The following is a 144179-nucleotide window of genomic DNA, read 5'->3' on the forward strand; positions in this document are numbered from 1 at the left end:
ACCTGCTGTGTGAAAAAACACTTTACACTCTGCCTCTCCTGACATTCTCTTACTTTTCTTTCAATCTTTTGTATCCCTGCTGTAATAAATCGGTCCACTTACATTCCTCTTGCACATTTCACCCACTTTTTACTTACTTTTTAAGAGTCTTCTCTCCATTGCCCTCTGTCTGTGTGGCAAAACAGTTTCTAGTATCTACTTTCTACTTAGCCAGACATATCTGCACTAAGTGATGGGAAGAAAGTAATTGGACCTTCTTTCTTTCTCTCTCTCTCTCTCTCTCTCTCTCTCTCTCTCTCTGAGTTTCTGTTTGTAAGACACATATACTAAATGATGGGGTGGCAGTAATTGGCCTCTCTCTCTGTAGCCACTGACACTTTTGGGCTGCTCAGGCGTTCGTCTTTCCCTGCCAAGACGGAAAACACAAAGTGAAAAATAATGTCCGACTCACTCCTTACGCTCACTCTCTCTCTCCGGCTCACAGTTCTCTACCCCACAGCTTTAGTCATGGACAGCCGAGAGTCTTATGTGCATAAGCGAAATAAGAAGAGTGACTCAAGAAATAAAGTGCACACTGTAGTGTGACTGAAGGCTCAGGATGCCCTTGCCTGACCGATTCTTTCCCCCTCAAGTCCAAAACATAGTCTGATGACTCTCTCGCCCCACTGAGTATCTAGTCGCATAGACTCCCAGCTTCTGTATGCTTACAACTCTCCACTGACCAAGGAGTATAAGTTAATAGCACTTTAGCAACACAAATAAGGCACAGGCCATCTAAAGGGCTTCAGATTATTTATCAATGTTGTTTTCTACATAGGTATATCAGTCTCTGCTAGGAAAGGGTTAGATTGGTGTTGCTTAAACTACTCTGGAATAAGCAATGTAGAAACAAATTAGCAGGATGCAGAAAATGGGTGTGGTTAAACAAATTTGAATAAAGGAATTGAGAGACAAGTATGTACCTTTCTTCCGGGAAGTTAAGGAAAAAATTACATTGCTTTAATAGAAAAAAACTCTCAAGGACTGAATGTATTTCTGATATGTATTAATTCACTGACACTGTTCAAACCAGTATGTGTTCTTTACTAGAACACATGGAGTTCACAATGACATTGCAGTTCTTTTATATTAAAAGAGCAAATTAAATAGCACACAGCCAGCCTGTATAATTGCATATAAGTCAAGTGTTGGATCAAGTGCTATTTTATTATCTAAATAATGCTATCTTGTGTAAGCTATATTGTCAGAAGAAACCAAACTTTCTTCTATAGCTGTATTATGATGACTTGGACGGTGCAGCAATATACTGAAAATATTGTATATCCGACTCAGATGTTTATTTTAACGATCAGTGATTTTCATTCACAATATCAATTCGTTATACTATTTTGTTTTCAATTTTTCTTGTTACATTGTTTATGTTTTGTAAATTGCTGAGAGAAGTCCGGATGATAAATTTCAACATTATTTCACTTGTGAATTCTCAGCTGATGAGAATTTTAATCTAAAAGGGGTTTATTTCAGATTAATGATAACCCAAACTTAAACACTGTGTAATATTGTGGAAACATTTTCTCCACCTAAAAGAAATGCAACGTTAGAAAATGTTTAATTTGATTATGATTCCCTGAACACTTGACAGGTTTAATCAAAAGTTTATCCCCTTTATTATAAGTTTGAAAGCATGCCATTTTGTTTAAGACTTCCTCAATTATTATAACAACCATTACAACACAATTATTAGATCGAACCAACCATACTCATCACATACACCAAATTTAAATGCTGGGCAAGGCTACTGTCATTAATGACAGACAAGAATTCTGTTTTGAATCATATTTATACCTTGTACACTTTTAAAAAGCCTGTTTCCTGATTGTCTGTGGTGCTGCAGGAACAGTATACCATCACGTCCTAAATTAATAAGCCTAAATTCATAGGAGAGAGAGAGCTACAAATGTCAGTGCTTGCTTGTTTGCTTGTGTACATGGCACCCCTGAATCTACAGGGATAACTGGTTATGAAAAAAAGGAAAGGAACTAAACACAAAAATTATTAAAGGTGTAGTACACTTAATTTTTATTCTTACCAATAGTTTTAAAAGAACCAATAAACAGAAAAATGTCAAAAGTAATAATAGGGAAAATAATAAAAATGCCAGACTGCGTCTCTATTCATATCCTATGCATTTGTCTTGGTTTCTATCATATGTTCCTCTTCTGCTTTGTCATTGGTTGTCTCCTCCAAGTCTCACAGTTAGTCTGTTTTCAGTTTGCCCATTGATTAGTCTGGTAGTCTCTCTGTTTAACACCCTTGTTTGTCTTTGCACACAAAATTGGCGCTAATAATTTATTGTATTTCTGATCTTGCCAATCCTGTTTGTCACAGTCACAACACTGTACCCCTATTAAAAGCCACACTGGATGATGGGTTTCATAACGCTATGGGAATATTCTTTGTTTCACCTGTTGTGGCTTAAATAACATTGGCGGGTGACGTCATTTGAATGCGTGCACCTGCGAGACTATAAATAGACGTGACAGAGTCTGCTTAGAGTGTCTGGGGGGGGGGGGGGGATATGCAGTTCGTGCCCTCGTGCACGCTGAGTGCGAGCACTGCGAGTTATTACCTATCGGAGTGCTTCACTCTCGACTCGCCTTTGACAAAGGGCAAGTTTCCGTGTCCTCGTAAAGATCATGGGACCCTTTTCTCGTCCTATCAAAAAATCACGATTTCCCCACACCCCCTGCCAAAGCTCGCCCCGCCGCTTCCGCAGAATGCTCCGATGGCGCGGTTTCTGTTGCATCCAACAATATAAAAATTCAGAACCCTGCCTTTTAAACGCTCCTCGTGTCATGAGAAAGCGTTAAGGAAGTACTCAAGGTGGTAACTCATGCGTTGGCCAGGCTTAATTTAGACTGGCCACAGGAGAGGGAGAACCCCAGACACACCAAGCTGGCAGATTTGTGTCGGGTGGCCAGGGGAAGGGACCATAACGTCGGCCCCTCCCAGTTTATTTTCCTAATCTCACTAAGGAGACTCTTCAGACTTGAGTCCACCCCACTAGCTAGTGGCATAAATTGGAGCATCGTTTCTTATGCTAATATGTTCAAAAGCCTAGGCAAACAATGTCACATTGGATGAGGGATGCCATTGCTGTAGCCTACATGAAGAGTGGTTAAGGTCCACCTCTAGTATTTAGGGCCTATTCAGCCAGGGGAGTTACATCCTCTAAGGCTCTAGTAAGAGGTGTCCCCTTGCAGAAAGTATGTGATGTGGCAAACTGGTCCACCTCTGCACAGCTTATCAGGTTTTATAGTTTGGATGTCTATGAGCCCTTGAGTCAACATCCCAAAGCCATGTCTAGAACCTCTTAAATCTTTGTGTACACACACTACCCAACTTTAAGGGGTCCAGACACTTTCAGTGCGATGGCGTTGGTATTCTCATTCCAATAGCGTTATGAAACGCAGCATCGAATGTATCTTTTGTAGCTGGAAGAGGCTAACAAACCCTTTCCTACAAGCTAGCTAGCTTCGTGGTTGGCCAACCTATCCTCACGATGCCTCTTTAGAAAATAGATTTTTAAGTATGTCCGTGACCCAATTAATTTATCTTTCTCAGTCAGCCATTTTGGGCATAAAAAGTCTAACTCAGATGTATTAATGTGTGCAGCGTGCTACAGACGTGTTTTGCTAGTCGAACTTGTCTGTTACAGTTTCCATCTGATCAACCAATCAGAGGATGGAAAAATGCTGACTTTATTCTCAAAAACTGATTGTACAAAAAATCTAACATCCACATACACGTACTGGAAGCAATGCAGCCAAGAAAAACTAATTCACACAATTTCATGGAATAAATATTAGAATTTAGGTTGTAAATGTAGGTCAGTGCTTTTGATAGTGTTTAGGCCAGCAGAGAAGGCTTTGCAGGCCCTGACGGCCCACCAATGTTTGAGTGTAACCCTGTTCCTTGAAAAATCGGGAACAAGATGCTGCTCCTCATTGTCGCACTGTGGAAGTGTCTGTCTCTTCAGACAAAGGCATAACCTGTAGTTGTGTCCTTGTCATGTCTATTTATAGTAACGCAGGTGCGCACATTCAGATGACGATACCCACCGTGGTTATTTAAGCATGTTTGACACACATGCTTTACAACCGGTTGATTGTTGTGTTATTGCTGCATTGTTGTGTTATTAAATGTAGCATCTCGTTCCCACTTTTTCAGGGAATAGGTTTACACTCAAGTAACCTGAGACGTTTATCCTGTTTTTGACCACCTGTTATGTAATTTTGTGATTTTGCCCAAGTGTATAATGTCGCAGATCGATCAACCTTGTCTTTTTTTTTTCTTTTCCAACCTTACTCTTGGTTAATGTTTTGGACTGTTTGCAAGAACCGTCTATTAAATCTGCTTACCTGTGTCCATCTTATTCTCCATCTGATGACAACAGCCTCATGACAATCTTTCTTTCCTCAAGACCTTCCACAACATCTCTTTACCTCAACACATTTCATTCTTATTGTAAGGGATCCATGATCAAGTGGGCATTAGGTATACTGACATTATACCAGAAAGGTATTTATTAATTTATGTGTGAGGTAATATTAGCTTTAATAAAGTAAGGTAATGTATTTATAAAGAAGGAGGTGGGTTCAAATATAAATTCCTATTTTTTTATGTTTAAAAATAACCTCAATGTTTAGTATTGTAAAACATACTATACAGATGTTGGAAGGAGAGTGCAGGTTCTCAGTCAACTATGTTTCACCATTCCTAGCTGTAATCTCTGGGGAGAACGGAATGGCAGAGCTTCTTCCCTGTCAGTTACACTAGCCAATCATTGGCATCTGTGAGTTCATGCATAGGGGAGTTGGTGGATAGAGTTTTCCTCAGAGTATGTTACTCTGTCACACATCAGGAGCAGTAGTTGATGAAGATGTGGTTGGCTTGACATGTTCGTCATGCTTAGTTGGTAGCAGTCATATGAAAGGGTAGAACTGGCTATTGGGTGGGGTTTAGCAAGTGATCAAATTAGGGAGAGAATAGGAAAACAAAACATAAAATGATTGGGTCGCTCAGAGATTAAAGCAAACTTCTGATAGAAAAATCATGAGTTTAAACCCCAGCACCAATCCCAGTCCAAGCTGTCATTGCTGGGTGCCTGAACAAAGCCCTTAACTACTTAGATGTATAAATGGAAAAATTGTGTCGCTCTGGATGGCCAGTCTGCCAAACACAATAAATGTAAATGTAATTCACACACTATTTCAGTTTCACAAGCCAAGCAACTGCATGCTAACTAAGAGTTCGAGATCAGCCTGAGTGAATTGCCAAAATATGTTTGCCTAGAAAACCACTAGAGTCAATTCGAGTATATCATCTCCATTTCCTCAGGGTTCAATCACAAAGTCCGATGCCCTCTTTGGAAACCTTTTTTACCTCTCCTTCTCGTTCTGTATCCATTAAACTCGGGGCAGTGCGGTGGCCTTTTAAAAAAACACACCTCGTAATCTGATAATTAACAATCTGTGAAACTTCAAGTAAAAGAAACAAGTTCAGGGCGAGTAAGTGTGTGTCAATGGGAGTGGGTTTCAGCTAGCAGTGACCTTTTCCTGCCATAGACTCAGGCCAACTTGGCCAGCCAGCTCACTTAAAAGAATTTAATTAGTTAAGCTGCAGGCTGTATGAGTTTAGACAGAGAGAAAGGGAGGGAGAGAGATTGGGGGTACATGAAACTGCCAGTTGCAAGTTTGTTAGACTGATATTTGTGAGCTAGAATTAGAAAGGAATCAGACAGAAAAAAAACAAGCATTTTTTTATCTATTAAAAGTTATCTATTTAACACCATACTCGTTCTTGTTTTGTTTAAAAAGAATATATTACTTTTTAATTACAATTTAGGTGTTAACATACACAGTCATATGTGTGATGTGTATGTACATATCATACATTTATTAACTGTTTGTGACAAAAAATAAAAGAAAAAAGTATAAAAATGAAAACTTAATAACGTCAATGTATTCCACACGTGTGTGTGTGTGTGTGTGTGTGTGTGTGTGTGTGTGTGTGTGTGTGTGTGTGTGTGTGTGTGTGTGTGTGTGTGTGTGTGTGTGTGTGTTTTGAGAGCAAAGATAAGAAAATCATCATCTTAGTCCTTCAGTCCTACAAACCAAAAGCTTGTATTTGAAGTTTGTGGTTTAGATGTAATTTTAGTGAAATAAATGAAATAAAATTTCATTGTCTGGGCAGAGAGAGAAAAGGAAGTACCTGTATAAACGCTTTGCTTTGTTTAAATATTTCAGATAAATTTAAATCAGGTTGAAGTATTATTTTCAAGTAAACTTTTCTACAATGGGATGGGAAGCCTCTTACCTACAATTTCCATTTAATTTTACTGTTTAGAATGAAAATACATGGAACATTGTGTTGTCTTCATGCCAAAAAACTAATGGTGCCAAATTGAGTATACAGTACTGTACATATTCTCCTTGCCAAGTGGTGATTGTTTTCACTTATGCCCCGCTCTTATTTTGATGGTACCCATGAGAGAATTCTGCAAATTTTTTTACTCCATGATTGGCTGTCTCTAATCTCGAACAGAACTGTTATTGTGTGTGAAAAACAAAAACCTGAACCCCACTACATGCTCAGCTCCAACATCCCTCTGGCTGCCTGGCATTGTTTGCCTTTTAAAGCCTCAAATGGGTCTTGACATCATTTAGCAGGCCTTGCCTAGCTGCACCCATGTCATGCATTTCTCATGCAAATGCATTCCCGATGCAGATTTGCATAATAAATTGGACTGAATGTTAATCCATCCTGGTTTAATTTGGTGCAAGAGAGCCAAACAAAGACAAAGCCGTCATATTAATTTGCAACGATCTATTTCGTAAGGAGCAACGAACAACAAACAGGGAGTGTAGAGCGATTGCCATCTTTGGTCGGCTACGCTCTTTGAGGAAAGCTAATCCACACAGCCAGGCAAATTAGAAACCTCGGCCATTAAATACATGGAAATAGACCTTTTGATTCTACTCCAAGGGAACATTCTGCCATTATCAAGAAGATTAGCAGCTGCTGTAGTGACAAAGAACGGATTAGGAATTTAACTTTACACACTCTCGACTGCTTCCTTTTTTGTGTTTTCTGCAGATAACATCATTTTTCCCCCTCAATCTTGTTTCCCACCATATTTTTCGACTCTGTCTTTAATGAAATAGAGGTCAAATGTACTTGTGAGGTCTCCTGATATTTACACCTGTATATTTTAGAGACACAAACCTAGAAAACATTTTAGTATGAGCAATAATAATAATAATAATAATAATAATAATAATATAATCATCATCAAAATTACCACAAGGGATTATTAATGCCCTTTCAGAAAGCTAGTTTCAAGCATGTTTGCTAGTCCTATTTTTGGCATAGTCAGAAATGAAATGATTGGCAGTTTTATTCTGAAAGTGTGAGACTGTGGGAGCCTGCTGACGAAGAAAGCACAGTTTAGGCGAGTGTAACTTGAGGAAAAGTTCCTCATTATTCATTGAAATCTGTTTGAAGCTGCATTTCCTGTGGTTTTAGCTATTATTCATGCCGACATGAAATGTATTTTGTAGGGCATGAGAACGTGGCTACTGTACATACTCTACAATGTTCTACTATTTTATTGCAAGAAAACGTATGGTAAATGTGACCAAGTTAAAAGTGGCAAGCAGTAAAAGGCTTTTCTTACTGTTCTATGTACTGACAAAGGAACTTGACAAAAGTCAAAATTTTTGTAGGGACTTACAAATGATTACAATGCTGTGTAACACTTTACTATACCATATGTCAGCACAATCTTTAAGTGTTCTTCTACTTTCTTTTTTACTTGTCTACTAATTTTTTTTATTATATTAATGAGCTTTACTTCAGGCTTTTTAACTGTTTACAGTTCTTTTTAATGTTGTTAAAGTCTGTTATTTCTTAAATCATAGCATTTAGTAACCAGGAAGCACAAATTCCTCTGTCCTGAAGAATTTTCTGTGTTAGGAATTTGACTCTAAATATGTCTAAGTGCTTATACCTGATACTCCTTCTGTAAATATAAAAAAAGAAGCTAAGTTAGTACAGTGGAACCTCAATACTCGTGACCTTCGCACTCGCGGCCTCGATAGTTTTCATTTGGAACCAGACTAAGAGTTCCTCGCGAAAAATCTGATAGGTGGCGAGAAGCCGCGAGTGGCTCGAAAGTTCGGAGTAACATTTCAAAACAAGAGTTTGTACTAATAAATTACATAAAAAGGTTTATTATTGTATTATTCATTTGAAGGAGTAAATAAAACATTTATGACAAGTAATCCACAATTTCTGTTGAGTTTACAGTACAGTACATGAACAATTCCCCTTCAAAAAGGAACTATCAAAAAGAAAAAATCAAAACTTCACGATTTTTTGTTACTCGCGAGGGGGTCATAGAACGTAACCTCCGCGAGTATCGAGGTTGCACTGTATACACTATGAATGCATATGTTCATCTTTGTTAAACAGTATAAGGATAAGGATCATACAGCTTGAAATACTGTCAGAGCTGTGCTGTTATATAAAGATTTACCAGATTTTCTAAAGATTTTGGTTTTGTGGTACTCAACCTGACATAAAACTATCAGCACATTATCCAAAAGTGGCTTAATCAAACTGCCTGGCATTTTTCCAAGAGGTTAATTTGGATCACTACATGGTTTCTAAAAAGTAGTGACAGTAAATGGGAGCCCAACACATGCACTTATTCCATGCAAAAAATCTCCAGACACCCATTGCAGAAGAATCCCACCCAATATTGACCTGCACTGCCCTACCCTGTACCACACTCTACTATATTTTCTGCAATCTCTGAACATTTTGCTCTAGTTTGCATCACATTATTTAACATTTGTGCAAATGTATCCAGAGTCAACCTAAGAAAAGACCGGCAAATAAACTCACTTTTACTTCCAGGTTAGTATCATTATAGAATGTATCTATAAACACAAAAGATTGAGACATTTAAAAACTATGAGTGAAAAAAATGAATGGGACAAAATTCTTCACTTTTTATTGTGTGTGCTCAGAAACAATAAAAGGCTATTTTCAAAATTTTCTGCTTTCAATAATGAATTGAAAAAGAAAAAAAGGCATTATAAATCACATTTTGTTTGTTGTAGCTAACATTTTAGCTGTGAATTAAAAATAAAAAAATGAATGCAACATCCACAACATGAAGTTTAATATTTGAAATATAATTCAACAGGAAATTTACAGGAAATAATAACATTATTATGACCTACGCAGTACTTCTGACTACTAATAAAGAGTAGAAATTGCTTATTGAATAATGTCAGGTCATTCCTAAACATACACAGTTTCCCAGAATGCACTGCAGCCTACAAACATGGCTGTTCCAAACACTTATTCACAAACTCGAACATGTTTACCATCACTGGACTTCTGATTACAATAACCTGTTTCCAATCCAAACACCCACCTTCATTGAGGGATTAATGGTCAGTTTACACACATCTAAACTTACCATGCCTTTGCTTTTATGACAGTTATTCTGTCTGATTGTTTTCTGGTTTTCATGTTTTAGTTTTGATTACTTTATACTGTTATTCTTCTATTTCTATTTTTATTCTTTGCCCAACAATTATATTTTTCTGCCAGTATTTAAAAAAAAAAATACCAACTAATTGCATCTGTCTCACCCTTCTCTCCCTGATTATTAACATTTTCGAAAAATGCATTTCATTGTGAAGTACAGCCAGCCCCCAGGTTCAGCAGACAGGGCACTGATCGAGGAATGGCCCATTTAAAATCTGTCTTAATTGTAAACTTCTGTCAGTGCACTGGAAATTTGCTTAATTAAAATCCCACAATGCTAAAAGCAAAACAAGCACACTGATGCTCACTAGATTTCAGATATAGACATCACAGATTCTAGCTGTCACATAATCACTTACTTTAGCAGGGTTTAAAAAAAAATATTTAAGCTATATACAGTTGTTGGAGTCAAATACAAGGTAATGATTTTTTGGGGGGGAAAAATCCACTAGCTAACCTATGATCATGCATGACGTACCATGACATTTATCCTGCCTGTTGTGACATTTTTTCAGAGCCATGGAAGTGGAAAACGGAATCATTTTAGCACATGCTATTTCTCAAGATAAACGAATAAATCAATTAATACATAGGAAAACGTTTGCATTTACCTACACAAACAAAGCAATGAAGAACCATATTAGTGGAAATGATTAGCATTTCCTGGAATACAATGCAAAGAGCAAACAAAAAGTAAATGAACGCTCCCTGTCAGGAAACACCATGTAAAAGTTTTGGATAATGATCCCTCCATTGCATCTGCAGCTTCACCATCCACTGAGGTAAGGAATTAAATTAGTGACAGTGTATTGAGCACCGGAGTAGGTTACACGCTTTGGATAATTATCTCTCCAACAGACTCTGCTGCTTCCTCTACCCACTGGCTGACATGCAGTAAGATCACTAAGAATCAGTTAGACAAGCACATGCTGACACTACCTCCAGATGCTGAGGCTGACTTATAGTTACTGCACAAGGTAGGTTATTGTGAACGCCTTCTCATTGTAGGAACAACGTTGATTTTTAATGTGGCTCTATTTTTTCATTTTTATTAGCACTTAAAGTCAGTGTGTTCTTGTGCTCATTCCTTAATGCCAAATAATGTCCCAAACATTCAGGTTCCAGATTGCTCAACTCACTTCTCACTTCAGATTTGTTTATCTAATTGCACTTTATGACATGAAACTGAAACTCTGTTATTTATTTGTTGTCTCGTGTCTTGCGTTCGAACTACTGAATCATGCCATGTGTGGGTGTGTAAGTGCCTTTGTTTTTCACTGTAGTTGTTTTTAAGCCATTTTCCAGAAATGTGAATAAGCCTATCAATTCTAATGCATTAGACCATAATACATAACACATACAGATCAATGCTTGTATGATCAACCGAATTCAAATACTATCCAGAAATGTATTGCTATTTACTGTTATGTTCGACTCCATTATAGTAGTACTGCCTAATATATGCTTTCCAATTATAGTAAAGCATCTTAACATATAACGTTTCATTACGATCTAGTATATTATCTGCCTCTTGACGTTCGGCTCAAAATATGCTGTCAAGCTAAACATATAACCATATTAACTCCTGTAATGAAGCCTCAGACAGCCATCCTCACACAGAAACATGTTGAAATCTCTCTCTAATCCTTTATCTGGGGATGTGTGTGGCATCGGTCCTGTACCCCTTCTGATACCAGCAACCTGGATTTCTGACTGTAAAGAAATATATAATCAACACTTTATCATCATTGGACCTCCAGGATTGTAGTTATGCACATTCTGATTCAGGTTGCTTGATTTTTTACACTTTTTATTTGGAGTATGTAAAACACTTGGACGAACATTGTGATTCTTTTGATGACGTCTGAATGATTAGAAGATTGAAGCATTGAACAAACAAATCAACTGGCATTGCCAGTATATTGTTAAATGAATATTTGGAGTTGTAATTATCAAATTAATCACTGCCAGCTTTAATTGAAAAAATGGCTCCACTCTCATTATGATAGCTTATAAAATAGCACTTGATCCATTTGAAAAGAGCACTTGAGTTGAATTGATCCAGCACATCCCATTATTTCTCTTTTTTCCTTTTAATTTAAATTGTGCATAAATGTGTGTGTGTGTGTGTGTGTGTGTGTGTGTGTGTGTGTGTGTGTGTGTGTGTGTGTGTGTGTGTGTGTGTGTGTGTGTGTCGACTTAATTGTAGCCATATTATACTAAATCGGTGTTATGAAATAATAAAGCATGGCAAATGTAGGAGTATATATTTTATAATACATTTAATTAGCTATATCGAGTTATAGAATTAATAATATTTCTATGGGTTTTTGTTACCTCGAGGCACAAGCCTGTAACAGAGAACATGGTTATGGTTTGGAGCATAAGCTAACTGTGCAATCATCTATTATGCTTACAGCTTAGTTCATGCTCATTCTTAATTCGAAATAATAAAAAAAATAATCAGCCCTTGATATAAGCAGTGTCTGCAATGAAGTTCTGTTCTCTGTCCTTCAGGTGGAAAAAAATAATTGTTAATTAGTTAATGAGCAGTGTCCTTTTTATGCATTTAATATTGGTCTGAATTGGTGCTTTGTTTTGTTTTTTTGTTTTCAAGAATTAGCTTTCTGTTTTCTCTGAATTTCAGGGTGTTCCATTTATTCAGCACTTCCTGGTTCTTATTAAAAGATGACTGAAAAATTTAGCTATTGCATATTATGGAAGGTGTAGTTCACAAATCCTACGAATCCACATACACTACATACAAATAATGTCAGACAAGAAAAAACCTCTGTCATGTATTTGCCATGTAATTGTCTGAATATTGCTCAAGTCAGATTAAGTGCATAATTCTGCTATTAAATCCTAATCACATATGTTTAACTCTAAAGTTTCTGCTGTTAGTTTTTACTGCTAATTATAATGAAATATCAATTTTGTTTAACATATTTAATTACAGCAAAATCCATGAATTTGCTATTACTCGAATTTTTTATTATTTCATTACTGCATTGTCTTTTTTCCCTCATCTCTCCAACACCATCTCTCTCTCTCTCTCTCTCTCTCTCTCTCTCTCTCTCTTTCTCTCTCTCTCTCTCTCTCTCTCTCTCTCTTTCTCTCTCTCTCTCTCTCTCTCTCTCTCTGACTGTCTTTCCTTAATCAGACGCAGGTTTCGACTAACATTTTTCTTACTGTCTTTCTTACATTTGTCCCCATTATCTCAGCTCACAAAATAGAAGCCCGATTCTTTTCTTCTTCAATGCTTACTCAATCTGTCTCTAACTCTACAAATTACAGCCTCCTAAACACCATGAGGCACTTCATTAAAACAACTATAGGCGAGATATCCTATTGTTTCCCTATTAAAAAAACAACGTGTTACTCCAAGATGATACTGTTTGCTGTTGTCGGTACTTTGGTGGAAAGTTTGCCAGCTTTTCTATTATTAAACACTTATGACTTGCACTGCCTGAGCTTCAAATTGAACCTGAGATTGTTTGACCCGACCCTACAGGTATCACACAGTTCAGTCATCACCGTAACAGACCTGAACCTGAACTCGGGTTTCTTACAATAAAAAACATTTTGGCAATGTGCTGTTTTAATGGATTGCATACCAAAGTAACAACACATGGAAACAAACATGCTTTCAAGGCATGACTTTAATAATGAATAATTGGCTCAGTAGTCATCTACAATTAAAAAAAAAAAAACATTTATTTGATTATAATGAAAGGGATTTTTGTACTTTTCCAATAGATCGCAATCGGTTATCGGGTCTTAATCATTTATATATGACAAACACTTGTTAACTTGTTTAAAAAACAGTTTGAAAAAAAGGCTATAAGTAACAAAACAATCAGAATTAAATTTCATCAATACATATTTTTTATTATTTTTCTATTTTCTATTTATTTAGAGCCCATTTGCTGTGTGGAATACAGTGACATATGTAAAAGTATTTTTCCCTCCTCCTGATGTCCTTCACTTTGACTAATTAATTTGAAGAATTAATAAGATGTTCTTATAAGTGTAGGTTTGTCCCTAATGAGCAAGCCGGTGGCGACTGTGGCAAGGAAAAATACCTCGAGATGGCATAAGAAAAAATCCCTGAGAGGAATCAGACTCATTAGGGAACCTCATCCTCATCTGGGCTACACTGAATGTCCATTCATTACAGTTAAACGATGTTGAGGTGTGCAGAGATGATGATCAGATGCAAACTGTAGTCCTGGGTCAGTGTAACAGACTGACATTAACTACAGTCCAAATCCCTGTTCTTACTCCGTAATTTCATGGATCCTAACCATAACTAAACCATAACTAAAAGGGAGAGACGAAGGTAACACAGACATGAAGGATCTCTGGGATAAGAGACGGCCCAACACACCGCCGCCAACAAACCTGAGTGAATGTGTGAGAGTGAGGGGGCAACAGGATACAAATTTCCCAGTTCACCAAACATTCTATATACATGATCCCTCCAGATCTGCTCCTTTACCTAAGATAAAATCTACTGATCAAAGGCCTAAATAAATAAATATGTTTTTAGCCTCAACTTGAACACTGAGACTGTGTCTGAGTCCCAAACACTGATTGGAAGGCTATTCCATAACTGAGGTTTATAAGAGAAAGATCTGTCCACTGCTGTAGTCTTCATTTTGAGGTACCAACAAATAGCCTGCACCTTTTGATCTAAGTAGGTGTGGGGGATCATAATGGTACAGAATTTCACTCAGATACTGCGGCACGAGACCGTTAAGTGCTTTATGCGTCAGTAGTAGTATAATCAATGCGAGATTTAGTTGGGAGCCAGTGTAGACTGATTAAAACAGAGGTGATGTGGTCATATTTTCTAGATCTAGTAGGGACATTTGGTGCTGCATTCTGGACTAACTGAAGCTAACTTTTATGCCCTTACTCAAACACCCAGACAGTAAAGCATTACAGTGGTCTAATCTAGATGTAACAAATGCATGAATTACTTTGCCTGCATCCTGTAACGACATCATATTTCAAATTTGAGCAATATTTCTAAGGTGCAATAAGGCTATCCTGGTTATATTATTTACAGAAGTCACAAAGGAAAGAATAGGGTCAATAATCACACCAAGGTCTTTGACTGCTGTACACACTGAGACAGAAACACCATTCAGAGATGCTACGTAATCAGGAAAAAGTTTACTTCTAGTTACATGCGGTCCTAGTAAGAGTACTTCCGTCTTATCTGAGTTGAGCAGAAGGAAGTTATCAAGCATCCACTGTCTAATGTCCTTTACACACTCCTCAAAATTTTTAAGCTGATCTCTCTCATCCAGCTTTGCTGAAATATACAACTGTGTATCATCAGCATAACAATAGAAGCAAATACTATGTTTATGTATAATGCATATATAATGCTTATGCATATTTGTTATAATTGTCCCAGATTTAGCAACAAAAACTGATAAGAAATGCTTCTAAATAACTACCGATCAGTCTCTCACAAAGTTTTGGATGAGTTCTAGCCAACTCTTTTATTTATTTATTTTCTTTTTTTTTTATAAATATTTCACTTGGTCAGCAAGGTTTTCAACCGTAAACTGTCCATTTAACGTCATGCCATATCATCTAAATGTGGTTTAAGACAGAACTTTGTCTAAACAATACCAGAACCTACATTTCTACATTTGAGACATTCAGATGTGGACTTGCACTTGTGTTTCAGATTGCTGAACCAAATTGCAAAAGTATAGTTTATTGCTATACCACCACAATCAACCTGAGAGCATACTCATGACATGTCAGAGATTATCTGAAAAAGGAGTGGCAAAATCTACTTCATTTATACATACATATATCTTACACTTCCTTCAATGCGTCATTTGTTCAATCATTCTTATTCCCATTAACTTTAGCCTAGTTAGGATTAGATAAAAAAAAACTAAACCATCTTATTTTTCCCACTTCTTTGAAATTTTTTTGACCATCCTACGATCACACACAAACACACACATTCCTTCTAACAATGTGTAAGTATCCTGTCTTTGTGACTTTTTGTTCTCAACATCTTATCTAATGCTATTATAGTTAAGTGATTATACGATTCTGTGTACATGCTCAAATGAATGCTAATTCATGTCATTAAGTTTCAACCAGGTGCATCCATGTACAGCATAGCCTTCCACAAGGCCCCATGATCTCACTTAAGAGACGGTTTCCCAATTTCTGCTAAACCATCTGGCTGCTGAATATGTGCTTTTCTTAATATTACTTCTACACCTGCACCTGACCCAAGAATGTGGCCATCATATCGGCTGGTTAGCGTCCCTCAAGTCTCTGACTCTTCTACCCCAACAGACATATATGTCTTCTTTATACCAAACCATTTCCAGATATTGATAATGACAGTATTGTATCCTGTTCCAGTGGCAGTGTTGATTTATGTATTAGTGTAGGTGGTCATGATTACAGGCCCACCTCACCTGTAAGGTAGGATCCTAACTGTCAGGCCAAGAAAGATTCCACTGAGGATTCCACTGAGCCGCCCTATGGTTTCTCTTCTGCACAGTCCCTCAAGTAATGACTCTGTTCTTACGGCCACGCTGGCAAAGAACAATTTACTCAATTATTGTGACCTGGCCAAAATAAAATTCCAAAAAAACATGTCACTTGGTGCTGTTTCTTTCTTTTTTTTTTGGCACTTAAAAAAAAAAAAAAAGGGTGCAGTCTTATCATTATATAAGCATTAAGTTTAAGTATTAACTTAATACATTATTTATAATTATGTAATTATTAAATTATCCTACACCGTCTCATGGTGAAACCATGAATGTTAAGCAAAGCCTGCAGTTCCTTAAATGGTCTACTGGGTTCTGCTGTCACTTCCTGGATGAGTCATTAAGTAGATTGCAGGCCAGCAAAGATAATGACTCTCACTTTAAATTTGTTTTAGAGACCCAGAACCTTAGTCTTGTAACCCCTTTCAGCCACCTTTTTCAGGAAAATTCTTGCCTATGGCATAAAATGCTTCTTTTTTGCAAACATTAAGCCTATTTAACATTGGCATAAAGGGTCTATTGTACAAGTGATGTTTTGATTTAACAAGACTGACAGTAGTCAAACCTGGGTGTGACTGAAACTGATTGTTTAATTTGACTAGTAAGTGTATAACAAACAGAACACATCAGGACAGTTTTGTGATTATTATATTATTATATTAGATTCGATTATTATATTTATTGTATTTTTGTTACATTTTGCGGTTAATCAGTGCTTCAATACTAGTCAAAATACAGTATCTATGATTTTTCACTTTGAAAAATTATTCTCAGATATGACTGTCTTCTGTACTAATTATTTTAGTGACTCGCCAGTCCATCGACCTTGTAATTGTTGTCTTTATTTTAACATGGGCAATTTACTGGGTTGTTGTCTCTTGTTAATATGTCCTTGAAGACAAAGATTTTAAAGACCTTTTAAAATGCATGAAAGATTTGAGGCTGAATGCATTTCACATTATAAGCCTTTTACTTGTAATCCCCCTTGTCTTGTTTGTTTTATTATCTCTGTGCAGCACTTAAGAACATAAAGGGACATCAGGGGACATGAAAGTGGTACAGAGGTCTCTAGGGTGCAGGGTCCTGCGTCTAACCCCGAACTGTATTATGACTTTAGGCAGGAGTCATTCTTTTATAATGAAGCCAAACAGATGGTAATTATAATCTAACATCCTTAAATCATCATATTGTAGCTTTTTACTGGTCATTACATTTAAGAGTGTGTGTATGTACGTGCATGTGTGTGTGTGTGTGTGTGTATCTAAAAGTGAGTGTGTATCTAAAAGTTTTTTCAAGTATACAAGAAATTTGTTTACTACAAGCATTGAAATATACTTTAAGAGGAATAAAAAGTATACCAGTTGACTACACAAAGAAAAGTGGACTTTACTTGTTCACTAGTTTAAGAATACAAGTATACAATGTTAAGATACAACTAATTGAACTGATGGAAACTGAAACCGAAGTATACTTACCTTTTCTTTTAACATACATTTAAGATTAACTTAATTACTTGTAATATACCTGCAACCACTAAGCTTATGATTATATTTTCACTTAGTTCTAATATGCTTGAATAGTATTTAACTATACCAAGGTACCGTAATTTACGGACTATTAAGCGCACCCAAATATAAGCCGCACCCACTGATTTTTACAAATATTTTTATTTTGAACATATATAAGCCGCACCTGTCTATAAGCCGCATGTCTACACTGAAACTAATGAACTTTACACAGGCTTTAACGAAAGACAGTGTCTGTTACACGGCTTGTATCTAAACAGTAGCCTACCAAGAAAGTCATTGTTCACTGTCTTCCTCCTTCCTCTCACAACAATTTCTCTCTGGAGTTTATCTTTTGGCATCGTTGAAGCTTGTAAAACCGGGAAAAACCAAGAAAAAATCCATAAATTAGCCGATTCGTTGTTTAAGCCGCGGGGTTCAAAGCATGGGAAAAAGTAGCGGCACTTGTTTTATATTATTTCATTAAAATTATAGACTATGGTCTGCCTATATATATAATTTTTTTTTTATTATGAGCATCATTTTAGACTTTTCTACAACCAGGACAGCATTAGCAGTGTCTGCCTTTTCATGGGCAAATGTAACTAATCTCCTAGAAAGTGACTTCAGAAAACAATTAATACAAATAACCAGACAGAAATTTATACTTAAAAGATTTTGTAACATAAAAAATTATAAAAAAAATAAACATTACAAATGACTTCATTACTCCAAGTGATTCTGACTAGTGTGGATATGAGTCAGAGTTTGAGATGTCAGTCATATTTATTAACATAACTTCCAATAGGTTACAGGGTTCCACCCATTTGCGAGGTCTACCAATCATAAAGAGAAGCCATACGCATTACAAAAAATAAGTATAAATATAAGAAATAATTGCATGATTTAAAAAGATGCAGATTAGAAGCAAATCAAATTATCTGCTAGTGTAGTAAGATAAATACACTTGGTAAGATTTCTTGAAATAAGAAAACATTTACACTTAAGAAAATGATAATGTTAAAATAAGCATTAAAACACTTATTCCAAACAGATGATGTAGTCTAATTAACTTAAAACTAGCCTTTTTAATTATTTTTATAACAAAGCATTTAAACTAAAAACAAGAATACAATTAAAATCAAGATCATGCATACATGATTGTCAACAATTATTAATTCAAACGAATACTGTGTTGTAACACACTGTAGTTATGTAAAAACAATGCAAAATGATTACTTGCTGCTTCTCAAACTTAAACTAATTGCAACATAAAACATATCTCGATGTATTTTGAAATCAAACTACCGAACAACTTAGTAAAAAGCCATAAGTACTTTTTGTAAAGAGCAAAGTTCCAAAAAATAATAACCATACTGGATAATGAGTGTAGAAACTTAAGTTGTTATTAGGTTTTAATTAAATTTGTTGGTGTTGACATAAATTAAGCAGTTGGAATAAATAATTCTAATAAACAAGTCTTGAACAAGTGTGCAATCTTAAAACCAGTTATTACTGCTAAAGTAAAGTCTAAAATTATACAATGCAGGGATACAAGGTCACTGAGTTTAGTGATCAGTACAATGGAAATGACTGTATTGAATGCAGTCAATGAACAGCATTCTGATAGGTGTTTTTATCGGTGGGTGAGAGCTGAAGGAAGAACTGTCGAAACTGCATCCTCCCAAAGCTCAATTTGCAGCCACAAGAACTAACTTTAAAAACTAAGTAAGAAAGAACATAAATAATGTTAAAACAATCATAATAATCTTACACAGTCTGCACTTGTATAGTTTTTTATTCTTAAAATAAGATCAAGAAGATTTTTATGGCTAGAAATAGGATTGTTTGTCATGACTAAATTTTTACTCAGTTTTTGCACTGCATCCAGAAGCAGGAAGAGAACAGTGGACTATCCATTAATTCTTGAGATCTTTTTCTGTGCAAAATCCACATTGATCATACAATGATGAGTTAATTCATGTTATGAGCAAGTTAGACATTTTTTTAATCGTGTGGCAGTGCTTATTTATTTAAAAATATATCATTTGTACAGTTTTTAACCTTTCATTGGAAGCATCTCAGGTAAAAGCTCCTGTCTAAGTCAGCCACATGGGAAGGTGAAGCTCACACAAAAATGCTGAAAATGAGGTTTCATGAAGATGTGATTGTTAAGTGTAGGTGACAGCAGGACAATGGCTGAACATCACTTGTCTAATGAGCTTTAGTGTGCTATTGGCTTGTCTCCCAGACAGTGAAAATGAAAAAACTAGCAGCAGGGAGTAATAATGACAAAGTGGCTAAAGTGTGATTTGAGTACAAATATTCATTAGCAAACAAATAATTTGCCAAAACAGCCCCAACTGTTAAGGCTAGCACATTCAAGAGCATATTCAAAAACAATTCTGTGCAATTCCCTGCCTTCCAGCAGGTGCTGTCAGATGTGGGGCTGAAATTAGCTTTCATGTGTATTGGAATAACAATTCTTTAGTTCTGTCATTAAGAGAAGAGGCTTGTGGGATGGTGGTGCTGCCGTTTTTCTACATTGCTTACCAGGAGCAAGATTTCTGGCACTGCTCACTATTACTAATCACTGGATAAGTATTATAAGGAGCACATGTTAATAGTCTGAGATTATATTGACAAAGATTCATGTCTTTATCAGAAATAGATGTGAAAGTTATTTTGACTCGGGTGTTTAGATATTGGCTTGGCCTGAAAACAGAAAATCAATCGCATTAAAAAAACGTATATGTTTAATGTTTTTAATGATTATTTTAAGCACAAGTGTCCCCTGGTGGTCTAGTGGTTAAGATGCAGTGCTCTCACCGCTGCGACCCGGGTTCGATCCTCGGTCAGGGGACCATCCCCAGCCACTCTTAGTGCCGGTCCCAAGCCCGGATAAATTGGGGAGGGTTGCATTAGGAAGGGCATCCAGCATAAAACATGTGCCAAATCAAAACGTGGGGAGGATCCGCTGTGGCGACCCCTAACGGGAGAAGCCGAAAGAAAGTTTTATTATAAGCACAAGTATAAAGTAGACACTTACGAACAATTATGAATAAATCTAGCTTGAGAAGCCTAAAGCCTGTTGATCATATTTTGCTAACTAGCACGCATGTTAAAAAACATTCAATACATTTAAATTATTTCCTTGAATGTATATGTATATTATATATCACCATATCATTAAAAAAATAAAAAAGAATGGCACAACTTCTTTCCTTATGTTTTTTTGGGACATGTGGCTAACGGAATTTCAAAATGTCTTAATGTCTATCACATTTAATACACAATTGAGGTGAATAGTCGCTAGACTATGCTAAGAGAACAGTGCTGTGTTTGTGAGAGTAATGAGCAAACGCTTGTATCTCTAAATTCACTAGAGCACTTAATGCCTCTAATGTTCTATATAATGCCTAAGAGTCTAATAAAACCTAGATCGACTTTAGTGATATAAAATCTCATATCAAACGTGTAGGCTAGCATATAAAAGAGATATTAATGGTAATTTATCTAGCGCAACTTTACACGTGTCACCTCGCTATCTACTATTGTTGGGCTTGAATAGCTAATATATACTTGCAGATGTCTTTAAATGGTGCACTTACCAATTGCTATAATGGAGTAACGAAGGCTTAGACCTTCCTAAAATGGACCATGAATCCCCTAGATTTGATTTCAGTTTTATTGCACTGTGCCATCAGCTGATTATAGGTTCAGTAAATGCAGTGTGAAATGCTAGCATTACTCATTTTTGACCTAGTTGAGCTCAGACATTTAAAAAAAAAAAAAAAAAAAAGGTATGGGCACATGTATGCAGACGGTGAGAATGTTTTATTCATTTTCCAGACAATTGCTGAAATTCCAAGATACAATCTTGAAACAAAAACAAAAAAACTTTATGTATCATGACCTAGAATGAGACATGTTCAGTACGACAGCATTGGCAAATTCCAAGCCACATTCTACAATGAATGAGCGACCAGCGAGGGAAAGCGATAAAAGATTGAAACCGTTCTGCTCTATTTTACTGTTCGGAGGCAGCCATTTGGCAACCGAGAGTAGTATTGGAAAAATCAATTTCTGAAAGAAAGCAAATGGTCAAGTGCTCATTTTATGCTTCGGGTACAATTTTGGGCAAAAGAAACTAACAAATGTGTCGTTATTTCTAGTGAGAAAGCTTGAGGAATGGCCTTAATAAATGGTTCTTCATGTGTTTGAACTCTCTATTCACTATCTGTTCTAAAACATTCACTACATGTTCTAAAAATTATTAACAGCACTCCTTTTTACTTAAAAAACAAACACTAATAGAAACTTCCACATTGCCACAATTTGTGGCCCACATGTATTATAACATCCTACACATACAAATAAGCATGTTTCTGAAAGATAACTTTAATAACACGAGTCATTAAAAAGTGTATTTTCTTTTAGTTTCATTCCATATCCTCAACTCAAAATGTGGTATATTTACATACACAGGAATTTGCATTTTTTGAAGTTCATTAAAAAGTTGTTTTTCCTATTCTTGTTATTTTCTTTTCAGTATTGCAATGTTGACTGATGTCCTTGTTAACAACACTGCTCCGACAATATTGTTGTAGTTTCTATAGTAACAGCCATCTACAGCATAGTCAATAGTCAGTACATTTCTGAGATGTTGATTCTTTTTATCAAGTGCATTATTGTAGCTATAAACAGTCACTAATTTTTTTTTTTTTTAGGTTTATAGGGAGAAGCCGAAAAAAAAGTTATAGGGTAAAAACTTAAAAAATTATATATAATTTTCATGTTAGCAAGAAAACACAATGCTCTGAATTGTAATTTGATCAGCTTACTGTTTCATTTCTGATTGTTACACAGACCTATCATTTAAGACTTCATCAAAACCTTTTTTATGGTGTGCATATGTAATAATGATTGTATTAATATAAACCTTGCAGTCAGAACTAGTGTTGTCATAGAAAATAAATCAATGTCCCCTGAACAATCAGAATGAAGCATTGTTTTGATGCTAATTATAACACAGTTAGTTACAGTCTACTATTTTGATTGAAGTAAAATTATTTGCCCATGTTGTATCTGAAATGTCAGTTATCCAATATTACTTTCATATTTGTAAAAATGCACTCAGCATGCTATTCAGTAAAACTGGACTCTGGTGTATGCGATATTTATTACCTAGGTAATGTTATTTTAGGCTATACTATAAACATGTGAATTTTCCAAACAGGGACACCTACTGTATAGTGTAGTTATGTACAAAATCTTTTGATTCATCCAGGTCCAACATCTAGACCTATAAAAAGTTCAAAGATGATACAATTACTGAGACACAATATCAGGTTCATGACATACAATACCTTTGTTAGGAACAGTTTTCCTCTGTGATCTACTTCTGAGGCCTTCAAAATTGTCAAAGCATCTCAGACAGCGACATCATCAGACAGGAATTAAAAAAAAGGCAAACAAAAACAAGTCGATGAATATGTTATGAGTGGTTGTATTGAAGTGACAGGCATTATGATGAATTAAATCCATTGCTGTGCATCTCTGGGTCCATGTACAAAGCAGATGAAAAAAGAGTCCAGACTGCGCTTTGGTAAGATGAAAGACAGGAGAGAGGCTGGAGACACAATCGTTCTCCGAGTGATATCAAGCTCCTTTTCTGTGCATCCTTTATTTGATGTCTTTTGTTAGACAAGTCTAGCGGGGCTCAAGGGTCAAGTCTTGAAATAAAATCTCAGACGTGGTGACTGAGTGAGTGCGATTGGAGGTGGTGCCTCTTTTTCAGCCCTGTAAATGAGTTTTCTGAGCAGCACAATGCAGGATGTGTGCAAGCTTGGCAAGCTTATCTGTGGTTTCGTCTTTCACTATCGAATAGGTTTGGAGACTGGAGAAGAGCTTCGCCCGTGCTCTCAGGGATAAAGTGCTACCTGAGCAGGCATGTCTGTGACCGATTCACAAATTAGAAAAGGCCACGGGCTCTGTTGGAGCTAGCTTCACGTTGATCACAATGTTATTTCTATCAAAACAACACCTAACTTCTGGATTCCTTACAAAGAGAAAGCCTGTGGAGAGTTCTGGACTACAGCCAGACTGGCATTCTGCCAAAACGGCAAATACTAGCAGACCATTATAGACATGCATAGTATAAAAAAAACATATATTAAGTGCCTGAAGGACTTATTACGAGAGCTTGTGTGGTAAATGTAGGTGGGCGATATGAGAGAAACAATAGGAATCATAATGTTTTGTATTTGTGATAAACGTAGCAAAAACATAATTCATACAAAGAATGAATAAAAACAAATGGCAGCTAGGAGTGAGGGGATAGATTTCAACATCTTTAATCTGATTGTTCTGTAGGTTGATTCATATTCGCTAATAGTACTCTCAGGGTAGTTACGCTTATAAATCAACAAACCACGTTTATAATGATATGCTTACTTAATACAATATCAGTACTAACTCTAATAATAGACTGTTCAAAAACTTGTTCCAAAAGGAAAATATGTGTCAATTCATATTTTCAAGCTTTCTATAAAAAAAATTTATTTTCTAATATTAAAGTAAGGAGTCTCCAGTGTCAGCATGCTATGACTGACATTTCCACCATAGTGGAGTATTCAGTATTCATTATAATTGACATTATAGAAAGGAATGTGAGGGAACAAAAGTTTATAGTTGTTATAATAGCTGCTGTTTTGTAAGATAATGTACTAACAAATGATAAAACAAATACAGTAAGTGAATGCTATTGTATGAAACAAGTCCGGGCATGCTGTGATAGGAAAGTGATCAGCATCAGGGTGTTTGACTGCATTACATAAGCACATTGTGTCAGGTCACATAAACTGACAACGACATTTCAGGGCAAACACCTCAACAACCTAAAATGGCCGCCATTGACCACATCTCCCAGATTTCTTCCAGCACCGTTCTCTGGGCAAAGGCAAACTAGGCAGTCGCCTATGGCACAACCACCTTTTTTTTGGATGGATGGATGGATGGATGGATGGATGGATGGATGGATGGATGGATGGATGGATGGATGGATGGATGGATAGATAGATAGATAGATAGATAGATAGATAGATAGATAGATAGATAGATAGATAGATAGATAGATAGATAGATAGATAGATAGATAGATAGATAGATAGATAGAGAATGATAAATGATGTATTCAAATGATACCTGAATTCAGACAATGTTTTACTTTTTTTATGAATAGTTGCGAATGATTTGTATGGTGTTGAGGAAGAACTTTGTGGTAGGAGTGCAGAGCCATGGGTGGGGCGATAGCAATCTCTCCTAGAGTGCCAAAAAAATAGAAATTGGCCTGCAGCACTCCCATTCATCCAGCTTCTGACTGAGCAGGTGTACTCAATAACGCATACACACAAACACCCTATATAATGAGAATCTGCTTCACACACTAATTACAATATATTTTTTCAGTTCCTATGGTCATATCATTGCTATTACCAAAGATAATTGTTCTGACAACAATTTCTGTCACATTTCTTGCTCAGCCCTGTTTATACTGTTTGAAGATTGCTTGGCCTGTTTTTGTTTCCTGACCAAGAGTTCCGCTATTATAATAAATTTGCATCTGTCAGTCCTTGTGTTTCGTGACACATTGTTCATTGTTTTACTCTAACGGCATGCCCTGTTGTTTCATTCCTTATTTATGTAGCTCTCTCTCTCTCTCTCTCTCTCTCTCTCTATATATATATATATATATATATATATATATATATATATATATATATATATATATATATATATATATATATATATATACCACTCTCAATTTTGCTCTAAGAAGCCATTTTCCTTCTGGAATCAATAAAGTCTCCAATCTACTTTAATCTATAAATACAATATAAATATATAAATCAAATTTCATAAATAAACTTTAATAATAAACTTTTTTTGTCAATTGTTTTTCCTGTTAACAAGCCATAGCTTACCTAATTATCTATGTCTCTCTCTCTCTCTCTCTTTCTCTCTCTCTCTCTCTCTCTCTCTCTCTCTCTCTCTCTCACACTGATGCTGAGGATGGCGCCATGTGGACAACATAAGGATACATGAGACAACTGTGGATGGTAGGAAGCATAATAAAGGATTTGGTTTGTAATTAATACAAACATTTTGCTACAAAATCTTTAAATTAGAATTAGAATTTAAAAGTTTTGCACTCAAGTCTTTATCAGTGATACAGAGAGACAACATCTTAATTAATTAATTAATCAGTAATAATAATAATAATAATAATAATAATAATAATAATAATAATAATAATAATAATAATAATAATAATAATAATAATAATAATAATTTTTCATTCAATAATCACCAAGTAGATGGATGGTATTTTGTAATATTTACAAATATTGCATTTAAACAGATCAAACCATTAGACAGTGAGCAACGAGGGGGAAAAGAAGAAACAATCCATTCCATTTTTCTTCTTTCATGTTGTCATGTTTTAAATGCCAAAATCTGATGAAAATGTATTTGATTGCATGATGAATAAAAAAAATTTATTATATTCACTTTGAAGGGCCCATAACTCATCTTTCCCCCTCTCTCTCTCTCTCTCTCTCTCTCTCTCTCTCTCTCTCTCTGTCTCTCTCTCTCTCGTTCTCTCTGTGTTGTGTGTGTGTGTGTGTGTGTGTGTGTGTGTGTGTGTGTGTGTGTGTGTGTGTGTGTGTGTGTGTGTGTGTGTGTGTGTGTGTGTACGCGCCCCTGGAGCAGGGTGGTAAATAGATAACTGAGGCTGCACTGAAAGATCCCTCTCTCAGGAGATGTAATCTGCAGACCTGCCACTCAAAATGCGAGCCTTGGCACAATCGCTCTCGTTCCCCTTACCTGCTTTCCCCCTTTCCACCTATCCTTCGCTCCCACCCCTCTGTAGGAATATTAAATATGTGCAGCATTTGTGGCTGGCAGAGTGCAGCATTGATTAAGTGTCAGTCCTGTGCACTACCAGTAGAGTGTCATTTTTTTAGCCAACAGCTGCTTATTCGCTCTTTTTTTAGTTCTCTTCGGTCAAAGGTTGAAGAAAGGGACCAAAACCTGCTGATTGAGGTTGGGGAAAGTGCATGTAGCTGTATCAAAATCATTGCTCTGTATTATAAATAATACTGGGTTGACCTAAATGGCAGATGTGCAAAAATTTGTAGAATTATATTTTATCAAGAGCTGCTCTTACTACACTCAAATTATTCCCAAATAAATCTAAGTAAATCTGTAGTAAAAAAAAAAAAAAAAAAAAGTATTGTCAGAAATGAGAAGAGGTGATGGTTGCAAGTGCATATTTTTATTCTATAAAGTGTGAAACAAACAAGCGAAACTGTTAAAAGAACCCCAAACATAAACAAAGGATTTAAGGCAGGAACATGTAAACTAGGAAATAGGCTTTGGCACACGCCAAAACAAATTGAACATGACAACAAAAACTAAATAAGACAAGATGTTGAAAATATCTATATTTTTTATAGTGGTGGTAATTACAGTAAAATGAGACACAGGTGAGAGCAACTGGGACATGTGGATAATGGGAATTGCATCAGTATCAATTCCCCTCTCCTCCATAACGTGTGAAATACATTTACAAAGGCATCCTGGGCAGTCACGTGAAAGTCTCAAAGGCCCTCGGAACAAAAAAGCTTCCTTGGGAGCATTAACCTTAGCATAGCCATGAGGAGATGCGGATGGTTCAACTTTCAATGCAGAGTATTAGAGAGGAGCCAATTAACAAAAAAGAACTCCCTAGAAAATGTACAGAGCCTAACATTTAAAATTATTTCACAAGCTAAAGTGCAAAAACAAAACAACCCACTTTAACCAAGTAATTTATAAACCTAGCTAGCACATTTACCTAGACAATACACAAAACCTAAATTGCTAACTTGTTTAGTAAGATTATTTACAAAACCTTAATTAGCTTACTAGCTAAAGGTCACAAATAAGAATGTAAAGTGTAAAAAAATCTAAATATTTGCAAAACGTTCAAAACAAAGAATTTTAAGAAATGCTAAATACAGAACCAGGCAAAGATCAGGTCATCACCGAACAGCACACGTTAGGACAGGAGTAAATTTAAAACGTCTTATCGAAACAGTCAGATGGCTTGGTAATGAATGAAACAAGAAAACTGCTGAGTATATAGTTTGCAGTGCTTTGAATAAAAAATAGCTTTTCATCTGTGAGTGAGTAAAATGAGTGAGTAATTGGAAACGGCCGTATTCGGTCTGATAGTGAATAAGATCACTACAGAATATAGGAAAATGGAATCCGTGGTGTTTAGAGACCATGGTGTGTGCTGTGACCCATGTAAACCACAAATCACTGAAAAATGTATTTAAGTGTAGTAACAAAGTGCGATTCCTCAACAAGTTTCTAATTTAATTGGACAATAAAACAATTAATTTGCAAACTGCGACGACTAGAGCGTGCATGAGATATTATTGTTTATATGAGAAAGACAAAGAGACAATGTATAATGATATTGAGCAGATTTAATTGTACAGCAGATATCTCTATTTTAGAGACAGAAATGCCTTCCTTGATATCACATGGTCACTGCAAATTAGGCCATAATGAGGATTATAAAGGCTATGTTCCATCTGCATTTTAATTATTTCTCCCTATCTCTGTGTCTGTCCATGTGTGAGAAATTTTTACCGGTTTCTTATCTTCTCTAACCACCGTTTTTCTTTTTTTGCAAAAAGTTCTCTGAATATCACAAGGGTACAAAAACACCTGTCACCACTTATTTGTACGGTTTGCAGAAGCACAACAGCTCCATCTAAAGTCTGCTGAGGGCATTTCGACCTTAAACCGGACTCTTGTGGCCCACAGGAGAAAGTGCCAATATGATCCAAAGACATTTGCGTAATACTTATGAGTATACTCTAAAAGGAATAAAGACGCAAACAGCAATAAGTAAGCATTAATCTTGCCACAGTAGAATCCAAAGATGAGAAAGCTTGATTAAGGGCCTTTACTCAGAGTTCATAGAAAAATGCCTTAATGGCACTGCCTCATTCCTGTCTCCAATGATGCCACCCTGGATGGTACTAAAAAAGGATGTAAAAAAAAAATATAATAATTTCCTGGTGTCTCGGTTCTCCCAATGAATTGAATCAGCCTAAAGAAGTTTTCAGGTTGTAGTAGTATATGTGTCTGAACTCTAAATCACCCTGCTCATAAACAGCAAGGAGGCAATAATATCCTTTAAACGAGGTATTGACAAAGTCGCACTCTCCAAAGCCCACCAGCAATCAGCAACGTCCCATTAATGGCAAACCTCCAACAGCCATCATGCGCTCATTTTCGAGGTGTCGTTAGCGAGCAGATTGCTATTAAGATTTCTTTTTCCCGCTGCTAACAATCTTCGTCTTGTGGTTATAAGGTAGTTAGCTGAATCATTCTTTGACTTGTTCCAATGTATTCAATTGAACACAGAGCCGTTCGGTACAGGGGATAAGTCAGAAGCAGTCGAAGACTATCACACAACCTCATTAGGACAACAGTGGAAATTACCTGAGATACACAATTAAATCTTTCAGTCAAAACAAATGATTACAATGCAGAATATTTGGTTCTATGTTACTTCAAGCTGTATGACAAATGCATAAAGCTTTAATGAGCGCTATTTGTTTGAAGCTAGTTTTTTTTTTACTATGACAACTTCTATGCTGACTTACCATAAAGTTTGTTATTCAGCAACATTAAAGAAAACAATTGTAGGCCTTATTCTTTAATTAATAAAAAAAAAAATGTATCATTGTCTTATTGCTGTCATAGGAAAGGAGTTTAAAATGTTTGGATTTGGTGTTATAGAAAAAGAGAGAAAAAGCAGATTTGCCTATTAATTTTGCCACCAGAACCACTGCCATCTTTTGAAAGGACCACTTTTTCCAAGTACACCAAGCAAATCCATTGTCATAACAGTTATATGTCTCTCAACCTAGAAATTCACAACACAACTTTATATCAGTTTATATCAAATTATTTCATGAAATAGGAATATTTTAAAAATATTCATATAAAGACCATATGAACAGAAATCTAAAATATGCTATAATGCATTTATGTTTTCATTCAATTGCAATTACTTATTTAAATGTATTATTTAAATCTGTTATGCATTATTAATTGTTAATATAATGCAGGATAAGTATTCACGTTTCTTATAGGAAGACTAGGTTTCAGATTGAATGGTCTCTATCTCTTAATAACTACAGCGTAATGGTGGTCTTGATACTTGAAAAATGTAAAATCATTAACACTTTAGGTGTAATAATAAGCTTTTAAACACTCCCTTTACTAAAAAGACTAAACACAGTACAACGTATGAATGATTAAAGATTATTCGATAAGTTATACAACATTTACAGAATTATCAGTGTGAACAGATAAAAAAGAAAGTGTAATGAATTAATCATCCATATAAAAACAGAAGCTCCAGAATGCAAGGAAGGTAAAATAACTTACTGAAAGCCTGGACCCTAACAGAGAAGCGGCGTTTAAAGTGCTTGAAAGATAAATGTGCGTTTACAAACGATAAACACTGAGTGCTTTAAAAGCCTCGGTTAATTGACGACTGTGTTTCTTCACCGATTTATCCATCCATTAGGCCAATTCACAATTCCAAAACACGAGCCTACATTTTAATGCAAAGTTCTTTCTAAGAGATATAGAGTGGATGGAAATGGAGCATTGAACAGGATTGATGAATGCATAACACATCGTGTTTTTTTTTTAAACCCGTTTAGTGCTTTGAGCATTCAGTATGCTGGGATGGGGATGCAATGCTTAGCTGTAGCTGTTGCTTTGTTAAGCCTTGTTTTCGTGTAAGAGGTATGGCTTTTTGGCTGTAATTCATCCATGAATAACAACACAGGATAGACATCTCCAGATAACAAATGGATGTATTTGGGTCCCACTGGTTTCTGACGGTTCATTGCTGATATCATTGTTGGATCATCTAAAGTTGAAGGGAAATAAGCATGATGTGTCTTCATCTGCTGCATCCACAGCGTCTAAATCAACATTGCCCATTTCTTTTAAGCAGAGTTTGCGGTTCCTCACCCAGGTTGAAGCTCCTACACAGCTGTTTCTGTTTCAGACAATGACTGTGTTTTTACCTACATATGAAACTCATTAGAATTTGCTTGGAATAAATGGTTCATCATACACCCGACTTAATCATACACAAAATCATTGAGTTTGTGCAAGTGTACAAAGTGTAAGAATTGAAAGCCAAAGAGAAAATAAAAACAATAAAAATGTATCTTTTTTTAAAGCATTTTTACATCAAGTACTACACATAACAGATAAATAATATAGACTTCATAATGCCTTATAAAAGCTGGACTTATAAGAAGTGCTCCTATTCCAAATTGTGGTTTATTAAATTTATTATATTAAATTATTAAATTAGAAAAAATGCTAGAAATGTTGGTTTGCTTAATGTAATGGGACGTGCTGCTTTAAAAAAAAAAAAAAAATTCAATGTCAGGTTGGAATGTCAAGAGGCTTTTCTTGTCATTTCTACTATGGAGTGATGACAGAGGAAAAAAGGATACCGTGTGAAGTTTTTCAATTGCATTATGCTCCACAATGTTTTATTCCTCTCATATCACTGCAATTTGATTAAAAGGAGAAAAAGCAGCAGACGAAAAATCGGAATACAAATTATTTAGTTACATGTAATGCTATTTTCTATTTTAACTTGTCATGTATGAAGTTTGGAGGCTTGAATAATCGACAGACAACACTTGTTTGTGGACATGCAGGCTTTATTTTACCTGTGTCAATGCAAGTGTGCACAATGAAAAAGAGAAAGAAATGACTGACAGCAGGCACATATTAATAACCTTATACTTCATTTCTTATATAGAATTCTTGCCTATTGCGAGACTGTAAAACATCCAACTAGAATTGTACGATAAAAGAATCATAAATTATTGTGAGAACACATGGCACCCAGTACATCAGAAAATTAGAAAGCAAGTCCACCATTCTTTCATTATATATATATATATATATATATACACACACACTATATGGACAAAACATTTTGGACACCTGATCATAAAATTCCTGTGCTTTATGAGCATCTGATTCCACATTTAGTCCCTATTTGCTGTTACTCCCCTAGAAACTATTTTCTACTATTCTTTTGGCTCATTCTGCCAAAAGGGCATTAGTAAAAGTCCTGGGGAGGCTCTGACTGCAGTCAGTTTTCCAATTAACCCTAAAGGTGTTCAATGGGCTGAGGTCAGAACTTTACAGCAGGTCACACAAGACCTTCCACTCCAATCCATGTAAAGCATATATTCATAATGCTTTGTGTACAGGTGCACTGTCATGCTGGAACAGGTTTTGGTCTCCTAGTTTAGGTTAAAGAAAAATGTTATGATACCGCATCCATAAAACATCCTATACAATGTAGCTCCAACTTAGCGATAAGAGTTTAGGAATGAACCAGGCATAGCAGGAACAGTCAGGTGTGCCAAAACTTTTGTCCATATATATATATGGACAAAAGCATATATATATAAGCATCGAGAAGTATAAAAAATATTCATAGTGCATGCTAAAAAAAATTTAAAAAAACACTAAAAATACATTTTACATTTATCCTAATGTTCACTTGTAATATGAAAGGTCGTGGGCAAAAATAATAACACAGACATATCTTAACCATACATCTTATTTAAATAAGCACATTAATATCAACTGGATTGTCTACATTCATGTTTCAGTTACTGGAAGTGTTTTGAGAATTAAGTTTTTCATTCCTATTTTATGACTTACTACATCTCAAAATGAAAAAAAAACAAAAACAGAAAAACATCCATTTTGATGTCCACTCAAGCTACTATAGTCATTCCAAATAAAATAAAAAAGTACATATATTATGTACAGTGCACTTTAATTCTTTTTCACAAGCTTCACAAACTGTACATGATTTAGAATTCAGCACGAAATATATTGCGATCAATGGTGCATGACTCACAATAAAAACAGACGCTGGCTAAATATTTTTGAGTATTTCAGCACCATCAGATTAAAGGAATGCATTTTCCTGTAACACTTTCTATCAAGTCTAAATGATAAATTCTTAGAAATGTGTTTAGAATTTTATGAAGGTAGGTAATGATTGCTTATTAGAAATCTCTTCACGGAATTACTTATAATTCTATAATCGTGTTGAAATTGTCAATTTTCATTATAATGCAATTAACCAAGTGTTGGTGTACTGAACAACCTTTATTTATATATATATATATATATATATATATATATATATATATATATATATATATATATATATATATATATATATATATATATTAACACGTCTTTTATCGTTTTTGGGTGACCCATGCATGTCCCTTTTGTTTATATGCAAGAATTTTATTTTTTTTTTTTATATTAAGGGAAAATCTATACATGTACAAATGTTAAACTTTATTTTAATTGAAAAATCCTACCATAGCATGAATAAAAGCATTACACACTCTTTACACATTTTTTGCTGAATTTGCGATTCAGTTCATTCCAGAGCAGTTCAATAGGATTTAAGTGCAGTGACTTGGCCATTCCATGATAAATGACACTCCTACTTGGATGTATGCTGAAGTTGGTTTTAATTAGTCGCAGTCCATGAAATGGCAGAAATGGCGGCTATGTTGGATCAGTATTCCTTTTATCTGGAATAAGTCTCCAACCTTCCTTGATCTAAAACAACTCCAAGCCATTAAGCTTCCACCTGTATGTTTGCCTGTGAATGTGAGACAGTCTGGTAATATATTCTCTCCTGTTCTTTATCTTACATAAGTTCTTCTGCTACAACCAAAAATGTGAAATTTGGGCTCATCTGTCCACAGAACTTTCCTTCAGTCAGTCACTGTCCAATACTTGTGTGTTTGTCTTTTACTGTACTTAGTTTGTTGCATATAAACAAAAGGAATATGCATGTGTTTAAAAAAAATAATAAAAGACAAGGTGTTTCCAAACTTTTGACAGCTACTGTACATTAACATGATTACATCATCAAGCATTTGTTCACAGCATATCATTAAAACCTTATGAGGCAATTCTATATTTGAATAAAATGCTTATAATTAATATTTATGAATGTCCTTTGTGAAATGTGTTTTATGTTTTCTCTTGGATATTCTCACACATGTCATGAAGCACTCACAAGGCATTATACTGTGCGTACAGAGCAGGGACAGTTGGAGACTTATTGTAAATGAAAGAAACACTAAACTAACATGCCTACCATTCCATACTTCTGTACTGTCTGACAAGAATGTATAATCTTTGTTGTTGTTGTTGTTGTTGTTGTTGTTGTTGTTGTTGATGTTGTTTATCAAGTTTATAATACATTTAATAACTGCAGTTCTTATTAAACAGTCACCAATAATGAAGAAATTGAGCTTCAGATTGCATTGTGGATAAACAATTTATATCAGAAATGTAAAAACAAATGCAGTTCTCGAGATGCACTATAAAAACATTGGCAGATTTTTGTATTAGTGTTACAATGTGAGAGCTATAAGTAGCTATAGATAGTTATTTATGATGTGCATAGTGGATGGATGCAATTATAATATGATATGAATGTGTTATGTTCACTATTAATATGATCCTCACAGAAAGTAAGTGTGTGTGTGTGTGTGTGTGTGTGTGTGTGTGTGTGTGTGTGTGTGTGTGTGTGTGTGTGTGTGTGTATATATATATATATATATATATATATATATATATATATATATATATATATATATTAAAATCTGTAACAGAATTTGTTTTTCATATTAGTCTCACTGATCACTAAAATATTACTTTTAAACCATATATATATAAACATGAACACTACTGACAAATAGATAATACTTATAAAAATATCACATTCAAGAAATAAAAACAAAATTATGTAGAGGAACAAGTGCTTAATCTGCTTTGCACTTGCAGCTCTCATCCACAAGATGGAAGCATGCTGACATATTAGTCCTGGAGCTGTGCCTGGACACAATCTATTCCGAGTAGTAAAATCGCATGACGACATCTGATTTAGGCTACTAACAGACCAGTGTTGTTGGAAGAGGTGCCATTTATACTCATCGCCTTCAAGCTTTTTTTTTTTCTCTCTGTATGATTAGGATTACAGCTGAGCTGAGCTGAGGTGAGGTGAGTGGACAGCAGGATGTTTTCCAAGTGTTAATCTTCTGCCAGGGACCTGAGAGCCATGAACTATAATGATGCAAACAAGAAGTGCATTTTTAATCAGACTAGAGGTGTAGGACTAGGAAACAAACATATGACAAGTAAGATTTGTTTATAAAAAAAAAAGCTGCATTCAATAAATCAATTAATGTCTTATTGTTTAATATATTAGGCTACTGGCTTGTTGAAATTTTTGGAAATTTTGTCTGGAATTGATAAACAAAAACAACAAATAAGCAAAGGATTCAAAAAAACTATTTGTGTAAAAACACAGACCATACTGGCAATGCTTTCAGTACCTTTAAGACTTCTTAAGAATGTTTGTAGATGTTTCCTGGGGTTTGGAAGTAATGAATGAAGTGCACAAACTATGTACTTGAGTTAAAGTAGAAATACTCCAGTAATAGTAAAAACTCCATTTAAAATTTCACTTGAGTAAAAATACAAAAGTGTTTGCCTTTAAATGTTCTTGAGTATCCAAAGTTATTATGACTATAATGTTCCTATTATCATTTTTGTCACATGACTCTTTGCTGAATCAATTCAGTTTATGTGAAAAGACTCTTATGTTACTCTCAGCACACCGATTTATTATTTTTAATGATATTATTGAGTCAAACACTGATCGATATCTATTAAAATGTTCATGAGCCTAAAACTTTCTTTTCAACTACTTTAAAAAAATTGTGCAAATAAAGACACGGGTGTTGAGGCAAGTTAGAATCAGGAGTTTCTTCCATCAAAATGTCTGATTTCGCAAAATGTAGAGTGTCCTGGTTGGGAAGTACAGCATGGCGTACTCATTTTTCTAATGCCAATCACAGCAACATTGACTAATCATGGATGTCTCTGGAGTTAATGGATGCAGAAGAGGGTAAACTCTTTCAAAGCGGTTGCATGAGTAGCAGTTCACAAGAACTTCATATCAGTGGAAGGAAGTTATATCAAAGGAAGCATGGGATAGCCTTCACTTAGCCCATTTAGTAGATCATATGATAGGAAAGAGATGGGGCTTGATGTTAACTGCCAGGTGACCAAATTGGAAAAACAACAGAAAAAAAGCCAAACACTTCCATTTGAGGCCACGCCTACTTTAGGTTGAAATTCAAATAAAACTTTCTTTCGGCTTCTCCCGTTAGGGGTTGCCACAGCGGATCCTCCGCACGTTTGATTTGGCACATGTTTTACGCTGGATGCCCTTCCTAACGCAACCCTCCCCAATTTATCCGGGCTTGGGACCGGCACTGAGAGTGGCTGGGGATGGTTCCCTGACCGGGGATCGAACCCGAGCGCTGCATCTTAACCACTAGACCACCAGGGGTTAGGTTAAAATTGAAATACAGAACATAATACAAATAGTGGCATTATTATAGTGGCATTATAGTGGCCTTACACACCTAATATATACTGAAATTGTATTTAAACAAAAACATCCGATAATTTTTATAATACCACTAAAATAGAGTTAATAAGTAAATCTCTGATACCTGTATTAAAGGTGGGCTTCAAACACCGCCTCCCTCAGTGCCTCCTGGTCCTCCTCTGCAATCACTAAAGAGAGAGCACAGATGAAGTAAAAATAAGTAAAATAAAACTTTTTCCACACTGGTGATGTTTTCCAGTTTTGTGTTGAGCTACAACACTAATTTGACATAATGCTAGTCTGATGAGCGAGAGTTGGAAATAGAAAGATGATAGCGACGTGCCAGACAAGTCTAGCTGACACTTGGTGAGACAGAACTTATTGAAGACAATTTATAGACGCGCACAAACACACACACACACACACACACACACACACACACACACACACACACACACACACACACACACACACACATATATATTTAAGTCTCATACAAGGATGAGGAAGCAATTAACCTGGCTGACTCACCTCTGTCTTGACAGCTCCTATAGAGGTGTGTGTGTGTGTGTGTGTGTGTGTGTGTGTGTGTGTGTGTGTGTGTGTGTGTGTGTGTGTGTGTGTGTGTGTGTGTGTGTGTGTGTGTGCAAAACAACTGTCACTGCCTAATATGTAAAGTAATATTTGCAAATCACCCGTCTGATCCTCTGTCCGCCTGAACTTCTTATTTTGATTTATTTCCAATTGAAAAAAATATGGTGAACCCTTTAAACACTGTGCTTGAATTTCAAGCATTTAAATACTTTCTGTGATTTTGTACAGAGATTTAGATTGACAGAGGTCAGTCCAACACAAAACAAGACAACAAATTGGCAAATAAAACCCAGGTGAAAAATATTTATCCAATTTTAGCTAATTACTCACTTGTCTCATGTACGTGTGGAAGATTTAAAAAAAGTCACAGCCAAAAATTTCTGTATGCATGTTCTCCAAGTTGAACTACGGCAACTTCATGAACAAAAATGTTAAACGAACCGAAGCACCTTGTGAATTTAAAAATGTCTACTTTGGGGCATAAAGTGGGAAGGCTTAAAAATGTGTTTTTAAAGTCAAGACAAAACGAATGTTATAGTAAATAAGTTTACAGTTATAGACACATTACATTACAATTAGTATGTTATGTGAGTTTCAACCACAAGGCTAATGAAAATAATTTTTTGCCATTTTTGAAAAACTTCGCTCGCCACTTTACAAATTTTTACTTTACGGACATTCATTTTACGAACTTTTACGTATACGAAAAAACCTGTCCTCAAAGTGAGATTAGTTCGGAGTCAGAAAAATTCAAAATGGAGGAAAGCCGCCGCTAGCTAGTCGTCGACCCTGAAAAATTTGTATTACTTAATACAAAATATTGTATACAGTATTCTGATTATTTAGATTTATTTTTGTATATTTTATTGTTTATTTAATAGTATTTATAGCTTTTACATCATTAGGAGATATACGTAGTCAATAACAGACACAGTAACAATTTACAAACAAATTAATGCTACGAACGGTCGTTCCTAACGTAACTTGTTCGTAAGGTGATAAGCATCTGTATACTGTATAGACTGTATGTGCACATCTGTACAGTATGTGTGCATGTGGGGATGTGCATACCTGTGTCCTGGAGATTAGAGTGCGAGTTAGATGGAGGCGGAAAGCTGTAAGAGCGAGCTTGAAGGGGGGGGGGAGTCTCGTGACTGATGCTCTTCGCCCGTTTGCGACACTCCACCGCTAGCCGTGAACGACATGCCTTATGACAGTTCACACCACACACTGGGAGAAAAGGCGAAAGAAGAAACAAGGGATGGGGTAAGTCGGGAACGAGAATAAAGGTAAGGTGAAAAATGAAGCAACAGAAGAGATCGATGGAGGAGAAGAGGAATTGAGGAATGGGCTAACAAGAGTGGCAAAAGTGCATTAGGACTGGGGAAAGGAATGTGCTTTTACACGCCACACACACACACACACACACACACACAACACGCCCAACGTGATGGATACCAGCATGAGCCTGGAGATGGAGGGACAGTCTGATACAACGATAGAGAAATAGAGAAAAATGAGGACAGGACAGAAAACTGTAGGTGTGAGAGCGTGACAGGAATAGAGAGCAGAGATATCCGTATAAGTGACCTAGATAGTATGCATAACTCAAGCAGGAAACATAAACTGATGAACCATGAACTGATACTGATACTGAGGTTGGATCGAACTTGCTGATGACTAATTAATTACCCATTAAATGGATAATGGATATAAAAAAAAAAAAACATAACACTCCATGTAAAATAGTACTGAACTTTATTACAAAAATACAAAAACTTTTCTGAATAATGAAAATGTGCGAAATGAAATAAATAAAATAATTAATAAATATAATTATATTAATAATACATGATTAGGGGAGTGGTGGCTCCAGCGGTTAAGGCGCTGGGTTACCGATCGGAAGGTCGGGGGTTCAAGCCCCGGTATCGCCAAGCTGCCACTCTTGGGCCCTTAAGCAAGGCCCTTAACCCTCTATGCTCCAGGGGACCCTTACGAGAAAAATAAATCAAGGACCGCGACGTGGGGCCGCCTTCCCGTGGGCTCACCACCTGCAGGGGGGACCGTAAGGGACCGGTGCTGAGAGGATTGGGCAGCAGTCGAAGGCGGGGGCCCTGACAGCCCGAGCCCTGGACACGGAGAAGTGTCTGGGGAATCTGCTTAGACTGCTGCCCCCGCGATCCGAGTTACGGATAAGCGGGAGAAGATGAATGAATGAATGAATGAATGAATACATGATTAATAATAAATTATAATATAATATATTATAGCGCTCTCTGTTGCCTCTAGAGGCCGCTCTAGTAATGACAGCGAACCGGAAGTAAAAAAAAAACGGACCGGTATAGATTTTTGGCGATAGTTAAAGCAATTAACTACTGATGCCGATTAATCAGTCGACCTCTTATCCTCAGCCTGATTATCATCTCAATTTTAATAGGTCAAAACATGTTGAATAGGTTGCAATTCAAATTTTATGTAAGTTCATTTAAAAATGTTACCGTTCTAATTTCTTACTAGTTTTAGAGTCAAACTCATTCACATGGACATGTGTAGCAGATAAAATTTTAGCAAATAAACCTAGTATAAGATGATGTTTGCTTAGTGTTTTTGGAAAAAGGTTTGCAGTCTCAGAACTTTCCTAGTAGTATTTAAGCTTTCTAGCATTTGGAAAGACTTGAAACTATGATAAAGGGCGTGGCAGTTTAGCAATTTTTTGTAGCAATCTTCACTTCAGTGATCAGAATCCTGGTGCTTATAGCTGCTGCAATGTAAGTGATAAGAAGAACTTGATTTGTAGATGTTCTGCACATTCTATATAAATTGGCTGCATTTTTTGTAGATATATAGATGATATAGTATACAGCCCTGTCCCGTTTGTTTGGCAAATGGTTTTTAATTTGCACAGAACCTTCCTCTGTTTTAGAAAATCACAAACTTCCTGCATTTTACGAGAATAAACCAGGCTTAAGTGCAGATAATGGGAGAGCATAGTAGTGCCGGTACACAAAAACTCATACACACAGACACATGTGCACACACTTTTTAGGACTTGTATAATTCAGAAAGTAACAGCTCCTATGGAAACCTTACCACTAAACAGCTATTCTTTTAAATTGTCTCCTGTGATAGTTCTTACCTTTGCATTTGTATCCTTGCTTATAAAAGCCCCATATCTAGAACAAAATAAAAAAATTGTGTTAATTATTTTAAAAAATACACCAAACAAGAACAGTGATGGATGAATGGAAAGAAAAACAGAAAAGCAACAAACAGATAAAGGAAAGGAAAAGGGGGTTTTAGGATCAAGAGCAATGCATTCACATCATGGTGCGGGAACAATACATGAAAGGATCGTCCAGACCATCACACACATGCATACAAGGCAATATCTGAGGGTCCAGAACACAAGCGCACACACAAAACACACGGACACAGTAAATGTATACAAACGATCGCCTCGTACACGCAGACCCACCCTCGCTTTTTTTTTAAATTACACAAAAAACATTCAGGGTGGTGCAATACAAAGCAACACAAACACACAACATTGTCAAGATCTCACTGTAGAATCACTTGTGCATCTCTCACTAAACAGATCTACGAAATACAGTTATGTGTGCACAAAAAAACTGAAAAAAAATAAGGTGAAGTGTGGTGAATTTAAGCCAATGGGTTTTGTCTATACACACTGACCTATGTGCATGCACACACACAGACTCAGACACAGACACACACACACACACACACAAAGTGTAGAATGAGCAGCTGAGTGGCAGAATGTGTGGAGGAGTTTGGATTCTGTATTTGGAGCTTTGTCAAATACATGGTGTAAAAAAAAGGAAAAAAGAATTCCCAAGAAAGATAGAGAAAGAAATAGCCTGATATTTCGGAGACTCCTTTATATCTTGGTTTTATACAAAGTATATATACATATCAATTGACATACAAACAAACAATATAGGTAATTTCCAAAACCAATCGTACCCTTCATTTAAATGATCACAAATTAGTAGATTAATTAAGATGAATTTCACATTTATAAAATGATGACTGGAGCTTAAACGCATAAGAACGCATTATAAATTTCCTACCATGTTTTTCTTTTGTCGTTGATTTGAAATCAAATGATTGTAAGCCGTACAAAATAAATTAAGTGAAGCCTTCCCTGTAGAGAATAACAGCACTGAGATTATAAGGTCTAATAACAGAAAGAAAGCTTTTCCTTTATATTCTGAGGTTCGTAATTTTGTGGTATTTTTGCTTCAGTTCAGACCACAGTATAGTAATAGTGACAAGTAAATTTGATCATTGTTAAGAGGAATTTTAGCTACTTACGATGGAGAAACGTTACGACGACCCCATCGTAAGTCAAAAATATCGTAAGTCGAAGATGGTACTATGACTGTGACAGTCTTTGCTGCTTAATGCTGATTTATAATTTAAATTTTCTGCTCTAAACTGATGGCTTTCCTCTTTTTTTTTTTCACTACAAGCAGTAGAGATACTTGAGCGCTTGGAAGACATGCTTTTATCACTAAAATTGCAGTTTAAAACCGTTTGAAACAGAAAAAAATACACACTGAGACAAATTTACTCTGTCGACCGATTAGCGAGAGCGGGGCATCTCACAGAGAGATACGCTGAACTCAGCGGCACGTCCAACGTATCGTACATGGTACGCTGCTGCCTGTTGCGCGGATTTTTTATATTTGTACAATTTTGTCATTTGCTATATTCAACGTAAGATCGAAAAATCATAAGTCGAACAATCGTAACTCGGGACCATCTGAAGTCACACTTCTTGCAGATATTTAAATAATTGTGGGGGGTTTTTCTCCATTTGCTTGAAGGGTACCAGTAATTGATTGGATCTGGTAAGAAATATGTTTTCCAATCTATTTCTCCATCCATCTCGCTAGAGCAATAGATACTCACAAATCCGGCGCAGTGTTCGCAGAAGGTGGGCTTAACATAAGTGGTCTCGGTAAAAGTGTGTATGAAGCCCATCTTACAGTTCAGCAGTGAACTGGCCTTCATAAAGTAATCTATCATCTCCTCCCTGCTGATCTTGCCATCCCTGATAGCGAAAAAGGGAGTGAAAGAAAAAGAGCGAGAGAGAGAGAGAGAGAGAGAGAGAGAGAGAGAGAGAGAGAGAGAGAGAGAGAGAGAAAAAGAGAAATGTGCTGGGTTAACAGTGTACAAGAGAAACAGGATGTTTAAATGGAAAATAATTGAACTGCAAAAGGAAAAGGAGTGACTGGAAAAAGAACAAAAGAAAAAAAAAAAAGAAAAATAGTCAGGAGTCCTGATAGTAAATCACTATGGATGGAATGTACAATAGTTGTGTGAAACAATGAGTTACCTTTACGTGAACATGTGTGTGTGAAAATCATGATGACTTGGAATAAAATCATCACATTAGATAAAGACTATGATTAATCATTGTATCGTTTAGAGCCAACAAACCTAGAAATGAACATTTGACCATTTTCAGGTTTAAGGAAAGTATGGAATAGTATAAAGATAATTGCTCAGGAACTTTGACACCTGCACCACTTAAAAACATCTCAGACGGTTTTCCGAACAGAAAGTGGTGGTGCAATCAGCTGAGCATCGTACCATCCACAATGTGCTGCCTAACCTGCAGTCTATCTACAGCAAGCAGTGCTGGGCCAAAGCCGGGAAACCAGTGAAGGACCTTAATCTTTACAACTATGGAATGTTTCAGTTAAGGAAATGCTTCCACTCCCAGAAGAACACTACAAAGAGAATGAGATTTTTCGCAAATTGGACTCTCAACCTAAAGAACATCAAAAACTAAGAATACAGCCTAGAATCCTAATCACAATATCCACTAACTCAAATTGTTTATTTGCACACATACTGTACAACTATTGCAAAAAAAAAATGTTTGCCTCTTGCACATCTGCACTTGATTAGGTAATTGCCACACTCTTCTGACTAAGAAATGTAAAATCTAGCTTTGCATTTATGTTCTAATAAATCTTTAGTCCAATTAAGATTTTATTACATTTTAGCTTTACTTTTATTGCACTTATTTTATTTTTTATTTCTACTTTTTAACAAATGTTTTTTTTATAATGTTTTTTTGCTTCATGGCACTGGCAATCAAGAGAATACACCTAAAAGTGGATTTCTAAATGCAGTATTTTTTAACCTTTTAACATTAAAAGTTTTGTGTGCAATTTTTTTGTATGCTAACATCCATCACATTTATTGTACAAATAGCTTTAGATGTCAGAGATTAGACTATAATCATACATTTTCCACCCAGGTTTTGTTTATTTATGGAGAACATATTTGTTTATTGGAAATTGCTCACACTCAGGCTAATTCTCAGACCGAACAAATCTGGTGTTTGGTCTTGCAGATTTCAATTTGTTTCCCACTGATACATCAAGCCAAGCATTCTAATGGTACTTGAATTTTAAAGTTCAGCACTTCAGTCTAAAGGTCAGTGTTTCCAAACTCACTGGTTTGTATCTAGCTCTCCAAACTTGCTGAGATAGGGGAAATTGTTCCTGATGCTCTCAAACTCCTCACGGGAAATATAGCCGTCTCCATCGGTGTCGAAATTCTTGAAGACAGACTGCAACCGTGGAAACAAGACAGATTATTCTCGCTCTGAAACAGTCATTAGTTTACTGTGAGATGATTTGATTTACTGAAAAGTGTAAGCATTTTGAGAAGGATAAAAAGAAAGATGTTAAATGCAAGTCCTAGCTTGATACAACAGTTCTTCCAAGTTAAATTATTATATGTTTATGCTTCATTGCAATTACATAGAATGAGTACTTCAGGAAATCTTATTTTAATATAATAGTATTGAGAAAATATCAAACTCACAAATTATTTGCTGCACAACCTTGATACTAAGTTAGATAGTGATAATAGTACATTTTAACAATTTTAGCTGATATTTATGATACAACCTGAATATGGAAAACACTTATACTTGTATTTCAAGGCTTTTTCAGTAAGATAGAAGATAACCTGCCTCTCTGTGGCATATTTATGTATAAATTCTGCCATTTTAATAATGAGGTTACTGATAAATTCTATATAAATGGTACATACTAATTTCACTCTATAAAATAAGAATTCAGAAACTTCAAAACTTAAACCGTCCTTAAAAAAAGTTCATACTTCAACCATCTTCTCAATGTGTTTGGTGATGATGGCAGGATCTGCTTTAGGTTTCACCGACGCCGCCCACTCATCAACCATCGATGGTCGCTTATTTGCTAGGCTGGGACCAGGGTTTGAGTTCTGATCAGCCAATCACAAGCAAAGAAACGTTAAAATACTAGCGTAGTACGATGGGAAAGTGTGATAGTGGAAATGAACAGGTCCGTAACTCACAGCTGGTTTGGAGCTTCGAGGTTCCCTCTGTAGTGAGAGCTGGTATATCTCATCTTCTGTATGATACTGGTCCAGTGATACCTACTCCAAAACACACAAACATACACCACATCATTTAAAATCAAGGAACATTTACTAATACAGAGTAAGTAGTACATGTGGCTTCTGGCTTTCCCGAGGAAGAAGCAACTTGGAAAAAAAAAGTCTTTGAGTCCATAATTCTTCCTACAAAACTATATTCAATTTGTATGACATTTGCTGGTACATGCCGAGATCCATTTTGATTATTCACACCGAGGCTAAATGTGCTGCTGCGACCATTTAGCACTCGAATGGGCAATTTCTCTGACTGATGAGCAATAATATCAAGCACCAAGTACTGTCTGTGCTTAGAATCTGGGTACATGTTCAAAAAAAGCACGAACCCCATTTAAGAAAACAGCTGAAGTGAGGCATTTATTATTTATTTATTTATTTATTATTTATAAAACAATGCAAAACGGAAAATAATCATTGGCATCGTGCGATCAGTAACTTGTGTGGTATCTCAGTGGTTAAACTGTTGGACTTCTGATCAGAAGGTTGTGAGGTAAAATCCCAGCATAGCCAAGCTGCCATTGCTCTTCCCCTTGAGTAAAGCTCTTAACTCTCGCTCTGAATAATGGCATCTGCCAAATAAATGTAAATATACAACCTATACGATTATACCTGTTAATTGATTCAATTCCTATAACAGCATGCTGCCCTTCATGTTCTTTTCCCTTATTTACTATAATTATAATTCACATGTAAATTTTCCTTTACTGAATATTTTTTATCTTTTTACACGTGATCCCACTGTTTCGCTGACACTGATAGCAAACGTGATTATTGCTTTTAACTCAAATATGACACAATTTATATTAGCTAAATTAGCGATTAGTTCCGGTTTCCAAAGCCATAGTGTGTGTGATTTGTGTTTGTTCAGGAAACACGTCGTCAGGGTCTCTCTAGTGTCAGTGCACAAATAGTTTAGTGTGTAAACATAATTTCCTTCCAGGGAAAAATTCCTCAGCATGCTGCTGTAAACTATCAAAGGGCTTACGAGTGGGTATGTCTGAGAAATCCTTACTTACAAGTAGGAGAGTGCATTTGCTTCATTCTCTCGTCCTAATTCTCAGAATTTTTGCTTGTATTGCGACTCCTCCGCAGAGGAATGTCAATTTCTCAACAATGTTAAGAAATGTACAAGAAAAAAAAACATGTTCAGGAAATATTCTAGGGTGAAAAGGTGCCATTTCGGATCCATGCTCTCTATTTTTCTATGCTTTTCTGTTTTTCTATGCTTATAATTCACTCTCCCTCTACCTCACACTTGAAAGAAAAAATCTCACTCCTCAGACACACACACACACACACACACACACACACACACACACACACACACACATTGTTTTTTATTTGTGCCTCAACAAAACAACTAAATAAAATGTATTATAATTTAAAAGAAGTGTTTTGTCCCCTGTTCATCCAAATAGCTGCTGCCAGGATAATCAATAAACACCTGCAATATGAAAGGAATTATTCATTTACACATTATAAAACAGCTTTGTTTCAAATTCAGGGCTGCCAGAATACTTCAGTTAGAAAGTACAATAAATATGCTTATAATGTGTAGTTGTTTATTTATATATATATATATATATATATATATATATATATATATATATATATATATATATATATATATATATATATATATATATATATATATATATAAAGGGCACCCATATATAGCCGCACTGAATTTGACAAAGATTTTTATTTTGAACATAAATAAGCCACGCCTGTCTATAAGCTGCAGGTGTCTACACTGAAACTAATGAACTTTACACAGGCTTTAACAAAAGACAGTGCCTGTTACACGGGTGAAATATGTTGTGGCTCCTTTAGGAGCAGAGCGGTATTTTGGGAATAGCCTGCCACTGCATTTTTCCGCTATTACTGCATGTGTGCAAGACCGAGAAATATGTCCTTATTATTTTCTGATGCTCATTTCTAAGTTCCTTTGACTAACCCGTAACGCTGTTGCCAAGAAAAATAAAAAAGCACGAGTTTTGGAAACCTGTCTGTGCTTATATGATTTCTGTTGTAACTGGAGTTAGCGAGCTCTCTCTTCACCCAGACTCAACGCGTTACAACGGCTTGTATCTAAACAGTAGTCTACCAAGAAAGTCATTGTTCACTGTCTTCCTCCTTCCTTCCACAACTATTTCTCTTGGGGGTTTATCTTTTGGCATCGTCGTGCGTTTAAAAAAAAAAACTTTTTTCTCCTGAAGCCGTGCAGCTCAGAACACAGGTGAGGTGCGTTTTTTTTCGTTTCCGTACGGAAATTTCATTGGTCTAATGTTATGGGTCTCAGTTTTTTGGCTTGAAGTTTGTGAAACCGGGAAAAACCCAGGAAAAATTCATAAATAAGCTGCTTCGTTGTTTAAGCTGCGGGGTTCAAAACGTAGAAAAAAAGTAGCGGCTTATAGTCCGAAAAATACGTTATGTCTTTTTTGCTTCATATAATGCACATTTAAAAGTAAAACATTTTGTAAAACTGGATTCAATCTTTATTGATTCTATTTAAATTTGGTTTTAAACTTTTCGTAAGTGTGGTCTAAGAGATTGCGTTATGAGGTTCTTCCCAAAACTGTTACCAAAAGCATAAAGGCTCACAATTGTATAGTATGTCAAATACATACTATACAATTGTGAGCCTTTATGCTTTTGGTAACAGTTTTGGGAAGAACCTCATAACGCAATCTCTAAAGCGGTAGCAATTTTCCCTTGAATTGGAGAACACAACCTGTTACAACATGACAAAGTTTACATGGGTTACAGTGGAAGATCTTGAGTGGCCTGCTTTAGAGCTCTGACCCAAAACAAAACTGAGTGCACCCCAGGCCTCCTCACACACCTACATCAGTACCTGATTTTACTAACACCCTTGTGACTGAATGAGCACAAATCTTAATAACTATACTTCAAAATCTAGTGCAACATCTTCCCAGAAGAGTGGAGGTTATTATAACAGCAAATGGGGATTCAATCTGAAAGGGGATGTCAAAAAGCGCATACAAGTCTTATAGTAAGATGTCCACAAACTATTTCCATATATTATATATATTATTTCTTGCTGGTTATATTACATTTGTAGCCCCACAATAATTATGTAAGTTGTATAGACTTTTGGCCAAACTATACTGTTTAACTTTTCCTAGCTGAAAAATAAACAACCAAACACATTTCTACTCCTCTATATAAAATACATTCAATGCAGTCTGTGGGTTATATATCAATACTATTAACACATCCAAACTGCATTAAAACATATCACAATACCAACAATATCTCAGAAAAGTGTATCACGACGTAATTTATCACATCAACATCATATGTTTGTATTACCCAGCCCTACTCTTTTTCCAATGTATTCTATTCTAGGATTCTCAGAACAGAATTTTAACTCAAATATGACACAATTTATATTAGCTAAATTAGCGATTAGTTCCGGTTTCCAAAGCCATAGTGTGTGTGATTTGTGTTTGTTCAGGAAACACGTCGTCAGGGTCTCTCTAGTGTCAGTGCACAAATACAGAATTCCCAGAATACTACAGCACTTTCCTATGTATGAGAAAGACAAGAATGTAACTCAGTGCACATTTTCCAAGCATATGTTGTCACCACTTGTAGAGGTTGAAGAAACAAGGCTATCTGTTTAATTACTAAAAGATTCAAACGAAGACACAGACAAAACTTTCATGTAAACAAACAAGCAGTATTGCTAAAGCATCTGTCGCAACCATATGTAGCGTAATCCTATACAAACGCACAATACAATCTACAAACATACACACAATCCCAAATTGCAACACACTGAAACACGTGCAATACAGACAGATGTACGTAACAAACAGGTGGAGAAATGGTATATGGTAGCTTTATTGCTTACTTTATATAGTATTAGGTAGTTATCTGAGTGGGGATATGTAGATATTCTGGGAACATACAATGCGATCAAATTACTTGACCAGTTTTTAAAAAAGCACACAAATACAGACACACACACAGAGACAAAGTCTCACCGTGAGAAGGTTAAGCAGGTCTGTGCTGGCGTCTATATTGGGTGACATGGTCTGGACCAGTGCCAGCTCATGCAGTATGGAGTACAGCTGTTGTGTCTTGGTCAGATTAACACGCGTTTTCTCGTCATCGGCCCAATCCGGCAGAGCCACATGCACCGCAATCAGATCCTTCAGATGAACTCCCAGGATCGGGAACCGGAAACCCGAACACTCAGAAAAACGCCGCCGGTACTGACTGTAGTTCCCGCTTGATGTCACCAGATCCAGCAGACTGTTAAAGATCTGGAGCATTCGGAAAAGAAAAGCAGGAAATTATGACAATACAATTCTTTAATGAAGGACATGAAAAGGAAAAGGGAAAGGAGAAGTGTAGGAGAGTGGAGGTTTGGGTGGGTTCTTTAAATGTTGGTACTAAAGTTTCTTTCGGCTTCTCCCGTTAGGGGTCGCCGGAGCGGATCCTCCGCACGTTTGATTTGGCATATGTTTTACGCTGGATGCCCTTCCTAACGCAACCCTCCCCAATTTATCCGGGCTTGGGACCGGCACTGAGAGTGGCTGGGGATGGTTTCCTGACCGGGAATCGAACCCGGGTCGCAGCGGTGAGAGCGCTGCATCTTAACCACTAGACCACCAGGGGACCCTCTTTAAATGTTGGTACTATGACTTGTAAATGGAGAGAGGTAGCTGATATTATGGAGAGGAGAAAGGTAGATACGTTGTGTGTTCAGGAGACCAAGTGGAAAGGGAGTAAGGCCAGGAACATTGGCGGCAGGGTTTAAACTGTTCTATCATGGTGTGGATGGAAAGAGAAATGGTGTAGGGGTGATTTTGAAGGAAGAGTACAGTAAGAGTGTAGTGGAGGTGAAAAGAGTTTCTGATAGGGTGATGAACATGAAGCTGGAAGTTGAAGGGGTGATAATAAATGTCATCAGTGCCTGTGCTCCACAAGTGGGTTGTGTGATGAAGGAGAAGAAAAAAATCTGGATTGAGTTAAATGAAGTGGTAGATGGTGTAAATAGAAATGAATGATTGGTGATTGGGGAAGACTTTAATGGGCATGTAGGTGAAGGGAACAGAGGTGATGAGGAGGTGATGGGTAGGTATAGCCTTAAGGAGAGGAATGTTTAAGGGCAGATGTGGGTAGGTTTTGCTAAAAGGATGAAAATGGCAGTGGTGAATACTTATTTTAAGAAGAAGGAGCATCATAGGGTGATATAAGAGTGGGGGAAGGTGCACACAGGTGGACTATGTTCTATGTAGGAGATGTGACCTGAAGAAGATTGGAGACTGTAAGGTGTTGGCAAGGGATAGTGTAGCCAGACAGCATCAATGGTGGACTGTAGGATGGTTTTGGAGGTGCATAAGAAGAGGAGAAGAGTGAGAACTGAATGAAGAATAAGATGGTGAAAACTAAAGGAGGAAGAGTGTGAGATTCAGGGAAGAGGTCAGAAATTGGACACTAAGGAAGGAAAATAAGGATGTGCTACTAACTTGTATATAACTCGGTATAATTCTGCAGTAAAGGATGCAAATGGAAATGTGTTGACTACTGAGGAGAGTGTGTTGAGAAGATGGAGGGAGTATTTTGAGCAACTGATGAATGAGGAAAATGAGAAAGAGAATGTTGGATGGTGTCTGGATGGTGAAGCAGGAAGTGGATAGGATTAGTAAGGAGGAAGTGAGAGCAGCGATTAAGAGGATGAAGAGTGGAAAGTCGGTTGGACCAGATGACATACTGGTAGAAGCATGGAGATGTTTAGAAGAGATGGCAGTGGAGTTTCTAACCAGACTGTTCAACAAGATTTTGGAAGGTGAGAGGATGCTTGAGGAATGAAGAAGGAGTGTGCTGGTATAGGGAGTATAAGGGAGATATGCAGACCTGCAGTAACTACAGTGGAATTAAGTTGATCAGTCACACCATGAAGTCATGGGAAAGAGTAGTGGAAGCCAGGCTGAGAGAAGAGATGACCATCTGTGTGCAACATTACGGTTTCACGCTGTGGAAGAGCACCACAGACGCATTATTTGCTTTGAGAATGTTGATGGAGAAGTATAGAGAAGGTCAGAAGGAGTTGCATTGTGTGTTTGTGGATTAAAAGAAAGCAGGCAAAGGGTGGCAAGAGAGTTGTGGTATTGTATGAGGAAGTGAGGTGTGTCAGAGAAGTATGTAAGGGTGGTGCAGGACATGTATGAATACAGTGTGACAGCAGTGAAGTGTGCAGTAGGAACGACAGACTGGTTCAAGATGGAGGTTGGACTGCATCAAGGATCAGCTCTGAGCCCTTTCCTGTTTGCAGTGGTGATGGACAGTTTGACAGACGAGGTCAGACAGGAGTCTCCGTGGACTATGATGTTTGCGGATGATATTGTGATTTGTGGTGAGAGTAGGAAACAGGTTGAGAAGAGCCTGGAGAGGTGGAGATATGGGCTGGAGAGAAGGGAAATGAAAGTCAGTGGGAGTAAGACAGAGTACATGTGTGTGAATAAGGGGGAGGGCAGTGGAGTGGTGCGGTTGCAGGGGGAAGAGGTGGAGAAGGTGGAGGAGTTCACGTACCTGAGGTCAACAGTGCAAAATAATGGAGAGTGTGTTAGAGAAATAATGAAAAGAGTGCAGGCAGGGTGGAGTGGGTAGAGAAGAGTGATAGCAGGAGTGATTTGTTATATAAGAGTATCTGCAACAGTGAAAGGAAAAGTTTGGTGAGACCTGAGATGTTGTATGGTTTAGAGACAGTGGCAGTGAGTAAAAGACAGGAGGTGGAGCTGGAGGTAGCAGAGCTGAAGACGTGGAGATTATCGTTGGAAGTGACAAGGATGGACAGAATTAGAAGCGAGTTTATTAGAGAGAAAGTGCATGTAGGATGTTTTGGAGACAAGGTGAGGGAGGCGAGATTGAGATGGTTTTGACATGTGCAGAGGAGGGACATGGGATATATCGGTAGGAGAATGCTGAGGATGGAGCCACCAGGAAGGAGGAAAAAAGGAAGACCAAGGAGAAGGTTCATGGATGTGGTGAGGGAAGACATGCAGGTAGTTGGTTTGAAAGAGGCAGATGTAGAGGACAGGGTATGGAGACGGATAATCTGCTGTGGCGACCCCTAATGGGAGAAGCCGAAACAAAAAGCAACTGGAGAATGTGCAAGTTATTATGAGTTATTATAAGTATGGTGATGATGAGTACTGTGTCTATGTGCATAGTACCTTGTTGGTGTCATTACTGATGTGGGCCTGTGTGTCTTTAAGCCTGGAGATGGAGCTGTTACTGAGGCCTCCAACCACTGCCATGAGAGTGTTAAAGTTCTGCAGCTGCAACAGTTTCTAAACAGAAAGGAGAATCTTGTAAACAAAATATTATTCACAGTTACAGTGATCTATGTGACAACATCGGGTTGAAAACATTTGAGCTGTATAAAAGGAGAGAGAGAGAGAGAGAGAGAGAGAGAGAGAGAGAGAGAGAGAGAGAGAGAGAGAGAGAGAGAGAGAGAGAGAGAGACAGTTAAAGCCAGCATGTGGCTGTTGAGGTATTAGCCTGGCAGAGAGAACTACGAAAGGAGGGAGACACTGATGCAGAGGAAGGAAGGATTGGGAAAGCAGATAAAGTTAGACTTGAAAAATGTTCTCACACACACACACACACACACACACACACACACACACACACACACACACGCACGCACACACAGTGTGTAACATGCACTACTAATATACTAATATGGCTGCATTGTTTAATTGTTCTAGAGACCGAATGGGATGTGTACACCAGTAAGGCTTCATGAATGAGGCTCTATGGGAGACATCCTCTGCCCTTCAACCCACACTCACACATACACAGTGCACAAATCAATCCAGCTCCAGCTGCTTCAACACACACATGCACACACACAGAGTCACAAAAGCCTTTCTGTTTAAGCCACATTTTTATCTTCAGTGCATCCATTGAATCAAATAAACCACGCATCAGAAAGTAAAGTGGTTAATTACATCACCCAGGTTTATGATCGAGCCTCTTGATGTTAATGTTACTGACTCCACGTTAAAAAAACTCCACGTTATCAAAGAAGGGATACTGTGAGAAACGATGAGGGATCAGGAAGAAAATGAGTGGGGGGTAAGTGCATCCTAGAGAGCTACTACTCCAGGATGTCCCACAGCACAAAAAAGGGAAACATCAGAGCTAAAGGTTTCATTTCATAAATCAAAATCCAGACTTGCAAACAACTATACAGGCCAAACAAAGACATTATAAAAGTGGATTTGGACAATGTCCTGTTCTGTAATGTTTGGACGCAGGTGCTATTCATGCACCCGGCTGTGAGATGTGAACTTCTCAACAAGGCTCAGGCTGTGCTGCTCCGTGACAGAGTGAGTAACATTAATAAATGATGACTTTGTAAAGATAAAGAAGCTGCATGCACAATTGCAGGCTCATGAGAAATTGGTGAATTGGGTAAGCACAAAGAATTCAAGGGAAATGGAGAGAAACAGCTTTGCATCTGTTACAAAACTTTGACTTTAGAGACTCCTCTCTGAAATATTAAACAGTTAATTTGTTTGTGGTTCACCTATAAAATTCGATCTACAATAAAAGGAATAAAACATAGCATTAAAATGCAATGAAATTATTAAAACCTCTTAAAATAAGGTGAATTTTCATCGTTTTCTTACCGTTATTTTTTTAACCCTCTCTCTCTCTCTCTCTCTCTCTCTCTCTCTCTCTCTCTCTCTCCCTCTCCCTCTCTGTTAAGTTAAACATGCTCCTGAGGTACAAGTGGTCAGTGTTCCTGTCCTTTTCTTTCCTTCGGATCTGCCCGATCCATTTTTTATTATTCCCGATGCCAATTGGAGAGAGCAGCTGGGAATGGTTCCACCTCAACAGCCTAAAGATCCATGAAGTTACTGAGCAACTAATTAATTAATTAGTAATTAATATCAACAGTCTACTATAGTGGATCAGGACCACAGTTTGCATGAACATTTTTGTATTTAACTTTAACAATTATGGACCTGCAAATGAATGAACATTCGGTACCACGCAGATAAGTCTGGTTCCTCTCAAGGTTTAGTCCTCATGCCTTCTCAGGGAGTTTTTTCCTTGCCACATTTGATACTATCTCACACATTATGGATAAACTTTTAAAAAATTATAAGGAACAAACCTATAGGGACTAAACTTATACATTGTTTTAAACAACTTTATGACTACTTTATCTTTGTAAAGCTGCTTTGAGACAGTGTTCATTGTTAAAAGCGCTATACAAATAAAAATTAAATTAAAAGTCACAATTCAAACATATCAGTGAATTTATAAAAATGTGCACATTTAGTTTTGAATGACACAAAAAAGGAGCCAGTTTCAACTTAAGCACTGTTTAATGAACCATATTAATACATTTGTAATAGCTAGATCTTGGTTAGCTAGAAGGTTTGGCTCAGATAATAAAATTGGGGTTCTACTTTTTTTCTGGTAATCACTATTGTACAATTTAAAATGATCAACTGCAAAGATGTCATGGCATGTTTGATGAATAAAATTAACGGAGTACTCAAAGTGTCATTCTGTGCTTTCCTTTATGTGCCTGAGCTAAAAAAAAAAAAGTGGAAGTGGAAAACATGCACACCAAGCACATATGTTTGAGCTTTATCTGCCCTTAGCAGATGCATATGGACTGAAGAGCAGTATAAGTATAGTGTTTACACTGTCGCTTATTAAGTGGCTCATAATCGGACTGACCTGTGCGACTCGTACGAAGTGTGTGATGACGGTGGCGCGCTGCTGGGCTGTGGGTTTGCTGAGCACCATAAGCTGAATCCACTGAGAAACGCTGTTGAAGAGCGTGATGAAGCGCTCCAGGATTGGGTTATCCACCGTGCAGCCATGTCTCACGAAGCTGTGATAGTCCTGGAACTGAACACATGATGCGCAAGGCCAGCTTGTCATAGAGCAAATATTACAGCATGTCCTCACAGAAAGATGTTTTAAGAACAGTCCTTTATATACATTCAGTTTTAAGGACAGTCCTTAATATACATTTATGTCTCTATGTAATATTTTACAAGAGAAATTTGCATTTAGAGCATTGACTGGAACCTGTGATTTGCCATAAAACCAAACTAGTGTCATATCTGCACTATATTTTAGGTTGCAATTTTCCAGTCATTTTACAGAACTGCATAAGTGGCCTATTTACAATAAATAGCAGTATGTTAAATAAGGGTATGGGTCCATATGTACAATAGGTGCAGTAGTAATAGGATATTATTTATACAGTATATAGTAATATATAAAATTTTAAATCTTTTTAAACAAGATTGTCCCGCAAGATTTTTTTTCAACTACATTTCAACTACAATTTTGTTAATTTACAGTTTATACTGTAATATTCCTGTAATTCCCATATATTCTCTAGAAAAATTTTCAAACTTGAAAATTCCCAGGAGTTTTGCAACCCTAAGCGTAAGTAAACGCATTTGTGGGCACACACCAGAATTTTGCAAAAGGACTTATACTCCATGTAGGTAAGATGTTCTGCAAGCTCTGAGGCATCCAAATGTTCAAAGAGAAGAGACATCTTCCTCTTCTTTGACATGGATGGCACACGCTGGGTTACCTGACGCTTCCACTTATATGAGGGTCTGAAAAAGGAAAATGAGCACATTTGAGGAAAATGTTTTTAAAAAGCGTGTGTGTGTGTGTGTGTGTGTGTGTGTGTGTGTGTGTGTGTGTGTGTATGTGCATGTGTGCATATCCACTTACACACTCTCAACATCGATGAGCTGACTCCCCTGCTCATTGCCCTCAGTGTTCAGCTGATCCCTCAAATCTCGAATCTGTTCAGCCAAAGCCGGATTAAGGTTGAACTCGACAGGAAACTCTGAGATCCAGAACCTACAAGGAAACAAAGTGAGACAAATGATGTGCAATCTTTGATATAAGACCTACAAATGCACTAGCAGGCAACCATGGGGCTAGAGAAAGATGACTGAATGGATGGCAGGTTGTAGACAAATCATTTAAGAGAAAAAAAAACTATCAAGATGTTATCTTGTCTGAAATAAATGACACAAGACATGCACATTCGAAGTTGAAACAGATGGACAATAAATAATGGTTGGATAGAGGTGCAGAGAGATAGAATGCAAGAGCAATAGATTTAGTGATTTGCATAAGTATTCAACCCTCTTGCTGTGAAACCTCTAAAAAAAAAGGTTCTGGTGGAACCAGCAGCCATCAGAAGTCACATAATTAGCCGTCAATCAAAATGAGAATGTCTGGCAAGGCTTTACTAGTGGCCTCCATCCAATGTGACAAAGTGTGAACCAAAAAGAATGGACTATCCTATCAGGACCCGGATGTACAGAGCTAATGGAGACATAGCCTAGCTACAATCACAACCAGTGTGGTGTTAACGAGAGGGTGAATTCTTTTGCGACCAAGAAATGTCTGTATTCTAGTTTAATTAAACTCTGTTTCACGAAAGTTATGCATATTGTGTAAATCAAATGCCAAACACTGTAACTGTGCAAGGCACTGAGAGAAGTGTGAATAATTAGTGCACTTACTTGACTAGGTGGCAGATTTGACTCCTGAGCTCGGCAGTGCAGCTTTCCTCCTGAGACCTGATATTTAATTAAGTCTCATTAACACTCCTTTATTCACCATGAATTAATTACTGCTCCTCCGATATCAAGATCATTGTAAGTAACTATCAGCCTTTTAAACTGGCAAAGCTGACAAAAGCCTGGATGAGGTGCTTAATAGTGGTGCAATATAATGCAAAATTATCATCCAGCCCAATATAATGATTTTCAGAACAACAGCAGCAGCAACTAAGCAAATCATACGTATTTTAAAGGATGTATTATTTTTCTGCCTTTGCTTTAAAGCTTCACGTTGGTTTGGGTGATATTGACATTTCTGGATTATTCGAACAGACTCGGGTATTGTTGAGAGATTTTTCTATGAATTTTACTCAAACAAATAAACTAATCATTCGAAAAAGTATTGTATTGTCAGTCCTTAGCTTCAAACACTCCATTCACATTAGGGAAAAATATTTTGTCATGAAATATAAAAAAAAAAATCTATAAACTGATCTTCTACTTCTTAAAAACATTTCCATTGGATAATTGGCAATTGGCTATAATAAAACTCCCCTAAGTCTGAATGAGTATCAAAAAGTTACAATACTAATGGTGTTAACTGCTGCTATTCTGACCACGTGCGTCAACATGTGTGCAAAGGGCAAACGTGGAACTCATCATGAAACAGGGCAAAACTGCCACGGAGACGTTTAACATGAGATGCGTTTGACATATGGCGATGAGATGTTCGAGGTGTTTTGAGTGGCACGCATGCCTTAAGAGCAAAAGAACATCCCTGGGAGAGGTCGAGAGATCAGAAAGACAGGTGTTTCGCAATAAAGTGGATAATATATGTAGCATTAATACAGACATAGCTGCATACTCTAAATGTAATCGATGGAGATTAGAATGAAACGTACTGAATGTGGAATTTTGAAGGGTCAATTCGATGCAACCTCATAATACAGTCATACAAGATTCTTTGAAAGTTTTGTGGTTTAAACTTTCTATACAGTTTCCTACCACAGTTGAAAAAAATTAGCCTATAACAGTCACATACTTCCTTTCTGAACATCCTTTGTGGTGTCCGGTGTTAAAAAAATAAGGTCTGTTTTTCTGTTGTGAAGTTTGGTTGTGTATGAGCTTTTGTTTACACTGACATTTGCCTTTGTTTTAGTTTCAATCAGGTCTCCACCCCTGTCCAGTAACTGGTTTGCTGCCCAACTGTGTTTACCTGTACTGTTGTAATCCTTATTCAGTTTGCATGTCTATATCCTTTTTTTTGCCTAAGGATTAGACTGTTTGATGTTACCTAACCAGCCCAGGGTTTAACCCTCAGTACAGACATTTTGAATTGACCCTAATGAAGCTTTACATAAACTGCTATACACCTGTACTTTAAAGCGGGGACCCCAACCACCAAGCCACAGACCAGTAACGGGCTGCATAGAAAGTATAAATAACTTTTTACTGACTTTCGTAGCCTGCAGGGATTTTTTTTTTTTTAAATGACCATTTCAGTCTATGCCAATTTATGACCAGTTCTGTGTGAAAAATTGTCCTGCATGTGATGCAAAAAAGGTTGGGGACCGCTGCTTTTTTTTTATGCACTTACTCGTATTACTCATATTATTATTTGCAACCTGACACATGTATTTTACAAGATTATTTAAATAAAAAACAAAAGCAGAGATCAAATATCTTCCTCTCTTTGTTTTCAGTGGACACAGAATGGAACATCGATCATTGCATTTCCACATTTATTTATTTTTTCCATGTTTGATTGTACTTGTGTATTTGCTGGTGTGTTTGCTTGTTATTCTAAAACAACATAATAATGTACTGATGGTAATCAGGAAACAAAGCTTAATTTGGAATACACAACACAACCTCAGAACTTTGTGATACATTGTTATACAGGATTCGAAATTATAAATAAGCGTATATTAGTGAGGATACTTGAACAGGAATTTCTTGGCCAGGTCTATGGATGACAGGTACCAGGGGTGCATCATCAGAAACATCCGGACCAATGACAAGTCCTTTAATTTCTCTGTGTCATCTGAAAAAAAGTAAATTAATGCAAACAAAAAATGTTTTACTCTACCTTGGACAGAAAAAGGGATTAAGTAAATAAGTTCATAGAAAAAAATGTATACAGACAAACATGACTGACCAAAAGCATTTATGCACGCCTCCACCAACTCATCCACTGTGGCTGACTCAGCTGATAGTGACTCCATAGTCACTTTTTCTCTTTATCACCCTCTCCCTCACTTCCGCCACCTCACTCTTTCTTCCGCTTCCCTAAAAAATGCATTGAAAAAGCAAAAAAAAAAGACTATTCAGTAACACTCATCCCATCTGTTGGAAACAGTGAAGAAAATCTACCATTAAGCATTTAACAATGTGTAATAATTCTTTTACAGCGCTAATGATACATGAAAACAAAGCAAAGGGAGATTTTTTCGCACTCGTATAAAGCAAGGTTCAGTGAAAATGGGCTTCTGTTCTATTCTGTTCACAAGCAAAAATGGTTCTTATAATGAAGAACATATTAACACAAACGAATGCAATGCACTGCAATGTCATTACGGCTTATAGCATACAAACCACAATCTATCACTTCCTGTTGCACTCATTCTTTAGGCCATAAATGTGTGTGCATTGGTGAGACAAAGTAAAAAAATGCACAGAAAGACATTATAGTGCATTATACAGACATCCGTCTTCGTAACTTTGTAAAGACCTTCCTTTGACACACCTAATGCAGTTTTTTAATTAAAGCCAAAACATAACAAATATCTAAAACTTTATTTTAAAATCAGCAACAAACTGGAAACTTACTGACTTTCTTAGTCAGTTTTTATTTTAAACCTAGAAATAGGGATCTCATGAGGACCTACTAAACATCCTGGTAAAATCGTATCTCACACATTCCCGTCCTGTTTTAGAAAACTGGTGCCCCCAAAGTTAGAAAAACATTCCCCCCCCCCCCCCCCCCCCCACACACACACACACACACACACACACACACACAAATACAAATGTTCTCTTAATAGTTTACATTACAAGCCAGGAAACCATGGTAACAGCTCCTTTGCACATGCACCTAGATAACCACAAACTCTCACGTAATATGGCAGATGCCTGTGCTTACAGAGCAGCAAAGATCTAAATCAGCAAATATTACAGTGGCTCAGTTCACCACATAGTCATTGTTTAAGCTGTGTTCAAGATGCTGCAATAACCGGTTTCATCTACATATTAATTTATATTTTCAGCTTTTATTGCAAAAGAAAGTTTATATTTTATTACATATTTACAATTCGGCAATAGTGTGGCATATGAAAACGTTTTTATGTGTTAGTAACATATTGAGGACCTTGAAGACCTTTTAACAGTGGTGCGATATGGCCTACACAGAGTTACTGTAACCACACTAAAGTTGATAAATTTTCAGTCATAGAATGTCCAAGAGTGTGTCATTCCTAGACTTATTTACGTTTGTCTCTCAAATGTAGTAAAAAACTAAGTAGAACTAAGGAGAAATTTGTCCATTTTCATTGGTGAACTCCAAAACTAGTGTAGTGTGTGTGTGTGTGTGTGTGTGTGTGTGTGTGTGTGTGTGTGTGTGTGTGTGTGTCTAACACAAAAAAAAGCATGTTTTCATGGTTTAGAGTGATATTCTTAATATCATCCTGCATAGTAAATAATTAAATTCAATTCATTTTTATTTGTATAGCACTTTTGACAATAAACAATGTCTCAAAGCAGCTTTACACAGATAATTTGGTGATAAAAATGAATACGATTGTTCTTTATAAGTGTGAATTTGTCCCTGATGAGCAAGCTTGTGGAGACTGTGGCAAGAAAAAACTCCCCGAGATGGCATAAGGATGAAACTTATACATGTGTGTGTGTGTATATATATATATATATATATATATATATATATATATATATATATATATATATATATATATACAAATATATATATAGTATAGGAGGGGTTTCTCTGTTGACCCCAAATGTTCCTTGGTTTAAGCATCCCCTGTAGTAGTAACAAATAAATAAATAAATAAATAAATAAATAAATAAATAAATAAGCATTCAAATATTACACCCATAAAGGTGTCTGGGAAAATTTACCAGCTAGTATACATAGTGTAAAAAAAAGCATGCCATGCCAATTGGCAAAGACAAACTATTGTGTAAAACCAACATCGCAGGTTACTAGCAAACTTGATTAGTGGGTATCATGTTTTAGAGGAAGGCAACCGACAATGTACAAAGCCACAAACGGACTACAGTCTGTAATTTTACACCTGAAAAATTGACATATATGGTAGATCACCACTTTCAAAAAGAAACTATGAAAATAAATTATTGTAAATGAACAGAAACGGTTTTGTAGAATGACAACAAAATAAAGCATCGTTTAATCGTCTGTAGGAATGTTTAGCAATCAATTGTCCTCCAGGATATTTAAGTTTCTAAATAGAAGGCTAAGACTACTTAACTTGAATATCAACTAGGGCTGCAGCTATCGATTATTTTAGTAATCGTTTATTCTACCTATTATTCCAGCGATTAATCGAGTAATCTATATATATAAAGCTCAAATACCACTGACTGACTCACTCACTCATCACGAAATCTCAAAAACCACTGAACGGATTGCAATGAAATTTGGAACATACCTTCCTCTTGGGTCTTAGGTGCTCACTGAGAAAGGGTTTTGAAAAATTCGCCCTGGATCGCGGCTAACACGCGAAAAACGCGATTTCTCACGCATTGTAAACTCTTCGAAATAACAGTACGGATCCTCATGAAACTTACTACATTGTTTCTTATTACATGTTAGATGCACGATAAAAATTATTTTCAAAGTAGTTTGCTCTGTATCGGTACTACAAAGGGGTAGTACGTTATTTGTTGACATTACGTTCTGATCTCTGATCATCCAGTCCTGCTCAGTGCTTACTGCTTATTGCCATATTGCTTAGCGTTCTGCCTTCCGTAGCGAAGCACGGGTACTTTCAGCTAGTCATATATATATATAAAAAGTACTTTTTTTTTTTTTTTACTAAAGAGCAACACTAAATGTACAAGAGAAAATTTGTTATAATTTGTTTTATTTGTAGAAAAATTATCATTGTTATCGCTGAAATTGCAAACAAGAATATCTATGAAAACTAAACCCATGTAATGCATTTAATTGCCATATTACATCAAAATACAAATACACATATATAAATAAAAAATCATCAATATAAGAAAAAAAATATTTCAAATTACTCTAAAAAAGAAAAAAGTAAACACACTGTACTGTGTTTTCTTTATGTTTAAGTTTAAAATGATCCCAAATATTGCAAACTGTCATTTTTTTTGGCCTGAATCTTCTCCTTGCCCCTCGCTGTCCTTAATTTTTTTATTCTGCAGTATCTTATGTTATCTGTCCAGAGCGGTGGGGAAACATAATGTTTGGTTAAATAGACTTAATGAAGCATTGAGGCAAATAATTTGTCTCAATGATTTTTGGATTTGAATTACTCGTGTTACTCTAGGAATCGTTTTGAAGTCCAGTCAATGAGGTTCATAATTCTGAGCTCTAAAGATTTTTGCAGCAATTTCTTTAAAAAGAGTACTGACAAATAATCATGTGATGTGTCAAAATCTCAACTTTGGTTGCTTCTCGCAACCTTGGGGTTATTGATAAATTTCTGTCTTTCCTTATACACTGCTAAACTAACACATTAATGTGAATTTCTTCTTTATAGCATCAGGAGATTTAATCAATTTTTAGCCACACAGGCCAGTCAAGTACTTGTTCAGTCATTTGCATCTGAAGACTGGACCACTTGAACTCACTCCTGGCAGGTCCACTTCTGAGCAATATATAATCTCTGCAACTTGCAGAAGCAAGGTTAACTTTACAACCTTCCAAAGTTCTCTCACATCACCCCATTATTAAACCCTCTCCACTGGCTTACTGGCTGCCTGCATCAGATTTAAAATACTGATTTTCACCTTCAAAACCAACTGGTCTAATTTCTGAGGGCATGAGTCAAGACTCTTCTCTGGGTGGTGAAATAATCTTCAACTTGTTCATAAACTGAGTCACTTACAGGGTTCGATGTCTACAGACATCTCTTCCAGTAGTACTTACATTAGCACTTTCATTTTAAATAATCCTTTGCATTTTTTTTCCCAACAAAGTGATAGACTGATTGTATTCTTAGTATCTGGCTTAATAAACCAGTATTAGGTTGGAGATTGGAAGCCTCGAAGCATCCCTGTAAGTCGCTCTGGATGAGGGATCTGCAAAATCATATAAATGTAAACGTAATTGTAAATCAAACACGGGTACATATTGATCTTAAATTCATTGTTCACATGAATACAACTCTGATCCACACAATAGTTAAGTGTCTGAAAATCGGAACTTTAAGGATAAGTCTTCCTGCCTATTTGTGCTCTTCATAATAATGCTATGAAACATGTAAAATGGGTTTCAGTTTAAATAGGTACAACACTGGCTGATCAGTGATATTGTCACGCTCAAATCAAGATTCGGAAACCAGAATAAAGTCAATACGCTTTATTTGCCTTATTACACGAGACAGAAGCTTCAGCAGAAGCCCAACCCGGAAAACGGGTAAAATCCGTAGCATAGGAAGTCCAGGAATGATCTCTATTGCAAACTGTAGATCGGACGGTGAGTGAGTGGGAAAGGGGGCCTTATAAAGGGGAGTGTAGATTGAAGACAGGTGTAGGTGATTAGTAGGAAGGCGAGGCTGAGCGAGTGTGCTGAGTGCAGGAGGGAGCCGTGGCTGGTGGTTCCTTGACAGATATGTCTCACAACTACAAACTTTTGTTACCTAAAAAGCCCTGAATGGTTTGGCTCCCATGTATCTATCCAGTGTTCTACCACGCTACAATCCGTAACGCTCCTTGAGATCCCAAAACTCTGGACTTCTAGTAGTTCCTAAAATAGCAAAGTCCAGGTGGTAGATCATTCTCATATTTAGCTCCTGATCTTTGGAATAGTCTTCCTGACAGTGTTCGGGGCTCAGACACACTCTTTCAGTTTAATTGCAGATTAAAGATGTATCTTTTTAGCAAAGCCTACACATAACATACTTCACATATCATAACCTTGTGCTCCAGTACATCTGATCACATGCACATTATCATGTCAAGTCAAGAAGCTTTTATTGTCATTTCAACTATATACAGCTAACACATTACACAGTGAGACGAAACAACGTTCCTCCTGAACCCTGGTGCTACATACAACAATCACAGAAAACAGAAAACACGGGGATAAAGACTAGTAAGTGTCCTCGCCACACAAAGTGCATAGTGTGCAACCTGGTGTAAACAATGCAAAGACAACACAAGACAGTGCAAGACAAATACACTAAACACAAAATAGCGCTGAAAGTAAACCTGTTGTATATTACACACTGTGGTGTGTAAGAGACGTAAAGTGAACAGTTGCAAAAAATGTAAACAAAATGTTGACAAAATGTTGTGCAAAAGAGTGCTCAAGTGCTCATGTTCTTTTTAAATATCATGAACAGCAGCTACGCTAATTCCTCTCCACTGCCTTTCTTTCTCTACCCATCCCGAGGTTGCGCCAGCTCCAGTCGTGTCCCACCTCATGAAGATTTTGGACCTTTAAAGAAGTAGATGCCGACCCCGCAAGCATCTAGAGACCCGAACCATCTAGAGACGTACCACTGCCATTTGGATTTCACTTCATGTGTAGTTTGGACATTGGACCTCCTTGAGTGTTTAAAGGCTCTGGCATGGAGAAGCTGGTGTTAGATCTGTGATGATCTCAAATGTTGAGTTATTTTATGAGTTGCTCAGTAGCTCTTAGTTCTATAACCTCAAATGACTGTATACGACTGTAGCAAGAACATTACTCATAATCTTACATTCCAGTCCTCATGTTAGTTCTCACTCTCCAGTGTTCTGTATTGTTGAAAGATTTAGATCACACTCTTGATGTCACCCAAATGAGGATGTGTTCCCTTTTGAATCTGGTTCCTCCCAAGGTTTCTTCCTCATAACATCTAAGGGAGTTTTTCCTTGCCACAATCGCCATGGCTGCTCATCAGGGATAAATACACATTGCTCATCTTAACTCTAAAATTTTGTTAACTCCTAAATTCTGTAAAGCTGCTTGTCCATTGTGAAAAGCGCTATAGAAATAAACTTGACTTGACTTGACATACAAAATATAAAACGCATTGAGTGGCAATGCTTTATACATTAAAACAAATCTGTTAGCATGAAGTTTAAATGTTACATGCCAAAAAGACATGTATTTGTTTTTCTTTTTTGCTCTCTTTCCTGTCTTCTGCCTCTCATGCTTACATTTGCCTGATTCCACCAAAGGCCACGTCTCTGGTGTACTATTGCTGCACCAACTGGCAATGCTGATGACCCATGGAAGGTGGGTGCTAAACTCCACTTCTGCCGCTAACATTTTGCATTTACGCCACCTAAAAACATTGTGTGGTAGTTTTTGCCTCCTCGTGTTATACCTCGTTTAGAGACACGGAAGCAAGTGTTTAGAAGCAAGCGTCACCTGCTGTATTTTGGTTAGTTTAGTTTTAACAAGGTAGCTAAGATGTTCTGTTCATTTCCTTTTTTTGGCACTGTCATTTGGTCCACCTTTGTTGTTTGGGTGGGCTATGTACCATGTCACTAGCCTTTAACAATATGTGATTTCTTGTTTTTTGTATTATGTGCAACCAGTCTTTCCTCACTATTTTATCGATTGTATCAAATGTGAAAAAAGTTAAATACTACTACTTGGATCTCATTTATGTACCTCCCTCCAGATACCATTACACTTTCTTTGAAAATTTCTACCCACTGCTTCAAGACTCAAACTTGGAACAGTGTATAGATGTACAGATTAAAGCTACAAGAAATGGGAAAAACACCCCTAGCCGCTTGATACTTGCTAGTTAGTAACAAGTATCTGTAGTTATTAATCTACAATAAGCACCACTACAAGGTGGTATTTAATTTACTGTTGATTCTGTGGGCAGCCTTACTGACCTACCTGGCTAACTGGCACAGTTTTTCTATAAGGCAGAAAGCCTCTTGTTTGAGGAAGCTGTGTAGAAGTCAGACATTGCTCAGTGAACTTTGAATAACTGAATGTGGTACATTTGGTTTTAACTGCGAAAGCTGAGCAAGGTTTATGTTATACCTCTGTGTCTTAAGTATATGCACACAGTCTCACACATGAACTTAACACACTATCAACAACGTCATATTTGTAACATGCAATGAACACAAATTCAGGTCGTACTAAATTTAAACTTTTTTTTTTAAGCCTTGGCTCCCCCGCACACTGCATCAGTCTTTTTATGGCTCCTCTTTGTGTGCTGATGGAGAGGCACTGCAGTAATAGTGTGTGTGTGTGTGTGTGTGTGTGTGTGTGTGTGTGTGTGTGTGTGTGTGTGTGTGTGTGTGTGTGTGTGTGCTTCTGAGCGTATAACAAAGCCCCCGTCTCTGTGCTGCAGGGAGGTGGGCGGACACACTCGATTATAGTCCCCGCAAAGAGGCAGAGGGTTAACAGACAGAAAGGAGAAAGAGATGGAGACACACGAGAGAAAGAATACGTATTAGTCCAAGCTCTGATGGTTTTGCTCCAGTCACCCTGCGCAGTGTGTGCCATTACTCTATGCTGATTGCTATTCCCTCGCTAATTAAGTTGTGTGGTCATGCTTATAATTCTGCGCTCATCGGCTATGCACTCTTTCTTTTTTTCAATCTTCACTTTCAATCGTGCAATTTTCATGTACAATAGTCTTCTTTATGTACAACCTTCATCCACAATTTATCACACTGCATGACCTTATACTTGTACTGCATTGTGCTTCAAAAGATAAATAAATAAAGAACATTTCGTTTCACAATTCAACCACAGCAGAAAATAAGAAGTGGTTATCAACCAAAACTAAAAATATACCAAAGTTTGCAGAAATTGTGTAAGTCAGTTGTGAAGATTTGCAGGCTAACAGCTAATACGAATTACAGTTTGTTTTCTCTCAGAGTTTAACTACATATCTGGAAAATCTACACTATAAACCCAGGGTCATCAACTCTCTGCAGTTTGGATGTTAATCGAACTACTTATTCCATTGGTCTGAAAAAAGAACCGGAAAAGAAATTATGATGTATATTATTTATGGCTTACTTGTGTGGCTTTGCACATTTATTAATTCAATTAAATTTAATTAAATTAAATTCAGTTTTAGCAATGGAAATCGTCCTAAAGCAGCCTTACAGAAATAAAAACGTTTTCGAATTTTGATTAATATGTTAGTGCCTTCAAGTTTAGTGCCTATAGGTTATTCCCTGATGAGCAAGCCAGTAACCAGACTATATATATTTTTAGTAATCAGACTATATATATGCACAGAACAGATCCATTGTGACTGTACCGAAGTTACAAACAAACAGTTTACACAATAGCACCTTATTAAAATATAGCATTTTCACATGATGAGAATTATACAGTTTTTGCTCACCGTGCTGATGTTTCACCTTCATCCGTCACACCTGTGTTTTCTTTTCCTATTACCAGTTGACCTGCGCTCTGGGCAGCTGTGTTATCATGCCGTCACGCTAACCCGTAACATGAGCAGCCCAACTAATCGATAACAACATTCATTGACAATGAATTTCATTAACAATTATTACCAATTTTATCGATTAGTTGATTACTAATTGTAATTCAGTTACAGTATGTGATTTGTCTGCACCTTCGGCCGTCAGGAATTTTACGTATAACCTGACATTTACAAACTTTAGTTCAATACCCGTGATATACACAAACTGGTAAATACGTGTCTATGTGTGAATTATATTTGGAAAAGTTCAATGGTTAACCCTCCTGTAAGGAAAATCAATCAGTGTAATAATGGCAGACTGGCTGCTACTGAGTCTCATGATACAACCATTTGTTTATTTCAAACAAATGTTTCGACGATACATGGACACTGCATTCTGTCTTCAACATTGGCGACTCTGATTCTGTCTTCAACATTGGTAAAATCTCACCCTGGTCGATGAGAGTTCTGCGTTATGCCGATATCGTCAAAGTTGTCCGTCGGTCATGCTGTGTGCATGCCTGAGTATAAGAGATGGAAGAATAAGACCTTTAGGCTGCACAGATGCAAAGCCCCTGTTGCTTGGTGACACAGACTTGGTGCTATCGATCCTTCTAGGATCCTGGTAAAGGGAACGTGTATATACAATAGTGTGTGTGTTTGTGTGTCAAACGGACATCACAGCTATTGCTAATGATTATTCCATCCCACTGCTCATACTAATGTTATCAGACTGTAAAGCCTAACGGGTTGATTGAATTCCTTGTTCGGCAGTTATAGCGCGTGTAAATGCCATCAGTCCACTAACATCCCAGCAGGCAGACAACCAGAAGCTTGACACAATTGCTCTGTCACATATTACATGGTAGTACACACACACACACACACACACACACACACACACACACTCGCGCATGCATTTCATCCAAGCCATAAAGTGCTTTTCATTTTGAGTTTTGCAAATGAAATGAACCCAGGCAATGATATTTTGCTGTCTGAGACTCTGATATTGGATGCATTTGCCTCATGGGGTGATAGAGCAAAGACAAACACTAATTATAGAGAGAATCGATGATGGAGCTGGAAGGACATTGTACACAGTGGCACTGAAAGACAACAGATATCCACTTAGTTGATGTCCAGCACTGTCCCATTTCATCAAATACACAAACACATAGAAACAAATGTCTAATCAGCCACTCTTGATTTTTAAAGCCATAATGATAATAATGTACTAAACACAATGTACACTGCATTCCCTCACCTTATACAATTTAAGAAGTACCCCAATTTTCCCAGTTTTTTGGACATAGAAAAGGCCTTAAATGTGATGAATGGATCGTACTGTGCATGGATCATGACTGTGCAATTCAGTCTCTATATGAGTGCAATGAGAGCAGCCACATACTTGGTCACAAGTAGTTGATCCTGGTTGCTGGAAAGGTTTTCATGATTACTAATACATGACCAAACTTGGACTGGTATCTAATATAGTGTCCAGTCATTAAGCATGTATGTGCCTAAGGTGCTCTCTAAAACCAGAGAGGCCAAAAGAGGTGATTTGGATTTACGAGAACTTTAAAAGAATGCCCCACACTTTTCAAATAACACTTTTTACATAAGACTTCCAGTATTCAGTGGTGAAGATGAAGCTCAAAATGCAGACAAAACTGTCATGAACTGTGGATAGTAACCAAAAAAATAAGGTCACAAGTAGAGGCAGAAAAAAGGGGTCCTTTACAGAGTTACTGCGTTCCATGACATAGTGACAAGCTAAACAGCCTCTGTATCGAGAAAACTTTAGGTGGTTTGGACACTTTACAAGGAAAGTCCACACTTTACAGAAAAGTGTGTATTGCTCTTGTTGTGACATATGGGCACAAGCTGCATGAAGTGACAAATAAATAGTAAGAAGAAGAAGAAATGAGGGTCTGCAGGGTTGTTGAGAATTTCTTTGCTTAACAGTTTATTTATAGCTTCTTTTTTTTTTAAAACATACACACATTTTATATATATAAAAAATAGTGTTTGCCTACAGTCAAGCATGGTGGTGGTAGCGTCATGGTCTACGGCTGCATGAGTGGTGCTGGTACTGGGGAGCTGCGGTTCATTGGGGAAAACATGGCTTCCTACATGTTTTATGACATCCTGAAGAAAAACATGATGCCCTCCATTCAGAAACTGGGCCTAATTGCTGTTTTCCAACAGAATAACGACCCCAAACACACCGTCAAGATAACAACTGCCTTGCTTAAGGTGTAGGTGATGGAGTGGTCAAGTATGTCTCCAGACCTGAAACCTATTGAGCACATGTTGTGCATCCTCAAGCGGAAGGTGAAGTGCCATGTGTCTAACATCAAGCAGCCTCATGATGTCATTATGGAGGAGTGGAAGAGGATCCCAGCAACAACCTAGGCAGCTCTGGTGAATTCCATGCCCAGGAGGATGAAGGCAGTGCTGGATAGTAATGGCGTTCACAGAAAATATTCATACTTTGGACACAGTTTTGACATGTTCACTTAGGATGTACTCACTTTTGTTGCCAGTTATTTAGACAATAATGACTGTATATTGAGTAATTTTTAGAGGACAGTAAAGCTGCACATTGACAACAATATTGTCCCTTTCGAACTTATAATAAAAAGGTTGATGAAATGTAAGAGGTGTTCTATAGACATAAAAGTTAATGATGTAATGCATAATTCTTTTAAATGTGTAGGTTGATTTCTTCTAACTAAACTGTTTCTCAAGCGCATTCTCTCAGTACCACTGCTGCCATATGAATATAAAGCATCTACGCAACACCACAGAGACCAAGGCGTGTCCTGAGAGTCACACAGAATGTAGATTAATATGGCAGAGGTAGAGCTGCATTTTCCTAAAGGCAGAACAGGAAATGAACATCTGGTTTTATTGAATCTTTTTTAATTTATTTTTTCTTCTACTAAGGCCTGTTTGTGAAAGAGCCATGCGTTAGAAACCATAATGTGCTTAAGTAAATGTATTATTTGCTGTTTGTCTGAACCAAAGAAATAAAAGTGAACTATCTGTACCATATTGAGTTGCATGCAGTGCATGTGGAAAGTATTCACAGCGCTTCACCTTTTCCACATTATATAATCTTACAGCCTTAAGTCAAATTCTATAAGCAATACCCCATAATGAAAATGTGAAAGAAGTTTGTTTAAAATCTTTGCAAATTTATAAAAAAAATATTTAAAAAATTCACATGTACATAAGTATTCACAGCCTTTGCTCAATGCTTTGTTGAAGCACCTCTGGCACCAATTACAGCATCAAGTCTTTTTAAGTTTGATGCTACATTCTTGGCACCTATTTATGAACAGTTTCTCCTATTCTTATTTGCAGAAGCTCTATCAGGTTGTATAGGGAGCGTCGGTGCACAGCCCTTTTTTTTAGATCTCTCTAGAGATGTTCAATCGGGTTAAAGTCTGGGATCTGGCTGGGCCACTCAGGGACATTCACAAAGTCTTCCTGTAGCCACTCATTTTTTATTTATTTTTTTTTATCTTGGCTGTGTGTTTAGGGTCACTGTCTTGCTGGAAGATAAACTGTCACCGCAATCTGCTATCTAAAGCGCTCTCATCTCTCCCTCAATTCTGACTAATCTACCAGTTCCTGCTGCTAAAAAACATGCAGGATATTTCTGGATGCACTATATATGCATCCTGAAATATCTGGGGGAGAGAGAGAGAGAGAGAGAGAGAGAGAGAGAGAGAGAGAGAGAGAGAGAGAGAGAGAGAGAGAGAGAGAGAGAGAGAGAGAGAGAGAGAGAGAGAGAGATTAGATAATCTACACTCAGTACCCCATAATGACAATTTGGGCAATTACAGCCTCGAGTCTTTTTGGGTATAACACAACAAGCTTTGCACACATGGATTGGGAGATTTTCAGGTTGGATAGGGATCGTAGGAAGACAGTAACTTTCAGGTCTGATGTCCAGTGGCTGGGACATTCACAGCATTTTCCCCAAGACATTCCTGTGTTGTCTTGGTTGTGTGCTTAGGGTTGTGGTAATGTAGGAAGGTAGGAAGGAAACCTTCAGCCCAGTCTGAGGTCCTAAATGCTGTGGAACAGGTTTCTTATTGAGGATATCTTTATACTTTTCTACATTCAGCAGTCTTTTTTTTACTTTGTCAATATGGGGCATTGAGTGTAGATAACTCATAAAAAAAAAATTTGAATGATTGTAGTATTGGGCTGCAACATACTGGACAAAATTGGAATAAAAGTGAAGGGGCTCTGAATACTTTCCGAATGCACAGTATATGTGTGAGTAGATCTGAAATGACACTGACATTGTAAAAGCACCCATAAATATGACCATAAAAGCAAATTTGTTGTTTAATGAGTCAACGAAATATTTAGGATAAATGGTTTAATTCTGCACTTTCGGAGAAACTTTAGGAACACAGAAAACAGAGAATGCTCAACTGTTCTTGTGTGTTTGTGTGTGTGTGTATGTGTGTGTGTGTGTGTGTGTGTGTGTGTGTGTGTGTGTGTGTGTGTGTCCGGAGATTAGTGCAGCAGCATGTATTAAAACCTTCTCTACATGCGAGCTTCCTGTTTAAGACTGATCTGGAAGCCTGAACATTTCTGCTTTTTGATAGGAGCTATTTTAGTCGTAAAGTGCGTGTATGTGTGTGTGTGTGTGTGTGTGTGTGTGTGTGTGTGTGTGTGTGTGTGTGTGTGTGTGTGTGTGTGTGTGTGTGCGTGTGCGTGTGTTTGTGTGTGGGCGCTCTGGGCTTCCTACGCCTCCCTCGCTGCAGTATCTCATGGATGCAGAGGAGCTGGCTTTCCCAGATTACACCCATATCCAGAAAAGGGGGCTGACTCAGCATGCAGTTCGATACAGATGTTTTAGTGCATACCTGTGTGTATAAGAGTGGATCTGCCCTCACACCACTGGATAACTTCACAGCTGCAATCAACAACAAAAAAAAGGTGTGGTTTGCTGAATTTTCCTGACAGGGCAAAAATGTGTGAAGTGTGAAGTTTGCTAGCTTGGGGCTTAGTTCTTTCTATTCATTTTTGCTTCCTGTTCTACATCCTGAAACTTGCAGATTTGAGGGCACAACAAACACCGGATGTTGAGAGTGTGCATGAATACATGTGAAACGAGTAGGAGACTTGAAACTTTGATTTATTCGTCAACGATATCACAATTTTATCGAACAATACCCAGAAAGATGGCTACAAGAAAATGTCTTTAGCTTTTAGTGCATCTTTGTGAACAAGAGGGAAACAAGACAAGAAACATACAGTAAAAATACAGTGTGATGGAGGAAGGCCAACAATCTTCACAAAGCAAAAAATTTACAGAACGATAGAGCAGGAGAGAGAGAGAGAGAGAGAGAGAGAGAGAGAGAGAGAGAGAGAGAGAGAGAGAGAGAGAGAGAGAGAGATAGACTAGCAGATTGCAAGACAAGCTGGGAAAAATGCCTCTTTGTCTGTTATGTTATGTTATGTTATGTTCAAACACTTTCACTTCCTATGAACCAGCCAATCATTAAACCAGAAATGCAAATGTCATTTCTTTTCCCTGTATTTCAGAAGGACACGGCCATCACCAGCATGGCTGACAAGGTTTCATACAAAATGAAATGAAAGAGGTGCAAATTTTGTAGTTTTTTTGTAGTTACAAGGATAAAAATTATGTATTTTTTCCTTTAAGAATGACATAATTTGTATCAGTAGTAAGTTGCAAAGACAAAAAAACTGCTCATTGTTTTCTGTTATTTGGACTCAACTTCACAGCACGTCCAAAAAAATAAATGTTTCACATCTGAAACACCCCACCAGCTATAAAACAGCAGGACATCATCCTGAAACACATTTACCATGCTCAGCGGTGGATCTGACCATTTCCTGTTTACTAGCCCATTCAACACAGGTTAGAGTTTAACTCCCGGCTTCCTGTGTTTTGACTGTGATGGTGCCAAAGATAAAGCCACATCTCCAATCAGAGGATCAGGAAGAATGGAATCCTTAACATAGCCCAGGACAAGATTTGCATGTTCAGCCAGATCTCATGTGCATGTGTGCTTCACTGTAGTGTATTAAAGGTGATCTGACCGGATTTATTTATGAGGATGCTTTAAAAGCCATGGAATGTCGGGCATGTTTTTTTGCGGTTTTGCAAGATTTGACAGAATCCTGCCGCGTGCGCGTGTTTGCCGAGCCTGGAATTCTTCCCGAAATGATTCAGTTAGTTGTTGAAGCATACTCTTATCTATAATCACTTCCCTGAATCATCAGCATCACTTTTCAGAAAACGGCAGACAAGCAGTAGCTAATCAGCACAAGCTTTCTGAAGACATCAGGTTTGCAGATTGTCAATGCGGTCACATTAAAAGTGACATCACTACTCATATGCCTTAACGGCACCTTTCTTTAATTTCCCAAGTGGAATCTCATCATCATCTTTTTTTTAATAAGAACTAAGCCCTGCTCATTTATACCTAGCGTCTCATTAACACTGAGGTCGTGAAAGGAATTCCCCCCTGCTGATCAGGAAGGCCCTGACCTTTCAGAACAGTGCCATTGTTTTTCTATTTACAGTACAATCAGTTGGGATGCAGACATCATGGTGAATTGCATCATTTTGTCCACCTAATAAACTGATGCATAATTTTTAGCAGCAGTTCTAGGAGGAAAAGATGCAATAGGAGACACATGACACAAATTCAATAAAACATGGAATGCTGACATAAATACGCCCCATGCATATCAAATAAGTCATGCAATAAAGTACATTTTGAAAATGAAAATGTGTATAAAATCATAAAAAGATGAATAGATGTTAAAAGAAAAAATAATAACAATAAAATAAAATGTTTAATAAAAAATACTCGGTTTTTCCCGGTTTCACAAACTTCAAGCCAAAAAAACTGAGCGACATAACATTAGACCAATGAAATTTCCGAACGGAAACGAAAAAACGCACCTCACCTGTGTTCTGAGCTGCACGGCTTCGGGAGAAAAGCTGTTGGTTGTTGGTTTTTAAACGCACGACGATGCCAAAAGATAAACTCCCGAGAGAAATAGTTGTGAAAGGAAGGAGGAAGACAGTGAACAATGACTTTCTTGGTAGGCTACTGTTTAGATACAAGCCGTTGTAACACGTTGAGTCTGGGTGAAGAGAGAGCTCGCTAACTCCAGTTACAACAGAAATCATATAAGCACAGACAAGTTTTCAAAACTCGTGCTTTTTTATTTTTCTTGGCAACAGCGTTACGGGTTAGTCAAAAAAACTTAGAACTGAGCATCAGAAAATAATAAGGACATATTCCTCGTCTTGAACACATGCAGTAATAGCGGTAAAATGCAGTGGCAGGCTATTCCCAAAATACCGCTATGCTCCTGATGGAAGCGCAACATATTTCACCCGTTACACCGTGTGTAAGGTGTCTTTCGTTAAAGCCTGTGTAAAGTACATTAGTGTAGATGCACAAGACCTGCGGCTTATTTATGTTAAAAATAAAAATATTTCTCAAATTCAGTGGCTTATATATGGGTGCGCTTTATAGTCCGGAAATTACGGTAGATGGCATTTTTTTTTGCCATATAAAATAAAACAAAAATAAATGTAAATGTTGAGTAAAGCATGATGCATACAAAAGTTTTGGCAATCAATCATGTACAATGTATTGCTTTATGCTGAATAGAAACCTTTTAGATAAAAGTTCAGACCTTCCTCCAGTGCCAGGTGAAAGAGCAACATTTCGTTGTCAGCTTGATAACATCGTGTGCTTTTTTTTTGCTCGCCTGCAATGCTCTGTTTGTGATTTCCTAACACAACTGCTTAGTCCCACACTGACTGCATTCATTTACCAAGCACCAAAAAGGGCAATAATATCTTTGCCAGCTAAATCTACCCCTATAGCTAAAAACACAAGGCTTATTAGTAAAGAAGAAGAATTTTCTGTGTTATAATCGCTTTTGAGGTCAGCAGAGTAAGTTTACAAGTGGCCTGCAGGTGTGTGTTTTTGTGTTATCCAGATAGCTGTGATAAGTTGCCTTAGACAGTTGGGTAAATGCTTCTCTGTTAGGATGCCTCAGGCTCTATTTTAGGTCATCGGGGAAATCTGTGGTGTCCCTTTGGTTGTACTACTTTCAAGTACTGTTACATTGGATGAATCTTATCTGGAGTATGACGCGTGATGCCTTCAAAAGTTCCTGCCAATTTGAACAATTACTGTTACATAATTAGAAAAAGGTGGCTACTCCACAAATATATAATTGTACTACATAACAAATGAGTAACAAATAGATTACATACAAGTTTAATAAAACTTTAAGGATAGATTAACGCTACCATGAGCCAGCAGAACAAATTCAATGTGGCTTGGTTTTGACTTTTGTCTGATTAATATACCTGAAGAATGAAAACCATAAAGAAAATCTTCCATGTGCTCAATCAATGAGATCTGGTGAGATGAGAACCATAGCATACGGTATAATTACCTTTCTCATCAAAACCATTCACAAAGCCTTCATGCCATGTAGATGGGGTAAAGCTGCTCAGGATATACTCTGACCAGTATAGAAATAATTCACCAGAGTTTAAAGGTATGTCACCCTCCTAGAAGGCTCAGTCTTGTTTTCCCTCAGTAACAAACCAATTGACTACAAGAACACTCATTAGACTACATCTTCAGTCTTTCAAAGACTAACTTAAATACATGTTCTGCAACCACAGTCAATCTGCCCAATGAAGCTTGTGGTAATTTCTTTCATTTGTCAGCAGACTACACTGTCTGTCTCTGTGTGTGACTCGCTATGTAACAGGTTTCTTGGATTGATATTTTTTTTCCTTTTCTACCTCAGCCTCCCTCTTGAACAAATGCTCAGTTTGCTGAAAATGGGTGAGTCATTGAAATTAACTGAGAAACAAGATTCCACAAGTGCTAGAGAATAGTTTTCATGTGTCTCACACTGAACTGTAAGTAAAGCTAAAAAGCATGAAGATTTTTCTAGAACCCTACCCGAGAGGGAACAATGTGCCAGTAATTTGATCCATGACAGAACATTAAACAAATTGATAAGTTTCTGAAAGGGGTTGATGCTCAGCTATGAGGTAGAATATGAACTTTATTGTTCCAAAGATATGAAAAGGTCCAGTGTCGCTACCACCCTTGAATCTGGTGCCAAGTTCCATTAAAGTCTAACAAACAAAACTAAATGATGTATAACTGATCTTTTGGTGTAAAACTGTTTAATAAGGGAAAGACACTGTTGCGCTGTCAAAGATTTTCACAACAAAACAGATCATGTGACTCCAGAAATATTTAGCAGTTGCTGAAAAACCTCAAAATTTGTTCTGGTGGAAACAGTTGGCATTAAGTTTCTTGCCGTTTGTACATGTACACTGGAATTCTTGTGCTTTAAAATTAATTTCATTTATATGAAATGGAATACACAAATAGACTTTCAAATTTTTTTTATATACATATATAAATTAAAAAAATGCATAAAAATGTTATTACTTTATTTAAATTTAAATTATATATATAAAAAATTTAATTAAATTAAATTATATATAGACATTATGGAAAGAAGTTATGTTCATATTTAAATTGAGTCAATCTTAAAGCTTCACACAATCTTAATTTAAGTCCCTAAAGTTTAAGAGAACATGCCTACACACAATGCATCGTGAATATCAATCAGACAAAACCAGGACAAAGTTCTGGCAAAGTATCATCTATCAGGGTTTATATAGCACTACTGTGACTCTGGCAAGAGGAAGCCCTCCACCGTAAATCAATAACTAGGCATTTATGGATTTGTGTAGCATTACACTGCCTGCACAAATTTATGTGGACAGCCCCTGTTATTAATGTTTCGCTAATTCAGCCACACTAACTGATGCAAACAAACTTTGCGTAAAGTAAAAGTAACATTTTTGTGCAGCTTGAGTTGCCTTAGTGAATATGAAGTGCTATTATTTTGAAGAGAGCTCAACCCCAAAGCCCTAGACCATGTTCATATATAACTTCAAGTGCTTAGCACATGAAAGCACACAGCACTAAAAAATTGCTTCTGCTTTGTTCTAATGCTCACAACTGAGTTCCCAACTGTCTGTGGAAGCAAAGGCAGCACAAAAACTTTGTTACATAGGGTTTTTTTTTTTTTATTGCCAGCACTTAAATCTCTATGCACAATACTACTAGCTGCAGAGGTGTAAACACATTGCCAATAGACTCTGGAGTGACTCATGCTTCACTACTGGCTTTAAAGAACAAATCTGGAATTTGTTGGATCCCAAATGAGCACCTCCCTGAATGCATAGAGCCAACCATATAGTTAGGTAGACAAGGAATAAAGGTTTGGACTGGCATTCTTGGTTTTGGTTGACTAATCATTCAGGAGAACTGCATGCTTCAATTTAGTTTGAGGAAGGCCTACCAAAAGCCACTGTGAAAAACGAGGTCCATAAAGACTTTGTAAGTCTGGGTTAATGTTGAAGAACCTGTGTGGTCTGAATGCAAAGCCCTGACTTCAACTTCAATTAACACCTTTGAGATCAATTGTAATGCCAACTAATGGCAGGCTCACACTGTGCGATTTGTATAGTCCTTTGCGATTGTTGCTTGTCAGACTGTACAAACATGATCCCTATATCACACTGTAGGATTTCAGTTGTCATGATGTCAAACTGTACAACAATCAACATCATCGATCCGTGATCTGTTCAGACCTGCGTTCTACCGCTAATGGTAGCCAGCAGCAAACTATCTGTAGCATTAATTTGGTTTATGACATGCCTTGATATTAAAAATGTCATATAAAGACTCTTTCTTGCTCCATAACTCAATAAGTTTCTATTCTTGCTGCACGGTATTGGTATCACGACTTCTTATATGAAAACAGTACCTGACCTAACTACGCAATTCCACCTTTATATGTTCCAAAACCTTGTCCAAGCCTTACCAAAAGACTGGAGGCTATTAGAGTGAGCCGACTCCCATAGTTTTTGGCTATATAGCAGATGGTACGCCAATAAAAATAAAAAAAATTAATAAAACATTGGACACTCTAAATGTGCAAATGTTTGCATCCCTATAAGTCAGCACTTTTACCACAGCTATAAATAACCACAAAGACAAACGTATGCCGTTACATTTGATTTGGCTGAAATTCTCAAGCAGAACTGTGAAGGCTTGAGGAAGCATGAAAAGGAGAACTCATCCCGCTCTGTGGAGGAAGTGAGAGACTCCAGATGCTCTAAAATGAGATCAGGACAATCAATGCACAACAAAACAAGTCACTCTTGACCCTCTCGTCCCATGCACTGAAACTCTACACTGCAGTTCCTCTCAATTCAGACCCTGTCCTTCATCCTGACTCCACAGAGGACAAGTGTGGAAGAACACAACACAGCTGCTTGGGTCTATCGGGTCTAAGTGCCAAGATGAAAGATGTCCAAGACTCAACTGCTCCAGGGTGATTTTCTTTTTCTTTTTTGAGATACAGATGGTCCACAGTTCAGTATCACAATTGTGTCTGTGTTTTTGATTTATTATTTGTTTGTATCATGCAAGCTATGGCAGATGTGCAACCAGTGGCTTTGGCTGCAAATTGACAGAAAAATACAAAGAGCCCTTAGCTACAAAACAAAACAATATATATATATATATATATATATATATATATATATATATATATATATATATATATATATATATATATATATATATATATATATATATACATATATCACTAAACAAGTTTCATCATGAAGTGTGAATGCAAGTCTGGTTATGACTCATGAATAAAAAAAAATTTCCACAACTCAAATGAGCACTAGTTCAGAGCATTTCCTGAGTTTATTTACAATTTACAGAATTCAGCACTGGAAATTTTATTGTGCACAAATGCTGCATCGTGATGCCATTAAAAACCATGCACCATGTGCAACATCTGGCAAGTTGCATCGCCAGATGCGCCAACCCTCACCTACAGGATTTCTGTAGCACCCAACACACATGATGAAAAGCATTTCTTGCATTCATAAAAAGCCGTGCAATTAATGCAAATGCATGCACGCAAGCGCTCGCTCTTACCTCCAAAGTTTGGACAAGCCAGTTACAATCTTTTGCACTGAAAAACTCCGGAGATCACGGTGGTATAAACAGAAACTCCAGGCTTCCTCAGTGCTTCTGTTCAGATTAAACGTTCGCTTCTCGTGAACTGTCAAACCGCGTCCCTCACTCCACCACTCTACTCGCTGCCTGTTGCTGCTGCGGCTTTTTGAAGCTGCGCCTGCGTTTGTCCTCCGCAGTGCTGTTGCACTTTTCATCTCCGCCTGCAGGGGTCGCCAAAAACACGTTAACGGTTGCCAGATTTGGCGGCTCATTTTGAAAAAAAAAAAAAAGGCAAACAAAAGGCATTAATGGATATGATTACTACATTCCTGAGCAAAAAATAAATAAATAGGCCCAGCTTAAAATGCCAATTATTTTTGCAAATGTAATTAACTTAACCAGAATACTAACCGGAATTAAGCCACAAATGCACTTCTGAGACACACCCTTTGCATGTTTAATCTTGCTCCACTGACTGTATGTCAAAAGGATGAAATCCGATTGGTCTGGACGATCCTGATTAATTTTCAATAACGGCAGATCTGACAATATTATTCCAGTTGTAATTGAATCATCTGATATTGATGTGATAACATCTAATCATTGAGATTGTTACTACTCTGATAGGAGGCATCAATTAAACATTTATTGAACCAGTCTTCATTTTAAAAGCGTTTTTCAACATACGTTATGCAATGTTCAAAGTTTACCATACGTTATGCAATGGGTATGCATCATAGGATGTAAGTGTTTATTTTCTTATAACTGCGTGCTCTGCCGTATTCTACTCTTTGTATCCTAAAGAGATAAGTGGGTTCTGATTGCTCAGAAGGTGATGGTGAATTTTACAGCCGTTCTGACAATAATTCCAGCTTTATTTTAAATGATTTTAAATGCCAATATATTTACAGATAAGGAAAAAAATGCATGTGGTTTCTGGGTTCTGGGAAAAGAATAAAAAAAAGTGACAAAATCAGCAACACATCAAACATTTTTTTTTTCTCATAACCCTCTTTTTAGCCATAAGAGTAATAACATATCTGTCAAGAGGAATGGAGTGAAATGGAGTCAACCTAGAGAATATTTATCATCAGGAGATTGCAAGTTCAAATTACATTAATGTCTAAGGCTGGTAGCCAAGAAGGGTGGAATTACTCTCTCTTTCTCTCTGGAGTGATACTAGACAATTGTGGGTGTCTGTGAACATAGAGAGAAATACTGCGGGGGTGGGGAGTGGCAAATATTCTCACTATTCTCACTATGCTTTATTGTGTTCTGTTGCCTTGTGATAAGTATGTTATAAGTACAGTAGCAGTTAGATGCAGATGTCCGTGAATCTGGCATCCCTGCAGTCTTTTGATTCCATAAACAACCAAGCAGACATCTTACTTACACACACACACACACACACACACACACACACACACACACACACGCACACACAAACAAAACAAAAAAACATGTGGGAATTTTTAAGATTAGCTTTGAAAGGCAGAGGAAAGAAGAATTTTTCACATGCCTTTTTTTCTATATTTGTGCCTGTCTGCAGCATGGGTGTCCTTTTCTGATTATTGCAGTTTATATCCACCACCAAAAACATTACAAATAATAGTTGGAACTTGTACAGTTTTGGACACATCGATTCAATTAAATGCAATTTAATTTATGTAGCCTATTTATAACATTGGATTTGGACACTTATTTCATTCATTTTTAATCTTTTCCTCACTTCTGAATGTGTTGAAAAGACTGAGAATTAACCTCAATACTTTGATCTTTAAGACTATAACAGTTATTAACTGTTCAGTAAATGAGACTTCAGTATATATTGTTCTTAGCAGTTGTTGTCTTCAGACTATCCATGTGAGTTCCTCCTCTACATGCTAGTTCTTATAAGGTTTCAAGCTAGTCACAGTGATCTGGTTGTTTTTTGTTTGTTTGTTGATTTGAATGGGGGTTTGATCATGTTGTTTGTTGCCCAACAGGCCAGTTTCACAATAGAACCTAGTTTCTTGGTGGTCAGGAAGTCTATAGCTAGAATGCTAACTAATCCCTGCTATGCTTGGTGGCATATTAACTAACCAATTATACTAGCCTAACATCAGAATCAGAACCAGAAATAGCTTTATTACCAAGTATGTTTCCACACAAAAGGAATATGACTTGGTGACAGGAGCTTCCAGTGCAGGAGAAAGTACAGACATAATATTACAAGATATAAGTAAAACAGACAATTGAATAATGCACCATATACAGAAGAAGGCATGTTGTTTAAATGAATGTACAGATGTTATTTACAAGTGTGCTTTTTACAAACGTTGGATCCTATGCATAAAAATGTATCAGTTATGATGGACAATGTGTAGTTATTAATATTTTAATTATTCATGCTGAGTATAGCCTGCGGGAAAAGACTGCTCTGTGCCTGGCTGTTCTGGTGGATAAAGCTCTGTAGCGCCGACCAGAAGGCAACAGTTTGAAGGGAGAGTGGGCTGGGTGTGTGAGGTCCAAAGTGATTTTCTTAGCCCTTTTCTCCACTCTAGAGGAGTGAAGATATTGGAGGTTTGGCAGTGGAGCACCATTAATCCTCTTAGCAGTCCTGACTGTCCACTGTAGCCTCCTAATATCTGATTTGGTAGCTTAACCAAACTTGACAGTTGTGGATGTAAACAGAATAGACTCAATGGTGGCTGAATAGATCTGTTTCAGAAGCTCCTCTACCAGGTTGAATTCCCTTAGATTGTGAAGGAAGTACAACCTCTGCTGGGCCTTTTTTAGCAATCGAGTCAACATCAAATAGATAAGGCAGTGAGAGTAGCAAAACTAGTCAAAATTTGTTTTCCCAAAAGGAATATTTTGTACTGTGAGGTCGTCTTTTTTATTTTTATTTTTACACGTTTGATGTTCAAATGAAACAACTACCCGATAATAATGTATAGAACTTTGTGGAAGTTGAATGTGCTCCTCTACTTAACCACTAGATGCCGCCAGAAATACGTGTTAAAAATGTGATTCATTATCTGATGTATAATTAAAGACAAATATTAATTTTTAAATATTAGATATGCTATTTAATAATTAAAATTGCTTAGTATCACATAAGGATCTGCCTCTTTTTGTGTACTATTTATTTTATAATGCACGTTTTAGCATTTTTGCCCTGCTGGTTTAAGTATTATGCATATAAGTTTATTATTATACTGTATTATATATGCTGTAAATTATATACATTATTCCATCTCTTCACACAGATTCCTGACCACAGGATATCACACCTTTATATCACAGAATAAAAATTAAAGTCAAGGAAACAAAGACCAGTTATTTTCCATCACTTTACCTTCCACCAAAGATTTAATGTATAAGATTTTCTAGGTTACTACGGCAACATGTGCTTTTTAGGTGCTTTATGGGCTTCCAATCACTCGTCTTGCAGAATAGTCTGAATCTGTGAATAGATGGTTTATTCAGTTTAATTGTTCTATAGAATATACAATGTCTCTAATACTTTGACTGATGCATAATGTTACATTAATATACTGAGTCACAAGAACATGTAAGCCATTACTGAATGTGTTATGCTCTAATTAACCCATGAATTTAACCTTCATGGGAACTTTTAAGGTAGACCACACCATCTTTGCCAATTCAGCCGGTGGAAAATATATGTTATACTCCCAATTACATTTTCGTTAATACATTTTTAATTTATAATTTTTTTCTTTCTAATTAATCTACACAGAATTATAGAAATGCCTGTAAAAAAAATTTGTAACAAAAAACTGAAATATCACGTCATTTGTAACAACACTTGAAAATTAGCACAAGTGCTTCCCAATCGATCATTGCTGATGATGATTTAATGATTGGACATGGTTTAGAGAGGCACACACCTTTCTATAGAAGGTCTCACATCTGAAAATGCGTATCAGAGCAAAAACCAAACCATGAGGTTAAAGGGACTGCCTGCAGAGTTCAGAAACAGGATTGTTACAAGACACAGATCTGGGGAAAGGTGCAATATAAATGCTGCTGTATTGAAGATTCCCAAGAGCACATAATTCTCCATAATTGTCGAATGGAGACATGTCACACCTAGGACTCTTCCAAGAGCTGGTTGCTTGGCCAAACTGAGCAAGAGAGGTAACTCTGAGTTCCAGAAGGACAGCCATCACTGCAGCCCTCTACCAAACTGGGCTATACAGAAGTCTCTCTTCAGTGCAAAACCCTATGGAAGCCTTCTGAAGGACTCTTAGACTGTGTGAAACAAGATTAAACTATTTGGACTCCATTCTAAATGTTATGTCTGGAAGAAACCAGGAACCACTTATCACCTGAGTCCTGACTTGAACCTTATTGAACATCTCTGGAGAGACCTGAAAGTGGCTGTCCATCAATGGTCCCCATCCAATCTGACCCTAATTGAGAGGAATTGCCATTAAGAATGGTAGAAAATCACCTGATCCATGTGTGCAATGCTTGCTGGGTTTCATTCATTTTCTCCCGCTTATCCGTTTCGGGTCGCGGGGGCAGTAGTCTAAGCAGGCCCCCGCCTTCGACTGCTGCCCAATCCTCACAGCACCGTCCCTTACGGTCCCTCCTGCAGGTGGTGAGCCCACGGGAAGGCGGCCCCACGTCATTCCGATGTCACGGACCTTGATATTTCCCTCGTAAGGGACCGCCGGAGCATAGAGGGTTAAGGGCCTTGCTCAAGGGCCCAAGAGTGGCAGCTTGGCGATACCGGGGCTTGAACCCCAGACCTTCTGATCGGCAACCCAGCGCCTTAACCGCTGGAGCCACCACTCCCCACCAATGCTTGCTGGGTCATTCGCAAAAAGGCTGTAATTGCCGCCGAAGGTGCTTTAACTAAGTCTTGACTAAAGGGTTTAAATACTTAAGTACATGTGATACTTCAGGTGTGGTTTTTAATGTAAAAGAATTTACAGACATTAGAATTCTGTATGCACTTTTTTATTATGGGGTAGTGGGTTTTTTTTTTTGTAACTGTGACTGTAGTATCAGGCAGTGACTATAGTGACTGTAGTATCAGGCAGTATCATTGAAAAAATGCTTTCTAAATGCACATACAATAATCGGGCATAACATTATGACCACCTGCCTAATATTGTGTTGGTCTCCCTTTCGCTGCAAAAAAACAGTCCTGTCCTGTCGAGCATCAACAGCATTATCTTCTTCAGTAATCTGAGCTACTTGAGCTCGTCTGTTGGATCAAACGACATGGACCAGCTTTCGCTCCCCAAGTGCATCAATTAGCCTCCGCTACCCGTGACCCTGTCGCCGGTTCCCCACTTTTACCACTGGATACTGACCACTGCAGACCAGAAACATCCTACAAGAGCTGCAGTTTTGCAGATGCCCCGACCCAGTCGTCTAGACATCACAAATTCACTCAAATGCTTACGCTCGCCAAGTTTTTCTGCTTCTAACACGTCAACTTTAAGGACAAAATGTTCACTTACTGAAGAGATAATCAGTGTTATTCACTTCACCTGTCATAATGTTATAATGTCATAAGGTTATGCCTGTTTAGTGTACACAATACTGTGCAAAAGTTTAGTTTAGTTACAATTTTAGTTTATTTCTATCAGTTAACAAAATGGATTGTAAATGAACTGAAGGAAAATCCTAATCAAATCAGTAATAGGTTTGGACAATCTTTGTTTGCAAAACACAAATTTTTCTCAGGAGACTTACACTTTAAAGTGCAGTATTTGAAGGAACTCTGAAGGTACATTGTTCCAAAAATCCTGGAGGAATAACCATATTCTGTGGATGTAGGCTGCCTTAAATCAGTCTGTCTCTTCATGTAATCCCAGACAAACTTGATGGCACTGAGATCAGAACTTCTTTTATTAAGACTATTTGATCAGACTTCTCTGGATAGTAGATAGGTATAACTGGTCCCACTGGCTTCTACCAGTTATTTGCTGATGGCACTGCTGGACATTGAAGAAAAGTAAAAGAAATGAAAAAATTCTGTATATCTGGATCGTTACTTAATTTATCCTTGGTTCAGTAGATACCTTTTAAAATACCCTTACAACATAAATATAAAAATAAATATAAAAGAGGCAAAATCAAAACCTTCAATGCAACACATTTATTCTTGACGTCCTTTCTTTACTCAGAAAATAATAATAAACTCCTCAAAAAAGAAAAATTTTAATCATAAACTTTTGTTCTAGTCTCAAATTAAGCACTAAAATCTTCCATGATGCTCACATCCGGCAAGTAAAACTGTCCGTGTGGAAACATAGCAAAGGTTCCGTCTGGTGTCCTGATGATTTACGTAATATAAAACACCATATTTACTTTAAAACATTTACAAGAATATTTTGTCTTTTTGCTCTATGTTGAGTTTGGTTTCACTTATAAAAACACACATTTGCAAAAAGCATCCATATTTGTTTATGTTTATGATGTGTGTAAGGCACAATATATGTAGAGAAATATGAGATACATAAATTTATTATATGATACATTTTACGCATGCCTAAGTGCTTATGTCACACAAATCAGCAGGCACTTTAAAAATGGTGACAAAATAATCAAGATATTTAATTTATTTATTTACATATCAAAGCCCTAGTTGTCACTAACTGATTCACATATACAGGTGTTATTGATAATGTCCGCTAGATGGCTGCTTTGTTCATTCAAAACTAAAATTAACGCAAGCGAAGTAAACGCTTGATTACATCGTCTTCTCCTGTAGGGGTCGCCACAGTCTCCATTCCCTCCTGTCTTTTATATTGTTGATGGGAAGATCGGATAATTTTTGTGACTTGCTTCTTTAAATCTCGTTCTTCTGAGTCACATTACAAACTCATCCCAGGGTGAGAAGTTCTGGGGTGCAATCAGCATTCCAATTCATCCAAGAGGTGTTCAGTGGGGTTGAGATCAGCGCTCTATAGCGGGCCACTCAAAATCTTCTACTTCAAACCATGTAAAGCATATCTTCAAGGCTTTGTGACCAGTGGCATTGCCATGCTGGAACAGGTTTGGGTCTTCTAGTTTAAGTGAATGCAAAAATTCTATGTCCAAAGACATCCTATACAAATATCCAAATGTCCATCCTGTATATCCTCATCCAAAGAAATCTTATAAAATTGTGTGCCTCCAGCTAAGATACACACATTTGTATGGTCCTGTCAAGCTGACAAAAACATGGACAAACTCCCTTAGATGTTATGAGGAAGAAACATTGAGAGGAACCAGACTCAAAAGAGGAACACATCCTCATTTGGGTAACATCAAGAGTGTGATTATAGTCTTTAAACAATACAGAACACTGGAGAGTTAGAACTAACATGAGCACTGGAATGAAGATTGTGAGTAATGTCCTTTCTACAGTCTTATGTAGTCATTTGTGGTTGTTTTATGATATTAACAGCACAAGTTGATAATGTGATGTGATCAGATGTACTGGAGCACAAGGTTATTATGTGATGTGTGTTGTGTGTAGGACTCGCTAAAAAGATAAGATTTTAATCTGCACTTAAACTGGGAGAGTGTGTCTGAGCCCCGAACACTTAGTCCAGTCTGGAGGTCATGAACGCATGGACGAGCTTCTCTGCCTCAGATATAGATAACATGTTTCTTACCTTAGCAATATTTCTAAGGTGGAAGAAGGCTGTTTTTGTAATATGTAGGATATGATATTTAAAAGAGAAGTTACTGTCTAAAATAACTCCCAGGTCTTTAACTGTTGAACTAGTAGTTACAGTTAGATGCTGTTTAGATGCTGTTTAGATGCTGTTTAGATGCGGATTAGATGCTGCAGCTTCTGTGTACTGGTTTTTGGGCTGATGAGCAAAATCTCCATCTTATCAGAATTTAATAGTAGAAAGTTATGAGTCATCCAGTCTTTAAATTCTTTAACACACTCAGTTATCCAAACCAATTGAGCTGTATCGCCTGGTTTAGATGAGATATATTGGTGGGTATCATCAGCGTAACAGTGGAAGCTAATCCCATGCCTTCCAATAATATTTCCTAAGGGAAGCATGTATATTGTGAAAAGCAGGGGTCCTAGAACTAAACCTTGTGGCATACCATAATTTACTTGCATTAACCTGGATGGCTCTCCATTTAAGTCTACAAAATGGTAACAATCAGACAGGTAGGATTGAAACCAGCTTAATGCCTGTCCCTGAATGCCGATGTAATTTTTTAAGCGATTTAGCAGAAGATCATGATCTATAGTGTCGAATGCAGCATTAAGATCTAGTCAAACTAACAGAGAGATGTAGCCTTGGTCTGAAGCTAAAAACAGGTCATTAGTGATTTTAACTAGGGCAGTTTCTGTGCTATGATGGGGCCTAAAACCTGACTGACACTCTCCAAAGATATTGTTCTCTTGTAAGTAGGATCATAACTGGGAGAAATCTTAGACATAAATGATAAAAACGATAGTGAGAAGTTAATAATATTGAGAAGGGGCTCACCAGCTGTGTGTAACACTTCTTTTAATAGTTTAGTTGGAATGGGATCTAACTAACATGTTGTTGATTTGGTTTTGGTAATAACATCATACAGCTCTTTCTGTCCTGTACATGTAAAGCAGTGTAGTTATGGAGTTTTAGGTTAGATTGGGTCAGTCACTAAGATTGGGTCAGATGCTGTCAGAGGTTGGACCACCACAATTGTTTTTCTAATACTATCAATTTTTTCGGTGAAGAAATTCATAAAGTCCTCACTACTAAACTGTGATGGAATACATTTTTTTCAGATACCTGATTTGTTGTTAATTTAGACGACACTGTACTGAAAAGGAACCTGGGATTGTTTTGGTTGTTTTCTATGAGTTTGCTCAGGTGTTCAGCTCTAGCAGCTTTTAGCACCTTTCTGTAGCTGAGCATACTGTCTTTATATGCAATTCTAAATACCTCCAATTTAGTTTTCCTCCATTTTATTTTGATTACGGACTGTTCTCTTTAGGGCATGCGTATGACTATTATACCAGGTGCAGGTGTTTTTGTCTCAAACCTTTTTTAACCGGATGGGGCCAACGGTGTCTAATGTGCTAGTGAGGATAGTGTGTATGTTGTTAGCCATTTTATCAAGATTATCAGCATTTATGTGTTTAGTGAGAAAATAATGTGAGGGGTGCACTCACTTTTGAGCACTCATATATATATATTTATATATATATATATATATATATATATATATATATATATATATATATATATATATAAAGTGTGTGTGTGTTTGTGTGTGTGTTCTCAGACTGTGTTAAAGGAAGAAAAAGATTGAAGACAGGCTGAGAAATAAATGTAAAAAATAAAAGAGAGGGAGAGGTGGGGAGAGAGAGAGAGAGAGAGAGAGAGAGAGAGAGAGAGAGAGAGAGAGAGAGGGGGCGGAACCTAGTAGTTAAAGGATTTTTCTATCCCCGAGGCTGGAAGAAGGGATGAGAGACTGAACAAGCATTTTTTATACATATCCAAAGGTAAGTACATGCTTTATTTCAGAAGCTTAGAAGCTGAATGTGTTCATTGGTTTGAGATGTTCTTGTATCAACACTCGGGACACGTATTCAATGTCCTCCATGATTAAAAGGATCTAAATCGTAGTCTATAGAACTCGCTTTTTAAACAAAACAAAACAAATCACGTGACTCATGTATTGCTGTTTTTTTTCCATTGCATTAAATAAAGACCTCCGGAGCACGTACACCTTAAGATGAAAGGCATTGGGGCGCGCAGGAAAATGACGTCATCAACACCTGGCACGTGGTTGTGGAATACACATGGCTGTGCTGTACGAGTTATTCGAATGCGTGTTTTGAATAAAAGGCATGAATGAACGCGTGAAGGTGAAGAACTAGCACGTTTGCACATTTTTTTTTTATTGATGATTTAATTAAATAAATAACGATGAATAGGCGTTTTCCATTGAAGATGTGGCGCCCCAGGTGGAAATCCTTAAGTCACGTGATTTGCGTTTGGGAAAACAATGCATCTGAGCTGATGTGACTAGAAGCAGTTTTTATTTCTATTAATGGGGCTGCTTGTTCTAAGTTCTTTGACCTTTGCAATCTTTCCCACGGCTCTTATTTGCTCTCATGGCTCTCATTTGCATTTTATGGGAACCACATTGCAGTTTCCAGCAAATGTTTGTCTATGTCTATATGCCTATAAAATGTCTACCACCAGTAAATCTGGACTGTGCAAAATGGACCATCTTGGCAATGGTCCTAGACAGTTATTTATATTCCCAGAAGAGCAGGCATCAATCTACTTGAAAAAGCAGGGATGAGAAATGCATTGACAAGACGACCGTTCAGCAGACTAATTTCCAAAACCTGTAAAAAATTAAGTGTATCCTGGGTTGCTTACAATACATGTGAACATACACGGTTTCTCATACTTAACATGTTTCCATGCACATCCATCAGTGTTCAAAATCTCGCACGAGTTCTGTCATCTATGCCTTATCACCCAGGCGATTGGTTCGTTGTATTGGCATGGTGGGACTTCGGAAGTAAATTTACCAGTTTACGGTTTTACGGTCTTTCCTCTTCCAGAACCTGTGCTACTAAAATAAACCAAATGTAAATCCCTATATCTATATTAGATTTTTAGGTGTGCCAGGGTTCTAGTTATATACAGTACCTCAAAAAAGTAAATGCACCCCTCACATTTCAGCAGTTAATTTTTCCTTCTCAAGGGAAAATACTATATTCATACTATAGAAATTAAACTTGGATATATTCTAGTCAACGTGCAGCTTGTACAGCAGTATATATTTGCTGTCCTCTTAAATTAACTCAACATACAGCCAATAATGTCTAAATATCTGCCAACAAAAGTGAGTACACCATCGGTGATAACAGCTGTACAGCGCGTAATCGTGCAAAGCCACACGTCCTATTATTCGCCATGTTTTTATCTGGTTGACAGGACCATACAAATTTGTGTATTTTGTATTAGAGCAGTGTGGTGCTTTTGAGTACAATTCTCTCATACTGAACACTGGAAGTTCAACATGGCACCTCATGGTAAAGAACTTTCTGAGAATTTAAGAATTTGAATGATTAGGGACCTTCTTAAAAGGTTTCCTTCAAGGTTAATGGTTCTCACTTTTTAAATAAGGCCTGGAGCTATTGTTCTCCTCTGCCTAAGTGGAAGTACCGGCTGTTAAGTTGCTGGCACGCATGATTGATTTAAGTAAACAGGGCAGGACAAATACTTTGACTTGATCGAATGAACACCTTCATTGTGCACTGTTTGCATTTGCATAGTTGAGGAATCATGGCTTCCTGAAGGTGTATATCCTAAAGCCCTAAAAGTTTAAGGTAAAGATGTAAAGTTGAATGAGGTAGTTTTTAAAAAATCTCAGTGGTAGTCGATGTGGGTTTAACTGGTTTGACTGAATTTGTAAGGGGCAAATCTGTTGAAGGGCAATTAAAAAAATTAGGTTTCTGCTGGGAAGTAGCAAGAAAAATCCCACGGATATGGATTGGATATCCAGCACTGGTTCTGATTTCATTCGCTTTTTTAATGCTAATGTTAATAAAGAATTCACATTGGGATTGTTCATATGTGGTATAAATAGGTTATTAGCTGTTTTTTGTTGTTTTGTGCTGTTTGTAGTTACTAGCTGTGCTTGGCCTTTGCACTCTATTTGTTTTTCTCAAATACATGGAGGTTAAGGAGATTCCAGTTCATTTCTTACTGCTAAAATCCAAATTACTTGATGAGAATGAGCGTTTGTTTGGTCAGTTGATTCTCTTTAACTTTTGGTGTCCATTAGGGATGCAACATCCGATTAGTGTGAACCTTTTGTAGCATAAACTACACCAGAGAAACGCTAATTATAGTGTATTTTTAACCGTTATTAAGGAGCGATGTATCAGTAGGGACTTAGGAGAAAATGTGGTTATTTCAGTAATTTGTAATGCAGAACTTAGAAGTCAGTCAGCAGTTTTTTTTTTTAAATCAGCAATGAATTTGGAAGCATTTTCTGCTGATGGTGTATATAACGTGTGTGTGTGTGTGTGTGTGTGTGTGTGTGTGTGTGTGTATTACATTAACTCTATAGGCCTAAACCATTTCCTCTTTTAATACATGATTTAATAATCTGCTTTTGAAATATTATTTGACCTTCTTGTCGCAGATTTTTAATTGATTTGTTTTATTTAATTACATTTTTTAACTCCTCTGTGACTGGGGGGTCTTATGAACTCTTCCCATGTTAACTCGAGCAGAGAGTTGTATAAACGTTAGCTCAGGGATGCCAGTAGGAATTCTGATCACTCTTAGCATTAAACCCGCTACCCCCACTGTCCCCAAGCTTTTATTAATTAAAGAGCCTTTATAGTAGCCTTCTCAGTGGGTCAAACCAGTTGAACTTTATTTCTACGGGGTTATTTTCTAAATATGGGGGAAAATATTGAAAGCATTTTAGCTAAAGGCTACAAGAGAACAAAATAGGGGCACCTGAATCCTTTCTGAAATAAATCTGAAAGCTCTATATTTACAAAATTGACGTCATTTGAACAGCAGTGTGTTGCCCATGCTGATCACCACAGATCCTCTTTATAGTACCACGTTTCACCACAAATCTGGACCAAAACAAAGTCATATATACACCATATATACTGTTATATACAGTCAAAAGAGACTAGGACAAAGGTTCTGGTTTTGGGAGTCATCTTGCTCCGCCTTAGTAGGTGGCACGTGAGATAAAAGCATGCGGTGGTGCATTCCTCATAACCACGTTGACTCGAAGCTTCTTGCGAATCACTCGTTAACTGTAGCACTTTGTTTCTGTTCTCCTAGGATACAAATATACTATGCGGACTAAAGAAGATGCACCGAGTGACCGGTGAGTTTAACCACTTCCTGTTGGCACATGTGGAACTACAATGTCACACTTGTCACAACCTGTTTGCTTCTTTCTCTTCACACAGCTGGCATTTAGTAGGAGTCGTTTTCTTTATCCTCGGACTGGGAACGCTGCTGCCGTGGAATTTTTTTATGACTGCCTCTATGGTAATGATTTATGTGCGTTTGACAAATCGCATGTTGCACGTGTATGCACACTCGCATTCTAAAGCTTTGCATGCCAAATGAGCTCCTTTATCTTTGCAGGAAGTGGCTTGCTTTCGATGGAACGCCTGCAGTGAAAAGCTCACGTCTTGGATAAGATTATTATTAGTATTATTATTATTTAATCTGGTACTTTGAGCTTTGTTTGTTTTCCAAATCTTAAGCATTTTAATGGAGGTTGAGGATTTGTCCTTAAAAAGAGAGAGAGAGAGAGAGAGAGAGAGAGAGAGAGAGAGAGAGAGAGAGAGAGAGTCATCAAGTCACAGGACTTCTAGTGCTTCAACTCTTTCAACAACAACAAATGTGCTGTATGAGTTATTCGTATGCTGCTGTAGCGATTTGGGTTGTTGCCGGTTTTCAGGGCGACGTAAACACTGTGTTTGCTGAGCTGCAATTTAAAACCAGTAGACCAGACTTAACTCTTTTTTTTTTATCCAGCAATGAGTGTTTACTCGTAATACACAAAAACAGCCTTGAGTAAAATCTGATTTTGTGACTTTCATAACCGCAAGTCAGACTAACATTAAAAGCACTTAGTCATTACAAGTGAAACGATTTGAAGACGATTTGAGCAGAATTAAGCAGAGAGTACAATAAATGCTGGTTGTGGATTGGTAGGGGATAAACTAGTTATCTTTTAGTAGGGCAGAGTGATCTCATCCATATGTCAATAATATTGATCTCATGGTTAATTACGTCACATATTGATCTATAGTCTGACTGGAAGCAGGCGATTTGATGCTGAAATATCCACGGTGGTGTTGCGGATGTTGTCTTTTTTTTTTTTTCTTTCTAAATTAGACCGTAAATGTGTTCATTAAAAGAAGAAAAAGAAATACAGAAATATAATCATTTTAAATTCCCTGGAAATGGCAGTTTTTTTTTCAAAGGGACTGCACTAAGATGAAAAAGAGTTTGAGCTTTGATCTTTGAACAGTTGACCAGATATAAAAAAGATAAATGCTTTCTTTTTCACTTGTTGAGGTGAACATATTGTTTTTTATTCATTTTTAATTCATCTATACCTAATTTTTTTAATACTCATGCATCTGATTCATCCCTATCCATACATTTTCCTTGTTTCTGTCCTGTGTAGCATGTCTGCAGTGTTGTAATCTAATGATTTTTTTTTCTTTTCTTTCCTTTTTTTTTTTTTTTTTGACAGTACTTCAATAACAGGCTGAACACGTCTGAATGGATCAATGGCACAGTAACGGCCACAAAAGAGTACTATTTTAACAACTGGATGACTTTGCTTTCCCAGCTGCCCCTTCTGCTCTTCACCCTCCTCAACTCCATCCTCTATCCACGGTGAGAGACTGCAAGATTTAGATGTTGTACAGAGGATGAAAGAAAGCTATTTTTATTTATTTATTTATTGACAATTTTGCCCACCCCAAAAAAAATAAAATAAAATACTAATCAAATGATTTCCCTTTCCACTTTCAGTTTGGTTTGTGGTGAGGTTAATGTACAGTGAATGTTCGACCTCATTGACCTTTCCCGAAATTAACACATGAGCCGTGAAGGCTGCGGGAGTTAATTTTAACATCATATATCATTAACCCTGCTCAATAAACCCTTTCTGACAGGATCTCTGAGAAGGTGCGGATAGCGGGCAGCCTGATCTTCATCCTCATCCTCTTCATCCTCACAGCCGCCCTGGTGAAGGTCCCAATGGGGCAGGACCGCTTCTTCTCCATCACCATGGCGACCATCTGGTTCATAAATTGTGAGTGCTGGTGTGTGTTTCGTTTTTGTTTTACCTCTTCGTTAATCAATTAATTTTTACTTAAAGACATTGTTCTTTATAGTCTCATTTAGTGAAAAGTCAGCACTTCTTGTGATCAAGTTTATTGCGTGTGTGTGTGTGCTTGCATGCATTGTAGCATTCGGAGCAGTGCTGCAGGGGAGCCTGTTCGGTTTGGTAGGATTGCTGCCTCAGACATTCAGCGCAGTGTTCATGAGCGGACAAGGCCTGGCCGGGGCATTTGCCGCTCTCGCCATGTTGTTCGCCATCGCAAGTGAGTCACGCAAACACGCTTATACACCGACCCACACTGTGTCTCTCTGTGGTCAGTTGGCACTATGTAAATGCTTGATTAAATAAATGTGGTATATTGATCAAGAGGGTCTGTGTAATGTCACAGGTGAGACAGGTGAAGAAACTGCAGCTCTTGGATATTTTATCACTCCATGTGTGGGGACTTTGTTAACTCTGATCAGCTACCTGATGCTGCCTAAACTGGTATGTACGGTTTTTGTTTTCCAATTGGGATGAATAAAGCATCCGTCCATCCACAAAATGTGGTAGTTTAGTTGTTAAGATGTTGGACTTCCGGTCAGAAAGCCACAAGTTCAAACCCAAACACCACCTCAGGGCCCTTAAACAAGACCCTCAACCGTCAGCTGCTTAGTCGAGATAAATAAATACTTGTCTGTATAAAGCTTTCCCAAAAAACCCAAATATATTCCCATTTTTTACAGTTAGACTGAACAACAAATGTGTTTCTCACTACACTATAGTGCTTACTACATATATACACTATATGACCAAAAGTTTGTGGACATTCGACCATCATACACTTGGTGTTTTGTGACACGTCTTTCCAGATGTAGTCCCTCTTTTGCTGTTATAATACTTACCACCGTTCTGAACGGAAGCTAAAGACGTTTATATGCATGTGTTTTGCAGGAGTTTGCGAGTTTTTACTTCAACAAGAGTAAAGAGCAAATCTACGAGGTCAGTGCTTCCGGGGAGCTTTTACCTAAAGGTACAACCACAAACTGGGACACACACACACACACACACACACACACACACACACACACACACACACACACCACACTACACTGATCTGTGTGAACCATCATGAAGTGACTTCCCAAGCCGTATATGGACATATAACCAGACACAAGACATAATCACAATGGCCTCACAGTCCAAATGCTGCTAGATTGGATTAAACAAACAAACAAAGGGATAATAATAAATGCACATGGACTCTGCGCATCTACCCTGCACGCAGAACAAAGATCATGCTCATTAATATTATATGAACCGGAGATGCATTATGAATGAGCCTTTCATTAGTGGTAGTAGCCCAAACTAAACCCTGCCTTATGAGCTCCAGAATATATATAATGCTTTTCGGTGCATTAAAAATAATGCTTTCATTTGTAGAGCATATGCTCTGAATTGAGAAAATCATAGTCTGTGCAAAGGTTCAAAAATAGCATGTCCAGTGAACTTTCCTGAACAGTTATAACCCTACCAATTAGCCACAGTTATGACCGCACCATCCGAAGTCACGGTTGCAACCTGAACAGCCAATAAAAGACTAATGCCAACTCTTCTCTAATAGCTCGCTGTTTTTTTATGCAATTACGATGTCACATTCCCACAATGCAATAATAAACCCTCTACTCTAACAAGGACATTATAATGATGTCTCAATTAAGACTTTGCAATCGCGCTACGTGACATCTTTCAGTCGCGATCATAGACACCGCAATAACGACCTTGTATTCCCTTGTCACAATTCTGATCGCGATCTTTTAGCACAGATATGACATGAAATTCCAGTGTCGCAAATGTCCAGATCGCAGAGTAATGACTCGTCAACCCAACGTCACAATGTTCCTGAGTGAATCCCAGGGCTGGTGGAGATCATGTTTTGACCTTCCCTTTCGCAGTGTTTCCAGAAGCCATGTTTATGTTTGTCATTTGGAAATGATTAGATTTTTAATCCACAGGTCTTGTAGGGGCGAATAATAATTCACTTTCCCTTGTTGCTACGAGGTTTGCATGATGGCGGATGAGCCATTCTCTCTTTTTAATTAAGCTTTCCAGTCATCTTGCAATCAAAAACTGAAATTACTTGCTAGCAACCCTGAAGCGCTGGACCACGACGCAGTCATGTTTACGTTTCGAGATTGTTTACTTTCCATTCAGTCCTTATCTCGAATGCAGTTGTGTCAAAGCGCCGCCTGTCATGCCATAGCAACCGTGAGGGCGGTAAAGGCAGTTTCCTCTACAGCTCTTTTATACAACCATGTATACACTACAACCGTAACTGTTTTCACACCACCTTCTGAATTCGAACACTGAATCCTCATTTTGGGAGCTTATCTTCTCTTCACAAATTTAGATGGTTCTAACAGGTTTCACAAGCATGACTGTCATGTTTTTTCACTCTTTCTCAGGTGTTCGGGAGAATAAGGACATCCAGGAGAATGGGGAGATGATCAGTGAGCTCACTGATTCGGTGCCAAATGGATCTCCCAGCAGTCCAGAGAGCGACGGTTGCAAGCAAGCATTTGTTAGTGTTGCTCCTGAGCAAAGCAATCGGTCAAAAAGCTCTGTGTTGGAAGTGTTTCAGAAGGTGCGTGGACGGTTTATTTTGTGTGTGTTATATTGAAAAATAAATAAAATCGATGCTTTGGAAGAAATGCAAGTGGCTAATTTCCAGCAATATTCCCAACACCCATGGGTCTCTTTCGGATCTTTTTAGATTTGGGTGATGGCGTTCTGTGTAACCTTCGTATTCACGGTCACGCTCTCGGTCTTCCCCGCCATCACGGTGGACGTGGAGACTGTTTACAAGGGAAAGTGGGGTACGAGCAATCATTCTTCAGTAGATACAAACAAAAGCTGAGAATAAAACGAGATCTTTACTAAGCTTTCCGTTCACTCTTTCTCTTAGAAAGGTATTTTATCCCCGTGTGCTGTTTCCTGCTCTTTAACCTGATGGATTGGACTGGGAGAACGGTCACATCTTTTGTGCAGTGGGTACGTGAATGCTGTCTGATTATTACTTCCTTCTTTTATTCTAGTAACTCTTTACAGACTCTCGTTCTCTCCCCGTTGGTCTCTCTCAGCCCTCTAAAGAGAGTCGGTTGTTTCCAGCGCTGGTGGTCTCTCGTGTGATCTTCGTTCCCCTGCTGATGTTCTGCAACGTCAAGGATCGCCACTTCCTTCCCGTTCTCTTTCCCAACGACTGGTCTTTCAGCGTCATCATGCTGCTCTTCTCTGTGTCCAGCGGTTACTGCGTCTGCCTGTCCATGTCTTACGCACCACAGTAAGCCAAACATACTTACACATGATATTATCCTTGTTTGATTCTTATTGTCATCTGTTCTTAAGTTTGAAGTCACCTCGCACCTCTCGCTCAGGTTGGTGGCTCCACAGGATGGAGAGACGGCAGGAGCGCTGATGACTTTCTTTCTGTCTCTGGGGCTTTCTCTGGGAGCCGCTCTGTCTTTCTTGCTGCGATTAATCATTTAGTCTTATCCGCGTGCAACGCGAGGGGGAAGCAGGTCCCATGCAAGCTGGTGCTTCCTGCTGGATCCTTTACGCTCTATCTGAAAACTGTGATTGCGTTATAAATCGCTCGGGATGAAAGGGGCGAAATCGCGGTATGCTGTTAAACGTTTTTTAACAGAAGGACAAGGAAATTTATGTTGCCCTTTTTTTTTATATTTGTTTTATTGTATTTATTGTTTTAGTGTGTAAATTTTTTGTTTTTTTAAGAAAGATATTGACTATGGAGGAGCAGTAGGGAATAGCTGTAGAGCTCATTTTTAAAAAATAACCCTCAGCTCAAGCAACAGTAGGTGGGTCAACGTATGAACCGAAAGGAGAACAAATGGGAGAACACATGGGAATTGGTATGGGTCGAATGGATCAATAGAAACGAATAATAGTATTCAGCATGGATGAACGGATTTGAAAAAGAATAGGAAATGACCAGAGGATGGGTGAAATAAGGGAAATCAGCATAGATGGGTGTGTGTCTGTATGTATGTGTGTGAATGTGTATGTATGTTTGTATGTATATGTATGTGTATGTGTATATATATATATATATATATATATATATATATATATATATATATATATATATACACACACACACACACACACACACAGACTATATTGCCAAAAAGTATTGGGTCACATGATATATATAGCAGGTAAGCTGATTATATAAAAGATTTTTAATATTATTTATTAACATTTTATTTTTTTTGGATCTTAAGAATGGATTTAAAAAAAATACTATATATTTTGACTGCAGGCCATTTAGTTTTAATAACATATATGTATTAGACCAGTACAATAGTCCTATACTCTTCTTAGCATTTTGCCAGGACACCAGAAAGGGAAACCAGTGGTGTCCCCTTAAACCTTGATGTTAAATCATTCTGATGGGAGTTTACATCCGATCAATAGCTGATAACTATAAACTCAGGAGCATTAACATTTCATTATAAATACAGGTTTCATGTTCAAAGGGAAAAAATCAATATACCATGGTGTTTTCTGGACCAAAATGGAAAAGAGAAGAGAGAAAGGGATATTCGGTGCTCACCAGATATAATAATAATAATAATAATAATAATAATAATAATAATAATAATAATAATAATAATTTGGGCTTTAACCAGGAAACCGTTAGGTATTTTTTTAATAAATATAAATATTTTTAAATTGTTTTAAGATTTGATCAATTGCACTGCTTAATACCCGTGGAACGACTACTGTACATAAAAAAAAAAAAAAACATGATCAGAAACGCTAAAGTGGCGTGTAGGTCAGTTTTGTAGTTTTAAGATTCGTGTGTTCTAGTAAAAGAAATGTTCTGAAAATAAGGGAACTCCTGTTTAAAGTGGAGCACAATGGGCTGAATAGGAATTTTCACACATCTTTACGAGCTTTGCTTTTAAACCACTTGTTTCCATGGTAGCATGTAGAGGGTCCTATTTCAGCTTTGTGCTGTGAATCCCGTATGCAAATTCTGTTAGCTAGCAAACGATTTGTGTTTGTTGAGAAGTTTAAAATAATCTAACAGGTTCTGTCTGACAGTTAAGTATATTATAAGAATTGCTCATCTGATGCCTAGATGCTCTTTGTAAACATCTGCTCTGCACATAGTACATTTTAGAATATGATGCTTGTAAACACTGACCTTTTTTTAATTAGATTTATTTGCTTTTTTCTATTTATTTTACTGTTCTTTTAAACGTGGTTTAGTTATGCATTATTAAAGAAGCAGTTTATATTCTTTGGTCATATACTTTCTGCTAATTTCTCTATAAAACAAACCTTTTAATCACCCTTTAACAGCTTTTATTAACACTACATACTGCACTTTCAAATTTAGTTTTACTTTTTACTTGTTCATACTGTTTTAGTCCATTTTCTTTTCTTCCTGTCTAAAGTTGAAATCGAAGCTGACATTTTTCAACACTTTTTTTTTTTTTTTTAAGCCTTGCATTACAAGGTACAAAAAAAAAAAAAAAAAAACACCTCTCCTATAACTCTGAGGAATATTTTCCATTGAATGAACATGTACTTTCTATTTACTTTGTAGGCAAGAGCTTTGTTTGTGGGGCGCGCTTTACCCTTTAGACAGTACTTTGACTGCTCTCAATACTCTTCAGCAACCTGATAAACTTGTTTTTACTTAATGGATTTTTCTTTAATTGTTTTTTGTGTGTGTGTTTCTGTGTGTGTGTGTGTACACGACAAGCTGCAACAGGTACATGTACAGGTACATTTATGTAGACTAGTATTTCATTCATGACCAGACAATTCTGCTCTGCCCCCTGGTGGAGTGTTGGGAGCCATGCATTGACTTTCAAAGAATTTCTTTGATCATTAAAGTTAAAGGACTGTTAGGCTGTTCATCAAACCATTGAACTGAAATCCTGGAACACCTCCGTTATCCATGCATATAGGCATTTGCTCATATGAGAGGTGTTTGAAAGTTTTTGTTAAATAAAGGGAATTTTGTAAAACAGAGTGTCATGCCTGTTTTATTACATGGGATAAAAAATAATAGGATTGATTGGTGGTCACTTTTCTTTATTATCTCCAGAAACAAAATAACTCATTTTAGAACTGCTTATTACGTGTGTGTGTGTGTGTGTGTGTGTGTGTGTGTGTGTGTGTGTGTGTAAACTCTCAATTGGTAAAACTGACTAAAATGCTTACAAGATAGATAGATATATGATCTACTGAATATATGTTTCCTTCACATTTGAAAACTCCAATCCACAAAAAACTTTGAGTAGCACTATATAAAGACACGGTGTAAATAAACAGCTAGACTTCTCAAACTTCATCAATGTAAATATGAAAGAGATAGAAACTGAGTCCAGATTTTATAAATAACACACATTGTAGACGGCTGATCAACTCTTCACATGATCAGTTAAACCGCTATAACCTGCAGTCTAATAAAAAAAAAAAAAAAAAACCTAGATCAGGCTTCCTGTGGGCTCACCACCTGCAGGAGGGACCGTAAGGGACGGTGCTGTGAGGATTGGGCAGCAGTCGAAGGCGGGGGCCTGCTTAGACTGCTGCCCCCGCGACCCGAATTACGGAAAATGAATGAATGAAAGGATGAATGAATGAACTAGATCAGGCAAAGCTGCCCAGATAGAAACTGCTTGTTAAAGCTAACTAGATAATGGGAAGACGTTCTTTATTATCTGCTGTTACTAAAAACTAATTTCTCCCTGGTAATTAATGTGTTTATTCCTCCCTCTCCATTCATTTCCAGACGATGTGAAAGTGAAGAACAGCGTCTGTGGTATTAGTCAAAGCATAAATAACGATGGAAGATCATCATGTTTTTCTACTGGATATTTACAATATTGTTCGAAGGTCACAGTGTATAACAGCAAGCCCAGTGTTTTTCTTTTTTTAATACGATATTTTAAATGCGGTTCTCTATGAGAGTATAGTGAGTGTGATCGTTCCTTTGGTTTTTTTTAAAATACCGACAGCCTCCTCGTGCGTGACGCCCTCTAAACTCTGCCCGTTGACTGCGACTATCTGATCGCCGCGTTTTAGACGCCCGTCCTCTGCAGCTGCACCCTACACACACACACACACACATTTTGTATTAGCATAGGTTCCTTTAACACAATTGTATATAGAATTTGTAATAATAATAATGTAATATACCTTCCCAAAAACAGTTTTCACATAGATGGGCAGATCGCCATGGGGGCTGCCGAATCCTCCCACTATACTGAAGCCCAAGCCGTCTGGCCCTCTTTCCAGACTAATAGTCTTACACTGAGGAGGACTGGGGAGACACACACACAATTAACATTTTTATCTCTCATATAACACTCATATCCCCTGTTAATTCTCTTTAAGTCAAGTTTATTTCTATAGCGCTTTTCACAACAGACGTCTCAAAGCAGCTTTACAGAATTTAACAGTTAAGGTGAGCGATTTGTTTATCCCTGATGAGCAGCCATGGCGACTGTGGCAGGGAGAAACTCTTTCAGATGTTATTAAGATTAAACCTTGAGAGGAACCAGACTCAAAAGGGAACACATCCTCATTTGGGTGATATCAAGAGTGTGATTATAGTCTTTAAAACAACACAGAACACTGAAGAGTGAGAACTAACATCAGCACTGCAGTGTAAGATTATGAGTAATGGTCTTGCTACAGTCGTATACAGTCATTTGAGTTTATGGAACCAGGAGCCACTGAGCAACTCATAAAATCGCTCAACATTTGAGATCATCACAGATCCAACACCAGCTTCTCCATGCCAGAGCCTTTAAACACTCAAAGAGGTCCAATGTCCAAACTACACATGAAGTGGGTTCAGGATGTTTGCGGGGTCGGCATCTAAAAGGTCCTCAATCTTCATGAGGTGGGGACACGACTGGAGCTGGCGCAACCTCGGGATGCCTCGGGATTTTAAACATTTCTAATTTGCTGGACAGAATGTACAAGGAATTCCCACCAACACCTTCTACTTCTACATCATGTTTAAACGATTCTGCTCATGTTTGGCAGAACACATATTTTTGATCTGCTTTTTTAGCTTGCTTTTAGTACATGAATCGAACACCAGTTAGAATAAGGAGTTTGTTTTTGTGGTAAAGGGCGGTATTTCCTTTTACAGGAATCACAACTGCACCACCCGAATACGTCATCTCTAGCAGAAGCATCGATATAAACAGTGTCAGATTACCCCTGGGTTTTCCCCTGCAATTTGTCTGGTGCATTTGGGGGCCAATTGCGTGCTATGGTGCAAAAATGAAAGGAATCGCAAAAAGTATAAATAAAAAATCAAAACAAGTCACCGTTTTGAACTGTTTTTGCTCCAGCTTTTCTTGAATAGTCCGTCTTGTAAATGTACTTGTGAGTATAACTGTGACCAAATCACATTCTTCTCCTCTGTCAGTCATTATGGAGAGAAAAAAACAGTTTGCTACAGATGCAGTTTACGGGCTCTGACTAGTGCGTTCTCTGACCGTCCAATCGAAAAGGCTGCAGTTATTGTGCACCCGCTGGTCGCAAAACTCGAAATGTGATTGGTTTAAGCCACAGCTTCAAGCAGCATGAACTGTATTCTGTAAGAAATGTTATGAAATGAAGAGAATAGACTATTGGTGATAACTGAATATTCATAGTCTATATTGATGGACAAAATTATATTAAAACGTTAAGTCAGTGATTCTGATCAGAACACAAGATTACCTGATTTGAACTGATTTGAAGCCATAATTAATTTTGTATTCAAGATTTGTGAGTGTTCATAGATAGGTGTGTGTGTGTGTGTGTGTGTGTGTGTGTGTGTGTGTGTGTGTTCATACACACCCCAGGTCATCATGGAAGATGCTGCTGCTGGTGAGTCCAGATGTTTGCTCTAGAGCAGGACCTGTTACTGTAGTATCACCTCCGACGACCTGCGAGCAGATATGAATCAAAAATGAGTACTGCATTGAGGCACAAATGATAATGTGGTTGAACATGTCTGTGTGTGAACACACCTGCAGGCGTATGGTTCCTGTGGTGTTTTTTAACAGTGACACAGCTTGGCTATGGGCCATGCCTTCTGTAGATGTGTCACAGATTGATATGATCCTGTCGCCAACCTGTGTCACAGAAGCAATGTGAGTATGTGAGAGTCGTGGTCAAAAGCATGGACTAGTGCAGATGCCACGTATTGAGAAATATAAACAATACAGACTTAAATGATATTCTCCCATTCAAACACACACACACACACACACACACATACTCTGAGTTTCTGTGTCTGTGCAGCCAAACCAGCTGGGTTCATCATGGCGATGAAGATGGGCACGTCACCCAGAGGACTGCCCACTCCGCCTGCTATACTTATTCCTAGGGACTCAGAGGGACTCTGAAACACACACACACACACACACACACACACACACACACACACACACACACGTCTCTAAGGTCAGTGTAACTTGGTCCTCAGTAGTTCATTTCCTTTTCTTTCTTAATTTCCTTTCCCTTCATTCTTTTTTCTCCTCCCTTTTATCCATCCATCCACCCTAGCTTTATTACTCACTTTATATCCTTACTTTTCTTACTTTTTTTATTCTTTACATCCTCCCTTACTTTTATCCTTTCCTGTTCACTGTCCTTTCTGCGTTCCTCCTCATTCGTCGCTAAGGGTAGTGTAACTTGGTCCTCAGTAGTTCATTTTCTTTCCCTTTTTTCATTTCCTTTAATCCATCCATCTGTCCATCCATCCTTCCTCACTTTATTTCTTACATTATATCCTTACTTTTCTTTCTTTTTTCTTTTTTACATCCTCCCTTAAATTTTTAGTCTTCCCTTTTCTCCTTTCCTGTCCCCTGTCCTTTCTGCATTCCTTCTCATTTCCTTGCTTCCCTTCCATTTTTTTTTCTATACTCTCCATTTAATTCTTTTCTTTGATTTTATTCCATTCCCTCTGTTGTATTTCCCCTTTTTTCTTTATTCCTTTTCATTTCCCTCCATTTGCCATCCATCCATCCATCCATCCATATAATAACTCTCACCTTGCAGAGCTCCAGAGTTCGGAAGTCTTGGTCCAGTGCTGAGAGAGAATACAGAACATGTGTAAGTATATAATCATCTTTACTGTGCAAGTATTCAGATCTTAATCTGAGGATTGTGTTTCTGCTTACATTCCTGACTTCTGAAGTTGTCCTCATAGTCTTCTTGTGATTTGCCAGAACCAGTGAAAGACAGCTGGCTGGCTTTAAAGCTTCCACCTTCGCTGATCTACACGCACATAAACATTTTCTTTTTAAAAACTAGGTTTTAAAAAAAAGTGGTTCAAAGAAATAAAGAAATAAATGCTTCCCACCTGACTGCCCTGAGACAGGCGTCTCTCTGAGTGGAACGGCCCTGCCTTAAAGCGAGCCACCTCCAGTGTGATTGGGCCGACACAACACTAAATAAATACATAATGCAAAATCGTGTCTCTTGCCCACTGCAAATATTTTGCACTTATTACATTTTATGTAGTTGTTCACAAATACACATTTTTTTTATTTTTATAAAAATATAAAGCATTTGCTTGATTACCTTCAGCAGGGCGGCAACGGACTCCTGTGTTGCTATGCGAACATCTTCACCATTAACAGACAAAATCTGATCTCCCTGCAAGAGCCGGCCATCGCTCTCCACGATGCCTCCCTTCACAATGTCTGACACAAACACACCGGTATCATTCCTGTAGCAGGGGGAAAATGGAAGATGTGAGCGTTTTTGAGCTTTCACCAGTACTACTGTAGGTCTAATATGTGCATATTAATGCGAGACATCACAGATTAAACTGGGAAGTCGCTTATTTAAAAGGTTGTGACTAGATTACACACCAATTGTTGTGGTAATGTTTTATATACAGCAAAAGCTGTTTAAATGGTATAGATTTATTTGTTGTTATGCATCGATATATAAGCGAATGAATATAATATATCTTTGCTCTATAGTTAATCCACTATAGGCCACATTAGTACCTTCTTCCAACGATACTGAGTCCAAGGCCTTGGCCTGGTTTCTTCTGCAGCTCCACTGACAGAACATCCCACAGCTCGTCCTCTTTATACTGTGCTTCATCACGGAACACAGTCAGACACACTCGCTGTGGAGTCTGCCTCAATACGTTTATTGCTTCATCATGGGATGCTGTACGCAGGTCAATACCGTTCACCTGAAGAGATGAGAGAGAGTCAAAAACCTCAATCATAACCAGTATTCTATATGCATGCTTCTCCGTATCACCATGAAACAATGGTGCATGTAGGCATATATAGCAGATTTATGTAGAAAGGTATTATATGGGCTGACTGACTTTTTTCTCCGATTTTCCAACCCCACGTTTTCCACCACCTCAAAAAATAGTATAAAATGCTTCAGGATAAAAAATGGCAAATTTATTGCTCTAAGTTCAGAAAGAGAACATAAAAGTGTGGTTGTGTTAGCATTTAAACTGACGCTTTAATTTATTTGCATTATTGATCTAATTGTTTGTTTGTGGTTCCTTTGAGTGTATGGTATGAACTTAATTTTTAAAAGAGAAAAATCATAAATAAAGATGAATAAAAAACACTAACAAATTATATAAATCCTGCTGTTCACTGCAACCCACCTGTCATGTCTTTACTCTCCACTAGAGGGCCCCATCCCACACTTTGAGAAATACTAAACTACACCAACAATTATATGCCTAAAAAAATGCTATATGGACAAAAGTAAAATAATTTTTTGGAAATCTTATTCTACATTTATTTGCTGTCATAATTAACCTCCATTTTTCTGGATTTTAAAGTGTAGAGATTTGAGCTTTCTGCCACAAGAGAGATCAGAGCTCTATAGCAGGCATCTCAATATCTTTCACTCCAACCTGATCAAACCGTATCCTACTAAGGCTCATTGTATTTTATATATTTCTTAAATATATCTTTTATGTATTTTACTTTGATAGCGATTTTCTAATTTTTTTCCAAATTGTGGGTATCTTAATAATCATTCACATTTTCGCTACATTAATATAATGTTAAAGGTTAAACACTTTTGATGGAAATTTACCTCTAGAATCTGATCTCCTGCCCAGAGTCTTCCATCTTTAGCAGCAGCACCTTCCTCATACACCTCATGAATTATTATAGCGCCCTGTGAAACATTTTGACGTTAACACCGTGATGGATGTGACACGTACCATCGCTTCTGCTTTCTTACACACCCGTGTACTTATATACATACAACAACATATATACATAATAATAACAGCCTTTACCAGCAGTGTGTCACAGCCACCCACAATGCTGAGGCCGAGTCCTGTTCGTCCTTTAGAAATGTCAATGGTAGTCTCACAACCAGGGATTATGGGGCAGGTCACAGGATCAGAAGCCAAGGTCGCAGGGGTTGATGATCGGCTGGAACCTGAAAAAAAACCCATCACCATAAAAATAAAGAAAATCAATAACCGTAAATTTTAGGTGAAGTTTTCAACCATGAAATGTTCATCATTCATTTCCTCACTCTTGATTGATTCCATTTCTGGTGGTGTCAAGGACAGTGGTATGCTAGTGACCACCCCTGGGTCTGATAGTCTCCGTGTCTGACTGGCTGATATTAGGGCGTGGCTTTCTGTACAGACAGTGAGCTTCCCTGAGCTCTTTGCTTCGCTCAGTAGTGATGTTACCTGCAGCACAACAAAGCGAAATCTCTTGCAGTTAACAAAATAAATCTACAAATAGATATATTCTATAGATGATGTGCATGTTACCTTCTCTACAGAGAGGCCCTGCGACACTTCATTGTCTACTACCATCACTCTGTCTCCTGGCTGGGTATTACCCTCCTGAACACACACACACAAACACACACACACGGCTTATTTACTGTAGCAAATGTAAAAACCTCACACATAGGTTCTGGTGTCGAAATTGAAAGATAGACTTCTAGCTGTTGTAGTTCTAGTAGTATGTTAAGAATGTAGAGTGTAGCTTCTAAAGGTGGGTCAGATTTGATAAAGACACACAGAAATGCCTTTTAGATTTGAATGGCACTTGTAATACTAATAATATATTTGTTGTTGTTTTTAATGCTTAAAAGTAATTAAAACTTTGAACTGGTTTCAGCTGATACTCAATATATATCAGGATTCAGCATCAGGATTAAGAAAGAATAAATGCCATTTTCTCATCTCTAGATAAATGCTGTGGTAAACGTGGTGGTATCAAATCGTTTCGAGACTAATGTTGTAACACGCCAACAGATGGCAGCACAAGGCTGCACACGCGGTCACAGGGAGCGCCCACCTCCATAAGTCAGTTCATAAGTCCCCCAGGGTTTCGGGGTACGATTCAGGAACTCCGTCAGCATGTCGTGGATGACCCGTCTTTCACGTCAAGGTACGAGCCTGAGATGAAGCGACAGTCTGCACAGTGGAAAAGCCCTTAATTTCTATGACTAAAAAATGTGAGGCAGGTCCGCAGCTCGACCAAGTGAACGGTCATCCTTTTTTTTTTTTCGGCCACAGCGTCAGACCGTGTTAGTCTTAAAACGTTTTGATACCACCTCATATGTTAAGTACCTAGCCTTAAACCTAGCCTATATTGCAAGTGATAAAAATTATAGTGCAACTATAAAATTCGCAAGAAAGTTTGCACATTAACATAGACAAATATTACCAATAAACTATCTTGTTCAAATAAATGTTGTATTAGTGTTGACTTGCCAGTACCATTGCAGCTGCTCCGTCTTCTATAACATCCTGAATGATCATGCCATTCTTATCCTCCTCACTAAACACCAGCCCTCCGTCTTCCTGATTTGCATTTAAAGTAAGAAAGGCTGATTGTGAACAACATTCTAATACAAAGAAGAGATGAATGTATTTACTGTTGCCTTGTGTGTAACGTATGGTTCAACTTGCATAGTTGTAAAGTTATACTTGTGAGAACAATAATAGCAGTGGAATCTGCACTCGCCATTTATACTATTACACTAAATAGAAGCACGATTTAGGAACGAAAAAAAAAAAATAGTAGTTTATATATATATTTTTTGTGTTCCTAAAGTCATTATATAACTTTATAAGTATTGTAAGGAATAGTGTGAGTGGGTGTGGATGTGGTATGCACAGTTGCAAATGTATGAGGGTGGTTGCATTCATGTCAGAGAAAAAACTTCTAGTGTGCTTACAAAGAAGTAAAGAAATGAAGGAGGAATATGAGAAAGAGACACAGACTGTGACTCACCCCGGGTAAGAATATGTTCTGGACACATTTAGACATGTCAGTATCAGACAGTAAGAAGATGACAGAGGAACATGTTTGATACTGTGAGACATTAAAACTAGAAATTCTCACAGAAATATTTTTTTAAATAGAGTCTTATATATATATATATATATATATATATATATATATATATATATATATATATATATATATATATATATACACACACACACACACACACACACACACACACACACACACACACACACACACACACACACAGTAATCCCCCGCTTTCCCACGGTTCGATTCTTGCACCCCCTGGTTTATCGAAGAATTGTGTTTGCCACATAACTAATTTGTTCGGCTGATTTTCCCGGTCTCTTGGATAGCAGGAAAGACCAAAAAACTTATACGGAATGGTTTGATTTATTAATAAAAATGTATTATAACATGAAGTACAATTAGTATACAGTACAGTACTGTATACATAAAATAGCATTTTTGGGGTGCTGTCCGTTTATCGCGGTTTTTCAGTTTTGGAATGTAACCAACGGAAACGTAACTGATCAATCACGCAGCAATCCACCAATCAGGGTGGAGCGCACGCTCTGTTTTAAACTCGTTTTGATCGGCACTTGGTGTATCTACTTATCATCAACATACAGTTCAGCTTTAGTTCAACACCAAGCAGAACATTTTGAGAGGAATAAACACAACACCTGTGGTCTTATTTGCACGATACTTTTACTGGTATATACTGTATATATATATATATATATATATATATAATTACCTCTGGTTGTGTGTCTAGGATGTCTGCTAGTTCTTTTGTTGGCATGACAGCCATCTGGGTGAGAGACTCTGTATTTCTGAAAAACACAGACACAAGTACAAATATAATATAATATATTTTTTTAGAAGCAATATTGATTTATTTAAACAAAGTTACAAAATAGTTTTTTTTAAAAACATACACAAACATATAAGCATTTTCCATTTTGTCTGACTCACCTAATGAAGATGATTTTGACTTTGGATGGTGCGCTCTTGATGATGGACGAGGCATTCTGATGGGAGCGCCCATACAGAATCTGACCATTGATCTGCAAAACAGTGACAAATACGAACTTAAAAAGGCCGTGCTCCTCTAATAGTCTATACTGCATCTTAATCAGCAAGTAACAAAGTTAAAAAAATTGCGATCTGAGGTCTCACCTCCAGAAGCTCATCTCCTATAATGATGCGTCCATCTCTCCCAGCTGCTCCATTGGGATCGATGCCTACCACGAAGACACTCATCCTTAAGCGATCCCTGTTCCCTGCCAGACTCAGGCCTAAACCACTCATGCCCTTCTCCAGCTCGATCATATGCAACACACCTGGCAGTCTCCCATAACGCTCGACCACCTTTTCTGCATAAAGTAAGAACATCTCACTGCAGGCTGTGATATCAAACACTGACTGATAGTTTTATAAGTCATGGCTGTATTTTTGGTAATTTATTATTTTAAGGCAAATTTAGTTTGGCATGTAAGTTTAAAGTTCAGAGAAGGTTTACATTTTTTTTTTAAATGTGTTATTTTACTGTGACCACACCGCCCTCTGGTGGCAATAAGCGTGTCATTGCAGACACATGACTTACTCCAAGTGTAGCCAAACTCATCTTCCTCTTCCTCCACTGTGTCATGAGGAAGCTTGTTATGATCAGGGATCTCGGTCAGCGTGTCCGTGTCTGTCTCGCCTATGCGCGGCACCGAGAGAAATGGCATCGTCGGAGAAATTTTCCCTGGCTCCCGATTCAGCTGCCAGTGCCACAAAAGAGAAAATTAAATAAATGCTGTATACTATATACTAATACATTTGATCTTTTTCTTTAAATACAATTAAGTGGAAAGAACATAAGAAAAAAATTTACTTCAGAAAAACAATAATCATGGATCTGATTAACTTTTTTTGACCATGAATTTGGAAAGTCAGCTCTGATCCAAACAGTTTTGAAGAACCAGTGTCATTCAGAATATATTGCCCATGTGGTGAAGATGAACACACCACTGATGTGTGCGTCAATTAAAAAGTACAGATCAAGCAAGCAAAATCATTATCACTCAAAACAGCCAGAATAAACAAGGGCAATTCCACAGTTATACACACTGATGGAAATACATTTAACATGGTCACTTCGCTATACCATAATTTGTATTGTGGTATTATTATTAGTAGAAAATACACGTATTTGTATCTCAAGCCTATAACGAATAGCAACTAGGCTGGGTGAAGTCCACCGTGTGCTTCCAATGAGCCGTATGAATCAAATAACCACATCTATTTATATAACTGGTGTTTGTGTTGCATCATAGTTCAGTGCAAGACTTTCAAAGAGCTCTCCACCCTCATCCACAAACACTGGGTCTGAAGAAAACCCCACAAATGGTGGGCTGCACTGACTGACAAGAGAGTGTGTGTCTAATCTAAAAGCCTATTGTCATATACATATACTCTCTCAATGAGCCATAGGAAACTAATAATCACATGATCATATACATAAACTCTTTCATTTTCCTTAGTCTGTTTAAATGTACTCAACTAGAATCATTGTCATTGCATGTCATTGCATATTGTTACATTAGCTACCATGCTTAAGTTTAGTCTTTAAGGTTTCAACTAAACCATGACCTGCTATTCGAATCGCTAGATTCTCCAGATATTTATTATAATTACTGATTCACACACAGCTTGTTAGGCCCACTGTGAGAACCCTGGCATGTTTACTGTTGAAGGTTCAAGCTCTAGCAATTAGTCTGTACTCAGTGTGTTTGACCTTGCGTGTTTCCCTGTGGTATGATTTTTGAGTTACCCCGTGCGCTTTGCCTGTGTTCGTGTTTCGGATTTTTGTTATCAATAAACCACCGCGTACGAATCCTCAAAAAACGCGAAATCAGCCGTGCGTTCAATATCAAGGAGTACGCCACAGCCATAATGATTAAAAATTTTCGTTTGCAGCACAAGTAACTGGAAATTGCCCTGTGATCTGGCAACCCGATCTCAGAAATCACTTTACAATGCGTATCAAAGTCGCACGCAGAAATGAGAAAAGCTGCAAGGGCCACAGGTATGTGTGGCGAATGTGAAACACATAGCTGGTTAATTTCTTTACACTATATACATGTTATATGGAGTGAGAAAACACACACACACACACACACACACACACACACACACACACACACACACACACACACACACACACACACAAACGAAGGCACAAACCTTAAATGGAGTAGGGGTGAAAGGGTTAGTTGGGGAGAGACGGAGGAAAAGCCTACTTTGACTCTCAACATCCTACAGAGAAAAGAAAAAGAGCAAGCAGCACCCGTGAGGGAGACAGGAAAAGACGAAGAGAGAGAGAGAGAGAGAGAGAGAGAGAGAGAGAGAGAGAGAGAGAGAGAGAGCCTGAGAAGAAGAGACACAAAGACTACAAATAGAGGACACACTGATATATGCATTGCTTTTACAAAAAAAATTAAAAATCTATCTGCCAAATTTCAGTCTGTTTTAAGCGTTTAAACCAAGACATATGAAAAACTTTCCCCTTCGTTAATTTTCTAAAATCTAAAAAAGAAATATAACCACAGCAATGTATTTCCTGTCACTCTAAAACACTGACCTTGTTATTGGGGTTCGAGAATCGCGCTGTTCTGCCCTCGACGGAGTCGGCTGCCGATGTCTGTTATACAAGTACAGTAATTAAATAAAAGAGGTGAAAGCACTTAAATATGTCTCGAGCAGAAAGAGATTCTTCATTTATAGCAGCTGCAATAACAATGTCGACGTGCCTCCCTGGCAGTATGTAACTCTCCAAACAAGGCCATCCAGCATAATTAAAGAGTTCTTTAATGGCAGACTGCTGGCAAGGAGTGGCTCCAGTGGTTTATCCTTCTTGTTTAGAGACTTTCAAATAATGAAGAGTTTTAGTGGCCATCTGTACAGAGACAGCTGCTGTGGCATGATATAGAGAGACTCACTGACTCCACATCTGGCCTGGGCCTTTACAAGCCTTACATTGAGCATCAAGTTACACGACTTTTCACTGTAAATAAAATTTGAGATACACAGAAATCACACTGCCAAATAACATTACGTGCTTTTTTTTGGAACCGTTGGGAAAGTTGACAAATTGACGTCTCCTATTCGCTCGAACTGTTTTCCAGAATATTTTTCAAACCAACACCCAGGTCTAACGGCGATATTTCATGGCACCTTCATCAACTTCATTTATGTCGGAAACAAAACAACCTCTACTGATGAAATCCTGAGGTAAATTATTTTTTTAGAACAACAAAAAAGTGCTTTATTGCTTTTTACCATTATAGATTGCCAGCGATATGTGTTTATTTCTATCTTGTTAGTTTAAAAAAAAAAATGCTAGATATATACACACACTGTATGTACGCAGCTGAAACTACTGTTATAGAAAATTGATCAGAAATGAACTTGTGACAATGGAGTACATATCCCTCATCCAAGGATGAAATATTTCTATATATATGGGTGTGGCCTCTCCTAGAAGACTTCACCCTCATTCACGGGGCGCTGAGAAAATGACTGACGAATGGCTAACTGAGTATGAAAATATAGATAAATACCAGGCTACAGCTATGTGCCAAGTTTCAACCCAATTGAGCACTTAGGAGAAATTCTGGAGCAATCAACCTCCACCAATAGAGGCTATATTTATCTGTGTGTGTGTGTGTGTGTGTGTGTGGTTTGTGTGTGTGTGTGTGTGTGTGCGCAAACTGAAATGAGTTTGATGACAGATCCAATGCCAATATAAAATATTGCACTTAAAGGTTTGATCCTTCAGTAGATTTCTTGTGTATGTTCATGACTGATAATGGTTATAGTGATGAATTCAGCATATAAGCCTTTTTTTTCCACCTATAAATTAGAAACATATTCACACATACAAACATACACATACTCAGAGTTACTCTAACCTGCGGAGGGGTGTTTATAAAGCCGCCTGCTGCATTAGAGCTGCTGTTTAGCTGCAGAAAAGGAACAGGTGGCTTCTACAAGCACAAGACAGGATGTTAAGACACTCGTAAATCTGCAAACCTCACTACAGTGTGCAGGTCCAACAAATTACACCATGAGTGCATCTCAAAACAGGAGGAGGAAACAATTGGATTGGCTTTTTGGATAAAATTCTGAACTTTTAATTGTTTTAAAGGTTAAACAAGAGCAACAATAAAGGATGCTTCTCTAAAAAATGATTTCCCTTTGTATAAATCCACGTTTATCATCTCTTCCTTTTGGAGCACTCAATAATAATTTGTTGTGCAATTTACCAGAACAGAGATGAATAAGAGATGCGGATAGATAAAGGAAATTACCCGAGGTAGAAAACGTGGAAAGGAAATTGCCTGGCATGCTAACAGAGGGAATTTTTAGACTGGCAGAATGTTTTATTTTACAGATAAACATGAAAAAAGATGTTACAGAGTTAGGTTGAGAAATTTGAAGAGGGATACAAAGAAGCGAGAGAGAGAGAGAGAGAGAGAGAGAGAGAGAGAGAAAGAGAAGGAGGGCTAATATGCTGCACATCAACCTGTGTAATCAGAATTAGGCCTTTGAGAGGAATTAACCACTTTAAGGTCAGGTTTATGAGTTCAAAGCACGCTCTAAACTCTTTAGAAAAGCTAAAGTGGACATATACTGTCTAATATACTTTAATTGTCCCGTTGATTCTAGTTCACCTGCCAGTAGACCACTCCAAACCTGGAAGACCCCCAAATGTTCTCCATTAGTATAATAAGTGAATTAGAGGGGTCATGACATACACTTTTAACAAAAAAACTTTAGCTTCTCATTAAGCTTACCGTTTTTTTGGAAAAGGGTAATGATTTAAATGCTGAACGTGCACACACACACACACACACACACACACACACACACACACACACACACACACACACACACACACACACCTTCCAAATGGCAAGGACTACTACATACATTTAACTGCAATATGTAAGAAGATATACAGTGAGGAAAATAAGTATTTGAACACCCTGCTATTTTGCAAGTTCTCCCACTTAGAAATCATGGAGGGGTCTGAAATTGTCATCGTAGGTGCATGTCCACTGTGAGAGACATAATCTAAAAAAAAAAATCCAGAAATCACAATATATGATTTTTAAACTATTTATTTGTATGATACAGTTGCAAATAAGTATTTGAACACCTGTCTATCAGCTAGAATTCTGACCCTCAAAGACCTGTTAGTCTGCCTTTAAAATGTCCACCTCCACTACATTTATTATCCTAAATTAGATGCACCTGTTTGAGGTCGTTAGCTGCATAAAGACACCTGTCCACCCCATACAATCAGTAAGAATCCAACTACTAACATGGCCAAGACCAAAGAGCTGTCCAAAGACACTAGAGACAAAATTGTACACCTCCACAAGGCTGGAAAGGGCTACGGGGAAATTGCCAAGCAGCTTGGTGAAAAAAGGTCCACTGTTGGAGCAATCATTAGAAAATGGAAGAAGCTAAACATGACTGTCAATCTCCCTCGGACTGGGGCTCCATGCAAGATCTCACCTCGTGGGGTCTCAATGATCCTAAGAAAGGTGAGAAATCAGCCCAGAACTACACAGGAGGAGCTGGTCAATGACCTGAAAAGAGCTGGGACCACCGTTTCCAAGGTTACTGTTGGTAATACACTAAGACGTCATGGTTTGAAATCATGCATGGAACCGAAGGTTCCCCTGCTTAAACCAGCACATGTCCAGGCATGTCTTAAGTTTGCCAATGACCATTTGGATGATCCAGAGGAGTCATGGGAGAAAGTCATGTGGTCAGATGAGATCAAAATAGAACTTTTGGGTCATAATTCCACTAAACGTGTTTGGAGGAAGAAGAATGATGAGTACCATCCCAAGAACACCATCCCTACTGTGAAACATGGGGGTGGTAGCATCATGCTTTGGGGGTGTTTTTCTGCACATGGGACAGGGTGACTGCACTGTATTAGGGAGAGGATGACTGGGGCCATGTATTGTGAGATTTTGGGGAACAACCTCCTTCCCTCAGTTAGAGCATTGAAGATGGGTCGAGGCTGGGTCTTCCAACATGACAATGACCCGAAGCACACAGCCAGGATAACCAAGGAGTGGCTCTGTAAGAAGCATATCAAGGTTCTGGCGTGGCCTAGCCAGTCTCCAGACCTAAACCCAATAGAGAATCTTTGGAGGGAGCTCAAACTCCGTGTTTCTCAGCGACAGGCCAGAAACCTGACTGATCTAGAGAAGATCTGTGTGGAGGAGTGGGCCAAAATCCCCCCTGCAGTGTGTGCAAACCTGGTGAAAAACTACAGGAAACGTTTGACCTCTGTAATTGCAAACAAAGGCTACTGTACCAAATATTAACATTGACTTTCTCAGGTGTTCAAATACTTATTTGCAGCTGTATCATACAAATAAATAGTTAAAAAATCATACATTGTGATTTCTGGATTTTTTTTTTTAGATTATGTTTCTCACAGTGGACATGCACCTACGATGATAATTTCAGACCCCTCCATGATTTCTAAGTGGGAGAACTTGCAAAATAGCAGGGTGTTCAAATACTTATTTTCCTCACTGTATATATATATATATATATATATATATATATATATATATATATATATATATATATATATATATATATATATATATATATATATATATATATATATATAAAATCCGATGTTCTGAATAAAAGCATGACAATAAAAATAAAATAAAGTTGAACAATAAACATATTTAATAATTTAATAATAAACATTTGACTGCATTCAATTAAGGTTGTTTCGGGACCCTTTAGTTTCTAGAAAGATTGCAGGACCAATAATGAAGACTATGCATGTGTGTGTTTGTGTGCATGCATTTACTAACCCTAGGCCTGTGGATAATGCTCTGCACCAGAAATAGAACAGGGTTGCCAGCTTTACGAATGGCTTCTACAGCTTGCTCATGACTGGCATCTAGCAGATCCACACCGTCCACCTGAAACCCACGATAAATGTAAATGTTAAAGCATGTAACATGTTTACTTTGTTTCTTTTTTAAAAATCAGCTTATATCATTAGACTAACATTAGAATGCATAAAAATGTGTGTGTGTGTGTGTGTGTGTGTGTGTGTGTGTGTGTGTGTGTGTGTGTGTGTGTGTGTTTGTTACCTGTACAATTCTGTCTCCAGTTTTCAGAGTTCCGTTGCGTCCTGCAGGGCTGTCTTCAAGGATATGCTTGATGAAGATGCCACGCATCACTTCACCATTGCTCAGACGACTGCCCATGCCCCGGCCACCGACAATGCTGATACCCAGAGATTTTCCTGCCTCCCTGTAGAGCTCCACCCTTTACACACACAGTGTTCTTTATGTATATTTGTATGAATGTATGTATGTATGTATATATAGTAGGTTTTTGTGTGTGTGTGTGTGTGTGTGTGTGTGTGTGTGTGTGTGTGTGTGTGTGTGTGTGTGTGTAGAGGTCGACCGAGAGTGGATTTCACTATACCGATAGCTTGGTTGGATCATACTTGCTGATAACCAAACATTCAATATTTCTTAAAATGAATACAAAAAACACTAACACACCATGGAAAATAGTGAAAATTAGTCATTTTAAATGTAAAAATAAAACAAGTACTGAATAATGAAAACGTGCTAAATGTAATAAATATAAATATATTCATTCTTCTTTTTCTTCTTCTTCTTCCGGCTTCTCCCATTAGGGGTCGCCACAGCGGATCATCCGTCTCCATACCACCCTGTCCTCTACATCTGCCTCTTTCACACCAACTACCTGCATGTCTTCACCCACCACATCCATGAACCTCCTCCTTGGCCTTCCTCTTTTCCTCCTACTTCGTGGCTCCATCCTCAGCATTCTTCTACCAATATAATTCATGTTCCTCCTCTGCACATGTCCAAACCATCTCAATCTCACCTCCCTCACCTTGTCACCAAAACGTCCAACATTCGCTGTCTCTCTAATAAACTCATTTCTAATTCTGTCCATCATCGTCACTCCCAACGAAAACCTTAACATCTTCAGCTCTGCTACCTCCAGCTTTTACTCAATGCCACTGTCTCTAATCCAAACAACATCGCAGGTCTCACCATGAATAAATATATTCATTCTATTAATTCATATTGAGAAAAATTAAAGATATGCAACTGAACTAAAACAAAAAGTAACACTCCAAATAAATAAAAACAGTCACATCCTAAATTAATAAAAAAGACTATATAATGACAACAGACCAGGCGAAACTTAGATTCAAGCAATAAAATATCGGTGATTAAACGGCTAAACTGATGAATCGGTCGACCTCTATGTGCGTGTGTGTACTATATTGAGTACTGGTGTACATGTGTGTACTCACTTCCTCGGTTGGTTCCAGCTGCTGAAGTTTGCTGTTTGTAGAACGCTTTCCTCCCCTTCACCGTCCTCCCTCTCAGGAAGCTCACTTAAAGACCTGAACATGTGGCGATAATCGATTGACGTTCATTACGTTGAAGCGATGATTTATTTCTTTATTTTTTAGTCAATGCGTTCGTAATAAACGTGATTACCCTGGTGTGCATAATGTATCCACAGCAACGGCATCAACCTTGGCCTGCTTAAGAGCCTTGTATTCCTCTAAATACTCAACTGGTACGTAGGTAATGCTGTAAAACACGGACAACGGCATCATTCAAATCAACCTAACACTTGCACACATATACAGTCGTCCCCGTTTATCGCGGTAAAAAGCGACCGAGAAAAAGGAATTTCCGAGATAAATGGCCGCCACCAAAAAATCCAGCTGTACAATGTAGATTTTCAGCATCCCAGCACCTCAATTTCGTACACGTGATCGTGATCTCGTGATACACACTGTACGGTATTTTTGGTATACCTTTACTTCATTTTATAATTAATAACTATATGTTTTATTAATAAATTACCTTAATTCTGCATAAAACTCAATAACAAACAATTTTGTAAAAAAAAAACCACAACGTTTTCTTTGTCTCTGGTAAATATATGATACACTATACAGTATTTTAGGTATACCTTAACTTTATTTTATATTTACTAATTATATTTTTTATTATCAGATTATCTTAATTCTGCATAAAACTCAATAACAAACAATTTTGTAAAAAACAACACACATTTTTCTTAGTCTCGGGTAAATATATGTTACACTATACAGTATTTTAGGTATACCTTAACTTTATTTTATAATTAATAATTCTATTTTTTATTATCAGATTATCTTAATTCTGCATAAAACTCAATAACAAACAATTTTGTAAAGAACAACACAAATTTTTCTTTGTTTCTTTGTTGGTAAATATATGTTACACTATACGGTATTTTAGGCATACTTTTACTTCGTTTTATAATGATTTTGTTTAGATGTTTTATTTATTAATAAATTACTTTATTTCAACGTAAAATCCCAATAAAAACAATTTGTTATAGGTTTTATGAGTTTTCGAAATAAATCGGGACCCTTCGCAAAACTATGTAAATAATGTGCCAAATTGAAAACCGCGATTAAGTGGTACCGTGAGATTCGAACCGCGATAACTCGAGGGACGACTTTATAACCCAAACACAGAACACACACTCTCTCAAGTACCTTTCATCTATTAGATATGTCATCGTCATGAGTTTCAAAATAAAAGACGGTGAAACTGATTATTTATAGTAATCATTGTATTTTCACTAGTGAGTAAATATTGTATTAGAGATTCAATTCTAACATAAAACAATTAGTATTCATGGTCTGAATTCTAAAACGTTTATTGCCGATCACAAAGCGATTTCTAAAAATGTTCCTGTGTAAGAAATTTTGGATTTGCCAAGAATCTCTTGTCATGCTAAATACATGTATTTTCTTAAGTCACGTAAGGAAAATGACAGATGAATTAAACAGCCACTTTGGTAAGAGGACTTGGTTAAAGGATTAAATGAACAATCGACTGTTTTGGAAAACATTTATATTACACGGAAAGATGACAGATCTAGCAGAAGGGAATCACATCTCATTTGAATGGTGAAGCGTAGCATGCAAACACGTGTCGTGGCTGAATGCACTGAATGAGAGTTAATCTGAATGAAATAATGCTGGTTTTAAGAAAAGGAATCAGATGTAGTCCAAGTTCAATGAATTAGAGTTAAGAAGGTGAAAAATGAATCAAAGTTAAGAAAATTAGATGGAACAGGGCATGAATCCGAGTTAATTTAGGAAAAAAAAAATTGTCTTTGTTAAGAAAAGGACAAGATGAATTGGATTTGATAAAAGCGTAATTAATCCGAGTTAAGACAAGGGAAATGAATCGAAGCAAATTGAACTGAAATCAGAGATGATCAAACAGCAGGTTTCAGTTGCTTGTTCGTGATGAAATCAATCCTATGAGCGCAAACGACTCAGAAAGCATATTAATAAAAAGAGTGGCGTACGAGGATGCCATCAGACACACAAACTGCATGCTAGGTGTAAATGAAATATGACTAGAGTGTAAGTAGCTGCATTTTGGCAACGTGATTATCCAGATATGAGCAGCAAAACCCTCGAGTTACATTTAGAATTTAATCAGTATGAGTGTTGGGACTTCCTTAGAGTAGTTAATCAGATTGCTCATTATCTGAAGGCAAAACCTCTGTCATATGACCCTATAAAAGATACAGCTCATTTTTATCAATTCGATAACACTGCAATATAAACTCTAGTAGTTTAGACTAAGTTTATGTAAAAAAATTTTTATCCTTCTTAACACATACAAAGAAATTGTGTATGATTTTTCCCCTTAACTATAAGTTACCATATTGGCAATTAAGTTAGGGTCTTGTGTTGTGTGTCTGTCTGTCTGTACTGTTTTTCGTCTGCACTGTTTGCACTAGGTTGCACTCGATGCACTTTATGTAGCTTTATGTTATGTGTTGTAGCTCTATGTTGTTTAGTGTAGCACCAGGTTTCTGGAGGAACGTTGTGTCGTTTTTACTGTGTACTCTGTACCACTGTGTATAGAAGAAATGACAATAAAAGCCTCTTGACTTGACTTGATTTGACTTGACTTAAGGTGTACAGAATGTAAAAAAGAAATTGCTCTACTAAGATGGATAAACAAAAAGAATGAGTTAGCCATGCAGTGAGACAGACAGAGCCAAATCAAGATAAGTGCACTCATTCAGAGTTAAACATACTCACATATAAAAAGGGCAGAGCTCCTCTTCCGGAGCGAGGGATGATCTAGAAATGTGGAAATCTGTTTAAGTGCTGCTGATGTTACAGGTGCTTTTAGTCAGCAGCACTTGTGCAACTAAAGTGTGCTTCATGATTCAACCAATCCTCTTGCAAAGTCAAAGAAACCGTGAAAGAATAAAGGCTTCTGCATCTGCGGTGGCGTTACCACTGGTCACACAAACTAAAACTAATCATAAAAGTGTCTGGAGTTAAAGTTTATGAATTCAAATAATACAAGAAAATTCATTTGACTTCAATGTGTACAGTTTTACAAGGTGTGTAGATAGAGTAAAGATCGCACGACCACGTCTGCGAGGCTTTGTGAATATTATGCATTTTTTTCTTACCCCATGTCAGATCCAATGAGCGAGTGTCTGCGCAACATGGCGCGTGCCTGCGTGTTGTTTAGGTTCCCGGTCGATTCTCCGTTGATTGCGAGAATGAGGTCTCCGACACCTAAACGTCCATCTCTGCTTATGGCCCCGCCGTGAATGATACTGCGGATCAGCATTCCCACACCATCCTTCACCGCGCTCACTGTCATACCTGAAACAGGGTTAACACTCATTTGCATCACCTGTATTACTGGTAAACACAAACAAGTCTTGATGCTGTACTGGAGTTTATATAAAAAAATTAGGCACGGATTTTATGTAAAAGTCTGAGAATAATAAATACAAACCTAATATACATCTACCTTAAAAAAAAGGTTCAGCTTAATAAACAACAAACCTAAACTTGAGTTGCCCTTGACAACGGTGATGGTCCTCTCAAAATTGCTCAATAGAGTCATTTCTTGTTGATCGGTTTCTTCTTCTGGAGTTTTATCCATTGGGAAATCATCTTCCTGAAGGTTTTGCACAGAGACACAAAATCACACCAGGAAAAAAAATCTAAACACAAAAATTACTGCTCAAGGCAGGGTCATGCAGTCCAGAGAGAGAAAGGGATGAAAACTACCTGGAAGGCTCTCAAGTAAACAATTTTAATGGGATGGGTAAAGACAGGAAAAGAAGGAAGGATTGTAAAGAACAGACCCGTTTTGTCTTTTCGTTAGTTTGTGAAAATATAATTGCGTTGTAAATATTGTAATCCTTTGTAAAGTTTTACCTCCTCTTGAGAAGCAGCAACATAACAACCGTCATGCGCTCGCCCTCGGATCTCTGGCAGGACTGGTCTCTCTGTCTCTCTGTATAATGTTGTTATGAGATTCTCTTCTGTACAAGTGGAAACAGGGTTTGCGCTGCAAAGCCCGGCTTTAGACATCAGTGGGTCCACTGGGTCTATTTTCTCCAAATCGTGTTCCATAAATAGATTGGAGGGAGTGGAACCAAGTCGTCCAGTCCCTGCTTTAAGCCGTACAGATGTTTCCTCCTCATCCATGGGAGGAAATTTCTCTCTGATTTCAGACACCGCCATAAAAGGGTATTCCATGAACGAATCCAGGTGAGCGTTTCTCTAGATAAGACAACACATTAACTTCATACTGCAACCAACGCAAGCTTCATGATCCCAATTACGACCAAATGTGAGGCTGATAATCTTCTAATCAACACCTGGACCAATGATGTAGTGAAGTTTGTTCACAAACCAATGGAGGATAAATGACAATAATCACACAGGCCAAATATCCCCATTACTAACTCTGGCAGCATTTCAGATGGCTATAACACAGCGCCATTCCTCTAACTGATTCAGCAAAGGCTCTGCACTAAATTTCAACAGTAACCGAACCCACGAGGACCAATAAAGTCTCAAATAAAATCAGGGTTGATGGACCTTGCTGCAATATAGCCCCGAATGTCGGCACAGAGAGCCATTATACAGGAGACAAAACGCCAGGCTGAAGTGGTTCTTGTGAATGGGAGGTGGGAATAGGCTGCTTCAGATAATGTCATTCAGTGGGTCATGGGGGTCGTTTGGGTGAGAGAGGGATAATTTGGAAAGGGGATTGTGGCTTTCAAATGATGATGCACTAGCTGATATGTACCCCAGAGGACAAAGTGGGCGGCCTGGAATTACAGGGGAATGGCTCTATCAGGAAAATGGTAGGGTTACTAATGAAAAGTGTATAGAAAATTAGCAGCTCTACACATTTGTTTGTGCTAAAATACTTTACACGGCTATTAATACCTGAGGAGTGGAGGCTTGTACAGCCGTCTGAGAGGTGAGATCTCCACTGCAGGTGCTTCCATGTAGAGCGATCATAGACGCCTGGAACGTGTCGTCTTCCTCGCTGTCGTAACGGCGATCGAACTTCTCGCCGGACAAGTCCGCATCACTGGTGTCGATCTGAAATACGTCAGTCGTGCTAATCAGAATCTTAAGCAGGCATATGCTCTTGTCTTTCTTCTTATGTCAAGGCATTTCCTTTTTTTTTTCATATAGATGAAAATGATCTATTTGCACAGTGGTGTTTTTGGTTTTAGTGTTGTGCTGCTAAAGCCTCTGTTGTCCAACACGTTTGTTTTTACTTCCAGCAAAGTTGATTTTTGCCTTGCACTAGTAACTTCCTTTAAACTCGCAGAAGAGCAGAAAATGTCTTACGCCAAAGATTTAAAGATCTAAAAGGATTAATAAATTACACAGTTGTCCAAGAAAAGCATGTGATCCTTGACATCCTGACGTTCTCTATAAGGACAAAGGACTATGTACTTAAAATTTTTTAATTTTCTTGGTAGCATGAAAGGCTGCCTTTTTGTTTTTTATTTTACATTTTTTTCGTAGAGAAAGAGACCTGTGAGGACATCATTGATGATTGTTTTCAACAGCACAGTCTTGAAATGTATTATCACTTCATGATAAAAGGATTATAGTAACAGTAACATGTCCCAAAAGCACTGACCAGTACTGGCACAGCGCGGAATAAGACTTCTTCTTCCTCCTCCTCCTCATCTCTCTTCGTCCGCGACAGAGCCGAGAAGATGGAGGAGGGAGTCTGCAAAAAGAGCGCTGTAAAACTTTTCAGAACAATAAGCACATGTAGAACTCTTCCTGACAAAACCGGGTGGTGTTTAATTCGTTAGATTGCTCTGGATTTAGAATTATAGAATTATTTGATTAATAGTCATGTTTGATTGAGTAAATTAGTAGTGCAAGGCATGTTAGAAGGAAGACTAATTCCAATTGTGATCACTGACTGCTGATTTGAGTTCAATTTGATTTGGGTTATTTGCAACAAATTTCGAATGAAAATGTATTAACGCTGGATTTTTCTCTTCATGTGAGCTTCAAAGTGTTGCGATCGCTTTAGATGAACTTTAGCAAAACTGCAGTTCTGAGAAAGGCTTTAGGAATGTGAAGTTAAATATTGGCAATGCAGATGACAACACACCAGTTGCATAGTCCTTGAGAGAATGAGAGTCTGCATGTGTGTAGGGAATGGGTGCAAAAATGACACCACAATGAAAAGCGGTAATGGCCTTCAAAAGATTTAGAATTTTAAAAAGTGTCAAACATGCACAATTTAGACTGGGCTTTTGCCGAATAATACATGCATATCGACTTTATTTTTGTTCAACCGAAGCAAAAACACTGAGTTTACATTTCAGGCGCATGCACGGCTCTGAAAGCATGAAATATTTAAAGAACCAGCAAAAGAATCAGGTTACTGAAGCAAAAGCCTCTAAAGCAGAAAGAAGCATGCCCATACACACCTACAAACACACAGACGCATACATATTAATAGTCATAAATAGCTATTTGTGTCTTACAGGTAGTGGTTTGGCTACTCCGATGTGGACTGTGCCTAAGCTGGCCCCCTTTAGCGCCTGTACTGCCTCATCCAGAGTAGCACTCTCAAGATTCATGCTGTTGACATACATCAGCCGGTCTCCTGGCAACAAATGTCCGTCAAGTTCAGCCACACCTTCAGGCACCAGAGATCGGATCACGATGACGGTCTTAGCTGGGTCCATAGGGTCCTCGATATGCACAGTAAAGACATGAATGTAATTAAAAATCGTAGAATTCGTTAAACTTTAAAACTGTTTTGTTAACTATCGATCATTAAAGCTTGTTTGACATCAGATAGAAATCAGACAGATGGATATCTGTATACAAGTTTAAATACAAACATAAGAGTGTTTGCGCATGTCCATGATTCTAGTAAGACCCCATTTGTCGTAAAAGGGCTCTTTGTAAAAAAATTATAATAATTTTATAACGTTAACTGTAGGCATCCGAAAAAGAAAAGCAACATGTCCATTCTTTTTGATGTTTATGTACATGTAACAAAAATTTCGAGCCAAATTCCCACCAAGACCATGTTCAGCACATCTTAAACCTGTTTTATTCAAACACGATCGACACGATGAATTTTTTTATGAGATTTTAAATGCCTGAAAAAGAACACACAACATCTTCTCCTGAACTGTTTACACGGCTTATAACATGTATCTCATTTCAGACCTCGGCTTAAATCAGAATTATAATCTTTCCGACAAGACATAACTATTCGAATCCTGTATGATCCGCTACAGCTACTGTGACTCGAATCTTTCTCTTACCTGGTAGTCTAGGATGCTAAAACCCAGCCCACGTTCTCCTTTCTCCAGCTCGATGTCCTGAATCTCTGACTCCCACATCGCTAATGAAGTTCCCCCAGTATTTTCTGGCATGGTATTTCCTGGGCTTGTCTCTGATTCACCAGGCATGAGGAAATCCTCAACATCATCAAAGTCCTAAAATAAATAAATAAATCAATAAATAAATTCACATAACACATTTGACCTACTATTTACGGACGTAAACAACAATAACCAACAAAATAATCTGGATCATTCTGTTCTATTGTGTCATAACTGGTGTCTTGTCACTCTACCCTCGGTGTCAGTGTCTCTGCATTAGGGTTAGGGATATAATCTGTTCACGGGTATAATCTGATGTAATCCATGTAAAGGCGAAATTAAACTGGGATGAATACGCATGCACGGCTCCTGTGAAATCGGTCCATACTAATATGCACTAGTTATTTAGTAGTACTTAGTAATCCGATTTAAATTAAACAATACCTTTTCTATCGACTCTGTAGATATTTCTTCCAGCTCAGGTTGATCGGTTTGAGCGTCCGTGGAGGGCAAAGGGGCGGGCCTACAGCAGACCATGTGCACGTACACAGGCAGCTCCTTCAGAATGCCCACCACTTCTTTATGTGTCTCACCTCTAAGAGGTTTACCATTCACCTACACACAAACGAGCGAGAACAATGCCGATGTCAGTAATGAACATGAGAATCTAAGCGATGTTCATGGTTTTAAGTGGAACTGCACCTCCAGTAGTTCATCGCCACTGAAGAATTTTCCAGAACGTCCTACAGGTCCCTCGGGTAAAACCGAGCATATGTAGTGGTGACCAGCGCTTGCTTCCAGACTGATTCCTAGTCCACTGCTTTCAGTACATTTCTCTACCTGTACCACCTGCACACACACACACACACACACACACACACACACACACACACACACACACACACAATAGCCTGAGAAACAACGTAATTCCTATTTCCATTTTTTTAACAAAAGGTGAACTCTATAAAATCTAAAAGGTCCCACAAATATCTGTTTAAAGCTGCTTTGAGACAATGTTCATTGTTAAAAGCGCTATACAAATAAAAATGAATTGATTTAAAAATATACACCGACCAGGCATAACTTGGGCACCAATCAGCCATAACATTATGACCACCTGCCTAATATTGTGTTGGTCCCCCTTTTGCTGCCAAAACAATCCTGACCTGTCGCGCATTTACAGCATTATCTTCTTCAGCAAATTGAGCTACAGGAGCTTGTCTGTTGGATCTACATGGTCCAGCCTTCGCTCCCCACGTGCATCAATAAGCTTCGGCAGCTCATGACCCTGTCGCCGGTTCACAACTGTTCCATCCTTGGAGCACTTTTGAAAGGTACTGACCACTGCAGACCAGGAACATCCCACAAGAGCTGCAGTGTTGGAGATGCTCTGACCCAGTCGTCTAGACGTCACAATTTGTCCCTCGTCAAACTCACTGAAATCCTTACGCTTACCTATTTTTCCTGATCCTAACACAACTTTAAGGACAAAATGTTCACTTGCTGCCTATTAAATCCCACCCACTAACAGGTGCCATGTTGAAGAGATATCAGTGTTATTCACTTCATCTGTCATAATGTTATAATGTTGTAATGTTATGCCTGATCGGTGTTTGTATGTTTGTGAAAAATGTAATGCAAATGTATGGAACTAGCGATGTATCAAAGTACACTGAGAAATTACTCACTATAACTTCATTGCTGGGACCGACAGCATTTTGCCATTCCTTCCTCAGCTCCTCTTCCTCATCGTCATTTAATCTAAAGCCTGCAGGAAAATTCACAATATTGCACAAGTGCAAATTAACATAACAATAAAACTTTACACTTCGAGGTCCAATTTCAGGCGCCTCTCTTCTCTTACCTTTATTTTGTTCAGACGCACACGGCAAAACAGCTGCAGCAACCACACGGCTGGAGGTTTCAATAGGGTCTAAATAGCCACATATGAACAACAAAAAAATGTATATTAATAGGAATGTACAGGTTATGCAGGTTATGCGTGAAAATTCTTTAGTCTTGAGTGTCTGAGAAACACGCAATTCTGTACTGTCTAATGACTGGGTTGTGTTTCACTCTTGTCCTGTGCCTCACTAATTGCAGGCTGAGAGAGGAGAAAATGATGGGATGAGTAAATGTGTAAATGTAAATATATGTAAATGCATGGATGAATTTGGTTAGAGGTTTTAAACTTATGTGGTGATTATGGTCAAAGCAAAAAAAAATAATAATAGAATATTCGCAGGCACATAAAACCATGGAGCTCCCCTTTTCAATACAACAAAACAATAGAGTTATAACCCCACCCCAAAGTGCGGGAAATATATACTTCAAAATCTTTTATTTTTATTTGGACTGAACTGGGATATAGTATTATTGGTTGCTTTACAGGTCAGAATGATTCCTTTTTTCGTTACTGTACTAAAGTAGCTTTTTCACATATCTGTACTTTACAGAGGTATTTTCATTTGGCGAGACTTTGACTTTAACTTTACTACATTTCAAAGTCCAATATCTCACTTTTTACTCAACTACAATTTGTGAAATTAGTCGTTCCTTTTTTTATTGACAAGTGGGTAAAAAACTTAATGGAATAAACGATGGAAGAAACTTCTGATTTTAACTCGCCACAATCCTAATTTGTGCGATTGTTTTGAAGTAGTTGAAAAGGTTTTGCGCTCAATTTTAATAGACACCAATCAGTGTTTAACTCATTAATATCGCTCCATTAATAGATCGGTGTGCTGAGAGTGACATTAGAGTCTTTTCACGTAAAACTGAGTTGAATAAGCAAAGAGTCTTGTGACAACAATAATAATAGGAACATGATAGCCATAATAAATCATAGTACTTTGGACACTTAAATACATTTGAACGCAAATACTTTTGTACATTTATTCAAGTAAAAGTTTAAAGGGAGCACTTTTCCTGAAGTCATATTTTACATAAGTACATGGTTTGTGTACTTCGTCAACCGCTGCTCTTTTTCTGTGAGACATTTACATATCTAATATTATGGTTACCATTCATGCTGCCCAAGGATTCACACTCCTGTCTTGGGTTGACTTCACTGCTCACAGCCATGCTCGGCAGAAGAGTGTCTTCTGGTCTAAAGCCGTGGCGGACAAGTTTGAGGTGGACTGTTTGACCGGTGTGGCGTAGGAGCTCCACTGCCTGCTGATTGGTGTAGCTCTGTATGTTCACACCATCGACCTGCAGAGGGCAGGCATGAGAACGAGTCAGACAAAGAACAAAAGAAGAAAGAGCATGTTCATGAGCAGAGCTGAAGGCTCATTTATGTCTGGGAATGCGTACATCTGCTTTTGCCCACTGATAATCCGAGGCAGATAAAAAAAAAAACCACACTCACAGTTTAGAGGATACTGTGGCTGTACTGAACAAGTACTGAAAGCTTAAAGCTATTTCAGATTATTACAAACTGCTTATCTGTTTCAATAAACATTGCCCTAAAGACTCACAGCTATGATCTGGTCTCCAACATGAATGCGACCATCCTGCTCCACAGTACTTCCTGCGGTGATGCTCTTCACAAAGATCCCAGAGGCTTCTGTAACCAAATACACACAACATAAGCAAAGAAGAACTGGAATGTTGGGAGAAAAGAACGGCACCACTGGAGCACGAGCGATAAATAAGTCAAACTCAAACGAGCTGAGAATCTTACAAAAGACATGACATGAATCGTAAGCATAACAACGTTCATCGAAACATCAGTGAATCTGCCTGTATGACGCACCAGAGTTCTTGTCTCCTATGTATCCTGCAATGGTGATACCGAGACCTTGCGTGTTCTTCGTCAGACTCACATCGAATGCATCCTGCTCCTCTTCCTCATGGTCCTGCCACAGAAGAAGTGAAAACTCATTTTGGTGTAAAAAATATGAGCACCTGTGTAATTAATATAATTTATAATGCCTGGCATGGAAATATATACATATATATATATATATATATATGTTTGCAAGGAGACTCCTTATATTTTATTTATTTTTTCATTTTATTTAAGAGAGTGAGTAACAATTTCTTTTTATTTAATATAAAATGTCCATAGGGAAATTAATAATAATATCATTATATATATAATAATAATTATTATTATTTTATTTTATACCGGTTATTATAATCCTTGCAAATTTTCAGTATAATTATGGAGGACATGGTACATATAAACATTGTAAAGACAGTGTCTGAGTTTTGTAATGTTCAGGCATCCTTCAGGTTTACCTGTTGCTCAGTAACTGTTGGCAGGGCTACAGGCGTAGGAGAGGCCTCATCTACAGTTGCTCTGGTGATGAGCAGTTTGACTCTGTTTCCACACTGCCGCAGCACCTGGGCAACCTGCTCACTGCCCAAACCGAACAGGTCAGTGTCCCCAATACGCAGGATGTGATCACCACTGCGCAAGCGACCATCCTGTACGTTTAAATGAAAGGGGGAAAAAAAAGAGATAGACATGTATTTTTAATATGGCCATTAAATAAATAATAAATAGTTGACACTGAATATGGCTGATAGACTGCGTGGGGCTCATATACCTTATCAGCAATACCACCAGGTAAAATAGTCTTGACAATGACACCTGCATTTTTACCCCCAACGATGCCAAATCCCAGACCAGTGCCATCATTGACTAGCTCTATAGTCTCCACCTGTGTCCAGTGAGTCTGCAAAGGACAATATCGAGGTAACAGCAGCGAATATTACATACTTCACAAGCATAATTATCTAACAGAGAGACATAACCTAAAAAACATGTTCAATGGAACATGTCCAAAGGTCCAGACGGCAGTAAATATTTAGCGATTTCTTCTCTAGTATATTAATGATTCAGGTGATAAACTGATACTAAAACATACATGCATTGCCATGTTGATTAAGATTTCTTAGTACAAAAATAAATGAGATAGATCACTAAATTGATGGATGGATAAATGGATGGATAATTAAGAGATTAATAAATAAGTGTGTGTGTGAGATAGATAAATGGGTAGATAAAGAAACTGTTGAGTGGATGCATGCATAAAAAAGAAACATTTTAATGGATGGATGGATGGATGAGTGGATGGATGGATGGATGGATGGATGGATGGATGGATGGATGGATGGATGGATGGATGAGTGGATGGATGGATGGATGGATGGTTGGATGGATGGATAATTAAGAGGTTAATAAATGAGTGTGTGTTATAAACGGATGGACAGATAAACAAACCGATTATGCGATGCATGCATAAAAAAAGGCTTAATGGATGGATGTATGAATGGTGGATGGATAGATTATTAAGAGGTTAATAAATGTGTCAAAGATGAATAGTTTAACAAAATGGTGAGTGTATACATGCATAAAAGGAAAGGTTAAATGGAAGATGGATGAATGGATGGATGGATGGATGGATTGATAAATGGATGGATGGATGGATAATTAAAAGGTTATAAATAAGTTTGTGTGAAATGATAGATAGATAAACTGATTAGTGGATGCATGTATAAAAAAGGAAAGGTTTAATGAAAGATAAATGGATGGATAGATGGATGGATGGATGAAAAGATGAATGAATGGAGGGATGGATAAATAGGTGAATGGAATGAATAATTAGGAGATTAATAAATAAGTGTGCATGAAAGATAGATGGATAAACAAACTGATGAGTGGATGCATGCATAAACAAGGAAAGGTTTAATGAAAGATGGATGGATGGATGGATGGATGGATGGATGGATGGATGGATGGATGGATGGATGGACAGATGAATGGATGGATGGATGAATAAAGAGTCAGAAGGCTGATAATTAAAATGATAAATATTGAGATTGATGGACAGTTGATTAAAATACTGGGTGGAGGACCAATGAACAGACTCATGAGCTTAATGGAAAAATGGGTTGATTGATGGACGAAAACATGTATGAAGTAATTCGCTTTATGGAGTCGATGAATGTGTAAATGATTGCAGAAATAAATAAATAAATAAATGAACGGACAGACAAATGGATGGAGAATTAAAAAGACTCATAAGGGGGTGATAAAATAAAATAGATGAATATATGGTATGTGTGTGTGTGTGTGTGTGTGTGTGTGTGTGTGTGTGTGTGTGTGTGTGTGTGTGTGTGTGTGTGTGTGTATGTTTGTGTGTGCTCATATGCGTGCATGGTCACTCACCCCACTCGAATGTGCAGACAGTGTACTAGCAGCACTGGGTGTTCTGGACACCACTGGGCTGGAAAGCTGAGGAATTGCCCCTCGGGCAACCGTAATCTGTACATGCTCAGATGCTCTTTGCAGCAGCACAATTGCCTGCTGATGGCTGATGTTCTGGTCCAGTGGCTGTCCATTTATCGCCAGGATCTGATCTCCTTCCTTCAGCTTCCCATCGCTGATAAACAAAGCACACAATCGTTATGCAGAGTGATGGAACACACATGCATAGTAAGACCTCATCATACTGCAGAGATCTGATCTCGCCCTTTCGGTGGGTCATCACTTTTTTGTACAAGCGAGGAAAATAACCTGGGATAAGATTGAACTCTGTACAGTCGAGCAATTTATTGCTGGATTTTATTCCAGGAATTTATTGCTCAGGTTCTGCAAAGCATTCATTTATTGCTGACCTCCTTCTGTTCCACAACCAGATAGACAAGGGCAGAAAAACATGCATGTCCTGGGCTAGATACACTTCTGTAATGTATTTTTACGACCATTTAGCCTGCTTTTACTACTACACAAAGGAGAGAGATATTAAAGAACAAAACATGCTGGAAGCTGCAAGGTCTCATAATGTCTTTTCACAAGAAAGAGGAATATCGAGGGGAAAAATTTCCAAAGTCGGCAGTTCAGGGTGCGCCAATTTGAAGATCTCATCTCAAAGTGGCAGGCTAGTATAAAAGTGTTCTGTTACAACATGCAGGTAATATATGGCCTTATTTGTGTGTGAGGCAGCCATTACCAGTATGCAACGCTCCCTGCCTGGATTTCCTGGACGAAAATGCCGAGTTCTCCACGGTTCTCATTTCGCAGTCCTACCACACTGAAGCCCAGGCCGCCTGATACTGGTTTCACCAAGTCAGTATGGATTACATAGCGACCCTGTTTAGAAATGCACAGATATACACGATACATGAATAGACCCACACGATTGTAGATGCACTAAAAATGTTCAAATGTAATATGAAGGATTCCAGCTTCTGAATGGAAGTTTAAATAGAGGCCTTGTACAATGCCCTTGACTGTCAACAGCTTGATTGTATTCTATTCCCTGTATTCAGGGAAGTCTCCAGCTTTCAATATAAATTTTTTTTAAATGTTTCTCCAAGTCAACACGCATTTATCACTAAGTTTGTACACTTTGAAATACTAAAAAGAGGTTGTTGAACGCTGGCATGTTGATGTTGGTGGGAAGGAACATGATAAGCATTTGAGAATGATCTTTCATTTATTATTGAGTGTTACCTGAGCCATGGTACGGATGATGCGTTCGTGCTCCTCTGATGAGGTTCGTCCATTAATCTGAGCCAGGTCAACATACCCTCCATTATAATCTGAGTTTGCACACGAAGGCTGAAAGAAAAAAGAGAGCGAGAGAGAGAGAGAAGATGTTTGTTTAAAATGAAATATTCTCCTGCTTCATGAGAGGGTTTAATTGCCTTTTTATTTATTCATCGTCCAGGAATATAAATAGTCATGCTGTTATGAGGGAAAAAAAAAAAAGGCCATTTGTTTTTTATCATTACTGGATCATTCCTCCATATGGGCACACATGCTCATCATTAAACATTAGGACTGCATAAATAACTTCCATATTTACCAGCTTGCCCAGGTCTTGATAAAGTGCAAAAACATTTTGCGTCGATTATCAAGACAGAACACGTTTCAGGAAACATCTGTGCAGGACTCGTAGGTACTTTTTTGCTAAACTGTCCGAAGTATAAATGTGAAGTAACGGCGACGTTTTCAGAAACGAAAGTTCGAAGGATGTTTTTCCAAAGCTTTACTGTGTGCTACTAATCTACACCAATGCCAATAATAATAATGATAAGAAATAATGATGCGCTACACAATAAATGGTGCTCGAAACTAAAAGTATTGAAACATAAACTGGAGCTTTTACACGCACGATTGTTTTGTCTCACAGCCTACATTCATATTCTTATACTTTATAATTACTTCATGCTCCGTACATCTCACTGCGCCCTACACACTTTCCACTTGGAGTGTTAAATGTTAAATCGCGCTTCATTATATTTACTATAATACATTAAAAATCCTGATCGAGTACCCTCCAGGAGAAGAACTGTGATCTAACGCTAAAATCGAGTGGGCCTGTGTTCGTTATTCGGCTCTGCTCAGGCTTTCAAATTATTTCTGCCACTGTTGTCCCCGTTCTCGACCTCTCGCTGTGGTCTGGTCACCATGGGGACAAAGACAAAGCCAGGTCTTTGTGGGTTATTATAAACCTTAAGACAAAAAAAGATCCTGATTAAGCTTTTGCTCGGCTGCCAAATGCTTTAAAAACGACTCTGACGCCGAGGCACTCGAAACCGTATAAAAATCTTAGGGATGATTTGGAATAATGTTCATGCTGTTCAATGTTCAAGGCTCCAATTAACTTTTATTAGACTGACGGGCGAATCGTGGTCGAATAACGCTGATTTTGTGCTTCATTCTGACCTCGGTGCTAAAATTATAGATGACAACTCGTAAAAGAAGAAAATGAGAGGAAAAAATGAGTAAGGGAGGGAGAGAGAGAGAGAGAGAGAGAGAGAGAGAGAGAGAGAGAGAGAGAGAGAGAGAGAGAGAGAGAGAGAGAAAGAAAACGCAGCAAGTCGATAAGCTCTAATCTCCTGCACTGCAAGCCTCCCCCAACATACCTAACATAGTTTCATTTACTCGGTGAAGTGAGACTTTCATGGCAGCTCTGGAAACTTCGGGAAACTACGCTCTTGCTATGATACAAAGTGATACACGCAGTACTCAACGGTTCGGTATTCTAGCACAATGAGCCTTTATTATACCAATTACAATAAAGACAGTATTACATGGTGTTCTGGAATACAATCAAATATAATTGCACGTTTGTCTGCTTTATGATTTTTGGATCTGTTCTAGCGCGGATATTTTTTCTGTTTCATCTCACATGTACTTTTGTTCTAGCTCTAGCTTCTCCTCCAAATGTTCTTACGGATGTTTAATTGTTACGCTTTTATATCGCTAATTTCTGTTAAGCGGCTTTGTGACGATATCTGTGGTGAAGGTGATCACACTGTCACTACAACCTGTATTTCTGTCATACTGTACATATCCATCCATCCCTTATGTTAATTCATGTATGTATATACATCTATATACTTTTTTTTGATAGTGTGTATCTATTTGGATAGACAGATAGATAGATAGATAGATAGATAGATAGATAGATAGATAGATAGATAGATAGATAGATAGATAGATAGATAGATAGATAGATAGATAGATAGATAGATAGATAGATAGATAAAAGAGTAAGGTAACGTAAAAATATATAAGTATAAAAGGACATTAAAATATAATCTAATCTGACTATAAGTGTAAATGAAAAAATAAAAAACAGAAAAAATAAAATATATATTTGTTTGTTTGTTTTTTATCATAAGTATGAATAAAAAAAAATTTTTTGTTTGTTTATTTGTTTGTTTGTTTTCCATTCATACTTATACTTATAGTCAGATTAGATTAGATTTTAATATACTTTTATACTTATTTTATTTATTTTTACATTACCATACTCTAATTTTTTTTACTTATATTGTATTTCTTTCATGTTTACAAGTTGGACAGCCGTAAAAAGCATTTTACTACGTCATACTCTGTATAAATATGTATGTGACAAATAAAATTTGAATTTGAATTGAAAAGAACTAAACAAACAAATTGGAATTCAACACTGAAAAAATTGTTTCTTGGCCACTTTTGTGCGAATGTGACTTTTCCCAAGTGGAGCCTAGAAAAAGTCTAGAGTTAATTCTAGCTGTACAAATGGACACCCTTTGAACTGTTCGCATTCCTGAATAAAAGATCTGCGGTTGATCTGAGGTTGGAAATGTGAGTCACAATGCTGTTTCACTATTTCTCATCACTGTAGAGAAAGAAATGACAGTGTAGCTCGAGATCATGCATTTAGAAAATTGATGCTAAGTATTTCATAACAAATAAGTGACTGCATTTTGAATATTTTGTCATGTAGGCTGACAGGATGTGAAACCTGATGTGCTCTTTCACTGTCATAGCTGACCTACCTCAAGGTTTATATGTCTTGTGTGTTCTTTTTTTCTCACCACAGTTAGAAAAAGTGGACGCATCTGACATCTTTTCTCAACACGGCTGAGAAACTCTGGCTCGCTGAATGAAATTTAGTTTTTCGCACCTTTCACTGTAAACCCTTGAAAGTGCTGTACCTGAAAATCCCCGGACGTCATCAATTTCATGTCTGGCTGCAATGACCTTGCCAGAATTGTACTCAATGAGATCACGTTTTTTTTTTTTCCGTGATTCAAATGTGAACCCTAACTGAAGCTTTTGACCTGCATCTGCTCGACTGTATTAAATGCACCGCTGCCACGTGAATGGCTAAGTGGATAATTGCATAAATGTGCGGGTTTATGTGCTGGTGAGTGTGGACCCATGCACACTGGGTTACTGAATTATCTGCCTCTGATATATTCAATATTAGACAAGCAAAAAAAAGTGCACCATTGTCATTCAGATTATTGGATTCCGATAATAACCTCAGGTGGATAGATGATATGGATATGACATATCTGTCTTTCTCTCAGTTTAACTGTTGCATAAAAAATTTTTTTAATCTGACTCCAATGATAGACATAAGTATCATTATTGTTCTTAAGAAATAATGCACTGAGATTTAGTCAAACTTTCCTGAATCTTGAAATAAAGATATCACTTATTTAGTAAATTAAAACATAATTCGTATCTATCTATCTATCTATCTATCTATCTATCTATCTATCTATCTATCTATCTATCTATCTATCTGTCTATCTGTCTGTCTGTCTGTCTGTCTGTCTGTCTGTCTGTCTGTCTGTCTGTCTGTCTGTCTCTACGAAGTGGTATCAACAAGTTTCAAGTCTAGCTTTGTTTACAAGAAAGAACTTTATTTATCTATGTTTCTTTGGATCTTCATCTTCAGAAAGAGGGTGAAGTCCGCAGGAGCCAAATCTGGCAAGTAGGGTGGGTGCGGAAATGAGATCATGTGGATTGTTCTCTGGCAGTCATCATGCACATGTTGCCAAATAGTTTCGACATTTTCTCTGGTTGAGCTCGTTGAAGGTCTTCCAGATCTCTCATTGTCGACCAGTGATGTTCTTTGACAAAAGTCTCTGTGGCAGATTTTCCCAGTTTCACACAGAATTTCATGTATACACTTTATATTGCCAAAAGTATTCGCTCGTCTGCCTTCACATGCAAAAGAACTTGAGTAACATCCGATGCTTAATCCATAGGGTTTAATATGATTTTGGCCCTTTGCAGCTGTAACAGCTTCAACTCTTCTGAAAAGGCTTTCCACAAGGTTCAGTGTTAAGTGTGTTAATGGGAATATTTGACCGTTCTTCCAGAAGCGCATTTGTGAGTTTAGACGCTGATGTTGGACGAGAAGACCTGGATCGCAGTCTCCTCTCTAATTATATCCCGAGGGTCGATGAATAATCGGGTTAAGGTCAGGACTCTGTGTGGGCCAGTCGAGTTCTTCTACACCAAACTCACTCATCCATGTCATAATGGTCTTTGCTTTGTGCACTGGTGTGCAGTCATGTAGGAACAGGAACGCGTCGTCCCCAAACTGTTCCCACAAAGTTGGAGCATTAAATTGTCCAAAATGTCTTGGTACAATGAAGCATTAATAGTTCCTTTCACTGAAAATAAGTGGTCGAGCCCAACTCTTGAATAACAACCCCACACCATAAGCCCCCTCTATCAAACTTTACACTTGGCACAATGCAGTCAGACAAATACTGTTCTCCTGGCAATCGCCAAACCCAGACTCATCCATCGGATTGCCAGACAGTGAAGCGTGATTCGTCACTCCAGAGAACACGTCTCCACTGCTCTAGAGTCCAGGGGTGGCATGCTTTACATTGCACTTGGTGATGTAAGGCTTAGATGCAGCTGCTCGACCATTAAAACCCATTCCATAAAGCTCTCTACACACTGTTCTTCAGCTAATCTGAAGGCCACATGGAGGTCTGTAGCTATTGACTCTGCAGAAAGTTGGTGACCTCTGTGCACTATGTGTCTCAGCATCTGCTGACCCGCTCTGTGATTTTACGTGGCGGAACACTTCGTGGCTGAGTTGCTGCCGTTTCCAATCGCTTCCACTTTGTTATACCACTAACAGTTGACTGTGGAATATTTAGTAGCAAGGAAATATCGCGTCTGGACGCATTGCACAGGCAGCATCCTGTCACGGTACCACGCTGGAATTCACTGAGCTCCTGAAAGTGACCCATTCTTTCACAAATGTTTGTAGAAGCGACTGAGAGTCTGCATGCCCAGGTGCTTGATTTTATACACCTGTAACCATGGAAGTGACTGGAACACCTTAATTCAATGATTTGGATAGGTAAGTGAATATATACACATACACAAACACACAAACACACACAAACATATATAGCTTTATACATGGTTGGGGCCAATGTAGCCTTTCTACCTGTTCCTTAAGATGTTGTATTGATCGCTGGAGGGCAAGGATCTGGTGGAACAGAGGGCTTTGCAGGACAGATTTGAGCAGGTTCAGCTTCTCATCAGAAGGTACATCACCTCCTCTCTCCTTCAGACGAGCCTGCAGTCGTTCCACTGCCTGCAGACAATGCTGCGTATCTGTCAATCATCCACACACACACACACACACACACACACACACACACACACACACACACACACACACACACACACACACACACACAAACACATTCAGTGATATGTCTCCATCAAGAAACAAACACAAAACTCATACCTACTCATAACTTTTCTTATTAGAAAAACATAAACTCATCGAGCTTTGCCACATATAGACATATATATTCATCCTTTTTATGTGTTTTTTTATATGGGTTTTCAGAAATTCATTGACATGTTGAAATAACATTAATGCAGCTGCCAAAACCGATTGTGGAAAAAAAACCCAAAAGAACAGTATTGCGTTTTGTCTTTATTTGCACTGACTGATTGAATGTGCCAACTATTTGAAGTGACCAGAATATTAAAGATTGCACAGTTTGCAAACCCTTTACTCTGCAGGTTGTGTGTGTGTGTGTGTGTGTGTGTGTGTGTGTGTGTGTGTGTGTGTGTGTGTGTGTGTGTGTGTGTGTCTGTGTCATGTTCTGTAGCTGCAGGAGGCTTCGTGCCGGGACTGAGTAATAGAATCTGAGCGCAGGATACCTCCTGGGTAACACTACCTATCCTCAATAGATCCCACCAGGTGAGCTGAAAATGAAGTGAATGACTGAGAGAGAATAAGTGAGAGAGAGAGAGAGAGAGAGAGAGAGAGAGAGAGAGAGAGAGAGAGAGAGAGAGAGAGAGAGAGAGAGAGCGAGAGAGAGAATGATAAAGTTCATACACAGCTCACACACATACACATATTTCTAGGCTTGAGATCTAAAAAATGAAAAACAAAAGACCTCTGAAATATGTGCGTGTGCGTGTGTGTAAGTGTGTGTTTGCCTGCCAAGCCCCAGCTAGGTGCCTCAATCTTGACTCTGATGTATCCAGGTGCACAAGTTCGTGTAGCAATGCAGGAGAATCTGGATCAGTGGATGCCATTTCTGTGCTCATAGAGCGTGACTAAACCCGAGCAGTGTACTTGTACGTGTGTGTGTGTGTGTGTGTGTGTGTGTGTGTGTGTGTGTGTGTGTGTGTGTGTGTGTGTGTGTGAGAGAAAATCTGGGTCTTTCTGTCAGAGCTCTTTAACAGCACTCTCAGTGCCTCTTCACAAAGCACTGACAGGAAATCCAATAACAACTCACAGCTCCTGCTACAGTTGCGGTAAACATGAGCGGGTTTGGAACAACACCGAAACTCCTCCTGTGTGCAGCTTTTCCTCATACAAACTCATCAGCACAAACTCACACAATTATGTTGGGTACCCACTGTCTGCTTAGAGATAGCTCTTAAAACTGGCATGAAATTGGCCACACAGTATATAGTTTTGTTCAGTGTTTGTCGTTTGGATTACACAGATTTTATGGCGTTACGTTCCAGCTGGATGCTTACACCCTTTTCTTGGACTTGGTGTGGAATGAAAAGGCGGAACAGGCTGAATGGTGTGTTTTTGTTTAGATTACTACTAAGATGCAAATCGGGGGAGTAAAAATGTTGGTGGAATAGTGGACTAGACAAGGCAAGACTGCGCTAGTTTTATTGGAAATCGGTGAAATAGACTTACCTGCATTAGTTCCTCACATAAACACTGCGTTAATATGATTGTGTGAAGGTTTCGATGCTCTCCCCATGATTGTGTATATTCTAGGGCTGCTGCTATCGATTATTTTAGTAATCGGGTATTCTGACGATTATTCCGTCAGTTAATCGGGTGATCGGATAAGAAGTTCTTTTTCTTTATTAAGAATTGCACACAAGAATATCGTCGAAATCTAAACCAATTTAGTGCGTTTTATAGCCATGTTACGTCACAATACAAATCCGGGTTGCGTTTAAAGAGTCCCTCTGCAGTAGAGTAGGTTATGGGAAACTATTCGTTTAATGAAACTCAATTATTTTCACTCATGCGCTTATTTATTAAATCTCGCACAGGATGTGGTTTTCTTGTCTAAGCGAAGCTGCTTGGAAATTTTCCGCGTGCTTAATGCGTGTGTGTTTATCGCCGGCTTTCGAAACGTGCTCCTCTGCCTGCTCTACATGGCCGCTGCGGAGGAACTTTTATGACTGCGCTGTATATATGTCAAAATAGAAAAAAATCAATTTCGAATGACTTTTTTTAAAAAACGGTAACCGCGCTGTGTGCTGTTTCCTTAATGTTTAATTTCTAAATAATCCCAAACGTACTCTTTGACCCCTCGTTGTTTTCTCCCCGTTCATGCATTTTTTTCATTCTGCAGCAGCTTCTGTGTTACCCGTCGAAAACGCTAGAGTTTAGCGGGTGGTGCGTCGGTAATAATGGTCCGTAGGGAAACACGGTGCTCCGTGTATAGTTAAACGGACTTAACGAATTGTTTTTTTTTTGCAAAACTTAAACTTTCAGCAATTTTTGTAATCAGATTATTCGATTATTCACTTAAAAAATATACAGTATATTCCCTCTCCAGATTCATCACACTGTCAAAAAAATGCTGGTAGGTGGACTGGCTACAGAGATTTGAGTGTGAACGAGTGTGTCAGAGTGTGTTTTAGTGCCTGTCTCACTTGGGGGAGGTAATGGTAGCGTTTTCTTTAGCCCTATTGAAAGCTAAATAAATCAAAATCAAAAACCGGTAGAATTGATTTAAAGTCTTAAACAGCAGAGACATCCAATCAACTGGAAGTTACCTTAAACCTGGATCTTGACAAAAAAAAAAAAAAAAACTCCGTCTGGTAGTGTTAGGTCACGAAAAATTCAGCAATAATTCATAAACCTTATAAGAAACGTTTGGTTTGAAGCGCATTCAGAGCAAGTTAATTATCACATAATCACCTTGGCTCAATTGACGTCATTTCTGCTGGTAGATGACTTATAAGTTAACCAGAAGGCAGTTAGGAACACACTAGTGTCCCTACGTTCAAAGGATAAAAATGATAGAAATGTTTCCTAAATCTGTTTTTTTGCATAATTATGAAACATAGGGGTTGAGTCTGAGCAGAAAACTAGAGTGGTGTGTGTGTGTGTTATAAAGGCAATAATGATACATACCGATTGTTTCAATCATCCTTTTCGTCTTTAATCTTTAAAAAAGACACCTGTAATAAAACAACAACAGCATCTCAATATGGTAAAGTCACTAGAACACATTTATCACATCTACAAATCTCTATTGTTTATATATCTGGTTATGTGACTACATATATATTACAGTAACTCGCCGCTTTGGTACAACACACTTTTAAATAACGCTGTGAGAAAAGTGGGACATTTTACACTGCTTTTTTTCCCCTGTGCTCAAAGCTCTATTTTTCCAGGGGAAGGCTGACATTTGACAGAATAAAAGCAAACCATAATACTAAACCATGCAGGGAACTGCTGCTGCCCTCCAAATCTGCTGTTTTAACACCCCTGTTGAGGAATCTCTCTTATCCTGGGGCCTGATAATGTCTGTTATCATATCAGCTCCTAGGAGAAGCACCAGGTCTGTTTAAGTCAGAGCTGATAATCCACACTCTCCTAAGGAGCCTTTTATTGTAGGTTTGTTGCCTCATACAGCATGAATTTCAGTGTTAGAGCAAGAACGAGGGCTTTTTCTAGAGCGTGCGACGGCATCAAATGACACTGGCAACCTATACACCTACTTGAGTTTGAAATAAATATACACAGAATGTGTTCATTTTTCAGCATACAGCTTATTGTAGTAACATTGACATTTAAGGTTTATGATACGATGTGTAACATTCCACAGGCTTCAGGAATGCGAAACAGGGCCATTTATCACAATAATCTACTGATTTATGCAATCCGACAACAATTTCAACATCTTTGCAATAATTCTTAGAAATATCTGGCTGCGTTTTTTTTTAAACGCCACTAAATAAACCATCGGAATCGAAAGCTGTCAGACTGTTGGTGTCAGAAGGGTAACTAGCAATTAAAAATAAAACTGATTTTTCATACAGTAAAACATATTGCAAAGTGCAGGCTATCTGCTTTTTCACAGCCATGATATTATATATATAGTGGTACCTTGACCTACGAGTTTAATTCGTTCCTTGGCCGAGCTCGTTGCTCAATTTGCTCGCACATCAAATCAATTTTTCCCATTGAAAATACTTTGAATGCCCTTAATCTGTTGTGTTCGGTTTAGGGTGTTAATGTTAAAGGAAAATGCATTTCTAAATAACAAATATTGTATAAAAACAATAAGAAAGAGTATGTAAAGATATAATAATAGCCTCTGTTACGCTATCTCCTACAAGCTGCTTCTCCATCAATCACACCAACAGCAGATTCTCCATCTTTTCATGGACAGACGTCCGGAGCTTAGAAATGATTTTAACACTTTTGGCTGGCGTTATAACCCTAAGCTTCAAAATCGTGCAAATCGTAGAAGTTGAACGTTCGTACTGCCTGGCCAAGTCCTTCACTCGCGTACCTTGTTCGTGTTTCTCGATAATTTCACGCTTTAATTTAACGGACATCATCCTCCTCTTCTCAGCATTGTTACTAGAACTTACTTTCTTGAGAGACATAGTTTCAAGAAAGTTAGAGGAAGGAATTCGCACGAACACGCGGAGAGAACGAGTGAACCGTACCGTAACTACTACAGTGTACCGTATACTATACTTATTGGAGTAACTTATTATATTAGAAATTATAAAACTAGTGGCAACATGGTTTATTACTTTACAGTGTATATACTTATTCTATACGCATTGTACACTATATGGACAAATAATTGACATCCCATTCCACAATTAGTCTATATTTTGATCTTTTGGGAAGATGGAAGATGTTCCACTAGATTTTGGAGTGTGCTTGTGTAGATTTGTCCTCATTCAGAAACAAGGGTGGGTGTTAGTAAACTCAGGTAGTGATGTAGGTGTGTTGAAGAGGCCTAGAGTTCAATAGGGTTGAGGTCGAATGTTTATAGAAGACCACTTACGAGTTGGCAAGTGGGTTATACCTATAACTTTTTTAAGCGAAGCAAAAACAAACAGTATCATATAAATAATATAGTATAGTCTGTTATAATACTATAATATTTTAGTAGGGGGAGTGGTGGCTCCAGCGGTTAAGGCACTGGGTTACCGATCGGAAGGTCGGGGGTTCAGGCCCCGGTATCGCCAAGCTGTCACTCTTGGGCCCTTGAGCAAGGCCCTTAACCCTCTATGCTCCAGGGGACCCTTACGAGAAAAATAAATCAAGGACCGTGACGTCGGAGCGACGTGGGGCTGCCTTCCCGTGGGCTCACCACCTGCAGGAGGGACCATAAGGGACCGGTGCTGAGAGGATTGGGCAGCAGTCGAAGGCGGGGGCCTTGACAGCCCGATCCCTGGAGAAGTGTTTGGGGAATCTGCTTAGACTGCTGCCCTCGCGACCCGAATTACGGATAAGCGGGAGAAGATGAAATTAAATATTGTAGTATTAAACAGAAATTTGTAATCATAATAATAAAGATAATAATTATAATATTATTATAACTAAATTACAACACTACATATATAATGTAATATGAAGTATATATTCTGTATGTAATGTATTGTAAGTATAATAGTTTACTAATATTGTGCTATAAACTATTGTAGTAAGTTATAATAATAATATAATATTAGTCAAGTTATACCACTATATATGTGTGTGTGTGTGTGTGTGTGTGTGTGTGTGTGTGTGTGTGTGTGTGTGTGTGTGTGTGTGTGTTTATATATATATATATACATTACAGACCAAAAGTTTGGACACACCTGCTCATTCAAAGAGTTTTCTTTATTTTCATGACTATGAAAATTGTAGATTCACACTGAAGGCATCAAAACTATTAATTAAGACATGTGGAATTATATATGAAATTATATACATAACAAAAAAGTGAACTGAAAATATGTCATATTGTAGGTTCTTCAAAGTAGGCATCAAGAGAATGCCAAGAGTGTGCAAAGCAGTAATCTAAGCAAAAGGTGGCTACTTTGAAGAACCTACAATATGACATATTTTCATTTGTTTCACACTTTTGTTATGTATATAATTCCATATATAATTCCACATGTGTTAATTCATAGTTTTGATGCCTTCAGTGTGAATCTACATTATGTAATATGAAGTATATATTCTGTATTTAATGTATTGTAAGTTTAATAGGTTACAAATATTGTGCTATGAACAACTGTAGTAAGTTATAATAATAATATGATATAATTAGTCGACTAAGTTATAACACTATATATGTGTGTGTGTGTGTGTGTGTGTGTGTATAGATAGATAGATATAGTGGTATATAGAATATATACTTCATATTACATTATATATATATATATATATATATATATATATATATATATATATATATATATATAATGTAATATGAAGTATATATTCTGTATTTAATGTATTGCAAGTATAATAGTTTACTAATATTGTGCTATAAACTATTGTAGTAAGTTTGATCATATATTTAGAGCAGACTACGTTATAAAGCTATAAATCTAATGTAATATAACGCATGTATACTGTTTATAATGTACTGTAAGTATAATAGTTTACTAATATTGTACTATAAACTATGATTCATTCTACAGTGAGTTATATACCAGTGTATTATAGTGACCTGCAAT

The 144179-nt window shown here is 37.7% G+C and overlaps 3 protein-coding genes and 1 long non-coding RNA gene across 10 annotated transcripts in view; 2 read left to right on the top strand and 2 right to left on the bottom strand.

The window, feature by feature from the left end:
• Positions 1 to 34820: 34820 nt before the first annotated feature.
• On the bottom strand, positions 34821 to 78916 carry LOC310721162 (RAS guanyl-releasing protein 2-like). 2 transcript variants are annotated; one of them, XM_083532544.1, is made up of 17 exons: positions 78699 to 78916; positions 58140 to 58270; positions 57923 to 58025; positions 55943 to 55999; positions 55137 to 55268; positions 54865 to 55015; positions 54114 to 54287; positions 51584 to 51700; positions 48386 to 48667; positions 44274 to 44354; positions 44058 to 44180; positions 43385 to 43500; positions 41826 to 41967; positions 40027 to 40063; positions 37962 to 38120; positions 36421 to 36484; positions 34821 to 34946 (listed from the first exon to the last, which is right to left on the bottom strand). In XM_083532544.1, the coding sequence occupies exons 2-16, from the start codon at positions 58204 to 58206 to the stop codon at positions 36426 to 36428; spliced, it is 1800 nt and encodes a 599-aa protein (XP_083388670.1). In that variant the 5' UTR covers positions 58207 to 58270; positions 78699 to 78916; the 3' UTR covers positions 34821 to 34946; positions 36421 to 36425. The 2 variants fall into 2 exon arrangements, 1 of the variants encoding a protein (XP_083388670.1); XR_014531950.1 differs by lacking the exon at positions 34821 to 34946 and adding an exon at positions 35049 to 36048 and having other exon boundaries at positions 36275 to 36484.
• LOC310721218 lies at positions 35903 to 38516 on the top strand. The gene is made up of 2 exons (XR_014531962.1): positions 35903 to 36030; positions 36259 to 38516. It is a non-coding gene; the product is annotated as an uncharacterized lncRNA (long non-coding RNA).
• Positions 78917 to 91427: 12511 nt separating the features above from the next.
• LOC310721174 (equilibrative nucleoside transporter 2) lies at positions 91428 to 99598 on the top strand. The gene is made up of 12 exons (XM_083532563.1): positions 91428 to 91571; positions 91657 to 91738; positions 92961 to 93106; positions 93388 to 93527; positions 93685 to 93819; positions 93946 to 94043; positions 94491 to 94569; positions 96002 to 96180; positions 96310 to 96412; positions 96502 to 96587; positions 96677 to 96876; positions 96971 to 99598. Exons 1-12 carry the CDS (start codon positions 91540 to 91542, stop codon positions 97080 to 97082), a joined length of 1392 nt encoding a protein of 463 aa, XP_083388689.1. The 5' UTR covers positions 91428 to 91539; the 3' UTR covers positions 97083 to 99598.
• Positions 99599 to 99648: 50 nt separating this feature from the next.
• Positions 99649 to 144179, bottom strand: part of mpdz (multiple PDZ domain crumbs cell polarity complex component) — a 45190-nt gene continuing 659 nt past the window's right edge. The window contains exons 2-51 of one of the 6 annotated variants that reach the window (XM_083532444.1): positions 140614 to 140660; positions 137419 to 137588; positions 132165 to 132272; positions 131662 to 131801; positions 130878 to 131091; positions 129253 to 129381; positions 128942 to 129130; positions 128454 to 128556; positions 128176 to 128264; positions 127720 to 127909; positions 126561 to 126629; positions 126385 to 126464; positions 125399 to 125545; positions 125141 to 125311; positions 124637 to 124810; positions 123842 to 124051; positions 123463 to 123492; positions 122974 to 123066; positions 122262 to 122420; positions 121239 to 121586; positions 120861 to 120975; positions 120476 to 120674; positions 120093 to 120134; positions 117463 to 117558; positions 117273 to 117365; positions 116062 to 116239; positions 115777 to 115887; positions 112828 to 112902; positions 111498 to 111557; positions 111101 to 111172; positions 109476 to 109635; positions 109049 to 109245; positions 108845 to 108936; positions 108627 to 108702; positions 107332 to 107415; positions 106372 to 106446; positions 106125 to 106287; positions 105880 to 106025; positions 105672 to 105755; positions 104600 to 104793; positions 104166 to 104313; positions 103945 to 104031; positions 103763 to 103859; positions 103634 to 103671; positions 102859 to 102981; positions 102608 to 102712; positions 102435 to 102523; positions 100773 to 100896; positions 100185 to 100682; positions 99649 to 100070 (exon numbers count right to left, since the gene is read on the bottom strand). In XM_083532444.1, coding sequence (XP_083388570.1) covers positions 100536 to 100682; positions 100773 to 100896; positions 102435 to 102523; positions 102608 to 102712; positions 102859 to 102981; positions 103634 to 103671; positions 103763 to 103859; positions 103945 to 104031; positions 104166 to 104313; positions 104600 to 104793; positions 105672 to 105755; positions 105880 to 106025; positions 106125 to 106287; positions 106372 to 106446; positions 107332 to 107415; positions 108627 to 108702; positions 108845 to 108936; positions 109049 to 109245; positions 109476 to 109635; positions 111101 to 111172; positions 111498 to 111557; positions 112828 to 112902; positions 115777 to 115887; positions 116062 to 116239; positions 117273 to 117365; positions 117463 to 117558; positions 120093 to 120134; positions 120476 to 120674; positions 120861 to 120975; positions 121239 to 121586; positions 122262 to 122420; positions 122974 to 123066; positions 123463 to 123492; positions 123842 to 124051; positions 124637 to 124810; positions 125141 to 125311; positions 125399 to 125545; positions 126385 to 126464; positions 126561 to 126629; positions 127720 to 127909; positions 128176 to 128264; positions 128454 to 128556; positions 128942 to 129130; positions 129253 to 129381; positions 130878 to 131091; positions 131662 to 131801; positions 132165 to 132272; positions 137419 to 137588; positions 140614 to 140629 — 6099 coding nt within the window. In that variant the 5' untranslated portion in view covers positions 140630 to 140660 and the 3' untranslated portion in view covers positions 99649 to 100070; positions 100185 to 100535. The remainder of the gene's footprint in view (positions 100071 to 100184; positions 100683 to 100772; positions 100897 to 102434; positions 102524 to 102607; positions 102713 to 102858; positions 102982 to 103633; positions 103672 to 103762; positions 103860 to 103944; positions 104032 to 104165; positions 104314 to 104599; positions 104794 to 105671; positions 105756 to 105879; positions 106026 to 106124; positions 106288 to 106371; positions 106447 to 107331; positions 107416 to 108626; positions 108703 to 108844; positions 108937 to 109048; positions 109246 to 109475; positions 109636 to 111100; positions 111173 to 111497; positions 111558 to 112827; positions 112903 to 115776; positions 115888 to 116061; positions 116240 to 117272; positions 117366 to 117462; positions 117559 to 120092; positions 120135 to 120475; positions 120675 to 120860; positions 120976 to 121238; positions 121587 to 122261; positions 122421 to 122973; positions 123067 to 123462; positions 123493 to 123841; positions 124052 to 124636; positions 124811 to 125140; positions 125312 to 125398; positions 125546 to 126384; positions 126465 to 126560; positions 126630 to 127719; positions 127910 to 128175; positions 128265 to 128453; positions 128557 to 128941; positions 129131 to 129252; positions 129382 to 130877; positions 131092 to 131661; positions 131802 to 132164; positions 132273 to 137418; positions 137589 to 140613; positions 140661 to 144179) is intronic. The other 5 variants (XM_083532445.1, XM_083532448.1, XM_083532447.1 and 2 more) reach the window with 5 other exon arrangements.

The sequence above is a fragment of the Silurus aristotelis genome, assembly GCF_946808225.1.
Source record: "Silurus aristotelis genome assembly, chromosome: 27".
Taxonomy (NCBI): domain Eukaryota; kingdom Metazoa; phylum Chordata; class Actinopteri; order Siluriformes; family Siluridae; genus Silurus; species Silurus aristotelis.

Excerpts from the sequence above, each read along its gene's own strand:
- LOC310721174 (XM_083532563.1), top strand. The coding sequence starts at position 91,540 with ATGCGGACTAAAGAAGATGCACCGAGTGACCG. Across the intron at positions 93,528-93,684 it reads GACCATCTGGTTCATAAATT|CATTCGGAGCAGTGCTGCAG; the intron begins GTGAGTGCTGGT and ends CATGCATTGTAG. Across the intron at positions 94,044-94,490 it reads ACCTGATGCTGCCTAAACTG|GAGTTTGCGAGTTTTTACTT; the intron begins GTATGTACGGTT and ends TGTGTTTTGCAG.
- LOC310721162 (XM_083532544.1), bottom strand. The coding sequence starts at position 58,206 with ATGGAGTCACTATCAGCTGAGTCAGCCACAGTGGATGAGTTGGTGGAG. Across the intron at positions 58,026-58,139 it reads GGCGTGCATAAATGCTTTTG|ATGACACAGAGAAATTAAAG; the intron begins GTCAGTCATGTT and ends ACTTTTTTTCAG. Across the intron at positions 48,668-51,583 it reads TCAGTAATGACACCAACAAG|ATCTTTAACAGTCTGCTGGA; the intron begins GTACTATGCACA and ends CGAATGCTCCAG.